The sequence below is a fragment of the Myotis nattereri genome (genome assembly GCF_964212035.1).
Source record: "Myotis nattereri genome assembly, chromosome: 1".
In the NCBI taxonomy this organism is placed as follows: domain Eukaryota; kingdom Metazoa; phylum Chordata; class Mammalia; order Chiroptera; family Vespertilionidae; genus Myotis; species Myotis nattereri.
In genome coordinates, this window is record NC_138075.1 from 67521920 (window position 1) to 67636128 (window position 114209).

The 114209-nt window shown below is 49.8% G+C and overlaps 7 protein-coding genes and 2 pseudogenes across 11 annotated transcripts; 2 read left to right on the forward strand and 7 right to left on the reverse strand.

Moving 5' to 3' along the window:
- Positions 1 to 9512: 9512 nt before the first annotated feature.
- Positions 9513 to 22579, reverse strand: SPINT1 (serine peptidase inhibitor, Kunitz type 1). Of its 2 annotated transcripts, none has more exons than XM_081112981.1 (11): positions 22520 to 22579; positions 21809 to 22348; positions 13711 to 13838; positions 13367 to 13505; positions 13061 to 13279; positions 12906 to 12932; positions 12442 to 12567; positions 12276 to 12326; positions 11138 to 11308; positions 10879 to 10926; positions 9513 to 10444 (listed from the first exon to the last, which is right to left on the reverse strand). In XM_081112981.1, the coding sequence occupies exons 2-11, from the start codon at positions 22263 to 22265 to the stop codon at positions 10227 to 10229; spliced, it is 1584 nt and encodes a 527-aa protein (XP_080969107.1). In that variant the 5' UTR covers positions 22266 to 22348; positions 22520 to 22579; the 3' UTR covers positions 9513 to 10226. The 2 variants fall into 2 exon arrangements, with proteins under 2 accessions (XP_080969107.1, XP_080969108.1); XM_081112982.1 differs by having other exon boundaries at positions 13109 to 13279; positions 22520 to 22573.
- Positions 22580 to 35197: 12618 nt separating this feature from the next.
- PPP1R14D (protein phosphatase 1 regulatory inhibitor subunit 14D) lies at positions 35198 to 46262 on the forward strand (the record flags this gene model as incomplete). The annotated part of the gene is made up of 4 exons (XM_081113080.1): positions 35198 to 35452; positions 45122 to 45205; positions 45405 to 45437; positions 45943 to 46262. 4 exons carry the CDS (start codon positions 35198 to 35200, stop codon positions 46006 to 46008), a joined length of 438 nt encoding a protein of 145 aa, XP_080969206.1. The 3' UTR covers positions 46009 to 46262.
- Positions 46263 to 47087: 825 nt separating this feature from the next.
- ZFYVE19 (zinc finger FYVE-type containing 19) lies at positions 47088 to 53599 on the reverse strand. The gene is made up of 11 exons (XM_081113002.1): positions 53221 to 53599; positions 51845 to 51966; positions 51626 to 51679; positions 51122 to 51240; positions 50801 to 50946; positions 50368 to 50476; positions 48715 to 48924; positions 48243 to 48322; positions 47838 to 47936; positions 47578 to 47705; positions 47088 to 47496 (listed from the first exon to the last, which is right to left on the reverse strand). The coding sequence occupies exons 1-11, from the start codon at positions 53272 to 53274 to the stop codon at positions 47418 to 47420; spliced, it is 1200 nt and encodes a 399-aa protein (XP_080969128.1). The 5' UTR covers positions 53275 to 53599; the 3' UTR covers positions 47088 to 47417.
- On the forward strand, positions 53556 to 97087 carry DNAJC17 (DnaJ heat shock protein family (Hsp40) member C17). Of its 2 annotated transcripts, XM_081113024.1 has the most exons (12): positions 53623 to 53730; positions 66516 to 66566; positions 87063 to 87132; positions 87420 to 87478; positions 87675 to 87762; positions 89146 to 89234; positions 89478 to 89574; positions 90059 to 90102; positions 90534 to 90608; positions 91076 to 91156; positions 91649 to 91759; positions 96910 to 97087. In XM_081113024.1, the coding sequence occupies exons 1-12, from the start codon at positions 53653 to 53655 to the stop codon at positions 97030 to 97032; spliced, it is 966 nt and encodes a 321-aa protein (XP_080969150.1). In that variant the 5' UTR covers positions 53623 to 53652; the 3' UTR covers positions 97033 to 97087. The 2 variants fall into 2 exon arrangements, with proteins under 2 accessions (XP_080969151.1, XP_080969150.1); XM_081113025.1 differs by lacking the exon at positions 66516 to 66566 and having other exon boundaries at positions 53556 to 53730.
- Positions 56540 to 56855, reverse strand: LOC308534555 (non-histone chromosomal protein HMG-17-like; annotated as a pseudogene). Its single transcript has one exon. The product of its transcript is annotated as a non-histone chromosomal protein HMG-17-like (transcript).
- LOC308527583 (TATA-binding protein-associated factor 2N-like) lies at positions 63518 to 66033 on the reverse strand (annotated as a pseudogene). Its single transcript has 3 exons — positions 65992 to 66033; positions 65233 to 65799; positions 63518 to 63944 (listed from the first exon to the last, which is right to left on the reverse strand). The product of its transcript is annotated as a TATA-binding protein-associated factor 2N-like (transcript).
- LOC308534573 (mitochondrial inner membrane protease subunit 1-like) lies at positions 64139 to 64970 on the reverse strand. Its single transcript, XM_081113112.1, has 2 exons — positions 64694 to 64970; positions 64139 to 64480 (listed from the first exon to the last, which is right to left on the reverse strand). The coding sequence occupies exons 1-2, from the start codon at positions 64943 to 64945 to the stop codon at positions 64232 to 64234; spliced, it is 501 nt and encodes a 166-aa protein (XP_080969238.1). The 5' UTR covers positions 64946 to 64970; the 3' UTR covers positions 64139 to 64231.
- On the reverse strand, positions 92749 to 96096 carry LOC308534537 (uncharacterized protein C15orf62, mitochondrial). Its single transcript, XM_081113068.1, has one exon. It carries the CDS (start codon positions 94663 to 94665, stop codon positions 94138 to 94140), a length of 528 nt encoding a protein of 175 aa, XP_080969194.1. The 5' UTR covers positions 94666 to 96096; the 3' UTR covers positions 92749 to 94137.
- On the reverse strand, positions 97081 to 102518 carry GCHFR (GTP cyclohydrolase I feedback regulator). Its single transcript, XM_081113101.1, has 3 exons — positions 100964 to 102518; positions 98859 to 98953; positions 97081 to 97652 (listed from the first exon to the last, which is right to left on the reverse strand). The coding sequence occupies exons 1-3, from the start codon at positions 100997 to 100999 to the stop codon at positions 97529 to 97531; spliced, it is 255 nt and encodes an 84-aa protein (XP_080969227.1). The 5' UTR covers positions 101000 to 102518; the 3' UTR covers positions 97081 to 97528.
- Between the last annotated feature and the right edge of the window lie 11691 nt (positions 102519 to 114209).

Genomic DNA, 114209 nt, shown 5'->3' on the forward strand with positions numbered 1-114209 from the left:
TCAAAAAATTAGATTAAAAATTTACATAGTGCGAACTCTCAAAGATAATAACATTTTTAATATGTTTTTTAAAAATATGTTTTTATTGATTTCAGAGAGGAAGGGAGAAGGAGAGATAGAAACATCAACGATGAGAGAGAATCATTGATTGGCTGCCTGCTGCACACCCCCTACTAGGGCCCGAGCCAGCAACCTGCACATGTGCCCTTGACCAGAATTGAACCTGGGACCCTTCAGTCCACAGGCTGACACTCTATCCACTGAACCAAACCAGCTAGGGTTTTAATATGTTTTTATTTGATTTTTAGAGAGAGAGGAAGGAGAGGGATAAAGAATTAGAAACATCAATGAGAGAGAGACATCATCAATTGGCTGCCTCCTGCAGGCTCCCTACTGGGATCAAGCCTGCAACCCGGGCATGTGCCCTGACCTGGACTCGAACTAGTGACCTCTTGGTTCAAGGGTGGACACTCAACCACTGAGCTACATCGGCCTGGCAAGATAATTACATTTTGATAAACTTTCTTCCAGTCTTTCCTTGTATGCATATTGAAAAAAAAAATTTGTTTGTTTTATTAACCCTCACCCAAGACACATCAATTGGTTGTCTCCCACACTCGCCCCAACCAGGGTTGGCCATCGAACCTGCAGCCCAGGTACGTGCCCTTGACTGGGAATCGAACCCAGGACCCTTCAGTGCCCAGGCCGATGTTTTAACCACTGAGAAACACAAGCCAGGGCTGTATGCATATTTTGGAAGTATTTTTGTGACATGTTACATGTACAATTTGGTATTTTTGCTTTTTTTCATTTAAAAATTTAACAGTGTTTTTCATGTGATTATAAAATCTGAGGCTGTAACCATAGTGCCTGTTTGCTTACTATTTCACGCTGACCATAAATAACTTCTTCAACTAGATCCCCATTTGGGGGCATTTAGGCTCTAACTTTTTTTTTCTATTATAAATATGACTACATCAATAGTGATTATTTTTTCTACCATTGGTTGGTGACCACCTACAGAAAAGTTGTTATTGTCTTTGACTTAGAGGCTGGGCCCCAATATAATCCCAAGTTACTCTTTAAAAGAAAAAAAAACATTTTCATTGCTTTTAGAGAGAGAGAGGAAGGGAGAGGAATAGATAGAAACATTGATCTACTGCAACCTGGGCATGTGCCCTGATTGGGAATTGAACCGGCAACCTCTTGGTTGGTGGGTGGATGGACAACCACTGAGCCACACCAGCCGGGCCCAAGTTTCTCTTGAGGGAGCTTGGGTGTCTGTGTACATGTGACTCGGTGGGGAGAGGCTCTTTCTATGGAAGCATTACTAGCAGAGTGCAGGTGTCCAATAAACACAAATACTAAATGACGACGTTTATATGTCTGTGTCCATATACATTTTCCGTGTCCCTGTTTTTGCTCTTGTGTATTTAAGGTATGTATTGTCTTTGTGCAAAACTCCGAATAATCCCATATTCATGCAAGTCTGTATCTTTATGTCTGTAAACGTGGAAGTCTATGTTTATAGAAGATGTGTATAGCTCTGTATGTGTGTCTGTATAGCCAGATGTCTGCCCTTGGGAGTGTATATTATACATAATCCTATATGTGTGTCTGGGCCTAGTTTCTTGGGGGCTGAGTGTCTACGTGTCTGTCTGCCTAAGGTCAGTTCTGTGTGGCTGTCTTTCTTCATGTGCATCTCCTGCTGGGTGTGTGTGCTGGGCCTGGGTTGGTGTGTACCTTGCTTGCTTTCCCCCTGGGAGCAGAATAGAGCCCAGGGCAGAGGTGACACACCCTCCCTGAGCTCCCCGTTCTCCTGGGAACCAGCCTGGGAGAGTGAGTGAGACCAAGAGCAGACTGCGTCAGGAGCTCGGGCCCCTTTTGCAACCAGCCCAGGCCCCAGGCGGTAACTGTGGCTCTCACAGGTCAGACCTGCCCACTGTGCCTGGCTGCCAGGAAGCCCGGCTCCCAGCAGGGCTATGCTGTCAGCTCCCTCCTTGGGCCTGGGCCAGATCCTCTGTGAGCAGAGCTCAGCCAGCTGAGGGGCCACATTAGTCACCCTGTGGCAACAGCAGGGAGTGACTTCCTGGGCCTGGGCAGTGCTGGCTGTCCTAGGGCACCACTGCTTTCCGGCCCTGTACGCAGCAATGCTTAGGCAGCCTGATCTCCTCTATTATCATCTTCTCTTCTTACAACTGAACTTCAAGATAGGTCAGATGGCTTTTTAAAAAATTTTTTTTTATTTATGAGAGAGAAATATCAATTTGTTGTTCCATTGATTTATTCCTTCATTGGTTGATTTTTATATGTGCCCTGACCAGGGGTCAAACCCCAACCTTGGCATATCAGGACAACACTCTAACCAACTGAGCTGCCCGGCCAGGGCCCAGATGGCTCTTATTAGCTCCCCTTATCAGATGAGGAGACCACAGCACAGAGCCATATCACCAAGGTAGAAGCAGAGCTGGGCTTTGGACCTGGGTTTCCTGACCTTGGGTCCAGGCCTCTTTCTAGTGTGCCACCTGGGGGCGGGGGGGGTTCCGGCCCCCTAGAAATGGTTCTCTTAAAGGGCAAGGCTGGGAAGCATGGTTTATGGGACAGACGGGTCCTCAAACTTTTTAAACAGAGGGCCAGTTCACTGTCCCTCAGACCGTTGGAGGGCCGGACTGTAGTTTAAAAAAAAACTATGAACAAATTCCTATGCACACAGAGGCGGCAAAAACATCCGGCGGGCCGGATAAATGCTTTCGGCGGGCCGCATGTGGCCCGCGGGCCGTAGTTTGAGGACCCCTGGACTAGGTTGTTGTAGGCTGGGTAGTGAGGCGGAGGGAGACGGGGCTGGAGGTGGGATGTGAGGAGAGATGTCAGCACTGAATCAGGGCTGCCTTTCTAGTGGGATGTTCACTCCAGCCTTTCTCCACTGGACATAGGGTTTGTCCCGTAGCTGGGATGACTCAGGATATTTTTGAAATTGAATGGGAGCTCTATTAATAACCTGGGCTTACGTTCATCCTACTTACAAGCCCTTTGGAAGGCAGAGCCAGTCATTGTCCCCAGCTCCATGGCCTCCTGACCCTCACCTGTGCCAATCTGCCTCTGTTCCCAGGTGTCCAGATGACTCCCCGGCCCCTTGGTAGTGAGGGGCACCAGGGGAGCCTTTGGGCCCAGTTTGGGCTTAGGGGTCCCTGGGACCACTTGAAGCTGGAAGAAAAGCAGGCAGCACAGACCTCACTCAAGGATGCCTGACCTCTGACAGCCTCCTCCTTCAGACCTGTATTCTCTGTGGCCATGTGCTGCTGCCACTGCCCACCTTCTCTCCCTGCCCAGTAACCTGCACAGTTGGGGAGCAAGCACAGCTTGTCACCAGAGGTATCCCTCCAGGGACAGCAAGATCACTCTCCTGGTGAAGACAAGGGACCTGGAACTGTGTGCATTTTCTACCTATGGCACCTTCCCACCCCTACCCATATGCCGTGTGCTCTGCTGACCACTCCATCTTCCACAGGCCTCCTGTTTCAGCCTCATCCTTGACTTGCTGGGCAACTTTGGGTAAATTACTGCCTTCCTCCTGGTCCGAGTTTCTCCCAGTCATGAAGTGGGGCTAATGCTCTCTGCTCCTCCCTGACTCCCAGGGCACCTGAAGGAATCAGCAAGATAATAGCGAGGAGCTGATTTAGAGGAAGCTATTGAGAGCCAAGTGAGAAGTATCAGTGCTGGCCTGTGTTTACATGGGTGTGGACCTTGGGTTCCCAGCCTCCTGGGGCTTGGGACCAGCCCTGACAGCTTCTTGGCCTGGCTTCTGGCTCCTTTGTCCCATTTCCAGAGAAAGGACAGAAACCAAACCCAGCAGACTGGTCGTCTGGAGATGAGACAGCAGAGCAAAAAATTGGGGGTTCAGGAATGCTGGCATCCTGGCCAGGCTCTGTCCCCAACCGCTGGCTGTGCGACCTTGATCCAGTTACCGCCCCTCTCTGGCCTCCGTGACTTGGCTCTGACAGCCTCCCCCAACTATGCACTCAGGGGCCCTGGGACCTGCAGCGAGAGAGAACATCGTAATTTTAAGATTGAAAAGATCTTGCCATCCAGTCCAAGTCCTTTGCTTCCCATAGGCCACTATGGATCCTGTCTGAGGGCCACAGACCAACCCTGGTCAGCCTGCTTACCCCAAGGTCACAACTGATTGCAAAGGGGACCGTGCAGGAGAGCGTAAGTGGGTCAGAAGAAAATCCACTGGGAAGATAACTCCAAGCGAGCTAGTGAGTCAACAGGAAGAGGCTCTGTCCTCGCTGTCTGCTCTGCTTCCCTTTCACCGTAGCCTCCCCTCTCCCCAGGCTCACCTTTCCATGGCTTCCAGGAGCCTGATCCTCTCCACCAAGCCCAGACCCCTCACCTCCAATGTGTTTGAGCCTCATGAGAATGCACCACAACTGGAACCCTCCGAGCTGACTGCATGGCCCAAAGACTACAAGATTCATCGTTTTGCTTTGTTCCTAGCCCTATTTTATGCTCCTTCTTGCTCTTTTGATTCTTAGTCCTACATTATTTTCATGTCATAATTTATAGTCCCCTTTAAGCTGCCTTTAAATCCTTCCTCAGCGCAGTGTAGCTCAGTGGTTGAGCGTTGACCTATGAACCAGAAGGTCACAGTTCAATTCCCGGTCAGGGCACATGCCCAGGTTGTGGGCTCAATCCCCAGTGTGCGGTGTGCAGGAGGCAGCTGATCAATGATTCTCTCTCATTATTGGTGTTTCTATCTCTTTCTCCTTTTCCCTTCCTCTCTGAAATAAATAAAATATTATTTAAATATATATTTTATATATTTATTATTATAAATAAATATTTATTTATATATAAAGAAATAAAATATTATTTAAATATATATATATATATATATATATATATATATATATATATATATTTAAAATCCTTCCTCGGTAAGGCAAGTCATAGGCAAACAAAAAATAAGATACCAACAATAACATCAATATAACCAGTCTTCCTCTGGTACCGGATGGCCCCTCGCCTTCTGCCTGGTTCTCCGGAAGCTGGCCCTCCGGCAGTCAGCCCTGTTACTGCTGGTGCCATTGCCACCCGTCCAGACTCCCAGGACAGAAAACCCGGAGGCTCCACTGACTCAGGTTCTCCCTCTTCACAATCCAGGTGCCAAGTTTTGAATTTGTCCCTTCCCCAGACCTTCAGAGCTCTCGCTTCTTTTCCATCCCCATTGTTTCTATCCCAGCTCAGAGTCTCATGGACTGGTGATGTGTTTCTTTCTAAACTATATCTGAATACCTGCTCAAAACATAATTATTATTACAAAAGCAATAGATGGTCATTGTAGAAAATGTAGAAAATGCAGGTTGACAAAAAGGAGAAAACAAAAACCACCTGTCACTTTATCATGAGAGATAACACGGTGGACATTTGGGTAAAATATTTCTCAGTTTTGTTCTGTCTTTTTTTAACTCCACAACAAGGGGCTTCTAAGTTTATTTTCTTGGTCTTCCTGGTTTTGGTGCTTGGCTGGCCGCCCAGGAACCACTGTGGGCGGGAGGACGGACAGGCTCTCAGAGAGCCCTAGGAGAGTTTGGACACCCCCAGGGCCGAAGCTGAGCTTCCGGGTTTGGGGCTTCCAGGCAGCACTATTGATGAAACCCCTCCCCGGGGAGCTGAAAAGTACCTTCCCAGGCTTTAGTCTGTTGTGGTTGGGTGGAGAAGGGAGTGGTCTTGTGCAATAGGACAAACCACTCCTCATTCAGGGCTGTTTGTTTAAGTGAGCAGGGACAGGTTTGGGAGAAACAACCCTGTTTTTGTTAGTGTTTATTTGAACTGTTAGGACAATAAGTTTTGGTGAAAGCTCTCCAATATGGGGAAGGCAGGGGAAGGGATAAGATGATGGGAGTCCCAAAGTTGAATGTCCGGGAGCAGCAGGCTGTGAGGGGGCTGTGGACGGGTTAGCACCTGCCTAGATCAAGAGGACCTGAATTTGGCACCTGCCTTATTGCAGAAATATGGGTTCCTGATTGCCAGTCCCCCAAGTTTTCACAAGAAGCTAGAGAAGAATTTTTTTTAATGAAGTTTCCTGACTCTTTAAATGTTGGTAACTTAACTGAAGAAAGCACTGTTTGGCCCAAAGTGTGATTGCAGGCTGCCAGGTGTGACCTTTCAGCCTGTCTTTACTGTGCATCCTCTGTGTACTTCACATAGGTGGCTCTGTCTTATTTACTGGGCATGGCTACCTCCTCTCCCTGTGGCTCGACCTCTAGTGATATGGCCTGCTTACCTGCCCATTTTTTTCTTTTAAAAAAATTTTTTTTCAACTTAAAAAAATATTAATTTATTCATTTGAGAGAGAGAGAGAGAGAGAGAGAGAGAGAGAGAGAGAAACCCCATCAATTGTTGTTCCACTTATTTATGCATTCATTGGTTGCTTCTGACTGGGGATCAAACCTGCAACCTTGGCATATTGGAGGATGCTCTAACCAACTGAGCTACCCAGCCAGGACTTGTCTATTTCTTAAAGCTGAGTTTAGATCACCCCATTCACCTGCTCAAATCCCGAAGTGCCCATCAATGTGGCCTCTACCCACCAACCTCCTGTCAATGCTTGAGCCTAACTGAGCTGCTTGCTGGTCTCCAAACAAATTGAGATCCATAATCTCCACCACCTAGCTTTTGCTCGCTATGACTTTGTTATGCCTGGAACACCCACACCCACCTGCTCATCTCATTTTTAAAAAATCTTTATTGTTGAAAGTATTACATATGTACCCTTTCCCTCTCTCCCCCCCCCACCCATTGACCCCTTCTAGCCTGCATTTTTAAAATTTTTATTGATTTTTTTTAAAGAGAAAGAAACATCAATTGCTTGCCTCCTGCATGTGCCTTGACCTGGGATCAAAACTGCAACCTGGGTATGTGCCCTGACTTGGAATCTACCCACCACCTTTTGGTTCATGGGACAACGTTTCAAGCAACAGAGCCACACCAGCCAGGGCCTGTGCATCTTACTTCATACCTCCTCCATGAAGCCTCAACCTCCTTTTTATTTATTTATTGAATTTATTGGCAGTGACATTGGTATTAAAGTTATATAGGCTTCAGGTATACAATTCTACAAGACATTATCTGTAGATTGTATTGTGTTTACCACCCCCAAGTCAACCTTCTTAATCTCGATGGTTTGACCACCTCTGCTTTCTTCAGCAGCCATTTGCTGGATACCTCGTATCCACAAGCATAGGGGATGCTGAGATAAATAAGGCCCCATCCCTGCCCTGAGCAGTCCTGCCCACATGAGGGCAGACATCTACTAAACGGCTGTGTGTACTCCTCAGCAGAGCTGTGTAAGCCTGACAGAATGGAGGCAGCAATGCATTCTGCCTGGGGAGAGAGGGGAAGGCTTTTTGAGCTGGAGGACAGGGTAAGTAGGAGTTTCCAGGAGAAAGAGGCATTTGAGGTAGAGGCAACTGCCTGTGCAAAAGAATGGAGGCATGAGATCCTGAGAAAGGAGTCCTTTGGGTGGGGATGGACAGAGGGCAGCTGGGGAAGTCACAGAGATAAGGAGCAATTTGGAAACCAAATTTTTGTTATAGCATTTGTATCTCTTCTGCCTGTACTCCAGGAGGACAGGGGTGGCATCTCAATTTTCATTGCTTCACACCTGACCCCTGCCTGGGACTGTGTACTCTGCTCAAACCCTTGCAGCAAAGATCACAGCGCCCAATAGCGGTGAGAGCGCCCCCTAGTGGCCCTTGCGCGATCCCATCTCCTCACCGTGGCTGACCCAGGCGTGCCCTTTCTGGGATGGGGCTTTGCCTGGCATGGTCTCACTTCATCTCTACCCTTCCCTGAGAGGAGGATGTTCCCTTCGGCCCCACACACATTTATTAAGCACTTACTCTGTGTTGATCACTGCCCTAAGAATTGGGATACAGAGTTTAATGAGCCATTAATCACCTCAGCCCTTGAACTGCTTTTAGAAAACCAAGGGATAATGGGAGTTGATTAACGCCGGGTGGACCAAAAGAGGAGCAAGTCCGTTTTGAGCCCTGAAGGATGGATGAGTGGCTGGCAAATGGGAAGCAAAAATGCAGTGCCCCATGAGATGGGAAGAGCCAAAGCAAGGTGAGGAGCCCAACCCTCTGCCATCTACTCAACATGTAGCCAACCACTACATTTACTAAGGCCACGGAGTACGGGGAGACTCAGAGATGACTAAGACGCCAGCCGTGTCTCTAGGAGCTAAGCCCAGAGGCAAGACAAGTGAGCTATGGAAAGGAAAAGGGGGTCTCTGTGCTCAGGGTCCTGTTAGCAGACGCAGGGGTGTGAAGCAGGGAGTGTCACCCACTGAATGTGCGCAGGAGGATTTCAGGAATAACTTGAGTTTAGGCTGAAAGATGAGGGAGGGGGAGGTGGTCCAGGCTGAGTACAATAGGCTCAAAAACAGAGATAGCTAAGTGACCCATCCTGGGGTGCTAGGACCCTTTGCTTCTTGATCTGGGTGTTTACCTCCTGGGTGTGTGCAGCTATGGACATTCAGAGCTGTGCAGTATGACATGCATATTCACCTGGGCCACACTCCAGTTGTTTAAAATTAGCTCCCAACCTCTCACATTGCCATTTTATTCTTCTGTACAGCACTTATCACAATCTGAGACTCCCTTTTTTAAGACTAGACTCTGGCGCCAGGTAGGATTTAAATCCAGTCTCCCTGTACCAGCTCTAAGACTTTGAGAACTTTGCTGTCAGTTTTCTCATCTGTAAAATGGACATTATAGTACCTGTGTAGTATTACAGGGCTGTGTGCTGGGACAATGACTTGAGACGCGTAACGCATTTACATAGTGCCTTGGGTGTGCTTATCTTGACAAGACAGAATTCCTAATGATTGGCAGTACCTAGCACATAGGGGCTCAATCATTTGTTGAACAAGAGAATAAACGAATTAAAAGCATGCCTTGTTTTTTGTACCAAGATGTGGCTCAAAGGGAAGGGTGTGGTGGGAATGGAGTGCCTCACCTGAAGGCTCCTGGGTAGGAGCCCAGAGTCTGGGGAGCAGCTCCGCTCCTGTGAGGCTGAGGCCCCTGTCGGGGGGGAGGGAACAGTGGTGATCTGAGCCGGATGGGACCCCTATCCCCAGGCCCCACAAAGAGGGGAGTGAAGAACCAGGGCTCGAATCTGTGCCCACCCTCCCCGTCTTCAACTACACACTGCAGTGAAGACCTGCCCCCGCTACGAAGCAGGCTTGCAGCCAGAATCAAACCAGGACGGAATACACCGCAGCATTGCCGCTTCCCTGGGCCCCTCCTCCCATGGCCCTCTCACTCCTCCCCTCGGGTGGTCAAACTGGCACTTCTCTCCACCCTCGGGTGCTGGTGCAGTTTCGGGAAGGGTGGAAACCTGCTAAACAGGGTGGCCAAAGCCTGAACCGGTTGGACTGGGCGGTCACATCTCCCCCCAGCAGCCCTGTCCCTCTCCTGGCCCACAGAGCAGAGGCAGAAGCCCCGCAGAACAAACCACTTTATTACACTGTGGGTGCATTGGGGCCTGTGTAAAGTAGGGGCGCGGAGGGGGTGTGGTGCCAGAGAGGCCTGGGGAGTGCAGGGAGCTTGGAGCAGCTCTGGCTCCCTGTGCTAGGTCAGGCCAAGCTGGGACTCCCTCTTGGGGGAAGGGAAGAGGCAACAGAGGCCAGATAGCCACTTTCCACTCCTCTCATCCACCCCCATGGCATTAAATAAACAAAAAGCAACTCTGTACAGCACAAAATTCATAGGAGGTCCTTATCTCCGCTCTGGACTGTGCAGAGTGGGAGGGGTAGCGCTGGAGGACAGGGTTGGGCCTCCAGCTTCTGACGCTGCCCAGTCCCCTTCCCAACACCACGGTGTGGGGCAGGCAGCTTTGAACAGGAAACAGGCCTCCAACTTCCTCTGAAATCCAAGGTAAGCAGGTCCATCTATGGGATTCCTGGCTCCAAGACTTTCTTTCCTTTCAGACCCTGGAGCCTTCTCAGGAACAAGTGGTCTGAGCTTAGCTGAGACATCTCTGACAGGGGCTAGAGCCCTTGCCTCTGAGGCAGTCGACTGAGAAACAGGCAGGAAGGGTCTGGTCCCAGAGTCTTTCCCAGCCCAGGCCTCCTCCTTGGCAAGGAAGAAGCAGGGTCAGGTGAGAGCTGGTGAGAGCCCGTGAGAGGCCCAGGCCGAAGGGCCAAGGTAGCCGCAGGCTCAGAGGGGTTGGGTAGTGTGGTTATAGACCAGGTGCTCTGTGTCCTCTGTGGTGGAAACCGTGGAGCTGGCGGGGGTGGGGGGCGGGGGGTGGTGGTGGCCGTGGCGGTATCCGTGGAAGCCCTTCCTCTGGTTCTTGAAGAAGCAGTACCCCAGGATGGCTACCACCACCACGATGCAGGCGGCCAGGAACACCGCAACGGCCACTTCCGCGGAGCCTGGGGGGAGACGGGACAGAGTGAAGAGCTCCTGGGACCGGCTCAGTTCTGATGCCCACCCCCCACTCTGTATCGAGAGGACCAAGTCACATGGATGCCAGATGCGGAAGGACCTGCAGCACGTGAGCAGCTGAATGGCTGTACTGGGAGCTCAGTGGGACAGATTCTGTCTGATGGGGCCCCGGGTCTCAGCTGCAAGTTGCTCTATTTGCAGGGAGCTCGGAGAAAGGCCTGGGACTGACAGCAAACATCTACACACTCTTTACTGTGCTGGCCTCCCCTTCTGTGCTGGGTACGACGATAGCTTGTGACACTCTGTCCCTCTAGCCAACCTCAGGATCCTTCTCACACCGGCGCAGGCAGTCACGACCCGTCGTGTGAGCTGACTCTGGAGTCGATACTACTCGCTGGTAACGGGGCACACCTGGACTTACCTACGTTGGGAATGGGGGCTTCTCGCCGCAGACCAAACACATCCTTCTCTACAACATGGTGGGGGAGAGACAAGTCAGTATTAAGGGCTGATCCGCAGTTGCTCCCCAGCGCCCCAGACTCCCCACTGCCATCCTCTCCCACCTCCATGTCAGGTGCTCGGAGGACTCGGTGTGACCAGCCCAGGCTTCGGGACAGAGCATGGTGCTCTGGCTAAGCCTTTCCCCTCCCTAATTTCTATCCACCCACTGCCCTGCTCACTGGAGATGCCACGACAGGACTCGAGACACTGCTGCTCATCCTCAAAGTTGTTCTTGTTGCCGTAACAACCGCCATAGGTAAAGCGGGCGCAGCGTTCGCTGAAGGGGTTGTAGTACCAGCGTGGGATGTTCTCCTTGCAGAGGCCCGTGTCTGGCAGGTCCACGCAGTGCCCTGGGAGGCGAGGAGCAGGCAAAGGAGTGAGCAAGCCCACGGGGCCTCCCTGCTCCCCGCTACCAGGCTCCACCTCGCTGCTGCCCGCCACCTCCCAATCCACATCATACTGAGGAAGGCTGTGGTTCCAGAAACATCGGGCCCATCTGCAGTATTGCCGGAAGCAAGAAAGACTTATCATGGACAATAATCACAGGCACAGAAGTAACTACCCTGACTCACATAATTATTCCTTTTTCAATCTTCTTGCAGCTTTTCTGATTGTGTCAAGGTCTTGGTTTTCTCTCTAGTCCTGATGGTCTACCTTTCAACAAAAGCAGCTGAGGGCCTAAGCCTGGGCAGACACCCATGCCCAGCGAAAATGTATTAATGTTGTTTTATTATGCTTATTTTAATAGTCAGTCTCAAGCTTTGGTATGTAATAGTGAATTTCCATTTATGGTAGTGATGTGAAATTTCCTTTTTAATACATTAAATTAAAAGAATAATTGAATAATAAAAATATTAAGTAAATACTATCTCTGTGGTCTGTGGGCGTGGCTACATTCTGAAAGTGTTAAGAGGCTGGCTATGGCCCGGGCTGGTGTGGGTCAGTGGTTGAGTGTCAACCTATGAACCGGGAGGTCACAGTTCAATTCCTGGTCAGGGCACATGCCCAGGTTGCGGGCTTGATCCCCGGTAGGGGTCATACAGGAGGCAGCCGATCAATGATTCTCTCATCATTGATGTTTCTTTTTCTTCCTCTCCCTTCCTCTCTGAAATCAATAAAAACATAAAATAAAATATTTTAAAAAAGAGGCTGATTATGCTTGGGAAACAGCCAAAGAAGAGAGCTGGAAGCCCACCCTGGCTCTTCTGCCCACAGCCTGGCACACACAGCAGGCCCTTTTGCACGGTGATAGGAGGAGTGAGATTGGTAGTGTCAGCATCTGCCCTCACCCGGAAGATCTGGGGGGGGGGCCCTCACCTTTGTCACTGGGGAAACGGAAGTTCTGAAGCTCCTCAAACCCGCTGGTGTCTGCAAAAATGAAAGATCAGAGGCACAGCCCCAACAATGGTCTCCCAGGGATGCAGGGTAAATTGTCAGGACCTCCCCGCTGCTGCCCACCACCCCTCCACCTCCCAGGCCTTACATTCATCACAGGTGGCCTCGTCGGAGGCGTCAGAGCAGTCGGGTGTGCCATCACACTCCAAATAGCTGTCGATGCAGCAGCCATTGCTGCAGTGGAACTCGGAGGAGGGACAGGTGTCAGAGCACACTGGGTGGGGGAGGAATTGGGAGGGGGGTGAGGTCATGCTCCAGCAGAGGCCAGCAAGTACCAAGGGTCCATCATCTACCTGGCCCGCTCTGCCCCAACATAGCATCATGACACATCCACTATTTCCCCACCTGTCCCCCATGAACCCTTCCTCACACGAACTGGGCAGATCCTGACAGGAGGATGCTAGGCTGCAAGGGGTGGGGTGCTTGTGTTCTGTCCACTTACTATGAGGGGAGGAGTGGGTTGGGCAAAAGCAGCTTGGTCAAGGGCATGGACATGATATGGGCTGGAGATCTGGCAGGAGTGAGGGGAATAGAGAGAGGAGCAAAGCCTACCTGGATGGTGCCTTTCCTTGGAGGAACCTGGGAAAGAAAAAACCAAGAAGTGAGAGGAGACAGGGCCAGGTCCCAGAAGGGATGAGCTGATGGGGGGCCTGGGAACGGGGGATTCTCATGCCCACCTTTCTGACTAGTGAAGAGAGACCACCTACCTTGAGGGAAAGTCACCTGAGCCCCAAAGCTGCCACGCAAAGGCCCACCTTGTACATCACGGCAGGCTAGCTTGCACTCTTCCTCCCGAAGGTAATTGTTCTTGTTGCCCAAGCAACCTCCATACACAAAACTCTTGCAGATCTGTTCTTTGGGGTCATAGTACCAGCGGGGAAAGGAACCACGGCAGCGGCCCACCTTTTTGGTTACGAGGCAATATTCTGTGGGGAGGAAAGCTTGTGAGGGGGGCCAGGGGGCCAATCAACAGATGGGGGTGGCTCTAGACGCTGCCTACCCACCCCCCTCACCTTCTGTCTGCTTGGCGGAGAGAACGGTGACTGTGATGTTGGCCGTGCTCTCTGGCTGGTCTGAGCTGTCCAATGTCAGCTGGAACAGGTAGGTGCCTTCCTTGAGTCCCCATAGTTCCACCTGGTCCGGATCTTTCCTCTATACATAGGAGTGGCCATTAGGCTGGGACCCCTGATGCCCTTGGGCTCCTCCAGGTTCTCCCAGCCACACAGCCACCCAGGGAGAACAGAGGGACTTGCTATTACGTGTATCCTCAGCATCTATCCACCTTGGCCTATGGCCCCAGAAAGAAAGGGGGCCCTGGAGAGCTGAGTGGAATCAGGGAGCCAGACCAACGTCTCACCTCTACCCTGACGTCCGGGTCACCCTGCAGTAGGCGCCAATCTGTGTTCTCCACACCCTTCAGCAGCAGGGGTTCCTGGGGCTGTACCTTCAAGTCTATGCCTGCCCAGATCTTGGGGATCCGGGACCCTGGGGGGAAGGTGAGGTAAGGTCAACTCACACTGAACGGACCAGATCTCTCCTGGGGGTGGGGAGCTATATGGGCCACACCTAGACCAACCTAGGACTCAGCAACCAGCATGGGGCACAGGTGGGGACCCACATCTAAACCACCATCTTGCTCTCCATTTATATGTATTATGTCTTTGGTATATTAAAGACATCGTATGTTGTAAGACTTACGTTCTAAAGCAAATTACTGTACAGCATGTGCCATCTGATCCCATTTAGGAAAAAAAAATTTCAGGGGAGGTTTAGTCCTCTCTTCTCCATTAAGTAGGTCTTGTACTAACTGCTTTAAAAAGATGCCGAAACCGGTTTGGCTCAGTGGATAGAGCGTCGGCCTGCGGACTGGGAGGTCCCGGGTTCGATTCCGGTCAAGGGCATGTGCCTGGGTTGCGGGCACATCCCCAGTGGGAGATGTGCAGGAGGCAGCTGATCGATGTTTCTCTCTCATCGATGTTTCTGGCTCTCTATCTCTCTCCTTTCCTCTCTGTAAAAAATCAATAAAATATATTTAAAAAAAAAAAAAAAAAAAAAGTTAAAGTGCCGCCCTAGCTGGTTTGGCTCAGTGGATAGAGCGTTGGCCTGCAGACTGAAGGGTCCCAGGTTTGATTCCGGCCAAGGGCACATGCCTGGGTTGCAGGCTCGATCCCCAGTGGGGGGCATGCAGGAGGCAGCCGATCAATGATTCTCATCATTGATGTTTCTATCTCTCTATCCCTCTCCCTTCCTCTCTAAATAATCAATAAAAATATATTAAAAAAAAAAAAAGTTAAAGTGCCCTAGCCAGCTTGCCTCAGTGGATAGAGCATTGGCCTGTGGACTGAAAGGTCCTGGGTTCGATTCTGGTCAAGGGCACATGCCCGGGTTGCAGGCTCGATCCCCAGTGTGGGGCACACAGGAGGCAGCCGATCAATGATTCTCTTTCATCATTGATGTTTCTATCTTTCTCTCCTTCTCTCTTACTCTCTGAAATCAATAAAAATATATTTTTAAAAAAAGCCCTGACCGGTTTGGCTCAGTGGGTAGAGCGTCGGCCTGCGGACTCAAGGGTCCCAGGTTCGATTCTGGTCAAGGGCATGTACCTTGGTTGTGGGCGCATCCCCAGTGGGGGATGTGCAGGAGGCAGCTGATCGGTGTTTCTCTCTCATCGATGTTTCTAGCTCTCTATCCCTCTCCCTTCCTCTCTGTAAAAAAATCAATAAAATATTTAAAAAAAAAAAAGTTAAAGCAACAATATTTTTGAAAAGCCAAATAAGTAAATGTGGAATTAACATCCATCACCCCCTCTGCTGATAGAGACCCTACACACAGAGTCCGCAGGCAGCAATGTGACAAGTCCTGGTGTCCCAGGGAGAGTGGCCACAGGAAGACGGTGCCTGTGCCACCTCAGACAGACCCTGCCTCCAGTGATGAGAAGCCCAAGGGAACCATGTCCTCCCTCAGCCGGACAGTGCCTGTGTCTGAGGCTCCCCAGTCTCTGGTTAGGAGCTGGAGAGAGAAACAAAGCACAAAGCAGGATTCCTGCCTGGAGGGGGTTGAATGGTGGCCCCTCAAAGAGTCCATGTCTAACCTCCTGAACTCACGAATGTGAACTTATTTGGAAAAAGGGTCTTTGCAGAAGTAATCAAGTTAAGCATTTCCACATGAGATCATCCTGGATTAGCCAATGACAAGTGTCTTTATAAAAGAGAGGGTAGCCCGGCCGGTGTGGCTCAGGGGTTGAGCATCGACCTATGAACCAGGAGGTCACAGTTTGATTCCCAGGTGGGGCACATGCTGGGTTGCGGGCTTGATCCCCAATAAGGGGCATGCAGGAGGCAGCCGATCAACGATTTTCTCTCATCATTGATGGTTCTCTCTCTCTCTCCCTCTCCCTTCCCCTCTAAAATCAATAAAACTGTATTAAAAAAACAAAACAAAAAATAAAACAGCTCCTGTTCCAGTATACCTTAAAAAAAGAAAAGAAAAAGACAGGATAGAAAAATACGTAATGAAGGCAGAAAAGGCTGAGGACAGAGGCGGAGATGGGAGTTATGCAGCCACAAGCCAAGGAAGCCCTGGAGCCTCCAGAAACTGGAAGAGACGAAGATGGACCCTCTTATAGGGTTGTCAGAGGGAGCATGGCCTTGCTAGCACCTTGATTTTGAACTTCCGGCCTCCAGAACTGTGAGACAACAAATTTCTGTTATTTTATGACACCCAGTTTGTAATATGCTGTTACAGCAGCCGCAGGAAATTAGTACTGTCCTTGAAGGGCTTGCAGCCCAGTTAGGCAGGTAAGACCCAACCACACGAAGCTACATGGGAGAAAAGACCCAACAAGATGAAGCCCATGAAGTATGTATACAGGACAAGGAAGTGGATGGACATTCAGAGAAGGGAGAGGCTCTGAAAGACTAGAATAATAAGAAAAGTCTTTTTGGAGGAGGGAGAAAGAATGTATTGATTTTTTTATTTTTGCTTTTATTTGTTTGATTGTGGGGAAGAATGTGCTAGGTTGTTGATGGCAACAGAAAATGTGAGGGGCTTGGATAGGGTGGCTCAGTGGTTGAGCGTCGACCTATGAACCAGGAGGTCACGGGTTGCAGGCTTGATCCCCAGTAGAGGGCCTGCAGAAGGTACCAATCGATGATTCTCTCATCATTGATGTTTTTATCTCCCTCTCCCTTCCTCTCTCTGAAATCAATTAAAAACAAAACACAAAAAACTGTTTTAAAAAAGAAAACATGAGGGGGTCAAAGCAAGGAGTTGGGAATTCTCAAGGCTGGTAGCGTGACATTAAGGAGACCAGCTGGCCTGGACAGACCTCAAAGGGCCCTGAATACTGGGCCAGGGCATGTGGACACAGAAGGAGTGACATTTGAATGTTTAACACCTGGTGGTACAGGAAGGGGACACTGGCTGCGAGAGAGGGTGCAGAGTCCTAGAAGCCCTGGCCGCAGCAGACACTGACCTTCTGGATGCGTGATGGAGCTCAGGAGAGCTAAGGCAGGGCCAAGGGCCAAGGGCTGGGGAGCTGGGACTCTCCTGTTTACCATCTGCCTGAGATTATTTCTATGGAACAAGGAGGCTGGCAAGAGGACCAGTACAGTGGGGCAGGGCAGATGCAACGAGAGTGGCCTGAATTAAGGGAGAGCTAAGGGAATGGCAAGAACGATGTTAGCAACAATGCTGGGCATATGCTTCAGGCTTCTGTGTCTGACAGGTGCTGGGAGATGGGGAGGAAGGGGTAAGGCAGAAGGGAAATCAGATATAGAGGAAATGTGTGCCTTCAGCCACAGAGAATTTAAATTTGAGGGAGGTAGGACCCTCCAGAGGGGAGGTACGCAGTGGGAGCTCCAGAGAGGCCAGGGTTGGAAACAGATGTGGAGTCGTAAGTATTAACAAAGCTGCCACTTGTGGGATGTATCCTCAGCACCACGCTGGGTACTTCACCCGCCTCACCTACAACACGAGTAAGCAAACGAGGCCTGCAGACCAAATCCAGCCCAACACCTAGTATATTTTCAAATGGTTGAAAAAAATCAAAAGAATTATATTCTGTGACGTGAAAAGTACATCAAATTCAAATTTGTGTCCGAACCAGCCTCGCCTATTTGGTTACATATTGTGGATGGCTGCTTTCACCTTACCACAGCAGAGCTGAATATTGCAACAGAGACTGTATGGTCCACAAAGCATAAAATATTTACTATTTGAAAGTTTATAGAAAGTTTGCTCACCCCTGATCTATATCACCTACCTCCCTAAACAACCTGCTGCAACTGCATTCTTTTTTTAAAATATATTTTTATTGACTTCAGAGAATAAAGGAAAGGGAGAGATAGAAACATCAATGATGAGAGAGAATCATTGATTAGCTGCCTCCTGCACACCCCTTACTCGGGATTAAGCCCACAACTTGGGCATGTGCCCTGACCGGGAATCGAACCATGATCTGGTTCATAGGTCGACGCTCAACCTCTGAGCCATGCCAGCTGGGCTACAACTGCATTCTTTTTTTTTTTTTTTTTAAATATATTTTATTGATTTTTTACAGAGAGGAAGGGAGAGAGATAGAGAGTTAGAAACATCGATGAGAGAGAAACATCGATCAGCTGCCTCCCGCACACCTCCTACTGGGGATGTGCCCGCAACCCAGGTACATGCCCTTGACCGGAATCGAACCTGGGACCTTTCAGTCCGCAGGCCGACGCTCTATCCACTGAGCCAAACCGGTTTCGGCTACAACTGCATTCTTATCCCTCCTTCCAGAGGAGAAAATTGGCACCAGAGAGGTTAAATGACTTGCCCAGGGTTGTTCAGTTTCTATATGGCAGAGCTGGGATTCGAACCCTGTTCTATCTGATTCCATAGCTTGTTCTTTCTCCAAAATGCCATGTTGCAGGCCACTCATTTGCTTACAGGTGTACTTTTGATTGCTTTTATAATCTTGGGGTTTTTGTTTTTAGTTTAGGTAATATAGGTACATGACGTAAAATTCAAAAGTACAAAAGGATAGTGAGAATTAAGTTCCCTCTTCTCCTAAACCCCCAAATTCTTTCCAGAGACATCTACTCTTGCTAGTTTATGTGTGTGTGACTATCAACAGAGATAGTACTGAACTCATAAGCATGCAACAGTTTGTTTTTTTTAGTTGCACATACTCGTTGTATAAATACACCATAATTTACAACTTATTTAACCAGTCCACCAGTCTCCTCTTGATTTAGTGTTCCCTCCTTCCCTTCCTTCTCTACTAACAACTAAGCCATGCTGCCTCAGGATTTATTACTATTATTTTTTAAAAATATATTTTATTGATTTTTTACAGAGAGGAAGGGAGAGGGATAGAGAGTTAGAAACATCAATCAGCTGCCTCCTGCACACCCCCTACTGGAGATGTGCCCGCAACCAAGGTACATGCCCTTGACCGGAATCGAACCTGGGACCCTTCAGTCCGTAGGCCGACGCTCTAGCCACTGAGCCAAACCGATTAGGGCTATTATTACTATTATTAATATATCACCACTGTTTCCAATTATAGGATGTGTTGGGAGACATTGTGACCTTTCCCATTCTTGCTATTATAAACAATGCTACGGTGAACACCTGGCTGGTAAGTTGTGCTACACATGCATAATATAGCCACAGCATGAATTCCTACAAGTGGAATTGTGTTGTGGGTAATATGCATTTACAGGTTTTGTGGATATTGCCAAACTGCCCTCCCACAGAGGATCTGCAGAGGGCATGTCCAATGTAAGAGGGAGTTGGAAGGAAGAAGAGAAGGTAAAGAAATAGTAACAGCTGGTTGGATTCTGAGTCCCAGAGATACTTCAGAGGTGACCTCTGAGAGACAGCGCAAAGGGGGCAGTGACTGATTTCTCAGTAAGAAATCAGCTATCTAAAAGGGAAAGAAGACGGAGTACTTGGCAGTCTTCGAGCTGACAGACAGGCTAGCCCAGGGGTGGGCAAACTTCTTGACTCGAGGGCCACAATGGGTTCTTAAACTGGACCGGAGGGCCGGAACAAAAGCATGGATGGAGAGTTTGTGTGAACTAATATAAATTCAAAGTAAACACCATTACATAAAAGGGTACGGTCTTTTTTTTTTTTTAGTTTTATTCATTTCAAACAGGCCGGATCCGGCGGGCCGTAGTTTGCCCACGGCTGGGCTAGCCCCATCGGCACCCAAGGTGGAAGTGGCAGGCAGAGTGATGTGTCAGACTTTGGGCCAAATCAGCAATGTCCACCCCCACACAGCTGCTTGTCTCCAAGCCCCAGTGCCCAGGAGCAAGGGGCAGGTGACCGATCCTACCACTCCCTCCTTCCCACCCCCAAGAGAGCAAAGGGCCAGAGTGGTAATAAAGCCAGCCCTTCCCTCAGCCGCCTGCCCCAGGATGTCTCCAGGCAAACACAGACTCCACCTCCTAAGCCACTCCTATAAGGGAAAGGGGGGAGAAGGCAGAAGAGGAAGGAGCGAGGTGCTCTGGAGGCCACAGGAATCTGGACTGGACTGGACTGGACTGGCCCGGCCACAGGCATGGAAAGGGGAACAAACAAACCCATCCCCGGGAGGATTTCTCTACTTCACACAACAATAAAAGGTTTAGAAGTCCTAAGCACCTGCCCATCCTGCCTGACAAAATGGCTTTATCCTGCCCTTACCCACTTCCAGTCTCTCTAACTGGACTCAGCTGAGAATGGGTTCCTTGACACCAGCAGCTTTCCCCACTCCCCAAAGCACTGCGACACCCTGAAAATGGCCTGGAGCGCACACCCAGTCCAAGCCCTACCCAGCTCCCTCAGTGCCACGGAAATTCCATTCCATCCTGCCTTGTTTGGGGTGGGAAAGTCTCCAGATGAGGACGGCTGGTCCCAAGACCATGTGGTCCAGCTCAGCTCTCTGACCAGACTCCAGAGTTTCAGGCCCAGGCCTTGGAGTGGGACTCCCAGGGTTGCCACTGTCAGCTGCAGGAAGGGCACCAGCAGCTCAGGTCAATTAGCGTCATCACCACCTACACTCTGCCACTTCCTTGTGGAACAGGCTCAGGTCCTGGCCCAGAGACGGTGCCCCCTCCTGGAATCCCCATCCCAGAGACCCAGGAGAGCTCCTTGAAGGACAGGGAGAAGAGTGGGCCCTTAACCTGAAGAGAGACTAGTCCAGAAAAGGGCTGGAGAAGACAGTCTCTTCTCCACTTTGCAGAACTGAGATCACCCCCAGACTCAGCCCTTCCTTGGGCTCCGGCCGGTTACCCCCTGGGCTGTCCTGAATCAGAGGCAGGTCTCTTTCAGAAGGTGGTCTTGTGTGAAAAACAGCACAGGCGTTTGGAGGTCCTGCCTGGGGTTGAGCCCCAGGTCTACCATTCATGGGCCAATTATTTATCATGGGAGTCAGTGTCCTAATCTGAAAAGTGGGATGACAGGAATAGCCCCCTTTCAGAGGTGGCTGTCAGGAGGCTCAGTGAGAGGGTGAATGGTACAGCAATCAGAAAGCTGTAAAGTGCTCACAGAGGTTATCTGCTGTGACCCATCCCTGCCCTGGAGCCCTGCCTGGCCAGAACAGCAGGTGGAGAGAGAGAATGGGGAACAAAGGTCTCTGGAGGGGCCCTCATCTCAGCTAATTGTTCAGTCCCGGGAGAAAAAAGGAGGAACCCTGGCCCCCACTTTTACCTGATCCCCGGAAGTAAACAAGGTGAGCAGAAGGCTTGGTACCAGATCCTGAGGCAGGGAGAGGGAGTCCTGCCTGGCTAACACGCACACACACCTGCTGGGACAGCTGCCATCCCTGCCCTACCAGGTATACATACTGATGAACTGACTCACCCACACCCTTCTCACTCCCACCCCAGAGCCTCTGGCTGCTATGCCCCCTCCCCCTCCCCCTCCCTTTTTGGGTCAACCCCAGGCTAGACTTGTTCTTAAGTGTCTGGGGTCAGCAGTTTCCCCCAGACCACCAAAGGCCAATAGGTGGGGTGGCGGGGTGCAGAGATAGATGCTAACCAGTCCCCCGCCCATCCGTGGAGGAGGATTCTCTCCTCCATCAGGCGCCCTTGGTGCCTCAGGCCTGGGGATGCCTGGCCCGGGGGGTGCCCGCTAGTCATCAGGCGGCCTCCAGACAGCTCACTCCCTGACTCAGCAGCACATCAGGGCCAGAAACCAAGCATCCCGAGGAGCTGCCTCCTCCACCGCATACACACAGCCCAGAGCGCCAGCCCATTCAACACCACCCTCCATTCGGGAGCGAGTCCGGGCTTCGCGATGGCACCCCTCCTCCCTCACCAAGCCTGTCCTCTGTTTACTGTGTATTCTGCCTACGTCTAAGGAGGAACGGGGGTAGAGTGGGACCCTTCTCAGTAACCTCTTCCTGCAGCTCGCCTCTTCCAGGACCCCACAGCCATCTCCTTTTCGAGGTCTCCCTAAACCCACCCCTCGCCGAACCCCCGTCTCACCTCCAAAGCCCTGGGTCCGCAGCTCGCGGTAGGAGCGGTACACCTCCCTGGTGAGGTAGTTGACGAAGCCCTCCTTGGGCGCGAACTTGCACACAAAGTTCTGCTCGTAGAGGCAGTTGACGAGGAAGCAGGCGGCGGCGGCGTCCTCCCCGCCGGCGGGCTGCAGCTCCACCAGGGCCAGGTTGCAGCCGGGGGTGGTGCAGCAGGCGCGCACGCAGTCCCGGCCGCGGCGCACGGCGGGCGAGCCCAGGAAGGTGGCCCCGTTGCTGACCGAGGCGTCGGTGTCGAGCACGAAGGAGGGCACCCCGGGGGTGAAGCGGTCCAGGCAGGCGGCTCCGGCGGGCAGCGCGGGGGGCGTGGGCGGCGGCCCGGCGTCGGTGCCCGCGAGGCCGAGCGCACACAGGAGCCACAGGGCGGCCGCTGGGGTGCGGGCCCGGGAGCGGGGGCCGCCAGCCATCGTCTTCCCAGGGGCCGTCGCCCTCCTGCCCACGGGGGTCACCTTCACTGTGCCGGCCTCTGGGCTCCGAGGGCGCTGGCGACCTGAGAGAGGGGAGGAGACAGGCGGCGGCACTGGCTCAGCCGGGAGCCGGACCCGCCCGGGGAGCCTTCCTGGGCGGCGGTGCGGCCCGAGGACGTGCTGGGGAGCTCGGAGCGCCCCGCACACCCGGCCGCCAACCCGCGGCCCGAAGGACTGCGAAGGAGGTCACGTACCCGGACACACGCACGAGCGTGGAACAAAGGGCCAAACATGCTCCGAACCCGCTCCGTCTCGGGGCCCCGGTTACCTGCGCAGGTGAGTGGGGTGTGGCCGGGGCGGGAGAGGTTCCGGTCCCGACTTCCTGCGCGGCTCCGGTCGCCGCTTCCGCCCAGGTGCGGGGTTCGCCGGAGAGCTGCCTTCTCCTCCCCCAAGTTTCTGGTGAAACTGAGTCAGCGCGCCCGGGCGGGGCGGACATTAACCCCAGCGCCGCCGCCCCGCCCACGCCCACGCCCCACGCGCCTCGGCCGGCGGTTCCCAGCCCCGCTTCCGGGGCGCCTGTCCCGCGGCCCCGGGACCCCGACCCTCCCCCGCAGCCTGGTCCGGGAGGGGCTGAGCCCGGAGGCGCCCGGCCCTCGACAGCGCCCCCGGAGGCTGCTCTGCGCTGGCTCCACCGAGTCCAGCTGGCGGGGGGGACGGGGGGGGCAGAGGGGGCCTGCGCCCCAGAACAGCACCCCGACGCGCGGAGATCCAGACGCGCCAGGGAAGCCGGCGCCTGAGGGTCGGGCGCTCTGGGTGGGACGGCTGCCTCCCGCTTCCCTTTCGGGAAAGGGCCAGCGTTCCCACCCGCAGGCACTGGGATGGGGATCGAGGCGGAGAAATGGGGGAAAGCCCGATGCAAATGACTTCACCGTCCTCGTCGGCCCTGGGGAAATCATTTCCATCTCCTGGCGGTGAGAGATCCCAGAAGCTGTGAGGCTGCGCCTCCGATAAGTGGAACCCGGGTGCCTGCACCTGCGACCACCCTTGCCAGGCCGGGGAAGCCCTTCTGTTGTAATGTACCCCGTGAATCACAGAAGGATGCCTCAAGAAGCCGAATTAAAGAGTCACGTTTATTGCAATCCGGGACTACGAGGGAGCCATGCACTCCAAATCTCGAAGTGCCCTCCCGGCGCCCACCACCAGATTTATAGGCAAAGATCACAAAGGTATTGATTACATCCCAGGGTTTGGAATGAGGAACCTGGTTCGCAAAATAGCAGTTTACAGAAGCAGAATTAAGCATGTTAATTATAGTTTTGGGTCTCCGGATCACTGAGTTGACAGAAACACATTATCTGGGACCTCTGGGTTGACAGGGAAACATTATCGGGAACCCTCGGGTCTTGGGATAATTGTGCTGTCCTGGTTCCCAGGTACAGAGGAATTTGCTTTCTAAAACCAGGAAGATCACAATCAATGGGATATTCACATTACAATCAATAAGGCATTCAATCGAATGGGGTGATTTATACAATTCAGAACATCAAACTAACTTTTCTATTGTTAAGCCAAACAGCAGGGTTAGAGTTAAACTATAGTTTCTACCTGAGATGATTGCTACCATACTTCCCTTCTTTCTGCCAGAGTGAGGAACAGATGGTTTCCGGCTGCCAGGCTTCTCCTTGACCGCAGTGGTGCCCTTTTGTTGGAGTTTGTTTACTTTGGAGTCTCCGTCAGAGCTGAGTCCCTGTTAGTGCTCCGGGGCCAGCTGCTCCCTGCCTGGTGCGCAGGTTCCTTCTCCTCCATCACTCAGGGGATGCGCCTAGTGCAGAGTTGGCCACGCTCTTCCAGTGAAATGTCATCCTGGGGAGCTAGAGGTTCCAGCTCACCAAAGTAGCTGAGTGAGTGACCTTCACAGAACCGTGGATTCCTTGTAGCCATGCTCGTTGCTTTTCCTGAGTGAAGAATTCCTCTTAAAGACCATTCTTTACAAAGCAAGATTGGTCCCATTAATTCTCTTCCAAAAAGAGACTCCACATCTTTTCATGATGACTTAACCCCTGACCCCTTCATGGGGAAATTCTTCCTAATGTGTTATCTAGAACAGCTTTACCTACTAGGTCTTGTAGCAAAACCTTTGGTCATTTTCCTGACTGAACTGCAGCATCTCCCCGCTGTCCACATTATGGGTGGGAATCTGGGGTCTGTCTCCCTTTCTCTGGATTTTCTGAGTTTTACCACAGCCTCTGGCACAGTGCTACACATAGGGCAATCAATGATGGTATGCTGGGACCGAAGTAAATGATTGTGTAGTTACTGGGAATGAAGGCTTTTAAAAAATATATTTTTATTGATTTCAGAGAAAAATGGAGAGGGAGAGAGAGATAGAAACATCAATGATGAAGCTGGCTGGTGTGGTTCAGTGGTTGAGCATCGACCTATGAACCAGGAGATCATGGTTCAATTCCCAGCCAAGGCATATGCTTGGGTTTTGGTCTTGATCCCCAGTGGGGCCTCAAGAGGCAGCCAACCAATGATTCTCACCATTGATGTTTCTGTCTCCCTCTCCCTCTCCCTTCCTCTCTGAAATCATATTTAAAAATAAAAATAAAGAAAGCCCTACTTAAAAAAAAAAAAAAAAGGAACGTTAATGATGAGAGAGAATCATTGATTGGCTGCCTCCTGCATGCCCCACACTGGGGACCAAGCCCACCACCTGGGCATGTGCCCTGACCGGGAATTGAACCATGACCTCCTGGGTCATAGGTTGACACTCAACCACTGAGGCACACCGGCTGGGTGGGAATAAAGGGTTCTATTATTTAATTCCTGTCTCCCCCCCCCCCCCCCGCCAATATCTTATACATATAAGAATCCTAGCAAGGAGACTACTACCTTATGGTAATACTACATTACCACAGATCTATCATTACATCCATTATACACACCATTGCAAAACCTAATTTTATCAAGCACCAACAGTGCCCAAACCCTGTTCCTCAGTACTTCCCACATTTGGCCCCATCAACTCAAACCAAGAACTATTTTTACTCCCATTTTACAGATGAACAAACAGGCTCAGACAGGTTAACTAACTCGTTAATCACGTGACAGTTAGCAGAGCGGGGATTGGAGTCCCAGCAAGCAATTCTATTGCTTCAGTGAGCTTTTCCACACTTAGAATTCTGAGTTCAGATGGAAGTTCCACCTTCACCCCAGATTCAACTTGACTGAAACAAAAACTCATTTTCAAGTGGTGAGCGGCCACCATTCGCTGAGAGGCTTACTGTGTGCCAGGCACTGGACATCTATAATTGCTAATGCTCAGACAGCTCAGAATGATTTCCACTTTGCAGAGGTTTCCTGACTCTATCAAGGTCACATGAAGAGTGGGAGGCAAGCCTGCCCAGGGGTTGAGCTTGTGAGTGTCACACTCCAAACGACTGGGTTTAATTCTCTTCTCTGCCACTTACTGTCAGTGTGCCTTAGCCTCCTTGTTTACAAAATCGGGCTTCATGGGGTATTAGGAGGATTATATGGATTAACACAGAAAAAATATGTGACACTGAGAACTCAATAAGTGTTATTGGAAAAAAAGGACAGAGCCAGAATTTTAGCCCGTCTCTCTGACATCAAAACTACACTTTTCCACCCTGGCTGGTGTGGTCCAGGTGGTTGGGTGTCGTCCCTCTCTCCGGTGCATCAAAAGATTCCTGGTTCAACTCCAGGCCGCGGCACATGCCTGGGTTGCAGGCTTTCCTTCTCCTTCCTCTCTCTCTAAAAATCAGTAAAAAACTGTGTAATGTTTATGTTTGTTTGTTTCCCCCCACGTCCCGCGTGGTTCAGGGTTCAGGATCTGGGAGAGGGCCGCACGCAAATGAAAGAGACAAGACAAGAAATAATAATTTGGAAATATTGGGGGGCCAGGCGGGCAAGTCCAACTCAAGAGGAAGCACTTCCACTGGTGCTCAGGCCTCGCCAACCTTTAATTGGTTTGGGATCCACCGTGGCCCTTAGGCAGGCAATTTCCAGTAACAGGCAGACTAGCCCATCAGCAAGGATTTACATAATAACAAATGGGGAAGTTGCTTCAGCCACCATTGTCTGGACTAACAGTGGGTGCACAGCTCTGACCTTTGCCAGGGCTTCAAGGGTCACCAGCCTTCCGGGTTCCTTGTCCACACTTCTTTGCTCGTGAAGACAATAGGCAGCTTCCCACAAAAAACAAAGAAACAAAAACACTACACTTTTCCTACTATCTTAAGCTGCTTCTGATAAAAAGAAAAACTACACATGAGAGGAAAAAAGATGGTCTAGCAAAGTGGTGAAAGTAATGGCATTTGAATGGTGGAAATACGGGGTATTTCTTTTTAGTCTTTAAGTTATTTTCTTTTTAGTTTTTAAATTGTTTTCCAAGTTCCCTTTAGTGAACATGGACTGCTTCCGTAATGAAGAGAGAAATATATCATGATAACCTCCACATTCCTCATATTTAACCCCAAAATTGCTCTTCTCTCCTGGCCTCATTGTCCCAGTCACTTTGGAGTTATCTGTACCCCCTGCCTTTCCTTGGGCTTTCCCTGCAAACATCCAGACAGCCCCTGGGTCCTGACAGTCTTCTCTGGTTTTCGCTCACATCCATCCCTTCTTGCCTGTTGCCACTGCTGCCCTTGCTCTGGGCTCTGTGCCAGCTTCCAGATGGACTCCCAGCCACCCTGCACACTGCATAAGGTTCTCTCCTCTAGCCCTGCCTTCATCTGCCCTTCACCTGTTCAGACCCTCATTGACCCCAAGAGCCTCTCTGGCAGTGTGTATAGAGCCAGCTGTTATCTGGACGGATTCATGAAGTTCTGTCTGTGAAGAGACAGAGTGTCAGAGCTGTTGGGGGCCTTAGTTAAAGGCCTTCGCCTTATGTATAGCCTTATATAGTATACTAGAGGCTGGGTGCACGAAATTCGTGCCCTGGAGGGGTGTCCCTCAGCCCAGCCTGCACCCTCTCCAATCTGGGACATCCCTTTCACAATCCGGGACCACTGGCTCCTAACCACTCATCTGTCTGCCTGCCTGATTGCCCCTAACTGCTCCCCTGCCTGCCTGATTGATGCCTAACTGCTCCCTGCAAGCCCAATCGCCCCAACCACCCTCCCCTGCCAGCTTGGTCCCCCGAACTGCCTCCCCAGCCTGTTCGCCCCCAACTGCCCTCCCCTGCCGGCCATCTGGTGGTGGCCATCATGTGATGACGTGAGGGCGCGAGGGCCACGTAGGCTTTTATTAGTATAGATAGGAAACTGAGGCCCAGAGATTTGACCTTGATTTGTTCAGAGACATACACCTAGTATGTGGCAGAGGCCAGCCCAGACTTAAGGGCTCTTGACTGCCAATCTTGGGCCCTTTTCATGATGATTATGACTTGCCCTTCTACAAAGCATTTCCAGATGATATTGTTTCCTAATTCTGTATTGCAGGCCCAGGGCCAGGTGTCTGGATGAGTTAGCTCTTTTGTTAGACCATGTGGTTCACTCCCCCTCTGTGAACTTGGAGAATAGAAGACCTGGGTTTATGCTATAGCCTTCATTCCCTTTGAGATCAAACAAGTATGCCCTGGCAGGTGTGGCTCAGTTGGTCAGAGCATCGTCCAGTTGTGGATTCGATTCCCGGTCAAGGCACATACCTAGGTTGGCAGTTCGGTCCCCCCAGTAGGGCGCATATGCCATGTTTCTCTCTCCCACTTCCTTTCTCTCTAAAATCAATAAAAACAGCCCAGCCTGCATGGCTCAGTGGTTGAGTGTCGACCTATGAACCAGGAGATTACAGTTCCATTCCCGGTCAGGGCACATGCCCGGGCTGTGGGTTCGATCCCCAGTGTGGGGTGTGCAGAAGGCAGCTGATCAATGATTCTCTCTCATCATTGATGTTTCTATCTCTCTCTCACTCTCCCTTCCTCTCTGAAATCAATAAAAATATATTTTAAAAATAAAAACTAGAAACATATGCTCTGGTGAGGATTTAAAAAAGATGGTAGACCGGACCTCTTATCTTCCTATATGTGCAGGCTGCCCCTCCCACTAAGAGGGGGCATCTATCTTTTCCTTCCCTTTGAATCTATAACGTGCTTTGACCAATAGGACACAGTAGAAGTGCTATCACGTGACTTTTAGGCTTCAGCCTGTGGCTTCCATTTTCCCCTCTTCAAACCATTTGTGATGTAAAGAAGTTTGACCACCCTGTAGGAGAGAGGCCACCCAAAGAGAGCAGGAGAGATTTATCAGAGAGAGAGGGGTCCAGCCGAAGAGCTGCATTAACATTCTTAGTCCCAATCTAGTCACCCCAACAGAGATTAGCTGCACCTGCCAAACCCAGCCCAGCAACCTTTTGGTGCACAGGACAATGCCCATCCAACTGAGCCACTCTGGTCAGGGCAAGAATTATTATTTTTTTTTAATCATAGAAAATGATTAATTTAGCAGAAATTTTATTTTCACTCTTTTTAAAAAATATATATATCTTTATTGATTTCAGAGAGGAAGGGAGAGGGAGAGGGAGAGAGATAAAAACATCAATGAGGAGAGAGGATCATTGATTGGCTGCCTCCTGCATGCCCCCTACTGGGGATCAAGCCTGCAACTTAGGCATATGCTCTGACTGGGAATCAAACCAGTGACCTCTTGGTTCCTGGGTCTGCTCAACTGCGGAGCCATACTCAGCCAGGCTATTTGCAAACTCTTTAAAGATAATTACAAACACAAAGTATCCTTTTAAAAGTGTCCCAAATCAAATCAAAGTCACATTATCAAAGTAAAATACGACATCAAGAAGTCATTTAATTTGTAAGATTTTATAAATACATAATTTTATTGATTTCTTGGCAACATTTATCTGGTTGAGTTCCTGGCAGCTCATCCTGTTGATAGCTGCATCTGAAATATCCTGTGCTACATTTTTACATTAGGAAGAAATAACATATAGAACTGCTCAGACCCTGAGACCCTTGTCCTATCTAACAATTTGATTAATAAAGCCTATTTTCTACCACCTCCCAATTTTACACTGGCTTATCTTCATTTAGATATTGTGCCCTAGCTGGGTGCTCAGTGGTTAGAGCATCCACCTTCGGACTGAAGGGTCACGGATTTGATTCCGGTCAAGGGCATGTGCCTCAGTTACAGGCTCGACCCCCGGCCCTTGTCTGGGAGTGTGCGGGGGGCAACCAATGAATGTTTCTCTCACATCGATGTTTCTCTCTCACAGTCTCTACCCCTCCACTCTCTCTAAAAATCAATGGAAAAAATATCCTCGGGTAAGGACTAACAACAACAGAAAAAGATATTGTAAATTCATGAGAAAAGAACAAATTTTCTTATGGTGAAAAAAAATCTTAGGAACAACAAATTACAAATATTCAATTTTTTAATAAAAATGTTTTCCTTCCTCACATGTGAACATCCAATAAATAAAACATACGTAATTATTCCGGGTATAGAAACTAGTAATTTACTTATGAAAGAGGTGCATTTTGGTATACTTGGTGGTAAGGTTTTTTTCTTCTTTTAGTTTTATTTGTTTGTTATTCTTAGTAAATCTCACTTTGACTGGACTTAGACCTATAGATGGAAGCTCTCAGAGAGAACAGCGTATGGCTTTTGGCAGTCCGTTCCTGGCATTTTTTAAAAAAAATATATTTCTTTATTGATTTCAGAGAGGAAGGGAGAAGGAGAGAGAGAGAGAAACATCAATGATGAGAGAGAATCATCGATTGGCTGCCTCCCACATGCCCCACACTGGGGATCGAACCTGCAACCGGGCATATGCCCAGGCTGGGAATTGAATTGTAACCTCCTGGTTTATAGGTCGACACTCAACCACTGAGCCACACAGGCTGGGTTCCCCCAGATTCTTTATTTGAGTATAAACTCATCAATTTCTGTGAATTCTGGCTATGGTACCAGGCCACAGGAAAGGTCTGAAATATCTGAAAGTCATTTGATTAGAGAAAAATGTCTTCTTGAGACTTTGAGGCAGCCATTCATCACTCACTTGGCGTTGAAGGCATTCCTCAGTGAACTTCTTTCCTAGTCTCCAGAGGAAAGCGCAGGGTCTGGGTTCCCAGAAGGGTTGCTGCCAGCTGGAGCACTGACCAGCAGAGCATCCTTGCAGGCATTCTGCATGCAGTATTATTGATCCTCTCCACCCCAGCCTCCAGCCTGAGCTGCTCCACCAGGCACTGCGGGGCGTTCACACAGGCCCCAGAAGACAAGGCCACCACACTGTGCTCTGAGGGCAGGCACAAATTCCAGTGTGGTGGGTAGCCCATAAGTGGCCACCAGTAATCCCCACCTGCTGTTGTGCCATCTCTCCCTCTGGAGTGTGGCTGGACCTAGTGGCTGGCTTCTGCTGAGCAAAACGTCATGGGATGTCACTTCCTAGATTAGGCTACGAAAAGACTGTGATTTCCATCTTGCTTGACACCCTCTCCCTCTTCTGGTGCCTTGGATCTAGTGGAAGCCACTATATGTGCTGAGTATCCTCTAGAGCAGCAGTTGCCAACCGGTGGTCCGCGGACCCCTGGCGGAAGGTTGGCGACCGCTGCTCTAGAGAGGCCCACAAGGCAAGAAACAATGTCTCTGACCAACAGCCTTGGCCAGCACCTGGCTTGCAGCCTTCTGAGCATCCCTAAGCCAGAGGCGCCAGCCAAGCCACCTCCGGAAACAGTGATATAATAAATGCGTATTGTTTTAAGCTACTAAATTTGGGGATAATTATTATGCAGCAATGTGTATATAACTAACATATTCATTAACGGAACATATTAGGACATCAAACTATAAACAGTTTATTTGGTACAATTTTTCAGGGAGCTAATATGACCATAAATATTAAATTCTCCTATAATTTTACACATCCTCTGTCCTTGTAGTTCTACCTCTAGAACTTCTCTTAAGGTGGGGAAAAAATCATGAAATGCTAACAAAGGAATAGTTACAGGGATGTTCAGAGCAGCACTAGAATGGCAAAAATTGGTAGCAATCCCATACATCTAATAACAGGGCATTGAGAAACTAGATCATGGAATTGCCTCTAACAGAACAGGCTGGACTCCATCAGTGAGTCTTGAAAAACAAAGTGACTTGCTTTCAGCATTTGAAAAAAAAAATAACATGGAATAGAATGGAATAGAATTAAAAAATACCCCATATTTCCACCATTCAAATGCCACTACTTTCACCACTTTCTTTGTGGGTTTATTGATGATAGCCATTCTGACAGGTGTGAGGTGATATCTCATTGTGGTTGTAATTTGCCTTTCTCTGATGATTAGTGATTTTGAGCATCTTTTCATGTGTCTATTGGCCGTCTGTATGCCCTCTTTGGAGAAGTGTCTGTTCAGGTCCTCTGTTCACTTTTTCATTGGATTGTTTGTTTTTAGTTTTGAGTTGTTTAGGTTCTTTATAAATTTTGGATATTAACCCCTTATCAGATGTATCATTGGAGAATACCTTAAGCAGCCTCACATTATTAATAACTAGAGGCCAGGTGCACGAATTTGTGCACAGGTGGGGTCCCTCGGGGTGGCCTGTGGAGATTGGGCCCCAGCTCGCACCCCCAGCCTCATAGCCCTGCCTGGCACCCCTGCCTTGGCCTGGCACCGCCCCCTCACCTGCTCCACCATCCCACTTGCGGGGTGATTGGTTGGGGCCGGGGCCTCCCCAGTTGGGGGGCCCTCCCACCCCACCCAGCTCCCTCAGCGCCTGGAAGCCAGCTGCGGCCCTGCCTCCTGCCACCTCCTGCCAATGCTGGTCGCCATCTGCGGGGCGATCTGCGGGGCGATTGGGCCCCTGCTCGCACCTGCCTTGGCCTGGTGCCGCCCACTCACCTACTCCACCATCCCACCGAGGTCCCGCTCTCATCGGGGCCCCATCGGGGCTGGCAGCACCTCCACTGTTGCTTGTGCTGGCACTGCATCGCCAATGCCTGCCATGTTCCGTGCCGCCCCCAGGTGGTCAGCACATGTCATAGCAAGCGGTCGAACTCCCGGTCTCCCAGTGGAACTCTCAGTCAAATGACTGCCTATGGGGATAATTTGCATATTAGGCTTTTATTATATAGGATGGGAATAACTCATTCGTGTGCCCTCGAGTTTTACCAGGTCCACACTGTTTGCTGATGCAGAATCCCACCAACCTCCAGTTTACAAATTAGGAAACAGGCTCAGAGAGGCTCCATGCATGAACCTATCTATGTCTCTATGTAGGCAGCCATGAAGTTTGCATATTTATATTCTCAATTAAAGTTCTGTTAAAGGTCTAAATACCTCTCCTATCTCTCCACTTCTTACTATCAGCAACACTACCTCCCCTAGTCAAGCCCTAAGTGATGGCCTCTTAACTGTCTCCTCCAGCCCTTCTGCACCCTCTGACCCTCTCTCTATTCAATGGCCAGAGTGATCTTTTAGAAATTTAAATCTGATTATGTCAGTCTGCCCAGCCACCATTGCTTAAGATTTTGCAGTGATTCCCAAGGCTCTTAGAATAGAGATAAAACTCCTTAACATGATTCACCGGGCCCTGTGTAGACACTTTCACACCTTCTGCTCATGGCCCCCTCCTTTCGGTTCCAATCCCTTGGACTCTCTGTCCTTTGTACTCATCATCTCCTTCGTGTCACAGAGGCTTTGCATATGGTCTGCCTTCTGCCAGGGCCACTCCTCCTGGCCCTTGTGCCTAGTTCACACTTACTCATCCTTCAGCATTCAGTTCAAATGTTATTACTCACTACATGACACCTATAGCACTTTTTTCTTTAGATCACTAAATACAGTTGCCATTTTATATTTATTTATTAGCTGATTAATGTTTGCTTATTTTTATACTAGATGGCGAGTTCTATAAAGGCAGGAACTGTGTCTCTTTTGGATCACCCATCCTGGTGCTGAGCCTAATACTGGCCTGCTAGAGGAGCTCATAAAGTCTTTGTTAAGTGAATGAGGTGATGAATGAACAAAACCCACTGACTCCTCTGATCTGCTTCCTTTTCCTGAAAGGGCCCTCAGATCCTTCAGAAGACAGGAAGCAGCAGAGAGAGGGGACTATCACAATAATGACTGCCCATCACAGAGTGTCAAAGTAACAGGAGAGTCTACAGGATGCATTTTAGAGGCCTCCCTATCCTTGCTAATTTCCACCCTCTTCCGAAGAGGCCCAGGAAGGAAGTCACTGAGAAGTCCCAGGGCCAGCCGTTCTGATACAGAGCCTCACCAGGAAGGCAGGGAGAATGGGAAGGGGGAGAAAGGAAGGGAATGGATGTTTACTAAGAAGGGACTCTTTTGGACACCATGCTAAATGTTTATATCTATCATCTCATGTAATCCTCCCCTGAACCCCATTTTGCAGATGAGTAAACAGACTTAAAGAGCTTGTGAGGCAAAGTTGAGTTGGAACTGAGATTTGTCAGTCTTCCTTCAACGCCTGGGCTTTTCCAGGGCCTAAAGTTGGACCTAAGACTCATCGGTTGGCCTCTCTCTACAGCTGTCTTTTAGGAGTCTGTCTACAGTATAATGGTTGAAGTCCATACATGGGAAACAGAAACTCAACATAAAGGCAACTGCTACCAGACCTCAAAAGTGATATATAAATAAAAATTGGAATGTGGAAAGTAAAGGAGATGGAGTTAGTGTGAGGGAGTTAATTTCTCATCCTTCAGATTAAGGAGATAAGAGATACTGTCTAAAACGAACACATTTATGGTATTGCATAAAAGGATAATGGTGATCACAGGAGAACTAAAGACAAGCTGTTGATGGCAGTTGCCTCTGGGGAGAGGAGTTGGGGAAAGAAGAGAAAGTTTCACTTTCATTTGTTTGCCCTTCTGAGCTTTTCATTAAAAAAAAACCAAAAAACTTAACTCTGGCTGAGTAGCTCAGCTGGTGAGAGCATCGTCCTGATACCCCAAGGTTGTGGGTGTGATCCCTGGTCAGGGCACGTACAACAATCAACCAATAAATGTGTAAGTGGAACAACAAATCAATGTTTTTCTCTCTCTCCCTTCCTTTCTCTCTAAAAACCAATTTTAAAAAATTAGTGTTCTGTAACTTTTCTAAAAAGTTTAGGTGTTTTTGTTACAAGGGACTAAACAAACGAAAATACCATTCCTTTGGAATGCAAGCATGTGTAGAAGTAGTAGGCCTTGACAGCTGGGTAAAAGTTAGTCTGCAGGTTTCCTGTCGGGAAGGACGTGAGTCAGGGGAGGGTCATGTGATGGTAAACATGGCTTCCTAAGCAGTTGCCTCTGGAAAAAGGGAATTGGAGACAAGCTTGATCAATTTGCCTTTGCGAGCACACAGGGCCCGGCTCACACAGGAGCGCCCCTTCCCTCACATATTCCTAAAGGCAGCTCCCAGGCAGACACACCCACACACAAGAGGGCACTGGCTCCATGAGGGCCACAGATAACCACCCCCTGACTATCCCTGCAGCGCCATCCTCCGAGCAGGAGCTCCTGCAGGCTCCCTCCGATGGCAGGTAGATCTAGTCCCCAGCGGAGTGCAGCAGGTTCTCAGATGAGTGTGACTCTGGTCCCGTTCCAGAGCTGGGCACAGAGCACAGATCACAGCCCCACCCCCCTCAGGACCCAAGCAAGGGCCCTTTCCTCCTCCCAGGCATGGCGCCCTCTTGACCTTTGCTCATTTGCAGTTTATGTCACACTAAGCCTCTACACCTGCTAAAAAGGAAAGCTAGGGCACAGCTCAGCTCAGGAGTGCCATTCACTGGCAGCCAGGAGCCAGGAGTCTGGCATTTCCAGTACCTGTTGTTGATCTTTGACCCCTGCCCCTCCCACCTTTCTTCCCTGCTGGTCTCTCCTGTTTTCGGTTTTCTCACTTCCCTGGCAACCTAGCTCTGACTGGTTTATCCCAGCTCCTTGCCCAGGCCATTCCTTCCATGCTGTCTTCAAACCCTGATTCCTGCACCTCTCCCAACCCTGACAGGGAGAACTCAAGTAAGAAGGTCCAGTGGGCTTCTGGGAAGAGGAGGACGTCATCCACAGACTCAGAGTCAAAGTCCCACCCCGACCCGTCCAAGGCGCCCAGGTCCCGGAGACCGAGCCGGCTGACGGTGAAGTATGACCGGGGGCACCTCCAGCGCTGGCTGGACATGGAGCAGTGGGTGGATGCGAAGGTTCAGGAGCTCTTCCAGGTGGGTAGCGTGGGGGAGGGTGGGGGAGGTGGGGGGCTTGAAGTCTGGCCAGGGAGCTGAGAAAAGGTCTGCTCTGAAACCTCAGGAGGAGCTGGAGGGTGGATGTGAGATGCTCCCATGGAGAGAACGCTTTTCCCAACAGGTGAAGCGTGAGTTTGCAGCCCAGAAATCTGGCCCCTCTGGTCTGGGCTCTGCCTCTAACTCTCTTCATAGTCCAGGGCATGTCTTTTACCATCTCTGAGACTTGGTTTCCTCGTCTATAAAACAGGACTGTAAATGCCTGTCAATATCTCCTTTTAGGACGTTTTGGTGCTCAAGCGAGATAATAGAAGGGCTATTTTTTTCTTTTATGTCTTTTTTTTATTCTTATCCTCAACATACATACACGTCTAGAGCGACATTGTCCAATACTGTAGATATCAGCCATGTGTCGCTATTTAACTTCAAATTAATGAAAATTAAATAATATTAAAAGTTCAGTTTCTCGGTCTCACTACCCATTAGCCCCATGTGGCTAGTGGCTTCATACTGTCAGCACAGACATAGAACATTTTCATCATTTCAGCATGAATAGAAGGGGACCAGAACATCCGAGCAACCAGCATGAACGCCAGCAGCTGGTCACTGACTACCCTCAGTTCCCCCCGGGGCCAAAGGATGGGTCTTGGCCCCTTGTCGCCGGAAGCACTTAGCTATCTCCACATTGGGATCCTAAAGAGTAGCGACTGCTGCTTTAACCAGAAAACATTTTGAGCACTTAAGCACCTGCTGGGCACAGGGCCAGCATTTGATGTGCGTTATTTCATTCAGCACCCGCCCGACTCCATTAGGTAGCTACTGTTTCACCCTGGAGGACATGGAAGCTTAGCGATGGTGAGTAGCTAGGAAGCTACGGTACTCAGGGCTGCAGAGCCTGAGCACTTACTTGCGCATCTAGTGGCTCTCCATACACCTGAAGTACTTCAGGAAAAAACCAGTGCCCTGGCTGCACCTCAACTGAATTTAATTAGAATCTACTAGGGTGAGGCCCGGGCACTGGTCTCTTTTATAAGCTCCTCAGTTGACTCTAGCATGTAGCTGGCAGAGAGCCCCTGCACCAAGCCAGAAACTAGAAGTCTCGCTTGTCCTCATACCATGGTCCTTATTTCTCCTCTTTCTTGACTCAGGTCCTTTCTCTCTCTCTCTCTCTTTCTCTCTGTCTCTTGTGGGAAACAAGGGCCTGTGATTCTTCCAGGAAAGGGCTGTGCCAGCAGCTCGGTGGTTGGGTGGGGAGGAGTCGTCCATCTGGCCCAAGCTGCCTTGTGAGGCTCCCTGGGTCCTGTGTCTGCTTGGTCCAGGTGTTGACCTTGTTCCCTGCTGCATCCTGGGGTAGGTGGCAGATGTCCTGACGCCGGGAGCGGGAGAGGCAAACTTTCTTGGCCTGAGTCTGCTCTGACCTTGCAGAACACCTCCCCTGCCCGTCACTACTGCCAGAACCCTCTCTCTCTGGATCAGTTTCAATTTCAGATTGTTGTGCACTTGCATGAAAAGTCTCATATTTCAGACACCGCAGGGCAAGTCCGTCGGGGCATCAAAGAGAGACACTAGACAAAACTTGTTTTGCAAGATTAAGGGGACGGGCGGGGGGGGGGGGCGGCGAGGGGGGAGCTGTACAATAACGAGCTTATAACATTTCCAATAGGACATGTAGGAGGACTGCTCCCAGGCAATGACTGAAATAAAATACCTGGCCTGCAGTTGCCATGGTGATTGTCCAAAGGTGCAGGTGGCAGTTCCTCTCCTAATCCCTGCTCTTTTCATCCGGAAGCAGCCAGGTGACTGGGGAAGCCCCAAGTGGCTGATCACCTTGGGCAGAGATGGAAGCAATAGAGCCTCCAGACTTACCCGACCCCAGTTCTAACTTCACAGGGCCCCTCGCCACCCACCAGGGCTCTCCCTTACATGTCCCCCTTAAATGGCACAACTGGAAATGGTTCCAGGGATGCATCACTACTTGTTTAGTTTTTTTAATGGGACCCAACCTTCCTTTGATGAAGGGCCCCACCTCTTCTCACGGGGTGTACAGCCTGCTTTGGGGTCTTCAGAGGAAGCAAGTCTGGATTCAACCCAGACAGATTTGGGGTGCTAGCGCTCCTGTGGTCCCGAGGGAGAGTGTGGATTTGGCCACTAAGCAGGGGCTTAAACACCCATAAGTTTCTCCTGTTTTAAAAACACTCTCGTTCATCAACGGGCCCCACTCTAATTACCATCCCATAGTTCGTATCTCCTTTACAATAAGATTACTTAAAGGATTTGTCCATACTCACATCCTTTACTTACCTTTCCCCTTCCTATCACCATTCAAACCATCAAAATCTGGCTTCTGTTCCCCCAACTCTATGGAGAGCTCTTGGCAAGGTCACCAATCATTGCCTTGAGCTAAATCCAATGCACACAGCAGCAGGGGAGACACTGTTGATCACTCCAGATTTTGAAACATTCCTTTCCTATGGATTTCATGACACGATCTTTTCCTGCTGGCAGCTAGCATTTTGATGCAGCTCTTTTAGTGTGGTGAGATTTTAAGAAACAGTCTGTTAACCTTCCAAATTTAAAAAAGTATTGCCAATGAATTTGTGAAAACAGACATTGTTAGTTCATCTCTGAACCTTACTCCATGGCTGGTCCCAGGGCAGAGAGATCTGGAGTAAGGGGCGTGAGTAGGGAGTGGAGCTGAGAAAGGGGCTGTATCTGGCAGCATCTGGCAGGATACTGCCACATGTAATAGAGAGTCACAAGCGTACCGCACTTGTTCATCTCAGCAGGAGTTGTTTGATATATCTGCTCATTTTCTGAGAATTAAAAAAAAAAAAACTGGAGGGAAAGAATATGGATTATGATATGAGCCCATTTCTCAACTCCAGACGGCAGGGGCAATCTGACTCTAGGTAATATATGTTCCTTATATTTAATATAACATCATAAGTCATATAACATTTCTTCGTGGCTCAGTTGGTTGAATACACAAAAAGTTGTGTATTCCATTCCTGGTCCAGGTGTATAAAGGAGGCAATTGATCTCTCTCTCTCTCTCTCTCTCTCTCTCTCTCTCTCTCTCTCTCTCTGTCTGTCTCTATCTCTCTTCCTTTCTCAAATCAATAAACATATCCTCAGGAGAGAATAAAAATACGTGGTTTTTGTTTTTGTTTTTTGCTGCACTAATACTTTTTTAGAGGCAGAATTCTAATCACTAGAATATATCTTTATTATATTCTATATAACTAGAGGCCCGTGCATGAAATTCGTGCATGGGAGGGTGTGCCCTCAGCCCAGCCTGCAACCTCTCCAATCTGGGACCCCTTGGTGGACGTCCCTCTCATAATCCTGGACTGCTGTCTCCTAATCGCCCACCTGCCTGCCTGCCTGGTCATCCCTATCTGCCCCCCCTGCTGGCCTGATCGCCCCTCACTGCCCCCTGCTACTGGCCAGGTCGCCCCCAACTGCCCCCTCCCTGCTGACCTGGTCACTCCTTACTTCCCCTCCATTGGCCTGGTCACCCCTTACTGCCCCCCCTGCTGGCCTGGTTGCCCCCAACTGCCCCCTCTGCTGGCCTGGTTGCCCCCCCCCCGCCAGCCTGGTTGCCCCCAACTGCCCCCCCTGCCGGCCTAGTTGCCCCTCACTGCCCACCCTGCCAGCCTAATCGCCCCCAACTGCCCCCTCTGCCAGACTGGTCGCCCCCAACTGCCCCCCCCGCCAGCCTGGTCGCCCCCAACTGCACCCCCCTGCTGGTCTGGTTGCCCCTAACTGTCCCCCCACCCTCCTGCCGGCCTGGTCTCCTCTTACTGCCCCCTCTGCCAGTCTGGTTGCCCCTAACTGCCCCCCCTGCTGGCCTGGTTGCCCTCAACTGCCCCCCCGGCCAGCCTGGTCACCCCTCACGGCCCTCCCGCCAGCCTGGTCGCCCCACGCAGCCTGCTGGTTCAGTCGTTTGGTCGTCCCTCACTAACCCCTGCAGCTTGGTCATAGGCAGCCATCTTGTGAGTGTGTGAGGGTTAATTTGCTTACTATCTCTTTATTAGATAGGATAATTTCACCCCCCAACTTCTGGGATTTCAAATTACGTGTATGCTAGACCACTTGATATTATCCCACAGGTCACCAAAGCTGTTCTGTTTCTTTTCTCCCACTGCCCAGGTTTTTTTCTTTCTGTACTTCATTTTGACCAGTTTCTTTTGCTATATCTTCCAGTTCATCTGATCCTTTTTTCTGCAAGTATGCTGTTATTTCCATCCAGTAAATTTTTCATTTAAAATATTGTATTTTTCATCTCAAGATGTTTGGTTTTTTCTCATATCGTTTATTTTCATCATTACTGTGTTCATGTTTTCCTCGTCTAATTCCATCATCTCTGTCATTTGTGGGTCTGATTCTATTAATTGATCTTCCTTCTAGTTTATAGGGAACATTTTCTGCTTCTTGCCATGACTATCTATCTGGATACTGAATTGTATTGTAAATTTTATGTTGTTGAGTAACTGGATTTATTTTTCTTCCTTTAAGAATGTTGGGCTTTATCCTAGTAGGTAGTTTAGTTACTTGAGGTTCTGCCGAGGCTTGTTTTAAGCTCTGTTAGCATTAGCCTAGAGTCGCCTTTAATCTAGAGAATAATTTACCCCCGTAGTGAAGCATGGCCCCTCCGAGGTCTCTGCTGAATCCCTGCATGGTCAGTGCTGACTGTCGCTCTGGCTGGGTGGACTTTGACTTGTCTCCACACCTCTGTGAGGTCTGGGAACGGTTCACTCTGTGCTTTCGGAATCTCATGGTGCCTGGCTTCATGAAGTTTTACCCTAGGCATGTGCACTTGTGTTCAGCAGACTTAAGAGACCCCTTATGCAGATTTCTGAAGGTTATTTTCTTTCTAACTCCCTCCTCTTCAGAACTTTGTCCAGCAGATTCCAGTCACCTCAACCCTGAATTCTGATCTCTGTCATGTCAACGTAGCAAGACCATTGTACTCTGCTTGGATTCGCTCTCTCTCTGCTCTCTTGTCTGGAAATGGCCTCTAGAAAGCAATTCAGGGCAAGTATGGAGTTTACCTCTTTCATTTCCCTTCTCTCGCAGGCATTCTTGTCTAATATCTGAAAACACTGTTCATATATTTTTGTCTAGTGTTCTAGCACTTATGTTGGGAGAATAAATCTGGTCCCTGCTACTCCAGCATGACCAGAAGTTAAATATCTGGCTAACTCTTCCCAGCCTTCTGGTCTCGGATTAGAGGTCACTTCCTTCCAGAAAGCCTTCCTAAACCCCAGGCTTGGTCCGGTTCCCCTTCCATATTCTCCCCAAGTATCTCATCAGCGTGCTTACCACCCTAGTGCAACTGCTTTTTCAGATGTCTGTATCCCTCAGGAGACTATACGCTTTTCAAGGGCAGGATCATCATGTCTGTCTGTCTTGCTATTATAACCCCAATATTCATCACAATGCTTGGTGTACAGCATTCTCTCAATAAATATGCATTAAATGAGTGAATGCTGAAGCAGATGAGCTAGAAACCAAGGAAGCAAAGGGGGAGTCTGGAGCTTAGGATGAAAGAGCTATCTTAGACACCTAGCACTGTTTGTTTTGGAAAAGGAATGGAAGGACCAAAACTGTTCATTTGTCTCTGAAATCAATAAAAGGTATTTTTAAAAAATCAATTATAGAATAAAATTGGCCCGTTTGAAGTCTCCATGTGAATGTGCTTTGCTATAAGGTATCCAGTACCCCAGTCAAGATATGGGACATTTCCACAGTCCAAAAACTTGCTCCAGTGTCCTCTACCTTTAGTTAAATCACACAGCTTCATTACTTAGTACATCTGTTCCTACTGTGTCTATGAAAACAACGCCAGGTTCTAAGACAGCCCTTTCACCCTGCTTGTAAGCTCTTTGAGGGCAGGTTCTTCGTTTTGTTCACTGAGTTTCCCAAGTTCACAGCGCCAGGTTAATAGTAGCCACTTGACACATATTTATTATTATCCCAAAGGAGTAATAACCAAATGAAAAAGGTGAGGTTTGGAAAGGTGAATATAAACTATCCAAATCAGTATGGAAAGAACTTGTTAAGCATAACATAAAAAGGAAGCAAAACCTAAACTGGAAAAGATCATTAGATTTAACTATTTAAACACAGACACCTATTTCCCCAAACCCTTCTGGACAAATGGTATTTCTATCATATGTGGAATGCTAGGGCTAATCTTGTGTGTTTTTTTTTAATCAGTAAGAAAAAACTGAACAAGCTAATAGAAAAATGGGTAAGGCAGCAGTTCTTGAAGTGTGTTCTGGTGACTCCAGGGGTTCCCAAGACCTTTCAGGGGGCCTCTGATTATTTTCACAATAATACTAAGATGTTGTTTGCCTTTTTCACTATGTGGACACTTGTACTGATGGTGCAAAAGCAATGATGGCTCTTAGAATGAATCAATTAAGTGACACCACGCACCCCTATGCTCGTTGCGGTGTTATTTACAATAGCCAAGATCTGGAAGCAGCCCAAGTGTCCATTAGTAGATGAGTGGATAAGGAAGCTGTGGTGTATTTACACAATGGAATACTACTCGGCCATAAAAAGGAGGAAATCTTACCTTTTGCAATAGCATGGATGGATCTGGAGAGTATTATGCTAAGTGAAATGAGCCTGTCAGAGAAAGTCAAGTACCATATGAGTTCACTTATATGTGGAGTCTAATGAACAAAATTAAAAAACAAAATAGAAATAGACTCATAGATATAGAGAACAGACTGACAGATGTCAGAGGGGAGGGGGGCTGGCAGGCTGGGTGAAAAAGGTGAAGAGATTAAGAAAAATAGAAAAGAAGCCTCATAGACACAGACAACAGAATGGAGATTACCAGAGGGAAAAGGGATGGGAGGGTGTAGAAGAGGGTGAAGGGGGGATAAATGGTGGTGGAAGGAGACCTGACTTGGGGTGGTGAACACACAATACAATATACAGATTGTAGAATTGTACACCTGAAATCTATTTAACTTTATTAACCCGCGTCACCTCAATCCATTAAAAAGAAAAGTGACACCAGCCTGTACTAGTTATCATGTTCTTCACCACCACACCACTGTCACTTACGGAAGTCCTTGGTGATGCAGCAAAAATTATTAAGTTTATTAAATCTTGGCCCTTGAGCTCACATCTTTTTTTAAAAATAGACTTTGGTTTTTAGAGCAGTTTTAGGTTCACAGCAGAAGTGAGCAGAATGTACGGAGTTCCATTATTCCCGTTCCCACACATAGTACACAGCCTCCCTTACTACCAATGTCTCCCACCAGAGCAGTGCACTTGTTATAGCTGATGAATTTATACCAGCACATCGTAATCACCCAAAGTCCATATTTTATATTAGGATTCACGCTTGGTGTTATACATTCTATGGTTTTGACACATGTATATTGACATGTATCCACTATTATAATATCATACAGAATAGTTTCACTGCCCTGAACACTCTCTGTGTATCACCTATTCATCCCAGGTTCCCCACAACTCCTGGCAACCATTGATCTTTTTACTGTTTCTATAGTTCTGCCTTTTCTAAAATATCATATAGTTAGAATTATACAATATGTAGACTTTTTAGATTGGCTGCGTTCACTTAAGTTATATGCACTTAAGGTTCTTCCATGTCTTTTCATGGCTTGACAGCTCATTTTGTTTTAATGCTGAGAAATATTCCATTGGCTGGATGTACCACGGTTTATTATCCTTTTACCTAAGGAAGGACATCTTTGTCACATCCAAGTTTTGGCAATTCTGAATGAAGTTCCTATAAATATTTGTGTGCAGGTTTTTGTGTGGAAATGTTTTCAAGTCATTTGGGTAAATACCAAGGATCACAATTGCTGGATTGTATGGTAAGACTGTGTTCAGTTCTGTAAGAAACAGGCTGTCTTCCAAAGTGACTGTACCCCCTTGTATTCCCACCAGCGATGAGTGAGAGTTCCCATTGCTCTGCATCCTCACAGCATTTGGTGTTGTCAGTGTTTCAGATTTCTTGCCATTTTAATAGGTGTGCAGTGGTATCTAATTGTCGGTTTAATTTGCAATTCCCTAATGACATGTGATACTGAGTATCTTCTCAGCTGTTATTTCCCATCTGTGTATCTTTGGTGGGATATCTGGTCAGATCTTTTGCCCATTTTAAATTGTCCTTTTCTTATTTATGAGTTTCAAGAGTTCTTTGTATATTTTGGGTAACAGTTTTTATCAGATATATCTCTTGCAAATATTTTCTCCCAATCTGTGCTTGTCTTCTTATTCTCTTGAGCTTCTTTCATCTTTAATTTTATAACTTCTGTAGTTAAATTTTTTCAATGACCATAATAACTTAAAAAAATATCTTTGTTGATTTTAGAGAGGAAGGGAGAGGGAGAGAGAGAGAGATAGAAGCATGATGAGAGAGAGAATCATTGATTGTACGCCCCCTACTGGGAATCAAGCCTGCAACCCTGGCATGTGCCCTTGGCCAGAATCGAATCTAGGTCCTTTCAGTCTGCAGGCTGACGCTCTAACCATTGAGCCAAACCGGCTAGGGCGACTATAATAACTTTTAAAGATAGCTTTATTTCACATACCATATAATTCACCACTCAAAATGGGAAATTTCATATTTTAAATATCTTCAAATGGTTGTGCAACCACCACAATCTAATTTTAGGCCATTTCATCACCCTCCAAAGAAACCCTGAACCCATTAGCAATCATACCTCATTCCCTACCGCCACCATTCCCAGCCCTAAGAAACCACTAATCTACTTTATATCTCCATAGATTTATCTATTCTGGACATTTCATACAAATTGAATCATATAATATGTAGCCCTTTATAACTGGTTTCTTTCACTAACAATGTTTTCAAGGTTCATCCATGTTGTAGCACGAATCAGTGCTTTGTTCCTTTCATTGATGAGTAACATTGCAGGGCTACATCATATTTCATTTATCCATTCATCAGTCGATGGGCATTTGGGTTGTTTTAGACTTTTTTTTTTAATATATTTTATTGATTTTTCACAGAGAAGAAGGGAGAGAGATAGTTAGAAACATCGATGAGAGAGAAACATCGATCAGCTGCCTCCTGCACATCTCCCACTGGGGATGTGCCCGCAACCCAGGCACATGCCCTTGACCGGAATCGAACCTGGGACCCCTCAGTCCGCAGGCTGACGCTCTATCCACTGAGCCAAACCGGTTTGGGCTGTTTTAGACTTTTTGGCTAGTATAAATGGTGCTGCTATGAACGTTCATGTGCAGAGTTTTTCTGTGGACATATGTTTTCCTTTCTTTTGGGAACAGACCTAGGAGTGGAATTACTGGGCCAGATGATAAATATATATTTAACATTTTAAGGAACAACCAAACTTCTCCAAAGCAGCTGTACCATTTATATCTCTACCAGCAATATATGTAAAACTTTTGAAATTAAAACAGACACTCTTTTTAAAGACTTTTAGGGCTGTTCCGGTAGATCACAGTAGGTGCCCAGTAACTGTTATGGAAGGATGAATGCATGGTTTGAATAAGACGAGAGGAACTGAACATGGAAAATAGAGTGGGGGATGGGTGAGCCCCCGACAGTAACTTTCACTCCAGCACTAGCTGGCCAGGCCTCTCTGAGCCCCATGTGATTCCCAAACAGGATCAACCAACCCCTTCTGAGCTGGAGATTGACCTGGAAGCCCTCATGGAACTATCCACAGAAGAGCAGAAAACTCATTTGGAGGTAGAATGGGAGCTGGGCCCTGGGGCCAGGGGTTGGGGTTGGAAGCTGGGCTTGGACTAAGGGGAAGCTAGGAACCCAGGCTCTGCCTCCTTGGGTGGCCTGGGAGAAGCACACCAGAGGGAATTCCTGGAAGACTGAGTGGGGGCTTGTGGGAAAGTGCGGTGGCTCAGGGACCCACTGTCTGCTCTCTTCTACCCAGGCTCTTCTCCGAGACTGTCCCAGCCCCACAGAGGTAAGGACGCTTTGCTGTTCTGGGGGTAAGAGGAGGCCTAGTGGGGAGGAAACTAATGAAAGGAAAGCTTGGGCCTGCGTCGTTCCCCGCTTCCCTGGCTCTAGGACAGCGGTTCTCAACCTGTGGGTCGCGACCCCTTTGGGGGTCGAATGACCCTTTCACAGGGGTCGCCTAAGACCATCAGAAAACACATATATAATTACATATTGTTTTTGTGATTAATCACTATGCTTTCATTATGTTCAATTTGTAACAATGAAAATACATCCTGCATATCAGATATTTACATGATGATTCATAACAGTAGCAAAATTACAGTTATGAAGTAGCAATGAAAATAATTTTATGGTTGGGGGTCACCACAACATGAGGAACTGTATTAAAGGGTCGCGGCATTAGGAAGGTTGAGAACCACCGCTCTAGGAGGTGGGGTAAGGGAGATACTAGGGAGGACATATGGTGGTGGGTGTGACTCCATGCCTTAATCTCACCCATTTCTCCTCAGCCCTTTATCTCCGAACTGCTCAGTCAACTCAAGAAACTCCGGAGACTCAGCCGGCCTCAGAAATAAGACTTGTGACACCACATTTAGCAGCCTCAGCACCGTCAGGCCTGCCCCGAGCCCCTGGATTCCGGCCTGAGCGGGAAGTGGCTCCTTGGAACATGGACAAGGAACATTGGAAGATGAGGTCACATGTGCCACCCCTGCTGTATGTACAGTCGCAGCTAGTTCTTGTCAGTTGGGCTTTCTGGGAGCCAGTCATGGCTGCTGCCCAGTGTTTTCCTTGACAGCCAAGTGGATAAAACCTTTAGGAGTCCCAGCTGAATGGAGTGTGAGCATGTCTGTGCTGAGGGGTGGGAGAGGCAGAGGGTGAAGTGATACACCAGGAGGCGAGCATCCTGGCACACTCTATCCTCTCACCTCACCATCCATCCATCCATCCATCCATCCATCCATCCAATCTTTGAGAATTTAAAAGTGAAGGCCACAGTTCTGCCTCAGAGATCATGATCTAGCAAGGCCCTGAGGCTGAGACACTAAGCACCCTGTCATCACCAACAGGAGCCCAAGTGGCAAAGACCAGTTTTGAATCCCCGAGGAGGCAACAGGAAAAAGCGACCTCCTCCCCCGCTGAGATGCCGGAGGCCCCAGGCTGAGGACTCTTTCCAGAGCTGGCTGCAGCCGGGGGAAGAGAACAAGCAGGGGCTAAGCAGAGGGGGATAGGGTTCAGGCTAAGAGGCCAGGGGGGCGTTGCTAGCAACAGACACGAGTCAGAACGGCAGGCAGGTTGGCACAGGAGCCCTGGAAGTTGGTGCCCGTTGGGAATAAGGCAGGAAGCAGGGCGTGCGTCCATTGTTTGTGCACGCAGCGTCTGAGTCCTAGAGAGGCCGAGAATCACGATAGTGGGGGCTGGGGCTAAGGTGGGCGGCCCAGAGCAGGACCCACACTTCCGTTCAGTTGAACAAATTCATGCCTCTGGTCTCCGAGGCCTCCGAGACGGGTGGTACTGCTCCTGACGGGAGAATCTTACCTGAGGTTCAACCCTCTCCCTCACTCCCTAGGACTGGATTTACAGCCTACTTTGCTTTTGCCGCCTCTCCAAGGGCCCAGGCTCGGGGCCACAGGTTCTAGAGATCAACGACGCTGGGCCCAAGGACTCAGCATACTTTATTTGATACATTCAGTGCTGGGGCGCTTGAGCAGGTTTCAAGGTTCATTCTTAGATTCAGTCTGGTCTTTCTAGTCCAGGCTTTGCTGGTGGAGGCTCCTGACTTCTGCCTTCCCTCGGCTCCTCCAGTCGCCATTCCCGATGCAGAATCCTTCCCCCTTCATGGGCATCGAGGCTCAGGGAAGGTGCACCCATGAGCAGTCTAGCTTGAAATGCTCTCCCATCAGATGCCCCGAGTCTGGGCCCAGAGCGGGTGCCCCGGCCTGTGTGACTGCCTGTAGGACGACCTTCCTGGGAGGCCAGGGTGTCCTCAGTGTCCTTGGCCTGCATGTGGGGGGTGGTAAGCAGATGTCTGGTGCTCTTTAAGTTCAAAGGCATCATGGCCTTCCCTGTGGAAAAGAGAAACAGGTCAGGGATCACAGGCAGCCCTTGGGCATCCCAGTCCCACAGAACATTCTACCTGCACCCACCGGAAGCAGCGGACACAGTAGAGGTCTCCGTCGCAGCCAGCACAGCGCAAGGTGGCATCCTCATTGCAGATGCAGCACCAGGGGAGCTGCTCTTCCTCAGCTTCAGGCCTGGGGGCCAGAGCCTGGGCCTTCGGGGAGCAGAGAGGGATGGGGAAGTGAGGTCCCTGAGGGGGTGTGGGGGGGCTGCTGCTGCCAGAGCAGTCAGCCGGTCAGCGGGGAGGCTGCGGAGGCCCCTCATATGTGTCTGGGGTTTTTCTCACCTGAGGCTCTGCCCTGCAGGATGTGGCCGGGGGGTGCAGTGCTGGCTCTGCCGGGATGTTAAAGCCACTTGCCTCATCCAGGGCGGCTTCTTCAGTGAGCTGTGGACAGGGCAGAGTACAGCTCCCTGCTCGTGGCCCAGGTCCTCCCCCACACCCCAAAGGTACTGTGGCCTTAGCTTCTCAACCCATCTTCCTTTATCTGTTGCCTATGGCTGCTGACACCCCATCTCAAAGGGCCAGGGGGCAGGTCTGGGTCAGGGACAGAGGGACCCCAGCTGGAACAGCAGCAGCAGAGCAACTGGCTACTGAGTCCCAGATGGAGGCAGGAAGAATGGGGCCAGGTGGGTGGTGGGACAGTGAGGTAGGGGCCGGACAAAGGGTGGCCAGTGGGTAAGGCAGGCCCACCTGCTGCAGGACTCTCTGGATGGCCGTCTCCTCATCCTCATCATCATCACTGTCTGGGAGGCGATAGTCTTGGAGGGTCACTTGAAGAGGGAGAGAGGTAGGAGCAGGGGAGGAGTGAGGCTGAGAGTTCGCCGGAGCGGCTATACTCTTGCTCCCAGGAGCTGGTTTGGTTTCCAGTGGCAGTTGGTCCAGAGCTGAGCAGTCTCTGCAGCCATTCTGATCGGGCCTCCCCGTCCCTGCTCCACCCGGCAGGGCTCGGGGTCAGGAACAGAAGGCTCTGCCCTGAAGGGACTGGGGGTCCCCTGTCCCCTGATGGCTGCCACTTTTTTCTCAGCCACTGCTTTGCTCCAGTACTTTCCTTGTGGCTCTGGGCAGAGCTCGATAGACCCCCGGGCACAGAGACCCCCCCCCCCCCCCGGCAGCCCTTTCACAGAACTTGGCCTGGGTGTGGGGGCTGCTCCCCAGATTCTACCTGTGTCAGGGTCCCGTCCCTGAAGCACAGCCAGGCGCTTGGCAAGGTCCAGGATCCGCTCTTGCCTCGTGTTCTCCTCCCGCAGCTCGACTGCTGCTTCAGCCAGCAGCCTGCTCTTCTCCCCATCCAGGGACCGGGTGGCCTGCCCCTTGGAATTAGCACTCAGGCTTCCTGGCCCACCCTGGTTGAGGTCATTCTGAATAGCGGCAGCTGGAAGGAGCAATGCAGTCAGGGAGGCAGAGATATTCCAAGATCTCTCATCAGAAGCCACTGAGCCCATTTCTCAACCTTTTATAAAAACCTGCAGAGCATCAGCTTTTTGTTCAGCACTAGCTCCCATGGTTTATATTACAAACGAAATATCAGGTGGGCTGGGATGGATGTAGTTGGAAAAAACCGCTACGATTACCAGTGTTTTATATTGGGGGGAAAATGGTCTGAGAATCAGTGCCCCAAATAATCAGGTTATGGGGAGGCCGAAGTCCAGCCAGTGTCTCTGCCTTACAGGCTGAACCAGCATTTCCAGGGAGCAGCACAGACAGGACATGGCAGGACCTGAGGTCTTATGTATAAGTGACGAGGCTGGAAGAATTTTGACAGAGTGGGTGTGGCTTTGACATGTTCCCTTTACCTCACTATCAGACCAAAAGGTTTGAAAGCAGACAGCTTTGGGTTCAAGTCCTAGCTTTGTTATTTAATGGCTGTGTGATCTTGATCAAGTTCCCTAAGCTCACCAGGCCTCAGCTGCCTCATTTATAGAATACGGATAATTAGAGTATGTACCTCACAGGATTACTGAGGATGTTCGATGAGATTGTGTCTCTAAAGCAGGGCTTCTCGATGGTGGTTCTATTGACATTTGGGGCAGGAAAATTCTTTGCTGTGGAGCTGTCCTGTGCATTACATGATGTTTTAGCGGCATCCTTAGCTTCTGCTCACTACATGCCTGTGGTACATTCCGAGTTGTGACAACTAAAAAGTCTCCAGACACTGTCAAATGGGCCACGGAGGGGAAATCATCCTTAGTTGAGAACCACTGCTTGGAAGCCTTTGAATAGCACAGTCCAATATGACTTTTATAATGATGGAAACATTCCACATCATGGATTATATTTGTGCAGTCCAAGATGGTAGCCATGAGCCACATGTGGAATTGAGCACTTGAAATGTGGCTAGTACCACTGAGGGGACAGAATGTTACATTTTATTTAATTTTAATTAAATTTAAGGAGCTTCTTCCTCCTCCTTATCATCATCATTGCAAAGAACACTCACTGAGCACTTACTACAGCCAGGCAGGGTCCTAAGAACTTATTGGATAATCTCATTTATTCCTTGAAACTTCCCCACAGGGTAGGTTTTAACACACACACGCACACACCCCTCCATTTTACAGATGAGGAACGTGAGACTTTCCCAGGATCACACAGCTGGTAAGTGGAAGGAGAGAGAATCACTGACTGATGCTAAAGTCCACACACTATCCACTAGGCTTACACTGGCTCCCATAGAAGTAAACACTCAATAAATGGTAGCTCTTATAATGTTGATTGTTCTCTGATTTACATATATTCACCTCCCAGTGGGCAGCAGAGCCTCTCCCACCTGGGGAGAAAGGAGGGCAGGTCCCTGGGGCCCAGGGGGAGAAGTTACCTGGGCTTCCTCCTTCCCAGCTCTCATCAATAGCCACTTCTGCCGTGAGCTGTGTCAGCAGATCCTGCGCCTGCTGGGCCTGGGTCCTGGTGTCTGGGGGCCGATGCGCCTGCTCAGAGGAGGGAACTCAGTGGGGATCAGGACGGGAAGCCACACCATAAGGTCCAGAGCAGTCTGTCAGTGAAGGCTGAGGAGTCCCCAAAGCTCAGGGAAAGGGGCTAATCCAGGGCCCACATAATTGAGTAGGTCTGACCATCCCCAACCAGACGGGGCCACTCTTTCCTGCCCCATCCAATCCTGCTTGTCCCTGGTTCCCTGGCCTGGCGGCAGACCTGAGGATCCGGGGGTGGGAGTCAGAGGCTTGCCAGCTCCTACGGAGTACATAAGCACACATGTACTAGGACCCCCTTCCCTCTCAAGCCACAGCACTCACCGGCTGGGGGGTCCGAGAAGGTGGAACTCTGCCCTGCAGTGCGGCAAGCCGTGCCTCCATCTCCTGGGTGGAAGGGACGGAACTCTGGGTTTCGCCCCTCAGTGCGGCTAGCCTGGCTTCTATCTCTGCCTGTGAGGGCACTGACTCTGCAATTGGCATGGGGGGAACCTGTAAGGTCCAGAGGAATCCCAGTCCCAGGAGCCCCAGATAGTGTCCTTCAGGCCAGCGGTCGCCAACCTTTCGGACCTCATGGACCACCAGTGGTCCGCAGACCACCAGCGGCGACCGCTGCTTTAGGCCGCCCTGCCTGCCCCTGCTCACTGGGCTTGTTCTCCTGGCGGAGCCGCGCTAGGCGCTCAGCGATGACTTGGTCTTGTGGGGTCAGTCCATGGCTCTGGGGAGTGCTGGACTTCTGCTTGGCTTCCAAGGCTGCCACACGCCTGGCAGGATATGAGATAAAGACTCTTGAAGAAGGCAAAAGGGAGGGGCGAAGGCACCCCCTCACTTTTCCCCATTCAAATCATTTCTAGGCATCTAGGAAGGCCTCCAATGGACAATCTTCTGTGGTCCCCATGCATGTCGGCCTGCAGCTCAACCCAGCTGCCCAGCCAGAGGGTCCAACAGAAAGGATGTGTATCAAGAACTGTTTCTGGGGAGAGGGCTCATGCGCTGCTTTCTGATCCCAAGAGGGCAGGTAGGAGCCTTCAAGTGGATAGTCTCCTGGCCCTGTGTTCATCTGATCGAGAGGCTGGGAAGAGAGTCCATCCCTGGGGCTTCCTTGCCCTTTCCCCCATCCACATTTGTCTCTGTCCCTTCAGCACTTACTTCTTATAGTTCTGAGGTGGTGACCACTTGGAGGCACTGGCAGGAGAAGATCCTCTATAGAGAAGAAATCTGGTTTCAGAAGCCCTGACATCTGCCAGTCAGTGCCCCCACCCCAAACACTTCCTGGGCGGACCTCGGGCCACAGAGCACAGGCTACCAGGGTTGGCCAGCTGCCTGCTGCCGTGGTTGGCTGAATCCTCGCCCTTGTCAGCTTCTCACCTGGTCAGGGCCTCGTGGCACTGTTTGCAGACTTTCTGTTGGGTGTTCCCGGCCCGGGGCACCGCTGCACTGAAGCTAAGGCAGCTGGAACAGAAGGCCCGGCCACAGTTCTTACAGCCAATCTACAAGAAACACGAAGCAGGGTTATCCACGTCCCAACCACCCAGGTAGGCTCCTCCCTGGCACTCTCTGAGCACCTAGACGAGAGAAGACGACACTGAAGTTATGAACAGCTGCTGAGAAGAGGATGAGGGGCGGGGACCCTAAGGCCTGGGGAGACACAAGGGTGGAGTAAAGTGATTTGTCCGTCTCCAGTCTTTTATTCAAATCAGGGAAAGCTTCATACAAAATTTCCATGCTTTCTGTAACCGGTCTTCAACTTCCTGACACCGGGGTATAGAAGACAAACAGGCAAAGCCCCTTGGTCACTGACTCCTCAACAAAGGAGAATCAGAGAAAGTGCAGAGCTCAGGCCTTCTCTGCTCCAGCAAGATGGAGGGAGGCGTGGCTCAGGATGGGACGATAACAATAGCCTCCATTTATTAAGCACTGACTGCCTGTCAGGCGCTAAGCTCAGTATTTAACATTCTTCAGCTGATTTAATCCTCAGAGTGTCTGCACACTATTTTACTCAATCCTGATGCCCAGCAGTATTGTTCCTATTTTAGGTGGGGGTCAGAGAGGTTACATGACTTGCCCAAACAAAAGTCACCCTCTGAATAAGGCATCAGAGCTCCAATGTGAACGCTGACCACCCTGCCTCCCAAACCCAGGTTTCCAAGAACTGCACGGACCTGCCTCCCTACGTGCTTCACTCACTCACCCTGTGTGGTTCCTAACTGCTAGTCACTGCTGGGGCACAGCCGGCCTGCAGTTACCAGGGGAGCTCGGGGGTCTGTGCTGGAGGGCGGAGAGGCTCTGCCGCGGAGCCCTGCGGGCAGGGGAAAGGTCCGTAACCTAACGGAGGGAACCCGGGAGGGCAGGCTGCCAGACGGCGAGGGCTCCAGAGCAGAGGGAGTAACGGGACGAGGCGTGATGGAGAGTGGGCACAGGGCGGCGGAGAAGCAGCAGGACCGAGGGGAGGAAACAGCCGGACCCTACACTCGGCAGACAGAAAAGTCTAGCTTTCCAAAGCCCACAGGAGCGCGCCTTACAGTTTACAGAGAGCTTTTCCCTCCAGCACCTCACTGGACCCACACCAACCGGCAAGCGAGGGAGTGCTAGCCCCATTTTACAGAAATGGGGACTAAGGAGCAATGGCTGAGAATCATACCTTGGAAAAGGCTGGAAGGCAGTCTATGGGCTGCAAGTCCCGTGTATTTCCCTCCACTCCGCGTTCTCCCTGGCCCTCCAGCCCACGGGGAGAGAAGGCTCACCTCCTTCTTGAAGAGGGTAAACTTGACAGCGCAGCCGTAGCACCTGCTTTCCATCCTGGCTCCCGGCGTGGCGCGGCACGGCCGGCAGAGTTGCGATCACGCCCGCGAGGTACGGGGCCCGTGGACCTTCACCCAGGTCCGCCCCTGTCCCTCACACCCACTCGCGCGAGCTTGCCACGGCCTCCCGCAGGGAAATCGCGACCGGCCATCCTGGTTGGAGAGCAACAGCGGCGGGCGCGAGGGCTGCTGGGAGTTGTAGTTCATTGACGACAGCCCGCTTCCTTCAGTGGCAATCGAGCTTAACACAGAACACGACATTTCCCAGGGGGCTAAGCGCCATTTAGCGGCTCAGGGCCGACAGTGTTCCGGAAGAGTCCCGCGCACGTTTAGACTCTTGGGAGTTGTAGTACGAATCTGGTCAGGGTTGGAACCATGTCGGTGGCCAAGGAGCTCTTACAGATGGACCTGTACGCGCTGCTAGGCATTGAGGAGAAGGCGGCGGACAAAGAGGTGAGAATGGTGGTGAGGAGGGCCGGTCCCGGGAGGTCGGGCGGCCCTTCCTGTCTTGGCGCCTAGACTGGCACCCGCTGTCCAGGTTCGGCCGGGCCCTGGGCCGGTAGCGAGCGGCGGCCTGACGGCCTCAGAAGCTGGGCTCCCAAACCATTCTAGGGCGGTCAGAGAGCCTCACGAGGAAGAAGGGGTCCCCGAGGAGAGGCTCCTCGTGCGGGATACTGTGCTCTCCCTCTGGCCCTCGTCTAGGAGAGGCTGTGGGTGAGCCTGGGAGGGAATGCTCGCCTCCTCCGTGCGCCTGCGCGGGCTCAGCCTCTCATTCCGCTTGTGCCGTGACTGCGGCTGCAGGCACTTGAGTCTCTCCTGAAGGCTGATTAACTCCGCTTCAAGCACTGGTTCTCAACCTTCTGGCCCTTTAAATACAGTGCCTCATGTGACCCAACCATAAAATTTTTTTCGCTGCTACTTCATAACTGTAATGTTGCTACTGTTATGAATCGTAATGTAAATATCTGATATGCAGGATGGTCTTAGGCGACCCCTGTGAAAGGGTCCTTCGACTGCCAAAGGGGTCGCGACCCACAGGTTGAGAACCGCTGGCTTACAGCCTAGGACGAATAAAGGCTCAAGGCGCCTCCACTCCCTCTGCACCCCCTCCTTGGGACCTATGACCCTGCCCTCTCTGTTTTCTTTTCCATCCCAGCTCATTGACTCTTTCCAGGTAGCAGGTGCTCAGGTGTTGTCCTTTCAACATGCGCTAGTGGGCCCAAAGCAGGAGGATCCTAGGGAAAGGCAGATGGCCTGAAGTTCCCCAGGAAGGTGTTTACAAAGGCGCCAGGGACTCGAACCCTGTACTGTAGTTAAGATTTCTGTTATCTAACCCTGGATCATGGTTGGTAGTTGTAGCAACGTAGGAAGGGGAGGCAGGTAATTCATCAGCTGAAAATCAATGCCTGCTTTGGCTGGGTAGGGTTAGAGCGTCCTCCAGGTACGCCGAGGCTGCCGGTGGATCCCTGGTCAGGGCACACACAAGAACCAAACCATGAATGCGGAGATGAGTGGAGCAATTCAGTGTTTCTCTAGTTCTCCCTGCCTCTCTTCCTACTTCCCTCCCTCCCTCCCTCTCTCTCAGAAACTCAGTAAATAAAAAATAAAAAAGAACATTAATGCCTATGAATGCTCCTGTACCTCCAGGCGGCCCTGCTCATTAACTGAGTGAGCTTGTAAGAGGAAACTCTAGGCAGAAAAGCAGGGGGACCCATAGGGCCCTTGGGAAGAGCTGCTGTCAACGTGCACAGAGCTGACCCCTGCAGCTGGGCTGAAATCACAAGTGGGCCATGGGGCCCTGGCCGGTTTGGGTCAATGGTTAAAGCGCTGGGCTGGGGATCAAAGGGTCTCGGGTTTGATTCCCAGTCAAGGGCATGTACTCGGTTGAGGGTTCAATCCCAGGCCCCTGTTGAGGCATGTGGGGAAAGCAACCAATCTCTCTCTCTTCCTCCCACCTCCCTCCCTTCTACTCTCTCTAAAAGAAATCAATGGAAAAGAAAATCCTTTGGTGAGGATTAAAAACAATTTTTTAAAGAAAAAAGAAGCCGAAACCGGTTTGGCTCAGTGGATAGAGCGTCGGCTTGCGGACTGAAAGGTCCCAGGTTCGATTCCGGTCAAGGGCATGTACCTGGGTTGCGGGCACATCCCCAGTAGGAGATGTGCAGGAGGCAGCTGATCGATGTTTCTCTCTCATCGATGTTTCTAACTCTCTATCTCTCTCCCTTCCTCTCTGTAAAAAATCAATAAAATATATTTAAAAAAAAAAAGAAAAAAAAAGAAAAAAGAAAAGAAATGGGCCAGGGGGATGTGTAACATCTGCTATATCTGTTTGTTAAGTCTTAAAATTTCAGTATTAGTAACGTCTAACACCCATATAACACTTACCGTGTGCTGAGCACTATTCTAAGTTCTACATTTGTACATTGTTTGTTTTTCCCCCCAAGCCACACTGTATCCAGCTTTATAAAAGATACTTTTCATAAACAATCATGGTATTTCAGGCAGGACAGGGGCAGACAATCGTTAACAGTATACAACAACTTTCCAACTCCCTTCTTCAATGAACTACCAAAATCAGAAAGCCACCGTAAAACCCAATGAAGTCTTCATCTGATGCTCTGAACAGGGAAAGTTTAGAGTGAGGGTTGACATTTCACATTAAGCCTGTTGTTTAACAACTTTTCACAAGCCGACCCTGACTTTCAGGAAATGAAATGAAAATGGCAGAGCATATCCATCTGTAGATCCACCATCTAAAGAGGAACTGCTGCTCTTTTGAGGGAGGCCCTCTCAGTGGTGACTCTGGGAAGTCCAGATGGCCCAACCGACTGGACATCAATTTTTTTGGGTCAGGTCCCCATAGGTCTCTGGGCTTACAAGAGCCAAAGTCTATGCTTAAAGTGGAGAGGGAGAAAAGGACATAAAAACGAATTTTAGTTTTCCCACATGACAAGGTGTTTGTGCCAAGATGGCTAATGTGTGTCAACATCAAGAGATCCCTCCTCTCAGGAACCAAGAGGAAGTTTCTCAAAACCAGAAGGCAAAGGTATTTCCCCCCCATGTCAGTCCAGCTTTGGAGACATTCTATTAGTACTATATGTCCTTCCCCACAAAATAACAATGAAGTGTTCTGTGTGCTAACAACATAGCTTAAAAAAAAAAAGTAAAACAAAATTCTGCATTTTTATAAAGCTTGATAAAAAAATAGTATTTCAAACTGTACAGTCACCAGAAATATACAGTTATCAAAAATGCACACACTTCACTTGGCATCTCCAGCACCTTCAGCTTTCTGTGCCTGTCTGTTTTGGTGTCTCCATTTTCTGCAGGGCTATTCCCATCTTTGCCAGCATCAGCTTTCCCCTTTTTCCCTTCGGTACCTTCTCTCCCTTCTTTGCAGGGAGGGGCCTTTTTAGGCTTGGGCTCTGGCTTTGGAGGCGCAGGTTTAGCTGATAACCTGGCGGATCTTCTCTGTGGTTCGCCCTTCACCTTGGCTTTATCTCCTTTAGCAGCCCCTTCAGCCTTTCTCTTGGGCATGATGGCGATGGTGGCAGGACGTCTGAGCAGGACGTGGGGATGCAGCAGCGCGCGGGTCTTGCTCGGTCCGGGGGTCGATCTCGTCTCCTCACACTGCTCCATTTGTCCATTGTTTAACTTGTACTTCATTAATAGTGAGAAACTACGGACATTTCACACTAGATCTAGCCAGTGTGTTGGAACCCTGAAGTTAAGAACTTTTGAGGAAGGCAGTTGGGAGTTGTTGATGTAAATATTACTCAGAGAAGTGATGTAACCAGATTTAAAAAAAAATTAAACATCGGTGTGTAGAATGGACACAAGTGGGAGGTGGGTGAGTCTGTTGTCTAACCAGAAACCAAGGTCTGATCAGACCAGTGTGGTTGGGATCCAGTTTTCACTCAAATGAGCTAAGGGATATGTGAGAACATTCTTTTAAAGGATAGCAGGTGCTTCTCCTGCCTTTTAGTAGGAGAGACACAACTGTAATACAAGGGAGAACACAGTAAGTTCCTTAAGAGGGACACAGACAAAGTGCTGTGGATGTTTGGAGTCGGCTGAGGTTGCTTCGAGTTTAGGAAAAGGGGTAGGGGAGATAGAGAAGCATTGTAAGCCTTTAAGAACCAGCGGCGTCCGGATGTGTGGGGATAAGGGGGAGGGATATTCAAGAAAAGGGAGAATGTGTAGAGTCCAATTTGTGTGGCGCAGGCCATGAAGAAAGGACGTGTGAAAGAAGATCAGCCTTGAAAAGTAGATTGGGGCCTTTTTTATGTTCTGGCTAGCTTCATGGTAATGGATATTTTTTGGCAAAGGAGACAGGCCCTGTGTCCCCTCTCCTGGGTTCAAGGCCTATCGTTTTCTAGGGGTACCTTAAGGTCTGTACAAGGAAGGCCTCCTAAACGTTGGTTGTCTGGTCAGATAGGAGTTCCTTATTTGGGGTCCACAAAAAGGTGCCAAGAACTAAATAAACCTTGGAAACCATGTGTAATTTTTGTGTGTGTATACATTTTTGAGAAGAGGTAATTCTTATCCAGAAAAGACTAAAGAAGCCTAATCTAGGCCAACCCCCTGTGTTATTGAAGTTCAGCAAGAGTGGTTAGTGACAGAATTGGGACTAGAACCTGGATCCCCTAGGTATCCAGCCCTGGTCACTGCTCCTTCCACACCGTGTCACTCGAACCCTGTCCAGAACAACACAGTTCAGTGGTAGTGATGAGCATCAACGTCTGATTTAATTTTCATTCACACCACTTCTCTGAATCGCAAATCTATACTAGTCTATCCATCTTCCTATTCTGTCTCTCCATTTGGATGTTTACAGGGATCTAAATTGTATTACATCCAAAATCGAACTCTTGAACTTCTCTTTCCAAACCTGCTCCTTCCTTGTACTTCTCTGTCCGGGTAAATGGCACCACTATCCACCCACTCAAGCTAGGAACCTGGAGTCATTCTTCATACCTCCCTATCCTTACTCCTGCCATCACTGTGTCATAATGAGTCAACCTCCCAAATAATTCTCAAACCTGTTCACTTATCTCCATCTCCACCACCAGCACTCTGCCCAAAGCCCCGTCAGCTTCCATCGAACCATTAGAGTAGCCTGTCAGCTTGTCTGCCTGCTTCCAGTCTATTCTAGTCTACTCTGTGGCACTCCTCCCATCTGTTCTCCTCACAGAAAATGGAATGATCTGGGCACTCCCTTGAAACCATATTGCACTTCTAAAATACTCAGTGGAATTTCTTACCCTTCATACAGGCCGTCCCTTCTGCCAGAAATGTTCTTTCTCTCCTCTGTTAGCCTGGGCTGCTTTTCCTTTTCTTTCAGAACTCAGCTTCGGTGGTACTTCCCCAGAGCGGCCTGCTGATTCTTCCATACCAACTGGGTCTCCTCTTTTCCAGCACTTATTTCATTTTGCAGTTATTTATGCATTTGTGTGATTATTTGTCTCGTGTCTTACTCCCCTGTATACAGTGGGGCCTTGACTTACCGAGTGTCCCGACTAACGAGTTTTTTGAGATACCAGCTGTCTCTCAGCTGATTTTTTGCATTGAGTTGGTAGAGTAATTTGAGTTAACGAGCTCCTTAACGAGCTCGGTCTCGGAACGAATTAAACTCGTAAGTCAAGGCCCCACTGTATTCAGCTGCAAGGAGCATGTCTGGTCCATCTACTTCTGTAGCAGTCCCTTGCCTCGTGACTAGCACAGAGTAGGCTCTCAACAAATACAGGGTGGGGCAAAAGTAGGTTTACAGTTGTGAGTATGTGAAAGGTATACAGAGTTTATTCTTGTATTATTATTTATTAAATATTTATTTTCCATACAAACAACTCTAAACCTACTTTTGCCTCACCCTGTATTTGTTAACGAATAAAGTAGTGTCTACAGAAACCACTGCAGCAACTTGACTTGAGAATCAGGAGACAGTCACTGTCTTTCTCATTTTAACCTTTTTTGAGTGTACAGTTCAGTGGCATTAGTACATTGACATTTTTGTGCAACCATCACCACTATCCATGTCCAGAACTTTTCTATCATCCTAAATTGAAATTCCAATCCATTAAACATTAACTCCCATTCCCTCTCCCCTTAACCCCTCCCTGGTAACTCCTCTTCTACTGTTTTTCTTATTATTTCTCTATATGAACTTCACTATTCTATGTACTTCATATAAATAAACATACAAATATCATATAATATTTGACCACTTTTGTCACTGGCTTATTTCACTTAAGATAATATTTTCTCCTTTTTTAAAAATATATTTTATTGATTTTTTACAGAGAGGAAGGGAGAGGGATAGAGAGTTAGAAACATGGATGAGAGAGAAACATCGATCAGCTGCCTCCAGCATGCCCCCCACTGGGGATCTAGCCTGCAACCCAGGCATGTGCCCTTGACCAGAATAGAACCCGGGACCCTTCAGTCCGCAGGCTAACGCTCTATCCACTGAGCCAAACCAGCTAGGACTATTTGTTTATTAATTATTGTAGTAAGTATTTGTATTATTGTCATATGAACTGTAAACCTACTTTTGCCCAACTATGTACGCATTATTATTTTCTTAAGTAATAGTAGTTTGTGAAAAAGTGAAATTACTAGCCTATAAGTCAGCAGTTCTCAACCTGTGGGTCGCCAACCTGTTGGTCGTGACTCCTTTGGGGGTTGAACGACCCTTTCACAGGGGTCGCCTAAGACCATTGGAAAACTCATATATAATTACATATTGTTTTTGTGATTAATCACTATGCTTTAATTATGTTCAATTTGTAACAATGAAAATACATCCTACATATCAGATATTTACATGACGATTCATAACAGTAGCAAAATTACAGTTATGAAGTAGCAACAAAAATAATTTTATGGTTGGGGGTCACCACAACATGAGGAACTGTATTAAAGGGTCGCGGCATTAGGAAGGTTGAGAACCACTGCTATAAGTAAATATACTTAAAAGCTATTTCTTTTTTTTTCTTTCTTTCTTTCTTTATTGAATTTATTGGGGTGACATTGGTTCATAAAATTATATAGATTTCAGCTGTACAATTCTATAATACATCATTTAAATATTATATTGTGTGTGTTTAAAATATTCTTTTTACATCTTTTTCTAATTTTTTAATTTTTGTTAATTTTCACCCAAGGAAATTTTGTCATTGATTTTTAGAGAGATTAGAAGATAGTGGGAGAGACAGAGAGACACATCGATTGGCTGCCTCCTGCATGTGCCCCGACCAGAACTGGGGATTGACCCTGCAACTGAAGTACTTGCCCTTGACTGGAATTGAATTCGGGACCCTTCATTCTGTTGGCCGATGCTCTATCCACCGAGCAGAACCAGCTTCTTTGTGTGTTTTTTTAAATATATATTTTTATTGATTTCAGAGAGGAAAGGAGAGGGAGAGATAGAAGCATCAATGATGAGAGACAATCATTGATTGGCTGCCTCCTGCACGCCCCCCATGGGGATGGAGCCCACAGTCCAGGCATGTACCCTGACTGGGAATCGAACGGTGACCTCCTGGTTCATAGGTTGATGCTGAACCACTGAGCACACTGGCCGGTTGAGTTTTGTAGTTTTTTGGGGGTTTTTTCTTAATCCTTTCACCTTTTTCACCCAGCCTCCCAATCCACCACCCCGCCAACAGCTGTCAGTCTATGGACTCTATGAGTCTGTTTCTGTTTCTATTTTATTAGTTTATTTTGTTCATTAGATTCTACCTGGTGAAATCATAATGGTATTTGTCTTTCTCTGACTGGCTTATTTCAATTAGCATAACACTCTCCAGGTCCGTCCATGAAGTCGCATTTCTGACTGGTCCTTTTTTATGCTGTTGTAGTTCTGAGTTCCTTGTAGTATTCACTAAGATTCTTGAGCATCTTTATAACCATTTTTGGAACTCTATATCTGAGCATTTGCCCCCTTTCATTTAGCTCTTTTGCTGGAGATTTCTCCTGTTCTTTCATTTGGAGCATGTTTCTTTGTCTTCCTCATTGGGCTGCCTGGTTTTTTCTATGTATTAATAAAATCTGCTATGATTCCCCGTCTTTGTAGGGTGGCTCTTTGTAGTAGGTGTCCCTTGGAACCCAGGGGCATTGTCTCTTTGGTCACCTGAGCTGGGTGCTCTGTGAATGTCCCTTGTGTGGGCTGTGTGGGCCCTTTTGTTGTAATTGAAACTTGGTTGTTATTGGTCTGTTTGTGTGTCAGCTCAACCCTCAGGCTGGCTGACTGTGAGGATCAACCCCAACCACAGTGTATGAGCTGCTGTACGTATGAAGCAGAATTCTTAGCTGGGTCTGATGCCTGCCAAGGTTTCCCTTTGTATATGCCGCTTATGAAGCTAATTAGATCCTGCTCTGATGTTGATTGAAGCTGGCCTCTGGGTGTGTTCTGGGGCCTCTTGGGAGGGACTCTGGTAGGTAGGCAGGTATCTTTGACAAGGAACACTCATGGAGGAGGTGAATATGATTTTGATGTCTTTGCAGAGGAGCTGTAACAGAGAAGGCTACACAAGAGGAAGCTATTTTGAAGGCTATATTGCTAGGTATTCAACATCGAGTTTCAGGTATAATAAATCTTGGTCCCTTGTTGTATAAACATAATCAAGAATCTTGCAGTTAGATTTTCTTCTAAAATCAAATAATTAAAATCCTCCTTACTGACAATCCCTGCTCCGCTGCAGTTGCCATCACTGTCCTCCTCCCCTCCCTTAGCCCCTCTAAAAGGTCTTTCAAAATTATCTTTCAGAAAGGTACACTCCCAGCCATTAAGTATTAGATCGTCCATCTCTCTGCTGGGCGTCCCCACCCTGATTCTTAAAATCAGCATGCTGTGTGCCCAGTACCTTGCCCAGAACAGGCTCGCTCTCTCTCTCTCTCTCTCTCTCTCTCTCTCTCTCTCTCTCTTTCTCTCTCTCTCTCTCTCTCTCCTGCTACCTTTTGGTTTCCTTTTCCTTTCCCCATGAGTACTTTAGATGCGGTTAGCAACTTTTCTCACAAACACCATTTGATTCCACAAACTTTTAAGTGACTACCGTGTGTCCATCCCACATGGTGCTAGGGGTACAAATGTGAAGAGAATATCCCTGTAGGGTCACCCCAGCTTGTCTGTTTCCACTTTCCCTGTCTCTTGCTCCTGTGGCTCATCATTTTGAAATGCAAGGGTCATAGTTGATAATTCTACAAAATGGAGTTTTCTAATCAGATGATAATTTCCTAGAGAAGTGGTGTAGAAAATAACAGTGTTTATAACTAATCTTAACAAGTAAGGCCAGGAATGGTTGCTTTGTACATCAACTGTTTTGAGAATGGATGGGACTCATAATACAGATCACTAAGCAATGTTGGCAGTTGTAAATATCTATAATAATAAAAGCATAATGTGCAAATTGACCATACGGCCGAACAGCAGAACGACCGTCTGGATGACCTTCTGGATGACCTTCTGGGCGGAGCCGGGGCTACAAGGGCCGAGTCAGCCGGGGCTGTGAGGGCCTACCCTTGCACAAATTTTGTGCATTGGGCCTCTAGTGCCTTTATAATAGCCATTGTACTGACTACCAGTGATAGTTAAGAAAGTGGACTTTGGAGTCAGACTGCCTGAATATGAATCCCATGACTTACCTAGTTTGTTACCTTAAGCAAAAAAGAAAAAGGAAAAGGAAAAAAAAAAAAAAAAATATATATATATATATATATATATATATATCCCCCCCCACAAAACAAGCAGCATTTATTGTAGTATTACAAAACACTTTCCATTTTGGCAATATATTTTTTTAATATATTTTTATTGATTTCAGAGAGGAAGAGAGTGGGCGGGGGGGGAGAAACAACATCAATGATGAGAGAGAATCATTGATTGGCTGCCACTTGCAAGCCCCCTATTTGAGGATCAGCCCACAACCTGGGCATGTGCCCTTGACCGAAATTGAACCCGGGACCCTTCAGTCCACAGGCCAACGCTCTATCCTCTGAGCCAAACCGTCTAGGGCTCCATTTTGGCAATATTTTACAACACACTTAGCTTCAAGGGTTGGGAAGGAGAAAGCTGGAAATTAAAGAAGGAAATTTCAATGGACATTACTAAAAGAAAAACTGTCCCAGCCCTCCCCTCCAAATAAAATTTCACATGCCACTTCATTTCATTACCCAAGAAGAGGCAAGATGAAAGAAGCAAGCAAAACTCGGGCAATTTCACTATGGATCATGTCAGAGACAAAGGAACATTCAAAACAGTCAATACGGTCAGTTGCGCTGATCATTTCTGTAGTCATTTCTTCCTCTCATTTTCCCTCCATAGCCACCTTGGTCTCTTCCATAGCTTTCATTACTCCTGTCTCCACCATAATCACTTCTCTCTCCACCATAGCTGCCTCGATCTCTACCTCAGCCCCCACAACCTCTATAGCCTCTCTCTCCACCATAGCCTCTTCCCCAGAAATCTCCTCCTGAGGGACAAGCATCCTCTGGTCTGGGCTCATGGCACTGATTGCAGGAATTTCGTCAAACAAAGTTCATATTTCCACATGACTGATTAGGGCAAACCCAGTCCCCACTTTTGGAGTCTCCACCTCTCCCTGAAAGCCTCCGTGACCTCTCTAGCCCCCATGGCCTTGCCACCCACTTCCACTTCTACCTTCTCTCATAAATTCAGGCCTTCCGCCCTAACCGGTTTGGCTCAGTGGATAGAGCGTCGGCCTGCGGACTGAAAGGTCCCGGATTCGATTCCGGTCAAGGGCATGTACCTGGGTTGCGGGCACATCCCCAGTAGGAGATGTGCAGGAGGCAGCTGGTTGATGTTTCTCTCTCATCAATGTTTCTTTTTTTTTTTAACTGAATAGCAAATAGTTTATTAGTAAGTACATGGTTTCAGTGGCAATAATAACTTTACTTGAACAGGAGGCAATAATCAAATCAAAAGAATAAATGTTGGCTAATCATCAGAAAATCTGTGGCCATTAGGGCTATCACGTAGAAATCCAAAATCACTCAGAGGCCAAATCTTAAAGAAGATCCGTCCTCTTATTAGTCCATATGGAATAGGTCCATAGGACCTGGAATCTGTAGAATTCTGTAAATTATCACCTTCTAACCAAACATGGCCCATTGGCACATAACTATGGCTTTTAAAGAAACTTGATGAACTACTGGTGAGCATTTTGTCTCCTTCCAAACCAGTTACTCTTTTTTTTTTTTTTTTTTTATTTTATTGATTTTTTTACAGAGAGGAAGGGAGAGAAAGTTAGAAACATCAATCAGCTGCCTCCTGCACACCCCCTACTGGGGATGTGCCCGCAACCAAGGTACATGCCCTTGACCGGAATCGAACCTGGGACCTTTCAGTCCGCAGGCCGGCGCTCTATCCACTGAGCCAAACCGGTTAGGGCCCAATTACTCTTTTACAAATATTTGATTTTGGATCACTTGGACTTTTTGCAATCACAATATCACCTCTTTGGATACCATAAAAATGTCGACTAAGATTTTCTGCAAAGACAATATCTGCATTTTGAATCGTAGGCTCCATTGATGGTCCAGAACACATGACAACACCACCAACATATTCAAAAGCACAATGTGCTATACAGCCATACTGAATAGTATAGCCAACAAGTCGAAAGGTTTTCCCCAGAACACCACGAAGCATAGTTCTATGTAGACTCTGTCACCATTGGCCTGCATAGATCTGTTCTACAATATATTCAAAGTTTAGAGTTGTTGCAGGGCTTCCAGGAAAGAAAAAGCATCTAACGCATCTCAAAGCATATGTGGGTGACCCATGGTTTCAGGATTTCTCTTGCCCCAAAGAACCCCGGAAGGCGTCATCAATGTTTCTAACTCTCTATCCCTCTCCCTTTCTCTCTGTAAAAAATCAATAAAATATATTTATAAATAAATAAATAAATAAATAAATAAATAAATAAATAAATAAATAAATTCAGGTCTTCTGGTGGCAAAGGACACTTTAATGATGTGACCATGGAATTCTCTTCCATCAAACCAGTTAATGGCTGCCTTAGCTGAGAGTTATCAAATACTCTGTTGTCTCCCCTTTTGGCTTCCCTGTTTCCTTGTCTGTGTACAGATTTATCATCCATTCAGTTCTTCTTTTTTGTCTTGATAATTCCTATTCATTTAAAGAACTTCCCTACTTGATCTGTAGATACACCCTCCCCAAGACCTTGCCCAGAGATTGTGTTTGTTATCTGAATCAAATTCTTAATAAGCACTTGGTCTGGGTCCATAATCCCTGTGACCATCAAAATTTTTGAAGCCACTGCAGTAATCAACACCTGATCCTGTCATAGGACTTCTTTCATCCTTATCATATCTCCCACGCCCTCTGCCTATTCCCTGTGACCCACCGTATCCCCTATTATCTTCTCTATACCTACTCACATCACAACAGTCATCTTGTGTGTGGTGGCTGTAATTTTTCCTTTGTGAATGGTAAGACTACTGGTTTTGATTATAGGAATCATGCTGCTGATCATAACCAGACTGTTAAGCAAATATTTAACCTCTGTGTGCCTTGGCTTTCCCATCTGCAAAATGGGAATGATGGCAGTTCCTCCAAGCCAGCATTGCTGTGAACCTTGGTCCAGGTAAAGCACTTAGCCCAGGGCCTGGTGCAGGGTACATGCCTACTACAGGTTAGCTCTTGCTGTTATCATTGTTTTCCACCTTCCTTACACTGTGAGTGCTGAAGTCAAATGCATGCTGCCCACAGCTCATGTCTGAGTTGTACTCTACCCCTTGCCCCTCTCACTCATTCCAGTCCTGACAGATCAGTGCTGATTCACCCAGCACTACACCAGTGCTTAATGTCTGAGGCAGTGGTCAGGGTAGAAAGGAGGTGGGGAATCACAACCAAGTTGAGAATCAGCAGGGTCAACTGTTCAGTTCAAATCTACAAATGAATGGAGCATGTCACCATGAACAAGTACCTTGTGGGTCTTGTAGGGTTGAATAAGACATACTTCTGCTTTCTGACAGCTCACACAGTATAGTAAGCAATGAACTATGAGGTAGAGTGCAGGAGGTTCAATGAAAGTATATAAGGAAAATGTAGGAATAAAAAGGAAGACACTGCTCATATGATTTGCAGGATCAGGGAAGATATCCTTCAGGAGGTGTGTTTGTGCAAGGCCTTGAGGAGAGAAAAGACTATATCACAGCAGGGTTAAAAGGGATCCTTTACTCTCTTTATTTTATAGACACGAGGATGGAGGTCCAGAGAGGTTATGGAACTTGCCAGAGGTCACCCAGTGAGTGAGCATCAGGCCAGACTGGAGCCCCAGTTTAATATTCTCTCCACTTCTCTGCAGCTGACACGTGAATTTCTCTCCTGTCCATAGCAGCCTCGCCTTTCATTTGAAGCCCTTCGAAGGCTTCAAACTCACTGTATCTTGGCAGGTATTACTTGGTGAAGCCAGCTTGAAATGAGTTTTGATCAACTTTTCGAAGACTCAAATTTTAAGTGTATTTACCAGGAAAACTACCATGGAAACTTAATATTGACATTTGGTGGGGGGGTTATATTTTATTACTGCTTTAAGAAAAAGGCTGTTTTACCTGTATGCTAGCTAATACCTTTCCTTAAACGACGTATTCCTGTTATACCCGAGAATATGACCCACTGACATTGTTTCTTACAGATTTAAGAAGAGTTGAGTTTTTGAGGACAGACAGGGGCTTGAAGGAACAGCATGAGCACGAAGACGTAGAAGTAAAAGTACTTGGCATGACAAGGAATGGGGCATTGCTTAGGTTCTTTAAGGATATGGCAGGAGATGAATCTGAAAAATGTGGTGTCTTTGGACCTCTAGGTTCTAGTGTGGTTGGACCTGATTCTGTGGGCATCTGGGGCCATTTCTGCATTTGAGGTCACTGACTTGGTCACTGTCTCTGAGAGGGGCCTCTGACCAGAAGAGCCACTGAGTCCTTGAGGTTGGGCACCGAGCCTGGTTTCACTTGATGATGGTCGTTTGTTCACCAAGGGCCTGGATGGTAACTCACTCCTGGGTTAGTTGTCTGGCTGAAGCTCTGGGTTTTTGAAGTTACTTGGCTGCCTGTTAAATCAAATGGAATGATTCATTTGTGTTTGTAAGCTCTTCATTAGCATTCAAGATAATACCTCTCATTTATATGACACCAAATTGCTTTCACATAAATTAATCTCATTTGATGTGATCTCCAAAACAAGCCTGTGAGGTAGGCAATGACCATTAGCTCCAATTTATAGGTGAGAAGATGAAGAGTTTAATGGATTTGCCCAGCGTAGGGTGGCTAGTAAATGCAGAGCATCTGCCCAAACCCGAATTTTCTCCTCTCTCAGAACTTTTCCCATGACCCACACTTCAGGAGCAGTTAGGGCAATAAAAGACCGGTTTGTGGGCCTCAGAGAGCCTTGGGAGTCCCAACAGTGACACGGATGGAGATTTGACTAAATAAAGCTGCCCAGCCTGGCTGACCCCAACAGGTATTGAACTGGTCTGGAAAGTTGGATGAATATGTGTCAAAATTTGCATTAAAACTATCACAGCAGAGTTTCTATTTCAACTGAGGCAGTACTAAAAGTATTCTCCATTCGCATAGCTGCTTCTCTATTTTTGCTGTTTCTGAGTACTGTTATTTAATTAATATTTTTTTCTTTAAGTTGGCACACTGCTTTTTACTAATATAGATTTGTTTATAAAGGAAACTAGTACATTAAAGGAAAAAAGAAATGAATGAGATGTAGGAAGTATCAGGGCCCAGAGAGAAGGAGTTGTACGCTCCGGAGAGGGTGGAGTTGAGGGTGAGAGCAGGCAGCCGGGAGAGGTGAGGGGCAGCCAGACCCAGGATATCTGATAGACCTGCGGGGTGAGAATCTCTAACCTGAGATAAGAAGGTGGGCAAGGATTTTGGAGTCTGAGCCTGATATAGGGGACTTAGGGTAAGGGTGGGAGAGTCTAGGCGGGGCCTGAGAGAAGGGGGTATCTGAAGAAGGGGAGGGAGGAGAGAAACTGGAGGAGGAGAAGGAGGAGGAAGAGAATGGCAGTAGACTGGGCTCCGGGTGAATTGCTCATTTGGGGAAGTGGGGCCGAGAAGGAGGGCAGGGCAGATTGAGGCCCAGGAGAGAGTGCTGGGAGGGCTAAGGGAAGGAGGAGCCCAGAGGTGAGGACCTGAGACATGGGAGGAGCTGAAGAGGGACCTCAGAGATGGGCCGAGGAGCCAGATCCCAAAGGGTGCGTGGTCCCAGTCGGTGCAGGCTGCATAGGCCACTACACCGAGTCTGACGATGGGTATGGTAGCAACCTGAGGGAGATGGTGTGAGGTCCAGGTCCCCCCAGAATCATCCTGGTACCACCAGCAGGCCCACATTTTGGGAGTGTTGAGCTGAGGGTGCTGGCCTGGGGGTTGGCTGGTACCTTGCTTGCACTGAGGCTTATGAGCAGTCCATAGTTTCTGTAGTGACCAGGCATTTAGGAATTTCTCGGTAGAGCGTGGGCCACAGCTATAAGGAATGAAAGGGATCAATCTTTTAGGCAGAGCAGACTTCTAGATAAATGCCCAGAACTCTGTGGTTTACTTCCTGCCTCTGGCATCAGGCAGTCATACCACCTCTGGTATTCCTGGGGCTGTCTGCCTCTCCCAGGCCTGGGGAGAAATCACTGCTGGGCATTGATTACTGGGTCCCATTCCTGGAACCCAGTCTTTCCAGCTGATTCACTGAGGTGGTTTGTTCAATCAGTGCCTGTGGTCACACTGAGTAGCCTCCTGTGTGTTCTCCCCATCTGAGTCCTGTCTCTAAATCTCCATATCTGACTCCCGTTTGAGTCTGGCTTTTGAGAACTGGTCCCTATTACTTGTACCACTTCCTTATCTGGCTCCAAGTTTTATTATAAGAAAGAGCTGTAGCCTTTTAAAAAACAATGATCCCCTCTTTGTAGGGCACCTTTTTTTAAGTTAATTATGGCTATTTTATGTTTATTGGACCCCTTAGTGCCTTGCTTTTTTGGGTAAATCATGAGTTCATTTCCCTAAAGAGGTGAAACTGTAGGCGGGTGGATTGTCAGAGGCCCCAGCTCAAAGCCCGTTGGAGATGACAGGAGCCCCTGCTCCCCGTCCCCTCTCCTGCTCTGGGCTCAGGTTGCTGCAAGTGGTGGAACCAGTTATGAAGACTCCAGGAAGGGCTGGGTGGCTGTTAATTCGTGACTCATTCTTCTCCTCTGTAATGTGGGCTCTGGGGAGATGACATTTTAGTTCTCACAGTGGTTCTGGCAGTCTGCTGTAGTGATTTCTTCCCTTTTCCAGACGTGACTTCTCAAGAGGAGGTGTTAGGTAGAAGGGGAAGTTGTGAAAAAGTGGTAAGGTCTCCTAGGGTCGGGGCAGCACCCACTTCCTTCTACTCCTCAGTGGGCCTGAACTAATTGACATAGTTGAGGCTTTCTAATTGTGTTTTGGTTGAGAACAAATGAATGTTTCCCCCTTTCGTTCAATAGGTATTTATTGTGTGCTCACTAAGTGCCAGGTGGTGTTCAGTGCACTGTTCTGGGCCCTGCCCCCTAAAGTGCATTCCCTTTATAAGGGGAACCCCCATAATTTCTTATACCTGTATGCTCTCATATGAGGTACAATTATGACCAAGTTGTATATTTTTCCAGACCATACCAGAAAAAAACTGCAGATTCCAGGGAAGTGCTGGCATCTGGCATAGTCTAGTAGAGGCTGATTAGGGAAGAGAAAGAAAAACTATAAAAAGAGTCGAATCGCCGTAACCGGTTTGGCTCAGTGGATGGAGCGTCGGCCTGTGGACTGAAAGGTCCCAGGTTCGATTCCAGTCAAGGGCATGTACCTTGGTTGTGGGTGCATCCTCAGTGGGGGGTGTGCAGGAGGCAGCTGATCGATGTTTCTCTCTCATCGATGTTTCTGGCTCTCTGTCCTTCTCCCTTCCTCCCTGTAAAAAATCAATAAAATATATTTTTTTTAAAAAAGAGTCGAATTTAAGATCATTACCACCTACGCGTAGGAAAAGCCTGACTCTGCCCTCAGTAGCATCTGAATGTGCTGTTACTGTTCAGTAGTTTATGTTTTGGATGATGATCCTGAGACATGAAAGACAGATTAAGCTCAAGTATGCCCTAGGATGGAGACGGGGAGGGGTAGGCAGTAACATTTTAGAAAGACATCAGGAGAAAGGCCACACACACTTCTGCAAAGTGGACTTTAAAGTCCTCATAGGGCTTATGCTCATCTGAGATCTTTGTCGCCCTGGGACTGGGCCTTGGAGACAGCCTCGTTCTCTGAAAACCTTGGTCTGGTCAGGAGGCATTGGGTGGAAGTCTCTCACTGTCACCCAGCTCCTCCCTTTGAGGCCTCAGGAAATGCAAATGAATGTTTCCTAGTGTTAAGGAGACCAGAGGACTTAGGGGAAACCTAGAGGTAAAGAAGGAAACTGCAAGTGTTAAGACAATGCAGTAGCCTTTGGCAACTTCCTGTGGCTACTTCAACCCTGCCTAAGAGAGCCCAGCACCTGCAAAACCCAGTTTCATAGAGGAGCCACGAAACCCCGATGCCTGGAATAGGCAGTTCTATCCTTATCCCACATCATTCCACACCAGGTCCCTCTATTTCTTTGTTCTTCTGAACGTTCCTTTTCCTTCCCAGCTTTATCAGAGTTCAGAGTTCAGAAAAATATTGTTGCATTCTTTTGCCCTGAATCTAGTTTCTTCAGTTGCTCATAAGGTAGGCTTATCTATACTAATAAAAGGGTAATATGCTAATTAGACCGTGAGACTTTTCGGATGTCCTTCTGGACAAAGCTATGGTGGCAGGGCCGAGGCAGAGGTGGTTGGGGCAATCAGGCTGGCAGGGGGGACAGTTGGGGGCGATCAGCCTGGGAGGGCGGGGCAGTTGGGGGTGATCAGGCCAGCAGGGGAGGACAGTTGGGGGCAAGCAGGCCAGCGGGGGGCGGGGAGTTGGGGATGAGCAGGCCGGCAGGGTGGGGCAGTTGGGGGCAAGCAGGCTGGTGGGGGGGAAGTTGGGGTCAAGCAGGCCAGCAGGGGGGCAGTTGGGGACAATCAGGCCAGCAAGGGGGGGCAGTTGGGGGCAAGCAGGCCGGCAGGGTGGGGCAGTTGGGGGCAAGCAGGCCGGAAGGAGGGGCAAGTTGGAGGTGAGCAGGCTGGCAGGTAGGGGGCAGTTGGGGGTGAGCCAGCTGGCAGGCAGAGTGGTTAGGGGCGATCAGGCAGGCAGGAAGGTGAGCGGTTAGGAGCCAGCGGTCCCAGATTGTGAGAGGGTTGTCTGCCCCGCAATTGGACTTTCCCCGAGGGGTCCCAAATTGGAGAGGGTGCAGGCCTGGCTGAGGGACACCACCACCCCGAAATTTGTGCACAGACCACTAGTCTATTATAATAAAAGGGTAATATGCAAGTTGACCAAACAGCCAGTCTCTATGACGCACACTGATCACCAGGGGGCAGATGCTCAATGCCGGAGCTGTCTCCTGGTGATCAGTGCGCTCCCACAGGGGGAGCACCACTCAGCCAGAAGCCCTGAGCCGGACTCATGGCTGGTGAGCACAGTGGCAGTGCCTGAAGCCTCTCCCGCCTCCATGGCAGCGCTAAGCATGTCCGACTGATGGCTTAGGCTCGCTTGGGGGAGCGGGCCTAAGCCATCAGTCGGACATCCCCCTAGGGCTCCCAGACTGCAAGAAGGTGCAGACTGGGCTGAGGGACTCCCCCGAGTGCATGAATTTTGTGCACCAGGCCTCTGATGGGCAGCATAAGACATTTTTGGGGCTAGCAATATGAATTTGTTCCAGTAACCTGATTTCTACTGCACCCTCTTGCTAGCCAATAACTCCATTTGTGGAAGAATGTAGGAGACTAGCAGCTGGACTCTGTACCTAAGTTAATCAATGTCCCTAATGCACATTCCTGAAGTCACTGCCCCTTTCTTAATTATCTGGTCTTGCAAGAGCTATTTACCTAAATACTTCCCGTTTACAAGGGGCCATAAATCAAGGATGTAACAGCTTAACTAGAGGGACGTCACTGGCACCATCCAGGATGGACATTAGATACAATCTGAGTTAACCATTCTAACTGACTCTAGGTGGGGGAGGGGGGCGGCGGTCTGTGAAAGTCCACTACAGAAGCTTGGTAGTTAGGAAACAAAGAAACTCAAAAATATATGAAGAGAAAATCTCATTGTCTAAGGGGTTCAGGATCTGGATCTTAGAGTCCCCTGAACCAGCAGTGTTGCTTTGAATAAAGGCATTTCCTGTAACCTCAGTGTCCAACTGTTTCTTCCACGCCAATTCCATAAATTCCATCTCTATATATAAAACCCTAATATGCAAATAGACTGAACAGCGGAAGAACTGAACAACGGTCGCTCTGACATGCACTGACCACCAGGGGGCACGCATGGAACATGGCAGGTGTCAGCAGCAGGCGGCAGAGTGTGGAATATGGCGGGCGTTGGCCGGGCGGGATGGTGGAGCAGGTGAGCGGGGGCGCCAGACCAAGGCGGGGCGCCAGTCGCTGTCATGGGGGAGCCTCTGGTGATTACTGAACATTCTTTGCTCCCACGTGCCATGGTCCCGCTCAGCACTCACACCCACTGCTGCCGCCGGAGCTGCTGCTCGCACCTGCTGCCAGCGCCCCGTGCTGGTCCCGATCGCTTGGCGCCATTAGCAGGTTGGAGTGGCTGCCGGCCCCGCTTGCCCCTTGAGGGCTTCTCCACCTCCCTCTGCTCCTGAGGGGTAATGGGGGCAGCAACCGCCTCTTGCACCCACTGACAGCGCCAGCCCCAATCGCTCTGCGCCATCAGCAGGTGTGAGGGGGCCGGCGCCATTAGTGCGTGGGAGCGACGGCAGGAGCGGGGCTGCCAGCAGACAGGGGAGCCAGAGCCATGGCGGGAGGGGCCGGGCGGGGTCGCAGAGGATAGGCCGAGACCTACCCCTGTGCCCACCACAGCCTTGCGGCCCACAGTTCAAGGTGTACAAATTCGTGCACTGGGCCCCTATGTTTATTCCATAACACCTCTAGTTTCATAATAAACAATATTGACTCTGGGAGCTTTTTCAAAGGCCTGTTTTAGGAGAGTTGTGTTTACATGATGAGAAATTCTTCAGGCAGCAGTCACTTCAGGAGGGCTGGGCAAAGCTGGGAATCCAGTTTGTAATACAAAACACCAAACTCTAGGTCAAACTGGTTCAAAGTCAAAACTGACCTTCCAGGCTAAAACCTAGGAATGAGCCCCACCCAGAGCAGGCTTAGCAGCTAAAGATAGTAATAACTAGTTAATCAGGACAGACACACTTGACCAGCACACTTAGGCCAGCTGGGTTTTGGTTCACAGTCTCTGGGAGATCTCAGGACACCTCCACCCTTTGAATGAGAGTATCTCAGAGCCCCTGGGGGCTAACCAAGGACTGAATTTTAGAACTGCCCTCCAGCAGACTTGAAAACAGTCCTGTCCACCTCAAGAATTCAAATTGGGCTGACCGGGCCCATTGTGGACCGACATCCATCCTTGGAGTTACTGTCAGGTTGGCATCATACAGGGCTGGTGTTATAATTACCTCCCTCCCAGGAATGGATAAGCGAGAGTTTTGGAACTTATATTGAGTGCCTAGTTCTTGTCAGGTACTTTACATGAATTATATAATCCTCACAACAGTCCTATGGGAGGGGATACTTTCCTCACTCTGTAGTTGAAGAACCTAAGGATGAGTGAGATTCAGTAATTTGCCCTATCAGTGATGGCGAACCTTTTGAGCTCGGCGTGTCAGCATTTTGAAAAACCCTAACTTTGGTGCCGTGTCACATATAGAAATTTTTTGATATTTGCAACCATAGTAAAACAAAGATTTATATTTTTGATATTTATTTTATATATTTAAATGCCATTTAACAAAGAAAAATCAACCAAAAAAATGAGTTCGCGTGTCACCTCTGACACACGTGTCACAAGTTCGCCATCACTGCCCTAGATCATGCTAGTTGTATGTGGAAAACTCAAAATTTGAAAATACATCCGTTAGGCTCCAGAACTTCCTTTCTTTCCCTCCTTCCTTCCTTCCCTCACTCCCTTCCTCCTTCCCTTTTTCTTCCTTCCTTCCTTTTTCTTTTGTCTTCCTTCCTTCCTTCCTTTCTTCCTTCCTTCCTTCCTTCCTTCCTTCCTTCCTTCCTTCCTTCCTTCCTTCCTTCCCTCCCTCCCTCTCCTTCCCTTCTAGCTTGGAACAGTAGAAAGAAGCTAAACATGCCTATGTTTTTTTATTGAAATATAATTGACATATACTATTATATTGGTTTTAGGTGCACAGCATGATTTGACATATGTATATACTGCAAAACGATCATCGTAATAAGTCTAGTTAACATTCATCACCAACAGTTAAATTTTTTTTTCCTTGGGATGGGAACTTTTAAGGTCTATTTTCTCAGCAACTTTAAAATATACAGTATAGTATTTTTTTTTTAAATCCTCACTTTAGGATATTTTTTTCCCCATTGATTTTGAGAGAGCGGGAGGGAGAGACAAGCACCGATGTTAGAGAGACACATCGATTGGTTGCCTCCTGCATGCCTCCCCCCGCTCCCAGGACCGGGAGCTTGCAACCGAAGTACGTGCCCTTGACCAGAATTGAACCCAGGACCCTTCAGCCCACAGGTCAATGCTCTAGCCACTGAGCCAAACGGATAGGGATGCAGTATAGTGTTTTTAACTCTAGTCACTGTGCTATACATTACATCCCTAGGACTTATTTATTTTATAACTGAAGTTTTCTACCTTTTGATCCCCTTCACCTATTTTGCCCACCCCTGACCCACCACCCCTGGTGACCACCAGTCTGTTCTGTGTATCTATGAGTTTCGGTTGTTTTTTGTTTTGTTTTTTAATTTCACATATATGTGAAATCATATGTATTTGTCCTTTTCTGTCTGACTTATTTCACTTAGCATAATGCCCTCAAGCTCCATCTATGTTATCACATACGGCAAGATTTTAATCTTTCTCGTGGCTGAATAATATTCCATTGTATGTATATACCACATTTTCTTTATTCATTCATCCATCAATGGACACTTAGGTTACTTCTGTGTCTTGGCTATTATAAATAATGCTGCAGTGAACATAGGGGTGTATATATCTTTTTGAGTTAGTGTTTTCAACTTTTTTTTTTCCAGATATATACAGACAGTCCTCGGGTTACATTGGACTCGATGTACGTCGTTTCGTGGTTACGTCACCATCTCCCATTTATTTATTAAAAAAAGTTCCGTCATTTCGACGTATGTACATATGTGCTTTATGTTTTTTATTTTATTTATTTATTTTTTTTTAATTAAATCTTTATTGTTCAGATTATTACATTTGTTCCTCTTTTTTCCCCCCATAACTCCCCTCCTCCCAGTTCCCGCCCCACCCTCTGCCCTCACTCCCCACCCACTGTCCTCATCCATAGGTGTATGATTTTTGTCCAGTCTCTTCCCGCATCTCCCACACCCCTTTCCCCCCCAAGAATAGTCAGTCCATTCCCTTTCTATGTCCCTGATTCCATTATAATCACCAGTTCATTCTGTTCATCGGATTATTTATTCACTTGATTCTTAGATTCACTTGTTGATAGATGCATATTTGTTGTTCATAATTTGTATCTTTACCTTTTTCTTCCTCTTCCTCTTCTTAAAGGATATCTTTCAGCATTTCATATAATCCTGGTTTGGTGGTGATGAACTCCTTTAGCTTTTCCTTATCTGTGAAGCTCTTTATCTGACCTTCAATTCTGAATGATAGCTTTGCTGGATAAAGTAATCTTGGTTGTAGGTTCTTGGTATTCATCACTTTGAATATTTCTTGCCACTCCCTTCTGGCCTGCAAAGTTTCTGTTGAGAAATCAGCTGACAGTCGTATGGGTACTCCCTTGTAGGTAACTGAGTTTCTTTCTCTTGCTGTTTTTAAGATTCTCTCTTTATCTTTTGCTCTTGGCATTTTAATGATGATGTGTCTTGGTGTGGTCCTCTTTGGATTCCTTTTGTTTGGGGTTCTCCGCGCTTCTTGGACCTGTAAGTCCATTTCTTTCACCAGGTGAGGGAAGTTTTCTGTCATTATTTCTTCAAATAGGTTTTCAATATCTTGCTCTCTCTCATCTTCTGGCACCCCTATAATTCTGATGTTGGTACGCCTGAAGCTGTCCCAGAGGCTCCTTACACTATCCTCGCATTTTTGGATTCTTTTTTCATTTTGCTTTTCCGGTTGGGTGTTTTTTGCTTCCTCGCATTTCAAATCATTGACTTGATTCTTGCGCTCCTCTGTTCTGCTGTCGGGAGTCTGTATAATATTCTTTATTTCAGTCAGTGTACGCTTAATTTCTAGTTGGTTCCCCAATATAACATCGAGGGTCTCATTAGTTTTCTTGTAGATCTCATTAAGTTTATCGGCGGCTTCTAAACAGTTCTTGAGAGACCTTAAAAGTGTGGTTCTGAACTCTAGATCTTCCATTGACAATTTTGTCCTGTTTCTTTGTCTCCGCATTTTGTTATGCTTCCTTGGTGCACCCCCTAGTGGTCTTTGTTCGTGGTCTTATAGTTAAATCTTGATTGTTGTAGCTATTCCAGGGAGGGTTTGACCTCCAGGCCAAGTGGCTATGAGAATCAGCTGTGTCAGCAGTGAGAGAACTTCTGTCCTCTAGGGAGGTGCTAATCTGGCGTTTGCCTGAGGCTATCCGGCAAATGCCTCTGTGCAGGGCTTGGGCGGGGCGGGTCGCACAGGATCAACAGGGTGGGCCGGAGAGAGCAGTTATGGCGGCTCTCAGTCCTGTCCCCAGGGGCTCTGCCTCTCTGAGTCCCAGCACCTGCTGCAAAGCTCGGAGAGAAAGCTGCACTCGCTCTGACCGAAGCCAGGCAGTCCCGCTTCTCCCATTTGAGTCTGGGTCCCTAAAGACTCGCCCGGATCTGGAGCTCAGAGTCTGCGACTCCCTCCCGATTGAAAACGCCCACCGAGCCCTCCGCCGCCAGCCCGCTCCGCGCACTCCGCACCTCAGAATTTGACTTCAGCACTGCGCCTCCTCTGAGTGTCCGTATGCGTTTCTCTTTCCTCCTAGTTGTAGGACTTCCACTCAGCCAGCATTCCAGTGGTTCTGGGTGATGTCCGTTCTGTCTTTTAGTTTCACTTTTGAAGTAGTTGTTCAAAGCAGCAAACTCCGGCGTTAACCTATGCCGCCATCTTGGTTCTCCAATCTGCTTTATGTTTTTTATTATTTATTTACCACAAGGTCAGAAATTGTTATCTTTCTTTTAAATTTTTTTTACTGTTTCACTTCATTACTGCTGTGTATGTGCTCCATGTGAGTGATGTAGGTGCTTATGCAGGTGGGTTCCGACTTACACGTTACGTTGCGCCGTGGGAACGGATCTCCGAAGTGACCCGAGGACCTACTGTATATGTCATCTGCAAATAGTGACAAATTTACTTCTTTCTTGTTGATTTGGATGTCTTTCTTTTTTTTCTTTTTTTTGTTGTTGTTGCCTAATTGCTCTGGCTAGAACTTTCAATACTATCTATATAAATAAAAGGCTAAGTGTCCGTTCTTTCCTCTGGCTGGTAGCTATGACGTGCACTGACCACCAAGGGGCAGATGCTCAACTCAGGATCTGCCATGACGGACACTGGCCATTTAAAAAGAAACGGCAACACGGACCTGGCACTGACAAACCAACACTCTGCTTCCCCCAAGTGGGACACAGGCCCAGCCACCACCCCAGAGTGACACTCGACCAAATCGCAGCCAAAATTGCCAAGACCTCATAGCGCAAAATGTGGTCCACAGCCCAGCCCCACCTGGAAATGGTCACTGTGGGCACTGGGTAATGACATCACGTAGCAATGCCCGGCTTCCTCTCTCTAGCGACTAGCCTCCTTGGAGTTTCTGCAGCCCAGGAACATGACTTGCTTTATAGCCAGGTGCAAACATTTTACAGTTCAACCAAATGTTTGTGAAACGTTTTCACGTGCCTCATCTCATTTGATCCTCACAGAAGTCCTGGAGTAGGTACATAGGAGACTTGATAGAATCCTATTTTCTTTTCATTAGCAAGACAACAGAGATTTAGAAAGTTTAGAAACTTGACCCCACTGAAAAGAAGTAAGAAATGGTGGAACTTGAAAATTACTTCAGGTTTTCTCACTGCACAGAATATAGTTAAGCACTGCTACAGTTAAATATTTTACCCTTTGTTCTCCCTGCATGATCTACAATAATAATCTGCTTCGTGTTGATATTTACTGCTGTGTTGCTGACAATTACCTGAAAGAGAAGTTGGGATGCTTCACTGGGCTGGAAAAAGTTTAAGTCAGAAGCAGGTCTGATTTAGCAAGTTTATTTATATACCAGAGGGCTGGTGAATGAAATTCGTGTATGGGGGGGCAGGGTCCCACAGCCTAGCCTGCACCCTCTTGCAATCCAGGACCCCTCGGGGGATGTCCAGCTGCCAGTTTAGGCCCGATCCTGCTCACCTGTGTGCTGATTGCACCTAACTGCTCGCCTGCCTGCCTGATCGCCCCTAACCACTCACTTGCCTGCCTGCCTCATTGCCCCTAACCACCTCTGCCTGCCTGCCTGAGTGCCCGTAACCACTCTACCTGCCTGCCTCATTGCCCCTAACCACCTCTGCCTGCCTGCCTGAGTGCCCCTAACCACTCTGCCTGCCTACCTCATTGCTCCTAACCACTCCCTGCCTGCATGATCACCCCTAACCACTCGCCTGCCTGCCTGATCGCCCCTAACTGCTCGCCTGCCTGCCTGATTGCCCCTAACCACTCACTTGCCTGCCTGCCTCATTGCCCCTAACCACCTCTGCCTGCCTGCCTGAGTGCCCCTAACCACTCTGCCTGCCTGCCTCATTGCCCCTAACTGCCTCTGCCGGCCTGCCTGAGTGCCCCTAACCACTCTGCCTGCCTGCCTCATTGCCCCTAACCACTCCCTGCCTGCATGATCACCCCTAACCACTCGCCTGCCTGCCTGATCGCCCCTAACCGCCTCTGCCTCAGCCCCTGCCATGGTGGCTTCTGGAAGGGCGTCCAGAATGATGTCCGGAAGGTCATTCAGCTGTCTGGTCTAATTAGCATATTACCCTTTTATTATCCTATCTAATAAAAGAGAAACATGGTAATTAGCGTACAACCGCTACCCTTCCCATTGGCTAATCAGGGTGATATGCAAATTAACTGCCAGCCAAGATGGCGGCCGGCAGCCAGGCAGCTTAAAGCAAACATGAGGCTTTCTTGCTTCAGTGACGGAGGACTCCAACGTTCCTCGCCTGCCGCTGCCGGCCTCTGAGCTGCAACTCTAAGCAACTATGTTACAAATATAGAAGCTAAACAAAACCCCAGAAACCTGCTTTAGTCCGCCGGGCTTCAGCCAGCAGGATCGAACATTGTTTCAAATACAGAAGGTAAACAAAGGCCAAAAACCTGCTTTCAGCAGCGGAGGCTTAAGAGCTGGAGCCTCAGAGCTAAAGCTGGCCCAGAATAAAAAAGAAAACAAGGAGCGGTTGGGAGCTTCAGTCACCCGCCAGCCTGAAAACAGCCCTCAGCCCCTCACCCAGACTGGCCAGGCACCCCAGTGGGGACCCCCACCCTGAAGGGTGTGTGACCAGCTGCAAAAAGCCATTATCCCCTCATCCAGGCTGGCCAGGCACCCCAGTGGGGACCCCCACCCTGATCCGGGACACCCTTCAGGGCAAACCAGCCAGCCCCCACCCATGCACCAGGCCTCTATTCTATATAGTAAAAGGGTAATATGCCTCCCAGCACCGGGATCAGCGGAGCCGCGAGGTCTCCCGGCACCGGGATCAGCATGACAGGGGGCAGCGCCCAAACCCCCTGATCGCCCTGTGGCTCTGTGTGTGACAGGGGGCGGGGCCACAACCTCCCTATCCGCCCTGCTCTGTTCGTGACAGGGGAAGGCGCCCCAACCCCCTGATCAGCCCTGCTCTGTGCCTGATGAGGGGAGCTCCCCAACCCCCTGATTGCCCTGCGGCTCTGTGTGTGACAGGGTGCAGCGCCCCAACCCCCACCCCACCCCCATGGGCCCTGCTCTGTGTGTGATTGGGTAGAGCCATAACCTCCCCTTGGGCCCTGCCCTGAGTGTGACAGGGTGCGGCGCCCCAACCCCCTGATCTGCCCTTCTCTGTGTGTGACGGGGCGGTGCCCCAACTCCCCTATCGGCCCTACTCTGTGAGTGACAGGGGGGAGCTCCCCAACCCCCTGATCGGCCCTGCTCTGTGCGTGACGGGGGGTGGTGCCGCAACCTCCCTATCGACCCTGCCTTGAGTGTGACAGGGGGCGGTGCCCCAACCCCCCAATCAGCCCTACCCTGAGCATGACTGTGGGTGGCATCGCAACCTCCCGATCTGCCCTGCTCTGTGCATGACAGGGACGGCGCCCCAACTCCCCAATCGGCCCTGCTCTGAGCCCGACCAGGGGCTGCACCTAGGGATTGGGCCTGCCCTCTGCCACCCGGGAGCAGGCCTAAGCCAGCAGGTCGTTATCTCCCGAGGGGTCCCAGACTGCGAGAGGGCACAGGCTGGGCTGAGGGACCCGCCCCCTCCCCCCGAGTGCACAAATTTTTGTGCACAGGGCCTCTAGTTATAGATATAAAAGGCTAAGTTGACTTGCACAATGCGCAATACATATAAAGCTCTTGCTGGCGCCAGTCGCACACATGTGTTTCCATCTGTCATTGTTGATCATGAATTTGGTTGACACTTCTATTATAGAGAAAGGGCGAATAGCAATATTAAAATATTTCTTCTAGCCGAAACCGGTTTGGCTCAGTGGATAGAGCATCGGCTTGCGGACTGACGGGTCCCAGGTTCGATTCGGTCAAGGGCATGTACCTGGGTTGTGGGCACATCCCCAGTAGGGGGTGTGCAGGAGGCAGCTGATCGATGTTTCTCTCTCATCGATGTTTCTAACTATCTCTCTCCCTTCCTCTCTGTAAAAAATCAATAAAATATATTTAAAAAAAATATATTTCTTCTAATTTCCTTTCAATGTGCACAAATCTGTGCACTGGGACACTAGTATCGAATAAAAGTGGTGAGAATAAGGGAGTCAGGAGAAGATAAAGGGGATAAATGGTGATGAAAAGAGACATAACGAGGTGGTGAACACACAATACAATATATAGATGATGTATTATAGAATTTTACACCTTAAACTTATATAATTTTATTAACCAATGTAACCCCCATAAATTCAATACAAAAAATAACAGCCTAAAAAAATGGTAAGAGTGAGCATCCTTTTCTTGTTCATGATCTTCGAGGAAAAGCTTTCAGTTTTCACCATAACATATGGTAACTGTGGGCTTGTCATGTATGGCCTTCATTATGTTGAGGTACATTCTGTTTGTACCCACTCTGTTGAAAGTTTTTTTTAAAAAATCATAAATGGATATTGAATTTTGTCAAATGCTTTTCTGCATCTGTTGAGATGATCATATGGTTTTTATCCTTTATTTTCTTAATGTGATGTGTCACATTAATTGATTTGCAAATGTTGAACTGCCCTTTCATCCCTGCAATAAATCCCATTTGATCATGGTGTTTCATCTTTTTAATGTATTGTTGAAGTCAATACATTGTTGTAGCATCTCTTCTTTTATTTCTGATTTTATTTATTTGACTCCTCTCTCTTTTTCCCCTTGGTGAACCTAACTAAAGATTTGTCTATTTTGTTTATCTTTTCAGAAAACCAGCTTTTAGTTTCAGTGATCTTTTCTATTGTCCTTTAGTCTTTCCATCATTTATTTCCACTCTAATCTGTATTATTTCCTTACTTTTACTAACTTTGGCCTTCATTTATTTTTCTATTTCTAGTTTCGTGAGATTAAAGTTAAGTTGTTTGAGAGCTTTCTTGTTTCTTAATGTAGGAATTTATTGCTCTGAACTTCCCTCTTATAACTGCTTTTGCTGCATCCCATAAGTTTTGGTATGTTGTGTGTCTATTTTCATTTTTCTCAAGGTATTTTTTTTCTTCTCTCTCGATTTCTGTTTTGACCCATGTTCAGTATCATTTTGTTTAATCTTCACATATTTGTGAATTTTCGTTTTCTTATTGTAATTGATATCTAGTTTCATACCATTGTGGTTGGAAAAGATGGTTGATAGGATTTCAGTTTTCTTAAATTTATTAAGGATTCTTTTGTGGCCTAACATATGATCTGTCCTGTGCTTGAGAAGAACATGTACTCTGTTGCTTTGGGTAAAATGTTCCATATATGTCCATTAAGTCCATCTTATCTAATGTGTTGTTTAAGGCCAATGTTTCCTTGCTGATTTTTCTGTCTGGATGGATGATCTAACCATTTGATGAAAGTGGGGTATTGACGTCTCCTACTGTTATTGCATTAGGTCTGTAATAGTGGCTTTATATATTTAGGTGCTGCTATGTTGGGTGCATAAATATTTATAAATGTTATATCCTCTTGATGGATTGAACTCTTTTATTGTATCTTTTTTTATTTTTATATATTTTTGTCTCTTATTATAGTCTTCGTCTTAAAGTCTGTTTTGTCTGATATTAGTGTAGCTACCCCAGCTTTCTTTCGGTTTCCATTTGCATGGAATATCTTTTTCCATCCCTCACTTTCAGTCTGCATGTCATTACACCTGAAGTGAGTCTCTTATAGGCAACATATAGATGGGTCTTATTCTTTTAAATCCAGCCAGCCATTCTGTCTTTTGATTGAAGAATTTAATTCTGTTTGCTCTTTTAAATAATTTTTCTTGATGTGAAATATAATACGAGCTCATTGTAGAAAGTAAATATCAACTGTAACCCTCTGTTTCAGGGATATTTTTATATTTTCGTCTGTTGAGGACGAGCTCCACCTTTCTCTGGCTCCACCCTGGCGAAGGTTTGGGTGCTCTGTTACTGAGGATATTTTTTCCATTGATTTCTAGAGAGTGAAAGGGAGGAAGAAGAGAGAGGTGGAAGGGAGGGAGGATGGGGAGAGAGAGAGAGAGAAACATTGACTCAAGAGGCACAGATACATTGATTGCCTCCTGTTGGGAAACCTGCAACCGAGGAGGTACGTGCCCTTGACCGGGAATCAAACCCTCGGCCCTTTGGTCCAAGAGCCGACCCTCTACTACGCCAAACTGACATGGGCAAACAAACCACACTTAAAAAGAGTTCTTAGTAGCCCAGCGGGTGTGGCTCTGTGGTTGAGCGTTGACCTGTGAACCAGGAGGTCATGGTTCGATTTCCCGTCGGGGCACATGCTCGGGTTGCAGGTTCCATCCCCGGTGGAGAGCATGGAGGAGGCAGCTGATCAATGACTCTCTCTCATCACTGATGTTTCTCTCTCTCCCTCCCTCTCCCTTCCTCTCTGAAATCAATAAAATATATTTAAAAAAAATAATAATAATGCTCTCTTTAAAAAAAAAAAAAAGAGTGTATTGCCACCCAGCCCACTTCATGGCTCTTTTATCTTGCTTTCTTACTGGGTCTTATTGTCCCTCTCCTTTCTACTGTTTCTCTCAGATTTACAAAATAAAATAACATAAAACACTTTAAAAGAGCTCCATGACACAAAATAAGCCATCTTCCACAAAAATCCCCAACATCAGTAGGGCACGCCTGCTAATCCTGGTTCTAAGGGAGTTCATTCTGAGGGCAGTGTAAGGTGATAGACACTGCCTTCTCCCTGCCTCTTCCTCTCACCTGTCTCAGAGGGTGGGATGAGTTGGGTGTCATACCAGGCACCGAAAGGTTGCTGGTTTGATTCCTGGTCAGGGCACATGCTCGGGTTGTGGGCTCAATACCTAGTAGGGGTGTGCAGGAGGCAGCCCGATCGATGTTTCACTCTCTCATTGATGTTTCTCTCTCTCTCTCTCTCTCTCTCTCTCTCTCTCTCTCTCTCAGAATCACTTTAAAAAATCTTTAAAAGGGGGGGCGTAGATAAGGGGCTAAAGAATAAAGATGACATTTCAAATATAAGACTATATATAAAACTAGCACCTCCCATTCCCTTATATTTGTGTGTGTGTGTGCACGTGTGTGTGTGCGCGCGCGCGCATGCATGGGACAATGCTCAGCCTTTTTTTTAGTTGATGGTGGGGGTGGGCAGGCAGGAAGGGAGAGAGAAAGAGAAATATTGTTTGTTGTTCCACTTATGCATTCATTGCTTGATTCTTGTATGTGCCCTAACTGGCGATTGAACCCAAAATCTTTGCATATAGGAATGACACTTTAACCAACTGAGCTACCCGGCTAGGGCCCATTCCCTTAGAATTACTTTTTTTTTTTTTTTTTGGTAGTGAAAACAGCTAGATTTTGTTGTTGTTGTTGTTTAACCCTTTGAGTGCCAACCAGTATCCTAGGAACTATGCTAAAATTGCCAAGGCATTTTGAGTTAAGGTTTTTAATTTTTTTCCCCACTAAAGAGTGAACTACTAGCATCTAATAGTGACACTGCAGGAGGAGCGATAGCGCTCCCAGCACTTTTGGTGAAAGACAGAAGTGCGATCGTGCTCCCCGGCACTCTAGGGGTTAATGGTGAAGCCCTCTGTTGGGGTGGGGAGGTGAACAGGTGGGCCAGGTGAGCATAGAGTGCAATTGGGAAGGTGGGAGGGCAGGGAGGCATGTCTGTACCTTTGCTGCTCACAGCCTGTCCTGAGTGGTTCCTCCTGCCTCCTGCTCAGCCAGGAGAGCCAGATCAGATGGGCAGGTTACCCTGGCAGGTGAAGGTGTGGTGCTGGCAATGCCCCACCAGGGGGCAGCACAGCCCAGAGGTCTAGGCAGCTGCAGGCCTTTCTTAGCAGTAGATGTGGGAGTGGAATGAGGCGCCTGTCTACAGGCCCTCCCCTAGGGCCTCTGGCAGCTTGCCTGAAAGTCCTCATTTAGCACACTTAGGGTAGAAGTATTTATTGGTTCCCTCTGAGATGTGGAAGTTCTAGGTCCAGAGGCTCCTCCTCCCAGGGGGTTTGAGCAGCAGGTAAGGTATGTAGGCAGAAGTGGGCAAGCCCTCAGGAAGCAGAGGGCAGAATCTGGGACTTTGTGCTCTGCCTTCCCTTAAAACAACCGAGTGAGTAATAGATGAAAGAGAACCTTGGCAGCTGTTTACTTTTACTAAAAGTAGAAAAAATACTCCTTTTCTTCTTTTCAAATCAGAGATATGCGGAGATAAAAACTAAAAATGGGCCTTAACCGCCCCACCACGATAACCTCTGTTGACAATGAAAAATGATAGTAAAATAAGACTTGTTTAAGGTTTGAAAATTTGAACTACAGAATGGCATGAAATGAGATGTAAATGTTTCCTTCCTCTCCATCTTTAGCGTCTCTCCAAAGGAAACAACTCTTATGGTTCTTATGATTGCTTTGAGGAAAAAAGAAAACAAAAGCTATGCACATGCCAGAGTATCTGGAACTATTTTTATTTCATTTTTTTTGATTGTTTATTTTAAACCCCAAAGTGATCATATTGTATAACTGTTCTAAGCCTTTTTTCACACACCTTATCTTGAAGATCTTTCTTTTTTTAAATTGAAGTATAATTGACATATAACATTGTATTTCAGGTATACAGCACAATGATTCGATATTTGTATATAGTATCATGAAATGGTCACCACAGTAAGTCTAGTTAACATTTGTTACCACATATAGTTACAGAATCTTTTTTTTCTTGTTAATCCTTATCGCAGGACATATTCTCATTGATTTTCAGAAAGAGAGGAAGGGAGAGAGAGAGGGAGAAACATCGATATGAGGGAGAAGCATCAATCGGTTGTCTCCCATGTGCACCTGCTCTAGGGATCAGACTCACAACCCAGGTATGTGCCCTGACTGGAATCAAACCCACAACCTTCTGGTGTACAGGACGACGCTCCAGCTGACGGAGCTACCTGGCCAGGGCTTCTGCCCTCCCCCCACCCCCCCACCCCTTGAGATAAGGGCTTGAAGATCTTTCTAGTCAGCACATAGAGGCTCCCATCTATCATAGTTATTTATTTATTTATTTAATATATTTTATTGATTTTTTTACAGAGAGGAAGGGAGAGGGATAGAGAGTTAGAAACATTGATGAGAGAGAAACATCGATCAGCTGCCTCCTGCACACCCCCTACTGGGGATGTGCCCGCAACCCAGGTACATGCCCTTGACCAGAATCGAACCCGGGACCCTTCAGCCCACAGGCCAACGCTCTGTCCACTGAGCCAAACTGGTTAGGGCCTATCATAGTTTTTTAAATGGCTCTCTTTGTTGATGGAGGTTTTGGTTGGTTCCAGTTGGGGGCTAATATAAATAGTGGTGCAGTGGGCATCGTTGTATGTTTATGTTAGCATACTTCTACAAGTCCAAATTCCTAGGAGTGGGTCAAAGGGAAAGTATATTTTAAATTTTGATGGCAAAATCTCCCTCCAGAAAGGTTCCAGTTCTCATGCCCATCGGGTGTGGGAGAGTGCCTGTTTCCAGGGGGCTGCAGAGAACCTGCCCCTGCCGGGAGCCCTTGGCATACGGAGGGATGGGATTGGGGGCTGGGTGGGAAGGAAGACCCGCCCCTCTGCTTCAGGAGGGCCTGGGCTCCCTCCCGGCCTTGGCCTCCTCCACTGCAGATCTCCTCGGTGGCTGTGAGTTACTGTCTCCGTGTGGGAGCCAGCAGCCTCTCTCACAGGGCTTTCCCTTATCGCCTTAGCGGGGTTTTCCTGTGCCGTGGGTGAGAAAGAGTGAATGGTCGTGTGTTCTGACTCTTCCAGGTGAAGAAGGCATATAGGCAGAAGGCCCTCTCCTGCCATCCAGACAAAAATCCGGATAATCCCAGAGCAGGTGAGACTCTCCTGGGTGTGGGAAGAAGGCAAGGCCACCTGGGCATGGGGTGTCTCCCACCTGTGCTCCGCGGGAGTGCGGTGGAATGCTGGTGCACACAGCCTGGCTTCTCGTGTTAGGGGTGTCAGGTCCGTTGCTGATGTACGCACCCTTCCTTGCTGGTCTGTCATCTGCTGTCAGCTTTCCTGCCAGCCTGTGGCTTCTTTAAGGTGCTTTTCTGAGGGAGCACAACATCGCCAAGTCTAATTTCATTTTTCTCCTCTCTGTTGTTTGATCTTTGTGTTTAGCTGAACTCTTCCACCAGCTTTCTCAGGCCTTGGAGGTACTGACTGACGCTGCAGCCAGGGTAAGACATCTCCTCTGTCTGAATTGTCTTCCTGGTTAGAGGCCACCGTGGCACTTCTGCCATGAGCACAGTCCCAGCTGCCCCAGCCTAGCGACCCTCCCAGGGCTCTGGCGTGAGGCGGCGGGGCCGGGAAGGTGGCTGGGCCCTCTGCCTGTTCCCTGACTGACTGCTCCTCAGCGTTCCTTTCTCCTGCCAGGCCGCGTATGACAAGATCAGGAAAGCCAAGAAGCAGGCAGCAGAGAGGACCCAGAAACTAGATGAGAGAAGGAAGAAAGTGAAGCTTGGTAGGTGAGAGGGCGGTGCGGGGTGGCCTGCAGCTTCCCTGGGCCGTTTTCATGCAGCAACCTCACCTTTCTTCCTGGAGCTCATTCAGTTCCGGCAGCTCGGAGCCCCTTGGCCCAGCTCTGGGAAGGACCCTATCCTCGGGTGGATCTAAAGGACACTCAGAATAACAGCAATGACTAGATTCACTCTTAGCCAGGCACTGTGGCAGACGTTTTATTGTCCCTTTTAACTGTCACAGTGCTCAAAGGAGGTGGGTATTACTGAACCCATTTTTTGTAGACAAAGAAGCTAAGGCACCACAAAGATGAGAACTGGCCGTTGCTCTGCTTTAAGCCCGCAGTCCGCGTAGATCCGTTCTTGTTCCCCTTGCCATCGGGGCTCTTTACTCGTCCCAGCCTCATTTCTGCACAGAGCTTTCACTCTGCGAAGTCCCCTCAGAAGGATCCAAAGAGGTCCAGGCATTTTTTTTTAAACGGCTTTTTTGAGGTATATTTTTCATATTATAATATCCACCCATTTCCAGTGTACAAGTCAATGATTTTTAGTAAATTTATCAAATGGTGTGATTATGACTGTAAATCAATTTCATCACCCCAATTAGATTGGTCCATACATTCTTCACTCGATTTTCCCTCCATCTGCTTGCCTGTTTGATACCCATATATGTAATATGTACATATGCCATCCCAGTACATTCATCTCTCTATCAAAAACAAAAATTCTGGAGATGGACGGTAAGTAAAGTGCACGGGAAAGGAAGCACTGGGGCCCGAGCCTGAGAGAAGCGTCTGTCACAGCCGTCGCCTGGACCCGGCCACAGGCAGTTTTCCCTCGGAGGGCGGGAAGGCTCTGTGGCCGGGTGTCGTCCTCACAGAATCTGCCACCCCTGTGGGAGCTGCGGTGGCCGGCCGCGTGAGGCTTGGTAAATGTGAGTCGAGGGGGAGGTGAAGGAGACAGTGACAGCCTGAGCTCCTTGCGGGAAATGCATCAAAGCCAAGGCAAGAGCACAGTCGGGCTGTGGTGCCAACCACAGGGACAGGGCCAACGGCTCCTCCCACTGGCGTCCCTGCACACGGCCTGGGTGGCCAACATGAGCACCTGTCCATGCCCTGGTCACTGGTCAGATGGCCAGCTCGGTCAGTATGAGCTGGTTTCACTCTTCCAGACCCTGGCCACTCATCTGGAGCCTGTACTTCTGTGCTGTGACTTTTTCTCAATGGAAATAAACTTGGGAGCACGTGGGCCTGGAGGGTGGGGGCAGAGTCACTGTACGGTTTCCTCCGTACAGTGTGTGAGGCTGGGGAAGCAGCCAGAGCTGGGGGAGCTGAGGCCGTGAAAAAACTGCTTAGACCAGCCATTGGGTCATTCAACCCTGTGTCTAGACCTGGAGGCCCGGGAGCGGCAGGCTCAGGCCCAGGCCCAGGACGAGGAGGAGGAGGAGAGCCGGAGCACCAGGACACTAGAGCAGGAGGTGAGCGACTGGGCCTGAGGGCCTGAGGCCGTCTGCAGGAGTTGGGGGAGGCGGACCTAGCTGGGTGTGGTGGCTGGAGGTCATGCCCTTCCCCCCTTCTTCTGTGGGATCTGGGCAGCCTGTCCCCCCTGCAGGTTGCTGAGCCCCAGCTTACAGGTGGGACCTCCCAGGGCCTTTACAGAGGGAGCCAACCTGGAATGGGATCTGCACAGCATTGTCACCTCCCAACCCCCTGCTCTGCAGATCGAACGCCTGCGAGAAGAAGGTTCCCGCCAGCTGGAAAAACAGCAGAGGCTGATGCAGGAGCAGATACGCCAGGAACGGGAGCAGCGGCTGAGAGGTGAGAGTCCATCGTCCTCACCCGCCTCCCGCTCTGAGGCAGCTCTCTGTGGAGACTTTTGCCTGCTGCAGTCCCAGGGGCACCCCACATGGACACATGCCCCCCGTCCCTTCTTCCCACCCGTTCTCTGGCCTGCTTGCTTTTCACTCTGCCCTCGGTCTCCTGGCCTGATATACCTTAGTCCCAGTAGGGCTGGCTCTGTTTGGAGCAGGTAACCGGGAGAGAAGCTCTAGTTTTAGTAGAACTGTGTGGCCTGTACCCCTGCGTCCTGCCCCCAGGTGTTCACAGCCTGCACTGGCAGAGTGCTCGCCGTGCCCTTCAGCGGGCAGCGGGAGACCCCCCGGGGGTAGGGGCTCCCGAGCAGGGGCAGCTGCTGCCCTTGGCCAGAGTGGCCTTTTCTAGGTCCTTCTGGGCCTGGGCTGCGTCTCCTTTGGGAGAACTCTCTCCCTCAGACTCTACTTTCTACTTTCCCCAAATTTTCTAGGAAAGGCAGAAAATCCTGAAGGCAAAGGAACTCCCAAGCTAAAGGTGAGCCCTGAGGGGACCCATGGGTCACCTCACGCTACCTCCTCTCAGCAAGAACAGGTACTTTCTGTGGCTCAAGGGTTCTGGTGGGGACACTGGATCTCGGGGAGCCAGCACCACTCTGCACAGCCTTCCACCTTCCCACTGCCCGGGAGGACAGCCCGTAGAGCTCGCCATGGAGGCTGCTCTTCACCCTGACTGTTGCAGGCTGCATTCCCCAGAGGCCCTCGAAAAGAGCCTCCCACAGGCTGGGGACATGGCTGCAGGGAGCAGGCCGCCCTGCTTGTCCGTTCTCAAGGGGGACACACTTGGGAGGGTTCTCCCTAGCTTGCTAGTGGAGGGCGTCCGTCCAGAGTGTAAAGCTCAGGTGTGGGGTCTGGGTTGTTCAGGCGAAGGCTGGTATTCACTGGTGATGCCCGCTGCTGTCTTTCCAGCTAAAATGGAAGTGCAGAGAGGACGGGTCAAAAGGCAGCTACTCCAGAGATGTCCTCCTGCAGCTTCTTCAAAAGGTCTGCCCTGCTGACGTCCCTCTTTCCCATCATCCGTCCAAACGCCAGGCTCTCCATGCCTAACCCGCCCTCCCTGCTCTTTCTCTGTCATGGACCGTAGGGCAGCTTAGCTTCCTCCAGGCCACGGCCCCCCTCTCCCCTCCAGCCTGTCTCGCTTCCCTGCCCGTCATCCTGAGAAGCAGAGGGCTTGGCTGAGTGTGTGGGGAGAGAGGAGGTGGGCATCTGGCCAGAAGCCTTGCCCCCTTCATCTTCAGTCATCGAGGCAGCTTTGCCACTCCGCCAATCCACATCCCAGCCTTTGTCCAACTGTCCTTTCTCTCCTGTATTGCTGGGAAAATCCTTTCCTTCTGTCTCTGCTCTCCCCTCTGGGAATCTGGGAACAAGACGCTGTCTCCAGCAGAACACGCCCGGGGCCCCCAGGCAGCCAGGCTTGCCTCTGCCTGAGCCGGGCCTTCCTGTCCCCACAGTACGGAGAGGTGCTCAACCTGGTACTGTCCAGCAAGAAGGCAGGCACGGCCGTGGTGGAGTTTGCGACCATCAAGGCTGCGGTGAGTGCTGCGTGAGGCCCTGCCATTCCAGGGAGGGACTCAATCCTGGGGGAACCCTGTGGTTAGGTATCCACACTCCCAGGAAATCTCTGGGTCAGCTCAGAGCCAAGGCCCTTCCCCCCGCCCCCCTCCCTCCCACCCCCGGGTGCTTGACTCCTAACTCTGGAATCCGGGAGCAGTACAGGCACAGTGAAGGAAGGGATGGGCGGGAGAATGCTCTGGGATAAGGGACAGCGTGGACCAGCGGCATTTCCTGCTGCTGGCTCCACCCCTCCACTCTGCCACGGGAACTGGCGCGTCTCCATTTTGGGGCCACACCCTGCCTTTCCCCCGTTCTCCAGCTACCCCACTTGGTGCACCATCATGGGAAGATAGCTCAGTCTTGCTTGGAGGGTGAATTTGCTGGTTCTGGTACTTTCTGTGGGGATAGAGAGAGCCACAGCATAGCTGATTTTTGGAGTGATAGGACTAACTGGAGGCTGTGTTTTGCAGGAGCTGGCTGTCCAGAATGAAGTGGGCCTGGTTGATAATCCTCTGAAGATTTCCTGGTTGGAGGGACGGCCCCAGGGCAAGGACGGCCCCAGCCACCCAGGACTGTCACAGGTAAGGAGCGAGGCCTCACACAGGGGCCTGCCCAGGGTTTGGAGAATCTTTCCTGTTTGGGCTCTTCTCAGGGCTCTTTGCTCGCAAATGCAGCTCATCCTGATGGAGTGAGATTGGCAGGTCTGCCAACCGGAGCAGGGGGACTGATTTCATGCTGACCCCTTTTCCTCTCTGGGTGCCAGCGGCCACCCTACAGAGATTCTTAGACCTTATTTTCCCTCCACACCCCGGGCTCCTCCTGGAGACCTTCGTCACCCAGAGGGTTTCCTGGGCCCGCAGGCTGCCTGGTTTTGATGTGAAGCGTTTGGCTCTTGGACACCCCGGTGCTTCGAGGAAGGGGTAGAGGACGAGGGCAGCTGCTTCCACTTCCGTCCCCACCTCCTTCTCCAGGTGTGTCTGCAGCTGCCCCAGGCAGGACCTGCTGTTAAGAGGTGCTATCTCCTCCTCAGAAATAGCACTAGCGGCCCCGCTGACACTGGGCGCCCGCTGCCTGGTCGGCTCATGAGGAAGCAGGCTTCAGCTGGAGTGTTCTCCACACTAGCTGCTGGTCCTCACTGCTCCATGAAGGCCTCTGTTTAGAAGCACACGCACACACACGCACACAAGAGCGCGCACACACACACGTGCACACACACACACACACACACACACACGCCCTCGCTTTGTGGGGACAGAGAGCTTTTACCCAAGAGCTCTCCCTTCTCTGGAATGGCCTGTGGTCGTGTGGGAGCCTCAGACTGATGTCATAGTCCCTCCGAGGGGAGCATGCCCCTCGGTGGGTCAGCAAGGCCTCTGGGCTGTCACTCCGCCCCTGCTTTCCTGCTTGCCCCCCGACCTGGCCGTGAGAACCGGAGCTCTGGGAGGTGTCCCAGACCATGGGCTGAGGAGGAAAAGGAAGTGTCCAACGTAAGACCCTTTAGAGAGCGCGTTCCCTCACCATGAAGTCCCAGCATTCCACAGCCCCAGATGACATTGCACAGGCTGTGATAGAGAACTTTATTTACTGTCTCCTGCATCGGGGAGGAGCCTCCTCTGGGCACAGCCACAGGAGGAGGGGAGATGGAGGCCACAGTTTGGGTGGTGGAAGCAGTGTGTGTCGAGCTTCCCTCTCTCTTCATGCCTGGAATCTCAGAACCACATGGCCCAGCCAACCTGAGCTCTAGTTTCAAGTCTTCTGGCCAAGCCACAGTGTGGAGCAATAGCACAGCATGTGGCCATAAGCAGTGGGCTTGGCCCCGGGTGGCAGGCCCCGTGGGTGAGGGTTTAGGCAGATCTCCCGTCCTGGTGGAGGATTCTGGAGACCAGCTGTGCCTCTTCATGGTAACAGCCGTGGGTTCCCTGTCTGTCCCCTGGTTTGGTCCTCCTGTGTCCTCGTTGGGGGAGGGGGAAGGGAAATCTGCCACTGTTGCTGCTGCATTTCCCAAGGGCTCCCATCAGCAAAGTTTCTGGGAACTGCCCACATCGCCCTCAAGCTGTGTCTGTGCCTTCAGCTGGCAGTCCCTGGATCCACCTTCCTCAGGCCCCAGGGGCTGCTCCAGGCAGCTGTGTTGGCAGCTGGAGTCTCTCATGCCCCCTCTCCTAACGATGTGTCTCTGAGCCTCCCCCTTCTCCTCTGCCAGCCCCTCCCTTCTGTGCAGGCCCCTGTGCTCCCCTCCCCCATGCCACTGCTGCTCAAGGCCACGGTCTAGGGGCACTGTGGTCCTATTAACTACCCAGTCGGCCTTTCCCCAGTGATGTTAATAAAGTTCACCCTCCACTGTCCAGTGTGGTAGCCGTTGGTCATGTGTGGCGATTGAGCATTTGAAATGCAGCTAGTGCAGCTGAGGAACTAAATTTTTAATTTTACTTCGTTTCAATTATTTAAATGTAAACAGCCACGTGTAGCTAGTGGCTGCTACACTGGACAGAGTCAAGCCTGTCCCATCCCTCCTCCCTCAGTCTTCCCACTCTCCCCTTAGGTCTGATTTGGACCACTTTTGCCTAGACCTGTCCTGTAACCTCTCGCTGTGGAGAGTAGCTTCAGCGGGGGCTGATCTGTCCAGTCTGTGTGTCCTCCACTCCCTGACTCGCCCCTTGTGCCACCCACCCCCTCTGCTGGCCTCTGCCTGGTCCTTGGAGTTGCCCGTGTGGCCCCTTTCCCAGCCTCGCTGCTGCCTTCAGGGCTCTTGGCAGCGAGTGCCCCTCACATTTCCAGCTTGTCTCCACACCTCTGCCCCTCCCCTCGGGGGACCTGGAGGACTGTTGAGGACCCAGAGGGCAGGCAGGGCCCTGGATTCCCACCCGTACCTTTTTCTTAATCCACAACTCTACCTTCCTGTCCTGGGTCCCCAGGCTTTCGTCTCTTCCAATTACCACACCTCTGCCCACCCTCACCCCATTCAGAAGCCCGGCTCACTGGGAAATTGCTCCCTCAGCATCTGTAGAACTTCCTCAAGAAGTGAAATCCCCAGGTCCACTTTGAAGGAGAAGAAGGGATCATTAAGGTCCGGAGCAGGTGTCTTCTGGAAGGGGGGCGTGTCCACGAGGTCCTCCTCGGAGTATTCGTGGAGGGCGTCTGCCAGGGAGAGCGCCGAGGGCAGGGTAGCCGAGTAGGCAGCAGTGTAGGCAGGTGACGGCTCCAGGATGTTGGGGCAGCTGGAGCTCTCTCGGTAGAGGCGAGGGGGCTTGGGTGGGGCCAGAAGGGTGGTCCGGGGCTGCTCGTCCCCCCACAGTGGCAGGCGCCGGCCATCCGGCCTCCCTCGAAGCTCCCGGACGACCTCTCTGTTGCTGTACTCCTCATGGTCCCCCCCAGCCATGCTGGCCTGGCTCAGCACACTGCCCTGTCTCCGGAGTCCTCGAGGCCGCCTCAGGCTCAGCCGCTTGAGGAAGGAGGCGTTGCGGAAGGAGCCTTTCCGCCAGGTCTCCATGGGACAGGGAGCCAGCACACCTAGAAGTCCAGTTCCGCAGCGGCGAGGGGCCGCTTGGTCTGCCGGGTCAGCGAACGACAAGAAACGGGAGACAGCCCACGTGGGCTCCTCGCAGAGGCCTCCAGCTTTCTGCTCAGCATGGACCTCAGGCCAGCGCCTGCGGGTGAGACGACGGCCCAGGAAGAGGCCAGCAGAGGCCGAGCAGAGGCCGAGCGTTGCTGGCACGGAGTTTCCCAGAGGCACAGGAGTGGCCCGGCTACCTGATAGGGCAGTGGAAAAACCCCAAGAGGAAGCAGCACTTACTGGAGCGGAGTGAGAGGAGCACCAGGGGGTGAGGGATCAATCTTCTCAGGTGGTAGGAGCGGCCTCTGCCCAGCTTCCCCTCTGGCCGTGGCCCTGCCTCTGTCCCCCGTGGCTCCCCGGCTCTGATGCGTGCCCTGCTGGCTGTGGCGGGTGGCGGGGTGGCGTGGAGGTGTGTTGTTCTCAGCTGACTCAGTCAGGTGGGAAGCTGGGTTTCATGCTCAGGTAATTGCAGCATCCGCATGCAGGAGCTGAGGCAGCCGTGGCCAACACCCCAGGGCCACTGGGGAGCCAAAGATTCCTCTGGGGACTTGTCTGCGGGCAGCCCTGCCTTGTGTGTCAGCACACCGTCTCCTTTCCCCACCACCCTGGGCCGAGCAGCAGGCGTAGCTCCCGGCCCCCAGTGTGTCTGGGGGAGAGGCGCCCAGGGAGGTGCTGGCTAACTGAATGCAGGCGTGGGGAGCGATTGTGGAGGAAGAAGAGACCTGTTGCTAGTGTGGGTGACTCAGCCCAGGGCCTGCCGACAGGCCCTCATTAGAGCCCACAGGTATGGGGGAAGGTGGCAGAGGGTGTGTTAGCAGGGAGCAGCCCCATGCCAATAAAGGGCTGGCTGCTTCCAGGGCTGGGCATGCCAGGGTGACGAGTTTTCTCAGCAGAGCAGTACTTCCTTGGGGAGGGGAGACTTGCCCTCCCTTTGGCCTGACACCCAGTCTAGCTGCTCTATTTCCTCATCCTTCATCGGTTTACCAAACGGCCTCAGGGCAGGAGAGAGCAGCTGAGGGGCATGTCCTCTGCCTTCCACCCTGGGCCTCACCTGAGGCCCCTCCTCTGTGGCGGGGGCTGGGTCACATGAGACTGCCCTGGATTGTCAGCAGAGCTCTGGCCTAGCTGAGATAAGTGAGCCTGGCTGGGAGGGCAACTCTGCTCAGAGCTTCTGCAGCCCAGGGGAGAGGCAGAGAGGCGTGGGGCTGGGGAGGAGCAGGGGGATCTGGGCTGAATAACACTTCCTTGTTCCGTACCCCCTCTCCCCCCACACCCACTACAAACCCGTTGGCCAGGGTCTGGCATCTTAACACCAGCCACTTCCTTCTTATTCCCTGGGTCACTGACCACCAAACTTGCCTCCTGACTTACTCCGTGAGCGTGCAGCAGGTTGGCATACCACAGAACAGGGCGCCGTTGCCTGCTGCGTAGCCCCCTGGCCTTGCTTCTGTGCCAACTCAGGTGGGCCTCACACTTCATGCAGTTCAGCTGCCCCGAAGGAGGAAGTGATTTAATTCCCACTGCCGACCTTATCAGGGCGTGGGGCTGGCAGCTCTGCTCGTGGCACTGGAGCCGCCTCCACCCCACAGCCTTGGCCCATTGAGGTGATTGTTTATTATCCTTCTGATTGTTAAAATATAGCAGTCTTTCATCCCCGCACTCTGCTGGCAAGATCATACAGGAAAGAGCTGCAGGCCCTACCCTCCAGGAGCCCTGGTGTGTGTTTTTAGGAGGCAGGCCAGCTTCATGCTTGTTTCTCTCTTTTAGGCTGAGGTTGACTGAGGCTGTGTCTGGGGCAGGGCTTCCTTCTCCTGTGACCTCAGCAGGAGCCGGTCCACAGGCAGATGGACAGCTGGGAGGGCGCAGTGCTCCCGCCTCCACCTGGCAGAGCAGAGCGGGTTTCTAAACCTCTGACAACTCCCCTTCCCTGGAAACCTGTGAGGAGCAGAAGCCGGGGCAGAGGCTGAGGACACGAAGGGAAAGCTGAACCGGCGCTGGCTGGAGAGGGAGGGGAGGTACTGGTTGGAAGCTGGTCTGGAGGCCCACGGTCTGCTTGGTCCGAAGGAACATGATGAACTGGGCTTGCAGGTCCTCCCCGGTCCTTCTCCTGGGCACCGTTCTTCTCGACTCTTGACTAGCTCTGCCCAGGCCCTGCCCTCCTTCTCCCTCCTCTGTCCCCAGGGCTCAGTGGTGTCCGAGAGGGACTACGAAAGCCTCGTCATGATGCGCATGCGCCAAGCAGCTGAGCGGCAGCAGCTGATCGCCCAGATGCAGCAGGAGGACAAGGTGGGGCAGCTGACGTAGCATCCAGCCCACCACCCCCAGCCCCTTGCACTAATAAACTTTTTTTTTAAGTCTACCTCTGTTGCATATATAGGCGTAGGAAGCTGGCCTGTCCAGTGTGGCCTGGGTCCTGGGCTCTGCCTCAGAGGCTCCGCCCAGGCTGGCTCTCCCCCCTGGCAGTGGACAGACCCCAGGGAGGTGCTCCACTTGCTGAGAGTCCCTGCACGCACGGAGCTTAGAATCAGCCAGTCATCACGGCCCTTTATTGGCTTAGCCTGGCTCTTGCCAGCCCCGCAGCCTGCCCATGAGCATGGACTCCTCCAGAATCCTCACCAGCTGGAAGGTGGAGGGGCAGCTGGGAGCAGGTTTCAGAGGCCATTCACTGCCCAGTGGTGCTGGTCCAAGGGGAATGACAGTTCGGGAAGGGGCAGGGCGGTGAGTGAGGCGGGGCTTGGGATCGGGACCCATAGGCAACCACTCAGAGAAGGGGTGCCCTGTCCACACCTCACAGTGAGGGTCACTCCTTGTGCAGGCACCACACCAGCGTCTGGCCCACCCCTGTCATGCTCAGCACGCGGAAGCCCCTGCGTTCCAGCTTGTCCAGGACTATTCGAGGAGGGTCACTGACGTAGTACTCGTAGCTGCGAACAGATGGAGAGGGGCCGCGTGAGGGGGCCACCGTGCAGGCGTCCCCTACAAAGCTAGTACCTGCTGAAGGCCACACCTGTCGGGAATGCTCGTGACAGTGACTGACACTGGCTGGTGTCTTCCAGGTGCCGGGCGAGGTGCACGTTCCCTGACCCTCCCCTGCGACCATTAGCTCCTTTATTCCTCCCAACAACCTGAGGAAGGCACCATTATTGTTTCCATTTGGGCTTAAGTGGCTTTCCCAATGTCATAAGGCGGGGCTGACAGCCCCACGTGCCCTAGGCTGCTGCACTGTTCAGGAAGAATGGCTGCTCCCCAGGGTCCTCACCCACCTCCGCCCCTCCTCCTGCCTAGCCTGTCCTACAGTCCTGGGGCCATGGCTTGACCCCCAATAGTTCCTGACTCTGGGCGCCTCTCCCCAGCACAGAGAATGCGCTTTTCCTTCTTTCAGGGTGAATTGATTCTAAAAGGCCATCACATAGGTAAAGGGCATGAGCTCCAAGCTGGCCATCTCCATACCAAAGGCAAATGGATGGGGTTGGCTTCCACCCTCCCACCCTGACCCAAGGGGCTGACACCAGCTCGCCTCCTCTCTGCTGCCCCCTTTGAATGGGGCTCATTCTGGGGACCCTTCTAAGGAGTCCCGCCTGAGACTCAGGTTCTCCCTGCCTATGGGGCATGAGTGGGGAGGGGCAGAAAAGGAAGCAGCACTCTGTTCAAGCTCAGAACTAGTGTGAAGAAAAGAGGTGGCCGAGTACGCAGGCTGCTGGCTGAGCTGCAAGTAGGGTGCAGGCTGCCTGCTCCCTGCTTTAGGGCTTAGCTTTGTTAACCAGCCAGCTCTTCAAGACAGAAACCTTTTCTCTGTGCCTGTCTTTGCCACGTAAGGTCCAGCTTGGAGATAGGGGCAGCGCAGGGAATAGTTTACGTCCATAGTCCTATCTCTAGGACTGGACTCTGTCCTGGGACTTTGTCCTGGGACTTGACTTTGTGAGCTCCCTTATGAAGGGAGGGCGGTGGGAGAGCCTCAGAGCAAGCCTGGGGGGCTGTGAGGCTGCAGGCGGACTGGCCCTGTAAGGACAGCGCCCAGGAGGCAGGCAGGAGGTCTGAGGTTGGGCAGTGGCATTGTCCCTTGTCTTGGTGGTGTGTGACGGGGACCGACGGGTCCAGGGGAAAGGATACTTACGAATGCAACTACTTACAAGTTGTTCCCCAGGACGCCTCTTTTTGAGGCCCCCAAATGCTCCATCAGCTCTGGATCGGAGTACTCGTCGCCCACCATGGTGGGACCCACCTCCTGCAAGGTAAGCCACAGTGATGCTTGGCTGGCTGCCAGGTGGAGGTAGCCGGTCTTGCCGCTCCTTCCTCCCTGCCTGCTGGTCCTGAGCCAGCTTAGATAAAGGTTGGAGGGTTGGTGAGCGCCCTGAGGGCTGAGAACACTCTGGAAAAGGTGAAGCCAGACAGTGTGAGGCTTCTCTCACCTCCAAGAGGAGCTGGGCAGTGTCTGAGCTGGCACCTACATGCCTGGCACCGCCCACCACCGTGTTTGGTGTGTGTCACAGTCAGCTGGAGAGCAGAGAAATGAAAGCCTGGCCACATAAAATCTTGAACGGCAATGTCGGTAGCAGAATTATTCATAATTGTCAGAAGTGGAAACAGCCTAAATGTTTTTCGGCTGCTGATGGGTAGATGAAATGTGGCATATCCATATGATGGGATCTTATTTGCAATAAAAAGGAATGAGCACATGCATACTGCAATGTAGGTGAACCTGGAAAGCCTTACGTAAGTGAAAGGCGCCAGATACGTGACCACATATTAGGGCAGAGAGTAGATTAGTGGTTACCTGGGGCTGGGGGCCTGGGGGCGGGCGGTGATGAGAAGTGACTGCTAAGGGATGGGAATGTTCTAAAATTGATTAGGATGATGGTTTTGAATATGCTAAAAAAAACCAGTGTTGAATTGTACACATTAAATTGGCGAATTCTGTGGTTTGTTTTTTATAGCAATAAAGCTGGCCTATTTTTAAAAGTCACCTGAAGAGCACTGAATCCCCACGCCCCGGGCTTAGAGTGTGCTGAGAGGTCTGGGAAGGGGCCCAGGAGCCCACATTTAACAACTGCGCCAGTGACTGGTTCTCGGACCACTGCCCTGGGCACGGCCAGGACCCGTCCTCGTCCTGTGGTGGCCGCCAGTTTCCCTCACACCCAGGGAGCTGCTTACCCGACGGGCACATCCCTGGGGAGTGAAGAGGCAGAGGAGCATCCTGCCCAGCCGAGGACCCAGTCATATTCCGAAGCTAAAAAGCCCGCGCCCCCCCCCCCCCTTCCCCGGGCAGCCAGCACCTTCTTAGGCAGGAAACTGCACCCGGAGGAGGGTGACTTTTGACTCCTGAATGGTGTTCTCCCCTTTCTTCTTTTTTTTGTTTGTTTGTTTTCTTAATATCCTCACCCGAGGATATTTTTCCATTGATTTTTAGAAAGAGTGGAAGAGAGAGGGAAAGACAGAAATACCGATATGAGAGAAACACATGGATTGGTTGCCTCCTGCACACGCCCAGACCGGGGCTGGGGCTGGGGAGGAGCCTGCAAAGAGGTTTGTGCCCTTGACTGGTATGAACCCAGGACCCTTCAGTCCGCAGGCCGACTGGCTAGGGCGCCTCTTCCTTCTTGAGCAGGAAGAGTTTAGATTTTTCTTTTCCTTTCTAAGGCCTTAGGGACAACTCTCCCTGGAAGTGCTTAAGGGGGCAGCTAGCGGCCGCGGGTGGGTCAGGCACTGGGCACAGGTGTTTCAGCATCTTAGCACGTCCTTTTCCAAACCGCTCTTCCGCAGGTTACTACGCCCCGCACCCCAACCCCCTGCGGAGCGGCTCCGTGTAGGGCAGTGGGTGCTGCACGTGTGAGGCCAGGGTTTCCGTGGACGCGTGGGAGCAGCCGCAAAGCCCATGCTCGCTGGGTCGCGGGGACGCACGCACCTGGCCGCCTTCCCTTCGCGCCCCGGGGGCGCCAGGACGGCCAGAGCTACGAGTTCCGCGATCTGGGCAGAGTCGGATCCCCAGCCCTCCCCGAGGCCCGAGGGGGTGTGTCCGGACACTTTCCGGCCCTGCACCCCTCCCTCCCCGAGGCCCGAGGGGGTGTGTCCGGACACTTTCCGGCCCTGCACCCCTCCCTCCCCGAGGCCCAAGGGGGTGTGTCCGGACACTTTCCGGCCCTGCACCGCGGGCGCTGCCCAAGAGGGAGGCGCCCAAGTGCGGCCGCAGTCCCCGAGGCCCGGCGGCCCCCACGCCACTGGCCAGGCGGGTACTCACCATGCGGATCTGGGTGCTGATGAGCACGTAGGGCATGGTGCGCGCTTCCCGACCGGACTCCCGGCGTGGGCTTGGGATCTGGTGTCCACGCCAGCCCCTCGGTTCCGGGACTGCGATCGGTCGCCCCGGGTCCGTACTCCGGCTCCGGCCTCTGGCTCTGCCAATCTCGGAGCGCCCGGCCCGTGACGGTGGCGGCGGCCAATCAGGAGCGGGCGCCCGTGACGCCCCGGCACCCGGCGATTCAGGGCCCACCCCTACCCCGGGGCTGTGGGGGCCGCTCGGGCGCCCGCTGCCTGGAGGCGCCAAGCGTTGACCTTGCACCCTCTGACTGCAACACCGCCAGGAAGGTTCCAAAGTCCTGCTGGCCTCCTCTCCGTCCCGCGAAGCCGAGCAGGGAGCACACGGCCACCCGCTGAAGCCTCCCAAGCTCCGGCCGCTGCACCCAGGGACGCCTCTCACTTCCCATCCGCAGGACACGTCCCCGGAGTCTTCAGCGGAGGAAATCCAGGGGGAGGAGGCTTGTGGCTACAGTGAAGCACCACCTGGGGTGCGCGCGTCTCCGCCGCCCTAATTCCTAGCACTGTGGCTGGGCCTTGCGTTTCTGGGCGCTCTAGGTAAATCTGTAAAGGAACTGAGCGCTTGGCTACGTGCCAAGCCTGGAGGGCCTTGACCCAACAGAATTTGGCCTTCAGTTCGGAGAGATTTCTGCGAAGCTAGAGAGACTGGTACAAGCGGAGATCACAAGGCAACACCTGGGGCAAAGGAAACCACTTCCCCGCACCAGACATCAAGGAGAGGGCCGCGAGTTCACTCCGTGCGCGCACGCCCTCATCTGGTGTAGCAAAATCTGACAACTCAGCATTCTTTGTCTTCTTGTGATTGGTTCTTTGAAAATAAATAAAGCAAAACGTACCTGGCTGGTGGGGTTCAGTGGTTAGAGCGTCGGCCCCGCTGACTAAAGGGTTGTGGGTTCGATTCCCCGTCAAGGGCAGGTACCTGGGTTGCCGGTTCGATTGGGGGACAGGCTGTCCCTGTGTCTCTCACATGGATGTCTCTCCCCCTCCCTCACTCCCTTAATGGAAAAGATATCCTCCGGCGAGGATTAACAACAAAAAGCAAACAAAGCAGCCTGTAACCTTCCAGGCCAGCGATTGAAAACCCCTGACTTTACTGAAGGGCTCGTAAATGTGAAAAGAGCTGTACGGGAAATGGGGAGTTATAATTCTCCAGGATTCTTATTGGTCTAATTTATTTTCTGTACCCTCCACTATCCCCCAGGGTTAATAATCTAGCTAGAGAGATAAAACAGACATATTCATGTTTAACAAAGGATTTGTTAAATTGTCAAAGGATGAATGCCCAGGACATATAAAGAACTACAAATCAATGAGAATAAGATAAATCAATAGAAGAAACACTGGGCAAATGACTAGGCACTTTTCAAGAGGGAATGGGAATGGCCAATAAACATATCGCATGATGTTCAATATCATTAGAAACCCAAGGAATGCAAATTAAGCTACGCTTTAAACCACAATGACATACTATTTTAATGATTTGCAAAAAAAATAAGTGAACATCAAGTATTGGTGAAGGTATCTAACAAACGGAAACACTCCTGCCTGTTGGGACTGCAAACTGCAATTACTTGCACGTTGGAAAACCACTGGGCATCTTCTGGTGAAGCTGAAGTATGCGTTCCCTGTGGCCAGCCTAGGAGAGCTCGCTGACACCACCATGGGAATCCATGCACAGAATGTTCATGACAACACTGCCCGCAACCAGCAAAACACTGGGAACAGCTCCATGTCCATCAAAAGTGGAATATGTTTTTGGTTGATTCCATTAACAAAAGTTCCAGAAGAAATTAAGGGAGTTTTATTCCTATGTGACTTGCAAATCAGACAACATAGCTCTAGGTATAAACCAAAGACACGCTCTGAGGTGGGAGGAGGAGAACAGAGTTTTTAAAAGATATAAGCTGCTAGCAGCTGATCATCAAAGAGATGGGTTGTTAGGAGAAACAAGACCATAAACTTACATCATTTCTCAATTGGTGGAGGCAACTGGACTTTCAACAGTGGCCGACTCAGGGCTCAGCAAGTGGGGCTGTGATACAAGAACAATGGGTAACCGAAGTTTAGGCATTTGTCAGTGTTCTACTTGTAGAACAAAAGCTTTTGGGTTACTTATCAACAGAAATCAAACAGCACGGAAAGACTTCGTTCTGCAGGCAGTTTTCAAATCCAAGGACGAGAGCCATGCTCTAGAAGCGGCCTCAGACTTCAAAGTGCAAAACTCCAAATGTTGGGCCACCAGTTATGATATAAGCCATCAGTCCACAAGATGGAAACTATAGCAATGAAGATGCTCAGTGAAAAAGCAAACCTTGAAAAAAATATAGAAAGCAAACCTTGGGAAAATATAGAACAATTCTATTTACATGAAGTTCATGAACTTGCAAAACTCGGCAATATACTGTTTGGAGATAAAAACAGAGATGGTCAAATTATAAAGAAAAGTAAGAGAATGATAATGGTTAGTTCGGGGTAGGGGTTATCTTGGAGAGCAGGGAAAGGGATGGGATGGGGGAAGATGCAGGTGTTTTAAACGGCAAAAGTGAAGAGCCCTGAGCAAGTGCTCCCTGCAGAGCGTAGGACCCCCAGAGACCTCTCACTGCTCCTGGCTGCGGCACCGGTGCCAGAGCCGCGCACGGTCGGAATCAGGCCAGCTGGACCCGGAAGAGGACAAACATGCTCCCAGGGACCACCCCACAGGCTTCCTCTCCAGCCTCCTGAGGACCCGGGCTGCCTGAGCGAGCAGAGGCTGAAGGTGTTCGGTGGGGCTCTCCAGGAGGCACTAAGCACTACAGATACCACTGGTTTTCCAAGAAGCTGTCCAAGGGCTCTGGCTACCGCTGCACCCGCATCACCCACAAGATGGACCCCCATCATCAGCAAGGTGGCAGCCAGATCGGACTCAGCCAGCCCCGGCTGCCCAGCTGCTGCCCTGAGAGCTCGCCCTGTGGGCGAGCACCTGTGAGGTGTCCTACCGAAGGTGGGAGGATGGCTCACCTGCATCCTGTAGGAGGAGGCCCTGCTGATTGCCTCCTATGGGTTCCTCACCTGCAAGAACCAAATGATGCTGGGAGCAGCCCCTGCAAGAACTACGGGATGGCCTCTCCAGGGAGCTGCCCTGCCAGCCCCACCCCACCCGCTGTACCCACCTGCCGTGACAGCAGGCCAGCCCACAGCATACCTCAACCTGGGGACTGTACTTTCAATGAAGAGCTATTCATATATCAATATCGATATCTCTATATCTATCTATCTATCTATCTATCTATCATCTATCTATCTATCTATCTAATTTTTGTTGTTGTTAATCCTCACCTGAGGATATTTTTCCATTGATTTTTAGAGAGAGAGTGGAAGGGAGGGGGAGAGACAGAGAGAGAAGCATCAATGTGAGGAGGACACATCGATTGGTTGTCTCCTGCATGTGCCCCAACCAGGGCCGGGGATCGAGCTTGCAACGAGGTACGTCCCCTTGACCGGAATCAAACCCAGAACCTTCAGTCTGTGGGCCAAAGCTCCATCCATTGAGCCAAACTGTCTAGGACGATAAACATAGAGATAGAGATAGGGACAGAGATAGAGGTAGAGATAGAGAGATATAGAGATAGAGGTGTGTTTTTTTTTAAGAAAAGGGGAAAAAAGAAACCTAAAGATTTTTAAAAGAAAAAAGTTCTTTAAGGTGCTGCTTGGAAGCGACCTCCAGGTGCCTTTGGAGAGAGCTGTACCTTCAGTCTGGGAGCTAGTGTGTGCCTATGGGAGGGGGAGCGGTTAAGGTTGGGCCCGACCGAGTGAGGTGGGAGAAGCTTGGCCAGCACCTCGAGAAGATGTGAGAGGGCCCCGGCCGGTTTGGCTCAGTGGATAGAGCATAGGCCTGCAGACTGAAGGGTCCAAGGTTCAACTCCGGTCAGGGCACATGCCTGGGTTGCTGGCTTGATCCCCAGTGGGGGGTGTGCAGGAGGCAGCTAATCAATGATTCTCTTTCATCATTGATGTTTCTCTCTCCCACTCTCTTTCCCTTCCTCTCTGAAATCAATAGAAACAGGGGCGCTCAAGCCTGGACTTAGCTCCTGTTGCCTAATCTTCACTTTGATTTTTCCAATGAGATCCTGGTCATAGAGTGAGTTCTTCCGTCCTAAGCAGTTTTTCTTCAAATCATCATGTGTTTCTAATTCTATCCTAAGGGGCCTGTTGATATAGCTTCCCAGCCAGGAATCTAAAGCTTTTGGTTTTGGGGGTCAGGGCAGTACGGCAGGGGTTGGAGGTACTCGAGCTGCGATGGAAGGGTACTTTGCTTTGCGAGGTGCACTCTGTGTGCCAGTGTGGCGAATAACTGGGGGTAATTTACAATAGAATTTTAGGGCCCACAGAGTATCCACTGGGTACTTTTTTTTTAGGCCCAAACCCTCCTTTTTGAAACCACATCAAAGTCCTAATGCTGCTGCCATTATCCCTCTGAGAGCTGGCACAGAAGCTCAGGGAGCTCCAGGTCCCGTGTTACTGCTTCTTTTTAAAGCACAGCACTTCTCTCTAACTCCTCCCACTCCTCTCTGCTCTGGTTGGGTCAAGGAGCGACCCTATTCTCTAGAAGGCGAGTTCTCGGTCCCTGTGCATTATGGCCTCCTGGTCGCGCGCGCGCGCGCGCGCGCGCGCGCGCGCGCGCGCGTGTGTGTGTGTGTGTGTGTGTGTGTGTGTAGGTGTGTGTGTGTGTAGGTGTGTGTGTGTGTGTGTGGTGTGTGTGTGTGGTGTGTGTGGTGTGTGTGTGTGTAGGTGTGTGTGTAGGTGTGTGTAGGTGTGTGTGTGTAGGTGTGTGTAGGTGTGTGTGTGTGTAGGTGTGTGTGTGTGTGTAGGTGTGTGTGTGTGTGTGGTGTGTGTGTGTAGGTGTGTGTGGTGTGTGTGTGTGTGTGTGTGTGTGTAGGTGTGTGTGTGTGTGTGGTGTGTGTGTGTGGTGTGTGTGGTGTGTGTGTGTGTAGGTGTGTGTGTAGGTGTGTGTGTAGGTGTGTGTGTGTGTGTGTAGGTGTGTGTGTGTGTAGGTGTGTGTGTGTGTGTGGTGTGTGTGTGTGGTGTGTGTGGTGTGTGTGTGTGTAGGTGTGTGTGTAGGTGTGTGTAGGTGTGTGTGTGTAGGTGTGTGTAGGTGTGTGTGTGTGTAGGTGTGTGTGTGTGTGTGTAGGTGTGTGTGTGTGTGTGTGGTGTGTGTGTGTGTGTGTGGTGTGTGTGTGTGGTGTGTGTGGTGTGTGTGTGTGTAGGTGTGTGTGTAGGTGTGTGTAGGTGTGTGTGTGTAGGTGTGTGTAGGTGTGTGTGTGTGTAGGTGTGTGTGTGTGTGTAGGTGTGTGTGTGTGTGTGGTGTGTGTGTGTAGGTGTGTGTGGTGTGTGTGTGTGTGTGTGTGTGTGTAGGTGTGTGTGTGTGTGTGGTGTGTGTGTGTGGTGTGTGTGGTGTGTGTGTGTGTAGGTGTGTGTGTAGGTGTGTGTGTAGGTGTGTGTGTGTGTGTGTAGGTGTGTGTGTGTGTAGGTGTGTGTGTGTGTGTGGTGTGTGTGTGTGGTGTGTGTGGTGTGTGTGTGTGTAGGTGTGTGTGTAGGTGTGTGTAGGTGTGTGTGTGTAGGTGTGTGTAGGTGTGTGTGTGTGTAGGTGTGTGTGTGTGTGTGTAGGTGTGTGTGTGTGTGTGTGGTGTGTGTGTGTGTGTAGGTGTGTGTGGTGTGTGTGTGTGTGTGTGTGTGTGTGTAGGTGTGTGTAGGTGTGTGTGTGTGTAGGTGTGTGTGTGTGTGTAGGTGTGTGTGTGTGTGTGTGGTGTGTGTGTGTGTAGGTGTGTGTGGTGTGTGTGTGTGTGTGTGTGTGTGTGTAGAACTGGCCCTCAGAACCTCCTGAGCTCTGGTGGGCTGAGGGGGCCGTCTCTGTCCGCGGGCCTGTGGCTGGCTGCTCGGCCTTGCAGGTATCCCTGGCTCCTGGCTGAGCGGGAGAAAGCCCCAAGTTCTGCAGGGTTCATTGTGTTCTTGCAGGGCTGACACTACAAACCAAACATGGGGCGTTGTTTTTTCCCCCTGGTGCTCAGAGCTCCCCTGGGAGGGTTGCTGTCTCTCTCAGTGCAATCCGAATTTGTCTGTAGACTTGTGCAATATTTACTGTTCTGAGTTGAGAAAAATGGGAAACTACCTTTGGTTTCTCAGTGACATTAGGAGGGTGCTCAGAAGGCCTTAAGTTTCTCAAACCTAAATCACCTTTAAAAGGGCATAGTTAAACATCTGGCCAATCTGGCTACCCCTCTGCTACCGCCTTTGGATGGTGGCCTTATCCTTGTGACTAACCTTGAAGGTAGCAGCTGTCAACCTTGTTCATCTCATGGCACACATAGACTAAGCACTAAAATTCTGCAGCACACCAAGTGACATATTATATTTTTGGTTGATCTGGCAAAAAAAAAAATAGGTATGATTTTGATTCATTCCGACTGGACAGCTATTGTTGTATTGGCTGTTGTAATTTTTTATTTGACAATCTAAGGGAAAAGAGGTCAGTGTTCCTAACTAAACAGGTATTGCAGGTCTAGCACGGCCCCTACTGGGGATCCAGCTGGCAACCCAGGCATGTACCCTGACCGGAATTGAACCCGGGATCCTTCAGTCCACAGGCGGATGCTCTATCCACTGAGCCAAACCAGCTAAGGCAGGTTTTAAAAATTCTTGTGGCACATGGGTTGAAGATTGCTGTCCCGAGGCATCGGACATGTCGCCTCTCTTGGATGAGCCGGGTAAGTGAAGGTGTTCTGTTCTGAGAGCAGAATAGGAGTGTGGGGTCTGTCTCCTCTCCTCTCCCCTCCCTCTCCCCTCCCTCTCCCCTCCCCCTCCCCTCTCCCAGGCTGGGCTGTGGGAGGTGGGGAGGAGACAGAGGCCAGTGCACATCTCAGGCTGCCAGGGCTTTATTACACTTGAAAAACTGGTCTGCAGATGCAGCATAAGATAGAGCTTTATCAGGAACCACCCACCCCACTGCTGACTACCCTGGCAGCCTCACCCAGATAACATCTTTAATATCCAGAGGGAAATGAATTCCCTCGCTCGGTCTGCCCATCTGGCCTTGCCTCTTGCCATAGTCAGTTTATCTGGCAGATCTTCCTCCCCTGTAAATAGAGGAGAAATTGTGCTTTCACAACACAGCTTTTCATTAAAGTGGCAGGGCCTGGGCATTGTCATTCCTTCTTTCCTTCCTTCCTCTCTTCAGCTTTTATGGATGGCTTCTGCATTAGAGCTGTGCGAGGCACGGTGACATGGAGATGAATCAGGCATGCACCCCGTCCTAGAACAGTGAGCAGTCCAGTGAGGTTGTCAACGTAAGAAACATTCAAACCCATAGAGAATTTTTGTGAGTTCATCTGAGGCAAACCATTGACAATTGCCAGGAAGCAAAATCTCAATGGATTGAGATAATGCTCCGGAGAATGGCAGTTTTGCACCTTATTTTATACATTATAATCAAAAGAGGAGATGTATGTGGGTTACATGAAATCCATTGGTGATAGATTAGGGAGGCGGGAGAAGGCAAAGTGGGGAAACCTCTGGGGTTGGACAAAAAGTAGAATGATAGACACATGCTTCTTTCCCTGAGATGGTGCAGGATAGTTAACAGTCGGCAATTAGCTCAGGAACAATGAGGGGGTTTGTGGTCTCCGCAGAGCACTGCCTGTGCTTTGAGAGGTTCAGGAAAAGGAAAATTACTTTGACATTCTAACGGTATGTTATCGGAGATGCAGAAAGACAATAGGCAGGCTCAGTTAGGGTAAAGATGGGCCCTGTCAGGGAAGGTGCCGGCCTCGGACATGACTAGCCACCATAAACTGCTTTTAGTTAACAAGTTTTCATTTCAGAACATCCTTTGTAGTTATTTTAGGTCTCTGACTTTGTAAGGCCACCATGCAGGCTGCCCCTGAGCTTGCAAGTTTAGTAAGTGGCCCCTTTTTGTCCACAAGACAGAGTAGAAAGCAAGTAATCATGGACGCAAATGTAATGGAGGTAACTGAGCCTCAGAAGCAAAGAAAGATACAAAGATTAGTTCCACCAGAGGAAATGAATTTTTATTCCCTCCAAAATTAAGTTAATTTTTTTTCTTATTACAAAAGAAACACAAGCTCAGTTCAGAAAAAAAAGTGAGAAAAAATAGGGGACAGGATATTAAAAACACACTTTCAATATGAAAGCACAACCTAAAAATAAAAGGCCAAAGTGAAAAGGCAACAATCCTTTATTGAGATAACAAAGAATACCTATTGGGGAAGCATTGATTCAGGCAGACCAGATCCTGTTCTTTTGTTTTGTTTTGTTAATCCTCACCCAATGATATTTTTCCATTGATTTTTATTTTTTTTACTTTTATTTATTTTTTTATTTTATTGATTTTTTACAGAGAGGAAGGGAGAGAGATAGTTAGAAACATCAATGAGAGAGAAACATCGATCAGCTGCCTCCTGCACATCTCCCACTGGGGATGTGCCCACAACCCAGGTACATGCCCTTGACCGGAATCGAATCTGGGACCCTTTAGTCTGCAGGCCGACGCTCCATCCACTGAGCCAAACCAGTTTCGGCCCCATTGATTTTTAAAGAGAGTGGAAGGAAGGAGGAGAGACAGAAGGAGAGAAACATCAATGTGAGAGAGACACATCCAATGGTTGCCTCCTATATGCTCCCCAATCAGGGTTGGGATGGAGCCTGCAACCCAAGTACATGCCTTGACCAGAATCAAACCTGGGATCCTTCAGTCCAAGGGCTGACACTCTATCCACTGAATCAAACCAGCTAGGGGTCCTCCTTCTCTCCTTCTCCTCCTCCTCCTCCTCATTCTTTTCTTCTTCAAAATAATCCTATCTAATAATAGTCAAACATGGTAATTAACCATAACTTCGCTACCTTTCCCATTGGCTAATCAGCGAGATATGCAAATTAACTGCCAACCAAGATGGTGGCCGGCAGCCACGCAGCTGAAGTGAACATGAGGCTTGGTTGCCCTGGCGATGGAGGAAGCCAAGGTTCCCAGCCTGCCGCAGCCCAGCTCTGAGCTCCAGATGCAACAATGTTGCAATTATAGAAGCTAAACAAACCCTAGGTATCTGCTTTCAGCTGCCAGTGGGCTCAGAGCTTAGAGCGCCAGTGATGACAACAGAGTTTTAATTATAGAATCTAAACAAACCCAGATACCTGCTTTCAGCCAGTCACGGCCTCAGAGCTGGCAACGGCCTCAGAGCTGGAGCTGGCTCTCAGCTCCAGTGACAGCTATAGAAAGTAAATAAATCTCAGAATAAAAAAAAAGAAAAAAAAAGAGCCTGGGAGCTTCAGTCGCCCGCCAGCCTGAAAATGGCCCTCAGCCCGTCACCCAGACTGGCCAGGCACCCCAATGGGGACCCCCAGCCTGAAGGAGGTGTGACTAGCTGCAAACAGCCATCAGCCCCTCATCCCAGCTGGCCAGGCACCCCAGTGGGGACCCCCACCCTGAAGGGGGTGTGACCAGCTGAAAACAGCTATCAGCCCCTCACCCCGGCTGGCCAGGCACCCAAGCGGGACCCCCACCCTGATCCGGGACACCCTTCAGGGCAAACCAGCCAGCCCCACCCGTGCACCAGGCCTCTATCCTATATAGTAAAAGGGTAATATGCAAATTGACCCTAACAGCAGAAAGACTGGGAATGACTGGTCACTATGACACACACTGACCACCAGGGGGCAGACACTGAATGCAGGAGCTGCCCTCTGGTGGTCAGTGTGCTCTCACAGCGGGGAGCTCTGCTCAGCCACAAGCCAGGCTAATGGCTGCCAGTACAGCGGTGGTGGTGGGAGCCTCTCCTGCCTCCTCAGCAGCGCTAAAGATGTCCGACTGCAGCTTAGGTTTGCTCCCTGCTGGCAAGTGGGCATCCCCCGAGGGCTGCCGGGCTGCCAGAGGGATGTCTGATTGCCAGCTTAGGCCCAATACCCTGGGGAGCAGGCCTAAGCCAGCAAGTGGTCACCCCTGAGGGGTCCCAGACTATGAAAGGGCACAGGCCGGGCAGAGGGACCCCCTACCCCCAAGTGCACAAATTTTTGTGCACCAGGCCTCTAGTAATCATCATCATCATCATCATCCTCTCTATATATAAAAAGCCAGTGACCGTAACACTGTAACTACTGGTACAACTGGTAGCTATGACTCCCACTATGGCCAGCGAACCTGGCTGATCAAGGGGTGGGGCCGGCCAACCTCCCTCAGCCCCTCCCCTCTGCTGGCCCACCCCTGTTTGGACTCTCCCACCCCGATCAAGGGTAGGGCTTTCCCTTCCCCTTGGCCAGCTCCACCCCCTATGGGCCCCCACCACCCTGATCGGCCCACAGCCCATACCCGAGGCCAACCCCGCCCCTGATAGCCCCCCACCCCAATAGGGGGTGGGGCTGGCCAACCCCCCACCCACCGCCCCTCCTCATGGCAGGCCCCACCACCAATTGGCCCCCCAACCCAAATCGGGGGTGGGTCCCACTGGCCAATCACCCACAGCCCCTCCCCTCAGCTGGCCCAGCCCTGATTGGCCCAGATCGGGGCAGGCCGGCCAACCTCCCACCATTTCCTCCTCCCAATAGGCCCAGCCCCAATCCAACTCGATTGAGGCTGGGCTGATGGACCCCACCTGTGCATGAATTCGTTCACTGGGCTTCTAGTGAAATCCTATATAATAAAAGGGTAATGCAAACTGACCCTAACAGCAGAACGACTGGGAATGACTGGTCACTATGACACACACTGACCACCAGGGGCAGACGCTCAATGCGGGAGCTGTCCCCTGGTGGTCAGTGCGCTCCCACAGGGGGAGCTCTGCTCAGCCACAAGCCAGGCTGATGGCTGCCAGCACAGTGGTGGTGGTAGGAGCCTCTCCCACCTCCTCAGCAGTGCTAAGGATGTCCAACTGCAGCTTAGGTCTGCTCCCTGCTGGCAAGCGGACATCCCCCGAGGGCTCCCAGGCTGCCAGAGGAATGTCTGACTGCCAGCTTAGACCCGATCCCCCAGTGAGTGGGCCTAAGCCAGCAGGTGGACATCTGGACATCCCCCAAGGGGTCCCAGACTGCGAGAGGGCATAGGCTGGGCTGAGGGACCCCCCCAGTGCACAAATTTTTGTGTACCGGGCCTCTAGTAATAATAATAATAATAATAATAATAATAATAATAATATTCTGATTAGGAAACCAAGGCAAGGGGTATTTGTGAAAGGGGGAAAGTATATCAATAGAAGGATAAGCTAATATAGTACTGCTAATTCTAAACAATGTTGTTGATTTTCAGTCTATAGTCAACAGTCCAGTAGTCAACAGTCCATAGTCAACAGTCCACTTTCTTGTTATCTTTGCAAAAAGTTCTTTAGTACTACAATGTTGCTTTAGGTCCAGCCCAAAGGTTAATTTGCCCTGTTTAACATTCCAAAGGTTCTGAGGCATAAGATGTGTCTCTGGAATGGCAGCTCAGGCTCCATGTGTATTATTTTTTTGCACGTTGCAGCGTTATTTACAATACTAGGTGTACCGATTAATAATGTGGATATTTTTCAATAAATGGAGTTACACATATGTTGATATATATATATATGTATATATATATATATGATTTGATATGTATGCTATTTTGTTGTATTGACAGCAAGCGTCAAAACTTCATATGTCAAATTTTCTGAAGGTGTTAACATCATAGATATTTTTAAGCTTAAAAATGTTGAATTTCATTCCAAAAAGAGAGCATTTGTGGGAAGTTTTAATTCATTACTTTATTTTGAAGAAAAGTGCTGCTGAAAGTTATCGTATACTTCGGAAGCTTATGGTGAACATGCTCCATCTCAAGATACTTGTGAATACTGGTTTAAATGCTTTAAAAGTGATGATTTCAGTGTGAAAGACAAAGAACGTCCAGGTCAACCGAAAAAGTTTGAAGACCAACAATTACAAGCATTATTGGATGAAGATGCGTGTCAAACTCAAAAACAACTTGCAGAAAGATTAAACGTTGCTCAGCAAACAATTTTCGATCATTTACAAGCAATGGGAAAGATTTTAAAGGAAGGAAAATGGGTGCCACATCAACTGAACGAAAGACAAATGGAAAACCGGAAAGTCATCAGTAAAATGTTGCTTCAACGGCATGAAAGAAAGTCTTTTTTGCACCGAATTGTGACTGGTGATGAAAAGTATATTTATTTTGAGAATCCCAAATGCACAAAATCATGAGTTGATCCAGGTCAACCATCAACATCAACTACAAGGCCAAATCGCTTCAGAAAGAAGACAATGCTCTGCATTTGGTGGGATCAGGAAGGTGTGGTGTATTATGAGCTTCTAAAACCAGGTGAAACCGTTAATACTGATCACTACCGACAACAAATAATCAGTTTGAACCACACTTTGATCATGAAATGATCAAATGGGCCAGAAGACGTGGCAAAGTAATTTTGCTTCATGATGACTCACCTTCACACACTTCAAAACCAGTTAAGGAAGTATTAACCCACTCGCCATATTCACCAGACCTTGCTCCTTCAGATTACCACTTGTTCCCATCGATGGCACATGCACTTTCTGAGCAGCACTTCAAAACGTAGGAAGAAGTGGAAAATTGGGTCTCTGAATGGTCTGCCTCAAAACAAGAAAAGTTCTATTGGGACGGTATCCACACATTACCTGAAATATAATTTCAGGGGAAATGTGTAGCTAGTGATGGGCATTACTTTAATAAAGCACTTTCGATGTTTTTCTTGAAATTACCGTGTTTTCTTTGATTACAAAATCTGCACTACTAACCGGTTAATGGTTGATTCGCATTGTTAACCAGCTAATGGTTAATCCGTATTATTAACCGTTTAATGGTTGATCCGCATTATTAACCGGTTAATCGTTAATCCGTGTTATTAACGTATTAACCGGTTAATAATGCGGATTTTGTAATCAAAGAGCAAGGTAAGAGTTTTGAAGAAGTTGGCCCTGGGGACTCAGGCACCTCTTGTGGCCAACGAATAGTTTACATGTTCCAAGTTGAACTGGGAAAAGCGCTATTGTCTAGTGTTTAGCAAGTGGTTTGAATAAAAGTGCATAAATAATAAGCCGAAATAAATGGAGTTGGAGTTAGGACAGACTGTCAAGAATAGGTGAGGAGGGGATGGCGTTTTCCAGGTAGAGAATGGGTC

Coding starts and splice junctions, on each gene's coding strand:
- LOC308534573 (XM_081113112.1), bottom strand. CDS start 64,945: ATGCTTCGTGGTGTTCTGGGGAAAACCTTTCGACTTGTTGGCTATACT. Junction 64,481..64,693: donor AATCAAATATTTGTAAAAGA/GTAATTGGGCCC, acceptor AAAAAAAAAAGA/GTAACTGGTTTGGAAGGAGA.
- ZFYVE19 (XM_081113002.1), bottom strand. CDS start 53,274: ATGGAAAGCAGGTGCTACGGCTGCGCTGTCAAGTTTACCCTCTTCAAG. Junction 51,967..53,220: donor TTACCCTCTTCAAGAAGGAG/GTGAGCCTTCTC, acceptor TGTTTCTTGTAG/ATTGGCTGTAAGAACTGTGG. Junction 48,323..48,714: donor GGGACGGGACCCTGACACAG/GTAGAATCTGGG, acceptor TCCCTCTTCAAG/TGACCCTCCAAGACTATCGC.
- LOC308534537 (XM_081113068.1), bottom strand. CDS start 94,665: ATGGAGACCTGGCGGAAAGGCTCCTTCCGCAACGCCTCCTTCCTCAAG.
- SPINT1 (XM_081112981.1), bottom strand. CDS start 22,265: ATGGCTGGCGGCCCCCGCTCCCGGGCCCGCACCCCAGCGGCCGCCCTG. Junction 12,327..12,441: donor CGAGGCCACCTGTGATGAAT/GTAAGGCCTGGG, acceptor TCATTTTTGCAG/ACACCAGCGGGTTTGAGGAG. Junction 10,927..11,137: donor GTCCTGTCGTGGCATCTCCA/GTGAGCAGGGCA, acceptor ACCATGTTGTAG/AGAAGGATGTGTTTGGTCTG.
- DNAJC17 (XM_081113024.1), top strand. CDS start 53,653: ATGTCGGTGGCCAAGGAGCTCTTACAGATGGACCTGTACGCGCTGCTA. Junction 66,567..87,062: donor AACTTGCCAGAGGTCACCCA/GTGAGTGAGCAT, acceptor TGACTCTTCCAG/GTGAAGAAGGCATATAGGCA. Junction 87,133..87,419: donor TCCGGATAATCCCAGAGCAG/GTGAGACTCTCC, acceptor CTTTGTGTTTAG/CTGAACTCTTCCACCAGCTT.
- GCHFR (XM_081113101.1), bottom strand. CDS start 100,999: ATGCCCTACGTGCTCATCAGCACCCAGATCCGCATG. Junction 98,954..100,963: donor TCAGCACCCAGATCCGCATG/GTGAGTACCCGC, acceptor CTTACCTTGCAG/GAGGTGGGTCCCACCATGGT. Junction 97,653..98,858: donor GGCGTCCTGGGGAACAACTT/GTAAGTAGTTGC, acceptor ATCTGTTCGCAG/CTACGAGTACTACGTCAGTG.